Source organism: Anomaloglossus baeobatrachus, chromosome 2, assembly GCF_048569485.1.
Source record: "Anomaloglossus baeobatrachus isolate aAnoBae1 chromosome 2, aAnoBae1.hap1, whole genome shotgun sequence".
Taxonomy (NCBI): Eukaryota; Metazoa; Chordata; class Amphibia; order Anura; family Aromobatidae; genus Anomaloglossus; species Anomaloglossus baeobatrachus.
This window is the reverse complement of record NC_134354.1, coordinates 769,199,435-769,315,087: the sequence shown is the minus strand read 5'-3', so window position 1 is coordinate 769,315,087 and position 115,653 is coordinate 769,199,435. Positions and strand designations below refer to the sequence as shown.

Below are 115,653 nucleotides of genomic sequence, written 5' to 3'. Positions count from 1 at the left end.
TTCTGTATGGAGGGCTATGTGGGGCACATTATTCTGTATGGAGGGCTATGTGGAGCCATTATTCTGTATGGAGAGCTATGTGGGGCATATTATTCTGTATGGAGGGCTATGTGGGGCCCATTATTCTGTATGGAGGGATATGTGGGGCCCATTATTCTGTATGGAGGGATATGTGGGGTCCATTATTTTGAATGGAGGGCTGTGTGGGGTCCATTATTCTGTATGGAGGACTATGTGGGGCTATTATTCTGTATGGAGGGCTATGTGGGACCCATTATTCTGTATGGAGGGATATATGGAGCACATTATTTTGTATGGTGGGCTATGTGGGGTCCATTATTCTGTATGGAGGGATATATGGAGCACATTATTTTGTATGGTGGGCTATGTGGAGCACATTATTCTGTATGGAGGGCTATGTGGAGCCATTATTCTGTATGGAGGGCTATGTGGAGCCATTATTCTGTATGGAGGGCTATGTGGGGCCCATTATTCTGTATGGAGAGCTATGTGGGGCCCATTATTCTGTATGGAGGGCTATGTGTGGCCCATTATTCTGTATGGAGGGCTATGTGGGGCCCATTATTCTGTATGGAGGGATATGTGGGGTCCATTATTCTGTATGGAGGGCTATGTGGAGCCATTATTCTGTATGGAGGGCTATGTGGGGCCCATTATTCTGTATGGAGAGCTATGTGGAGCACATTATTCTGTATGGAGGGATATGTGGGGCCCATTATTCTGTATGGAGGAATATGTGGGGTCCATTATTTTGAATGGAGGGCTATGTGGGGTCCATTATTCTGTATGGAGGACTATGTGGGGCTATTATTCTGTATGGAGGGCTATGTGGGACCCATTATTCTGTATGGAGGGATATATGGAGCACATTATTTTGTATGGTGGGCTATGTGGGGTCCATTATTCTGTATGGAGGACTATGTGGGGCCCATTATTCTGTATGGAGGACTATGTGGGGCCATTATTCTGTATGGAGGGCTATGTGGGGCCCATTATTCTGTATGGAGGGCTATGTGGGGCCCATTATTCTGTATGGAGGGCTATGTGGAGCCATTATTCTGTATGGAGGGCTATGTGGGGCCCATTATTCTGTATGGAGGGCTATGTGGAGCCATTATTCTGTATGGAGGGCTATGTGGGGCCCATTATTCTGTATGGAGAGCTATGTGGGGCATATTATTCTGTATGGAGGGCTATGTGGGGCCCATTATTCTGTATGGAGGGATATGTGGGGCCCATTATTCTGTATGGAGGGATATATGGAGCACATTATTTTGTATGGTGGGCTATGTGGAGCACATTATTCTGTATGGAGGGCTATGTGGAGCCATTATTCTGTATGGAGGGCTATGTGGGGCCCATTATTCTGTATGGAGAGCTATGTGGGGCATATTATTCTGTATGGAGGGCTATGTGGGGCCCATTATTCTGTATGGAGGGATATGTGGGGCCCATTATTCTGTATGGAGGGATATGTGGGGTCCATTATTTTGAATGGAGGGCTATGTGGGGTCCATTATTCTGTATGGAGGACTATGTGGGGCTATTATTCTGTATGGAGGGCTATGTGGGACCCATTATTCGTATGGAGGGATATATGGAGCACATTATTTTGTATGGTGGGCTATGTGGGGTCCATTATTCTGTATGGAGGACTATGTGGGGCCCATTATTCTGTATGGAGGACTATGTGGGGCCCATTATTCTGTATGGAGAGCTATGTGGGGCATATTATTCTGTATGGAGGGCTATGTGGGGCCCATTATTCTGTATGGAGGGATATGTGGGGCCCATTATTCTGTATGGAGGGATATGTGGGGCCATTATTCTGTATGGAGGGCTATGTGGGGTCCATTATTCTGTATGGAGGGTTATGTGGGCCCATTATTCTGTATGGAGGGCTATGTGGGGTCCATTATTCTGTATGGAGGGATATATGGAGCACATTATTTTGTATGGTGGGCTATGTGGAGCACATTATTCTGTATGGAGGGCTATGTGGGGCCCATTATTCTGTATGGAGGGCTATGTGGGGCCCATTATTCTGTATGGAGGGCTATGTGGGGCCCATTATTCTGTATGGAGGGCTGTGTGGGGCCCATTATTCTGTATGGAGGGCTGTGTGGGGCCCATTATTCTGTATGGAGGGCTATGTGGGGTCCATTATTCTGTATGGAGGGTTATGTGGGCCCATTATTCTGTATGGAGGGCTATGTGGGGTCCATTATTCTGTATGGAGGGATATATGGAGCACATTATTTTGTATGGTGGGCTATGTGGAGCACATTATTCTGTATGGAGGGCTATGTGGAGCCATTATTCTGTATGGAGGGCTATGTGGGGCCCATTATTCTGTATGGAGAGCTATGTGGGGCATATTATTCTGTATGGAGGGCTATGTGGGGCCCATTATTCTGTATGGAGGGATATGTGGGGTCCATTATTCTGTATGGAGGGCTATGTGGGGCCATTATTCTGTATGGAGGGCTATGTGGAGCCATTATTCTGTATGGAGGGCTATGTGGGGCCCATTATTCTGTATGGAGAGCTATGTGGAGCACATTATTCTGTATGGAGGGATATGTGGGGCCCATAATTCTGTATGGAGGGATATGTGGGGTCCATTATTTTGAATGGAGGGCTATGTGGGGTCCATTATTCTGTATGGAGGACTATGTGGGGCTATTATTCTGTATGGAGGGCTATGTGGGACCCATTATTCTGTATGGAGGGATATATGGAGCACATTATTTTGTATGGTGGGCTATGTGGGGTCCATTATTCTGTATGGAGGACTATGTGGGGCCCATTATTCTGTATGGAGGACTATGTGGGGCCCATTATTCTGTATGGAGAGCTATGTGGGGCATATTATTCTGTATGGAGGGCTATGTGGGGCCCATTATTCTGTATGGAGGGATATGTGGGGCCCATTATTCTGTATGGAGGGATATGTGGGGCCCATTATTCTGTATGGAGGGCTATGTGGGGCCCATTATTCTGTATGGAGGGCTATGTGGGGCCCATTATTCTGTATGGAGGGCTATGTGGGGCCCATTATTCTGTATGGAGGGCTATGTGGGGCCCATTATTCTGTATGGAGGGCTATGTGGGGCCCATTATTCTGTATGGAGGGCTATGTGGAGCACATTATTCTGTATGGAGGGCTATGTGGGGTCCATTATTTTGTATGGAGGGCTATGTGGGGTCCATTATTCTGTATGGAGGACTATGTGGGGCTATTATTCTGTATGGAGGGCTATGTGGGGGCCATTATTCTGTATGGAGGGCTATGTGGAGCACATTATTCTGTATGGAGGGCTATGTGGGGTCCATTATTCTGTATGGAGGACTATGTGGGGCTATTATTCTGTATGGAGGGCTATGTGGGGCCCATTATTCTGTATGGAGGGCTATGTGGGGCCCATTATTCTGTATGGAGGGCTGTGTGGGGTCATTATTCTGTATGGAGGGCTATGTGGGGACCATTATTCTGTATGGAGGACTATGTGGGGTCCATTATTCTGTATGGAGGGCTATGTGGGGCCCATTATTCTGTATGGAGGGCTATGTAGGGCCCATTATTCTGTATGGAGGGCTATGTGGGGTCCATTATTCTGTATGGAGGGCTATGTGGGGCCCATTATTCTGTATGGAGGGCTATGTGGGGTCCATTATTCTGTATGGAGGGCTATGTGGGGCCCATTATTCTGTATGGAGGGCTATGTGGGGCCCATTATTCTGTATGGAGGGCTATGTGGGGCCCATTATTCTGTATGGAGGGCTATGTGGGGCCCATTATTCTGTATGGAGGGCTGTGTGGGGCCCATTATTCTGTATGGAGGGCTGTGTGGGGCCCATTATTCTGTATGGAGGGCTATGTGGGGCCCATTATTCTGTATGGAGGGCTATGTAGGGGCCATTATTCTGTATGGAGGGCTGTGTGGAGCACATTATTCTGTATGGAGGGCTATGTGGGGCATATTATTCTGTATGGAGGGCTATGTGGGGCCCATTATTCTGTATGGAGGGCTATGTGGGGCCCATTATTCTGTATGGAGGGCTATGTGGGGCCCATTATTCTGTATGGAGGGCTATGTGGGGCCCATTATTCTGTATGGAGGGCTATGTGGGGCCCATTATTCTGTATGGAGGGCTATGTGGAGCACATTATTCTGTATGGAGGGCTATGTGGGGTCCATTATTCTGTATGGAGGACTATGTGGGGCTATTATTCTGTATGGAGGGCTATGTGGGGCCCATTATTCTGTATGGAGGGCTATGTGGGGCCCATTATTCTGTATGGAGGGCTGTGTGGGGTCATTATTCTGTATGGAGGGCTATGTGGGGCACATTATTCTGTATGGAGGACTATGTGGGGTCCATTATTCTGTATGGAGGGCTATGTGGGGCCCATTATTCTGTATGGAGGGCTATGTGGGGCACATTATTCTGTATGGAGGACTATGTGGGGCCCATTATTCTGTATGGAGGGCTATGTGGGGCCCATTATTCTGTATGGAGGGCTATGTAGGGCCCATTATTCTGTATGGAGGGCTATGTGGGGTCCATTATTCTGTATGGAGGGCTATGTGGGGCCCATTATTCTGTATGGAGGGCTATGTGGGGCCCATTATTCTGTATAGAGGACTATGTGGGGCTATTATTCTGTATGGAGGACTATGTGGAGCACATTATTCTGTATGGAGGGCTATGTGGGGCCCATTATTCTGTATGGAGGGCTATGTGGGGGCCATTATTCTGTATGGAGGGCTATGTGGGGCCCATTATTCTGTATGGAGGGCTATATTGAGCACATTATTCTGTATGGAGGGCTGTGTGGGGCACATTATTCTGTATGGAGGGCTATGTGGGGCCCATTATTCTGTATGGAGGGCTATGTGGGGCCCATTATTCTGTATGGAGGGCTATGTGGGGCCCATTATTCTGTATGGAGGGCTATGTGGAGCACATTATTCTGTATGGAGGGCTATGTGGGGCCCATTATTCTGTATGGAGGGCTATGTGGGGTCCATTATTCTGTATGGAGGGCTATGTGGGGCATATTATTCTGTATGGAGGGCTATGTGGGGCCCATTATTCTGTATGGAGGGCTATGTGGGGCCCATTATTCTGTATGGAGGGCTATGTGGGGCCCATTATTCTGTATGGAGGGCTATGTGGGGCCCATTATTCTGTATGGAGGGCTATGTGGGGCCCATTATTCTGTATAGAGGACTATGTGGGGCTATTATTCTGTATGGAGGGCTATGTGGGGCCCATTATTCTGTATGGAGGGCTATGTGGGGCCCATTATTCTGTATGGAGGGCTATGTGGGGCCCATTATTCTGTATGGAGGGCTATGTGGGGCCCATTATTCTGTATGGAGGGCTATGTGGGGCCCATTATTCTGTATGGAGGGCTATGTGGGGCCCATTATTCTGTATGGAGGGCTATGTGGGGCCCATTATTCTGTATGGAGGGCTATGTGGGGCCCATTATTCTGTATAGAGGACTATGTGGGGCTATTATTCTGTATGGAGGGCTATGTGGAGCACATTATTCTGTATGGAGGACTATGTGGAGCACATTATTCTGTATGGAGGGCTATGTGGGGTCCATTATTCTGTATGGAGGGCTATGTGGGGCCATTATTCTGTATGGGGGGCTATGTGGGGCCCATTATTCTGTATGGAGGGCTATGTGGTGCCCATTATTCTGTATGGAGGGCTATGTGGTGCCCATTATTCTGTATGGAGGGCTATGTGGGGCCCATTATTCTGTATGGAGGGCTATGTGGAGCACATTATTCTGTATGGAGGGCTATGTGGGGCCATTATTCTGTATGGAGGACTATGTGGGGCACATTATTCTGTATGGAGGGCTATGTGGGGTCCATTATTCTGTATGGAGGGCTATGTGGTGCCCATTATTCTGTATGGAGGGCTATGTGGTGCCCATTATTCTGTATGGAGGGCTATGTGGTGCCCATTATTCTGTATGGAGGGCTATGTGGGGCCCATTATTCTGTATGGAGGGCTATGTGGGGCACATTATTCTGTATGGAGGGCTATGTGGAGCACATTATTCTGTATGGAGGGCTATGTGGAGCCATTATTCTGTATGGAGGGCTATGTGGGGCATATTATTCTGTATGGAGAGCTATGTGGGGCATATTATTCTGTATGGAGGGCTATGTGGGGCCCATTATTCTGTATGGAGGGATATGTGGGGCCCATTATTCTGTATGGAGGGATATGTGGGGTCCATTATTTTGAATGGAGGGCTATGTGGGGTCCATTATTCTGTATGGAGGACTATGTGGGGCTATTATTCTGTATGGAGGGCTATGTGAGACCCATTATTCTGTATGAAGGGATATATGGAGCACATTATTTTGTATGGTGGGCTATGTGGGGTCCATTATTCTGTATGGAGGGCTATGTGGGGCCCATTATTCTGTATGGAGGACTATGTGGAGCACATTATTCTGTATGGAGGGCTATGTGGAGCACATTATTCTGTATGGAGGGCTATGTGGGGTCCATTATTCTGTATGGAGGGCTATGTGGGGCCCATTATTCTGTATGGAGGACTATGTGGAGCACATTATTCTGTATGGAGGACTATGTGGAGCCATTATTCTGTATGGAGGACTATGTGGAGCCATTATTCTGTATGGAGGGCTATGTGGGGCCCATTATTCTGTATGGAGGGCTATGTGTGGCCCATTATTCTGTATGGAGGGCTATGTGGGGCCCATTATTCTGTATGGAGAGCTATGTGGGGCCCATTATTCTGTATGGAGGGCTATGTGTGGCCCATTATTCTGTATGGAGGGCTATGTGGGGCCCATTATTCTGTATGGAGGGATATGTGGGGTCCATTATTCTGTATGGAGGGCTATGTGGAGCCATTATTCTGTATGGAGGGCTATGTGGGGCCCATTATTCTGTATGGAGAGCTATGTGGAGCACATTATTCTGTATGGAGGGATATGTGGGGCCCATTATTCTGTATGGAGGGATATGTGGGGTCCATTATTTTGAATGGAGGGCTATGTGGGGTCCATTATTCTGTATGGAGGACTATGTGGGGCTATTATTCTGTATGGAGGGCTATGTGGGACCCATTATTCTGTATGGAGGGATATATGGAGCACATTATTTTGTATGGTGGGCTATGTGGGGTCCATTATTCTGTATGGAGGACTATGTGGACCCCATTATTCTGTATGGAGGGCTATGTGGGGCCCATTATTCTGTATGGAGGGCTATGTGGAGCCCATTATTCTGTATGGAGGGCTATGTGGGGCACATTATTCTGTATGGAGGGCTATGTGGAGCACATTATTCTGTATGGAGGGCTATGTGGAGCCATTATTCTGTATGGAGGGCTATGTGGGGCATATTATTCTGTATGGAGAGCTATGTGGGGCATATTATTCTGTATGGAGGGCTATGTGGGGCCCATTATTCTGTATGGAGGGATATGTGGGGCCCATTATTCTGTATGGAGGGATATGTGGGGTCCATTATTTTGAATGGAGGGCTGTGTGGGGTCCATTAGTCTGTATGGAGGACTATGTGGGGCTATTATTCTGTATGGAGGGCTATGTGGGACCCATTATTCTGTATGGAGGGATATATGGAGCACATTATTTTGTATGGTGGGCTATGTGGGGTCCATTATTCTGTATGGAGGGATATATGGAGCACATTATTTTGTATGGTGGGCTATGTGGAGCACATTATTCTGTATGGAGGGCTATGTGGAGCCATTATTCTGTATGGAGGGCTATGTGGAGCCATTATTCTGTATGGAGGGCTATGTGGGGCACATTATACTGTATGGAGGGCTATGTGGGGCCCATTATTCTGTATGGAGGGCTATGTGGGGCCCATTATTCTGTATGGAGAGCTATGTGGGGCCCATTATTCTGTATGGAGGGCTATGTGTGGCCCATTATTCTGTATGGAGGGCTATGTGGGGCCCATTATTCTGTATGGAGGGATATGTGGGGTCCATTATTCTGTATGGAGGGCTATGTGGAGCCATTATTCTGTATGGAGGGCTATGTGGGGCCCATTATTCTGTATGGAGAGCTATGTGGAGCACATTATTCTGTATGGAGGGATATGTGGGGCCCATTATTCTGTATGGAGGGATATGTGGGGTCCATTATTTTGAATGGAGGGCTATGTGGGGTCCATTATTCTGTATGGAGGACTATGTGGGGCTATTATTCTGTATGGAGGGCTATGTGGGACCCATTATTCTGTATGGAGGGATATATGGAGCACATTATTTTGTATGGTGGGCTATGTGGGGTCCATTATTCTGTATGGAGGACTATGTGGGGCCCATTATTCTGTATGGAGGACTATGGGGGGCCCATTATTCTGTATGGAGAGCTATGTGGGGCATATTATTCTGTATGGAGGGCTATGTGGGGCCCATTATTCTGTATGGAGGGATATGTGGGGCCCATTATTCTGTATGGAGGGATATATGGAGCACATTATTTTGTATGGTGGGCTATGTGGAGCACATTATTCTGTATGGAGGGCTATGTGGGGCCCATTATTCTGTATGGAGGGATATGTGGGGTCCATTATTTTGAATGGAGGGATATGTGGAGCCATTATTCTGTATGGAGGGCTATGTGGGGCCCATTATTCTGTATGGAGAGCTATGTGGGGCATATTATTCTGTATGGAGGGCTATGTGGGGCCCATTATTCTGTATGGAGAGCTATGTGGGGCCCATTATTCTGTATGGAGGGATATGTGGGGTCCATTATTTTGAATGGAGGGCTATGTGGGGTCCATTATTCTGTATGGAGGACTATGTGGGGCTATTATTCTGTATGGAGGGCTATGTGGGACCCATTATTCGTATGGAGGGCTATATGGAGCACATTATTTTGTATGGTGGGCTATGTGGAGCCATTATTCTGTATGGAGGGCTATGTGGGGCCCATTATTCTGTATGGAGAGCTATGTGGGGCATATTATTCTGTATGGAGGGCTATGTGGGGCCCATTATTCTGTATGGAGGGATATGTGGGGCCCATTATTCTGTATGGAGGGATATGTGGGGTCCATTATTTTGAATGGAGGGCTATGTGGGGTCCATTATTCTGTATGGAGGACTATGTGGGGCTATTATTCTGTATGGAGGGCTATGTGGGACCCATTATTCGTATGGAGGGATATATGGAGCACATTATTTTGTATGGTGGGCTATGTGGGGTCCATTATTCTGTATGGAGGACTATGTGGGGCCCATTATTCTGTATGGAGGACTATGTGGGGCCCATTATTCTGTATGGAGAGCTATGTGGGGCATATTATTCTGTATGGAGGGCTATGTGGGGCCCATTATTCTGTATGGAGGGATATGTGGGGCCCATTATTCTGTATGGAGGGATATGTGGGGCCATTATTCTGTATGGAGGGATATGTGGGGTCCATTATTCTGTATGGAGGGTTATGTGGGCCCATTATTCTGTATGGAGGGCTATGTGGGGTCCATTATTCTGTATGGAGGGATATATGGAGCACATTATTTTGTATGGTGGGCTATGTGGAGCACATTATTCTGTATGGAGGGCTATGTGGAGCCATTATTCTGTATGGAGGGCTATGTGGGGCCCATTATTCTGTATGGAGAGCTATGTGGGGCATATTATTCTGTATGGAGGGCTATGTGGGGCCCATTATTCTGTATGGAGGGATATGTGGGGTCCATTATTCTGTATGGAGGGCTATGTGGGGCCATTATTCTGTATGGAGGGCTATGTGGAGCCATTATTCTGTATGGAGGGCTATGTGGGGCCCATTATTCTGTATGGAGAGCTATGTGGGGCCATTATTCTGTATGGAGGGCTATGTGGGGCACATTATTCTGTATGGAGGGCTATGTGGATCACATTATTCTGTATGGAGGGATATGTGGGGCCCATAATTCTGTATGGAGGGATATGTGGGGTCCATTATTTTGAATGGAGGGCTATGTGGGGTCCATTATTCTGTATGGAGGACTATGTGGGGCTATTATTCTGTATGGAGGGCTATGTGGGACCCATTATTCTGTATGGAGGGATATATGGACCACATTATTTTGTATGGTGGGCTATGTGGGGTCCATTATTCTGTATGGAGGACTATGTGGGGCCCATTATTCTGTATGGAGGACTATGTGGGGCCCATTATTCTGTATGGAGAGCTATGTGGGGCATATTATTCTGTATGGAGGGCTATGTGGGGCCCATTATTCTGTATGGAGGGATATGTGGGGCCCATTATTCTGTATGGAGGGATATGTGGGGCCCATTATTCTGTATGGAGGGCTATGTGGGGCCCATTATTCTGTATGGAGGGCTATGTGGGGCCCATTATTCTGTATGGAGGGCTATGTGGGGCCCATTATTCTGTATGGAGGGCTATGTGGGGCCCATTATTCTGTATGGAGGGCTATGTGGAGCACATTATTCTGTATGGAGGGCTATGTGGGGTCCATTATTTTGTATGGAGGGCTATGTGGGGTCCATTATTCTGTATGGAGGACTATGTGGGGCTATTATTCTGTATGGAGGGCTATGTGGGACCCATTATTCTGTATGGAGGGATATGTGGAGCACATTATTTTGTATGGAGGGCTATGTGGGGTCCATTATTCTGTATGGAGGACTATGTGGGGCTATTATTCTGTATGGAGGGCTATGTGGGGCCCATTATTCTGTATGGAGGGCTATGTGGGGCCCATTATTCTGTATGGAGGGCTATGTGGGGCCCATTATTCTGTATGGAGGGCTGTGTGGGGTCATTATTCTGTATGGAGGGCTATGTGGGGACCATTATTCTGTATGAAGGGCTATGTGGGGCCCATTATTCTGTATGGAGGGCTATATGAGGCCCATTATTCTGTATGGAGGGCTATATGAGGCCCATTATTCTGTATGGAGGGCTATGTGGGGCCCATTATTCTGTATGGAGGACTATGTGCGCCCATTATTCTGCATGGAGGACTATGTGGGGCCCATTATTCTGTATGGAGGGCTATGTGGGGCCCATTATTCTGTATGGAGGGCTATGTGGGGGCCATTATTCTGTATGGAGGGCTATGTGGGGCCCATTATTCTGTATGGAGGGCTATGTGGGGCCCATTATTCTGTATGGAGGGCTATGTGGGGCCCATTATTCTGTATGGAGGGCTATGTGGGGCCCATTATTCTGTATGGAGGGCAATGTGGGGCCCATTATTCTGTATGGAAGACTATGTGGGATCCATTATTCTGTATGGAGGGCTATGTGGTGCACATTATTTTGTATGGAGGGCTATGTGGGGCCCATTATTCTGTATGGAGGGCTATGTGGGGCCCATTATTCTGTATGGAGGGCTATGTGGGGCCCATTATTCTGTATGGAGGGCTATGCGGAGCACATTATTCTGTATGGAGGGCTATGCGGAGAACATTATTCTGTATGGAGGGCTGTGTGGGGTCATTACTCTGTATGGAGGGCTATGTGGGGCCATTATTCTGTATGGAGGGCTATGTGGGGCCCATTATTCTGTATGGAGGGCTATGTGGGGTCCATTATTATGTATGGAGGGCTATATGGGGCCCATTATTCTGTGTGGAGGGCTATGTGGGGCCCATTATTCTGTATGGAGGGCTATGTGGGGCCATTATTCTGTATGGAGGGCTATGTGGGGCCCATTATTCTGTATGGAGGGCTATGTGGGGCCCATTATTCTGTATGGAGGACTATGTGGGGCACATTATTCTGTATGGAGGACTATGTGGGGCACATTATTCTGTATGGAGGACTATGTGGGGTCCATTATTCTGTATGGAGGGCTATGTGGGGCCCATTATTCTGTATGGAGGGCTATGTAGGGCCCATTATTCTGTATGGAGGGCTATGTGGGGTCCATTATTCTGTATGGAGGGCTATGTGGGGCCCATTATTCTGTATGGAGGGCTATGTGGGGTCCATTATTCTGTATGGAGGGCTATGCGGGGCCCATTATTCTGTATGGAGGGCTATGTGGGGCCCATTATTCTGTATGGAGGGCTAAGTGGGGCCCATTATTCTGTATGGAGGGCTATGTGGGGCCCATTATTCTGTATGGAGGGCTATATGGAGCACATTATTCTGTATGGAGGGCTGTGTGGGGCACATTATTCTGTATGGAGGGCTATGTGGGGCCCAATATTCTGTATGGAGGGCTATGTGGGGCCCATTATTCTGTATAGAGGACTATGTGGGGCTATTATTCTGTATGGAGGACTATGTGGAGCACATTATTCTGTATGGAGGGCTATGTGGGGCCCATTATTCTGTATGGAGGGCTATGTGGGGGCCATTATTCTGTATGGAGGGCTATGTGGAGCACATTATTCTGTATGGAGGGCTATGTGGGGTCCATTATTCTGTATGGAGGACTATGTGGGGCTATTATTCTGTATGGAGGGCTATGTGGGGCCCATTATTCTGTATGGAGGGCTATGTGGGGCCCATTATTCTGTATGGAGGGCTGTGTGGGGTCATTATTCTGTATGGAGGGCTATGTGGGGACCATTATTCTGTATGGAGGACTATGTGGGGTCCATTATTCTGTATGGAGGGCTATGTGGGGCCCATTATTCTGTATGGAGGGCTATGTGGGGCCCATTATTCTGTATGGAGGGCTATGTGGGGCCCATTATTCTGTATGGAGGGCTATGTGGGGTCCATTATTCTGTATGGAGGGCTATGTGGGGCCCATTATTCTGTATGGAGGGCTATGTGGGGCCCATTATTCTGTATGGAGGGCTATGTGGGGCCCATTATTCTGTATGGAGGGCTATGTGGGGCCCATTATTCTGTATGGAGGGCTATGTGGGGCCCATTATTCTGTATGGAGGGCTGTGTGGGGCCCATTATTCTGTATGGAGGGCTGTGTGGGGCCCATTATTCTGTATGGAGGGCTATGTGGGGCCCATTATTCTGTATGGAGGGCTATGTGGGGGCCATTATTCTGTATGGAGGGCTGTGTGGAGCACATTATTCTGTATGGAGGGCTATGTGGGGCATATTATTCTGTATGGAGGGCTATGTGGGGCCCATTATTCTGTATGGAGGGCTATGTGGGGCCCATTATTCTGTATGGAGGGCTATGTGGGGCCCATTATTCTGTATGGAGGGCTATGTGGGGCCCATTATTCTGTATGGAGGGCTATGTGGAGCACATTATTCTGTATGGAGGGCTATGTGGGGTCCATTATTCTGTATGGAGGACTATGTGGGGCTATTATTCTGTATGGAGGGCTATGTGGGGCCCATTATTCTGTATGGAGGGCTATGTGGGGCCCATTATTCTGTATGGAGGGCTGTGTGGGGTCATTATTCTGTATGGAGGGCTATGTGGGGCACATTATTCTGTATGGAGGACTATGTGGGGTCCATTATTCTGTATGGAGGGCTATGTGGGGCCCATTATTCTGTATGGAGGGCTATGTAGGGCCCATTATTCTGTATGGAGGGCTATGTGGGGTCCATTATTCTGTATGGAGGGCTATGTGGGGCCCATTATTCTGTATGGAGGGCTATGTGGGGCCCATTATTCTGTATAGAGGACTATGTGGGGCTATTATTCTGTATGGAGGACTATGTGGAGCACATTATTCTGTATGGAGGGCTATGTGGGGCCCATTATTCTGTATGGAGGGCTATGTGGGGGCCATTATTCTGTATGGAGGGCTATGTGGGGCCCATTATTCTGTATGGAGGGCTATGTGGGGTCCATTATTCTGTATGGAGGGCTATGTGGGGCCCATTATTCTGTATGGAGGGCTATGTGGGGCCCATTATTCTGTATGGAGGGCTATGTGGGGCCCATTATTCTGTATGGAGGGCTATGTGGGGCCCATTATTCTGTATGGAGGGCTATGTGGGGCCCATTATTCTGTATGGAGGGCTATATTGAGCACATTATTCTGTATGGAGGGCTGTGTGGGGCACATTATTCTGTATGGAGGGCTATGTGGGGCCCATTATTCTGTATGGAGGGCTATGTGGGGCCCATTATTCTGTATGGAGGGCTATGTGGGGCCCATTATTCTGTATGGAGGGCTATGTGGAGCACATTATTCTGTATGGAGGGCTATGTGGGGCCCATTATTCTGTATGGAGGGCTATGTGGGGTCCATTATTCTGTATGGAGGGCTATGTGGGGCATATTATTCTGTATGGAGGGCTATGTGGGGCCCATTATTCTGTATGGAGGGCTATGTGGGGCCCATTATTCTGTATGGAGGGCTATGTGGGGCCCATTATTCTGTATGGAGGGCTATGTGGGGCCCATTATTCTGTATGGAGGGCTATGTGGGGCCCATTATTCTGTATGGAGGGCTATGTGGGGCCCATTATTCTGTATGGAGGACTATGTGGGGCTATTATTCTGTATGGAGGGCTATGTGGGGCCCATTATTCTGTATGGAGGGCTATGTGGGGCCCATTATTCTGTATGGAGGGCTATGTGGGGCCCATTATTCTGTATGGAGGGCTATGTGGGGCCCATTATTCTGTATGGAGGGCTATGTGGGGCCCATTATTCTGTATGGAGGGCTATGTGGGGCCCATTATTCTGTATGGAGGGCTATGTGGGGCCCATTATTCTGTATGGAGGGCTATGTGGGGCCCATTAATCTGTATAGAGGACTATGTGGGGCTATTATTCTGTATGGAGGGCTATGTGGAGCACATTATTCTGTATGGAGGACTATGTGGAGCACATTATTCTGTATGGAGGGCTATGTGGGGTCCATTATTCTGTATGGAGGGCTATGTGGGGCCATTATTCTGTATGGGGGGCTATGTGGGGCCCATTATTCTGTATGGAGGGCTATGTGGTGCCCATTATTCTGTATGGAGGGCTATGTGGTGCCCATTATTCTGTATGGAGGGCTATGTGGGGCCCATTATTCTGTATGGAGGGCTATGTGGAGCACATTATTCTGTATGGAGGGCTATGTGGGGCCATTATTCTGTATGGAGGACTATGTGGGGCACATTATTCTGTATGGAGGGCTATGTGGGGTCCATTATTCTGTATGGAGGGCTATGTGGTGCCCATTATTCTGTATGGAGGGCTATGTGGTGCCCATTATTCTGTATGGAGGGCTATGTGGGGCCCATTATTCTGTATGGAGGGCTATGTGGGGCCCATTATTCTGTATGGAGGGCTATGTGGAGCCCATTATTCTGTATGGAGGGCTATGTGGGGCACATTATTCTGTATGGAGGACTATGTGGGGCTATTATTCTGTATGGAGGGATATGTGGAGCACATTATTCTGTATGGAGGGCTATGTGGAGCACATTATTCTGTATGGAGGGCTATGTGGAGCCATTATTCTGTATGGAGGGCTATGTGGGGCATATTATTCTGTATGGAGAGCTATGTGGGGCATATTATTCTGTATGGAGGGCTATGTGGGGCCCATTATTCTGTATGGAGGGATATGTGGGGCCCATTATTCTGTATGGAGGGATATGTGGGGTCCATTATTTTGAATGGAGGGCTATGTGGGGTCCATTATTCTGTATGGAGGACTATGTGGGGCTATTATTCTGTATGGAGGGCTATGTGAGACCCATTATTCTGTATGGAGGGATATATGGAGCACATTATTTTGTATGGTGGGCTATGTGGGGTCCATTATTCTGTATGGAGGGATATATGGAGCACATTATTTTGTATGGTGGGCTATGTGGAGCACATTATTCTGTATGGAGGGCTATGTGGAGCACATTATTCTGTATGGAGGGCTATGTGGAGCCATTATTCTGTATGGAGGGCTATGTGGGGCCCATTATTCTGTATGGAGGACTATGTGGGGCCATTATTCTGTATGGAGAGCTATGTGGGGCCCATTATTCTGTATGGAGGGCTATGTGGGGCCCATTATTCTGTATGGAGGGCTATGTGTGGCCCATTATTCTGTATGGAGGGATATGTGGAGCATATTATTCTGTATGGAGGACTATGTGGGGCTATTATTCTGTATGGAGGGCTATGTGGGGCCCATTATTCTGTATGGAGGGATATGTGGAGCACATTATTCTGTATGGAGGGCTATGTGGAGCCATTATTCTGTATGGAGGGCTATGTGGGGCCCATTATTCTGTATGGAGAGCTATGTGGGGCATATTATTCTGTATGGAGGGCTATGTGGGGCCCATTATTCTGTATGGAGGGATATGTGGGGTCCATTATTCTGTATGGAGGGCTATGTGGGGCCATTATTCTGTATGGAGGGCTATGTGGAGCCATTATTCTGTATGGAGGGCTATGTGGGGCCCATTATTCTGTATGGAGAGCTATGTGGAGCACATTATTCTGTATGGAGGGATATGTGGGGCCCATTATTCTGTATGGAGGGATATGTGGGGTCCATTATTTTGAATGGAGGGCTATGTGGGGTCCATTATTCTGTATGGAGGACTATGTGGGGCTATTATTCTGTATGGAGGGCTATGTGGGACCCATTATTCTGTATGGAGGGATATATGGAGCACATTATTTTGTATGGTGGGCTATGTGGGGTCCATTATTCTGTATGGAGGACTATGTGGGGCCCATTATTCTGTATGGAGGACTATGTGGGGCCCATTATTCTGTATGGAGAGCTATGTGGGGCATATTATTCTGTATGGAGGGCTATGTGGGGCCCATTATTCTGTATGGAGGGATATGTGGGGCCCATTATTCTGTATGGAGGGATATGTGGGGCCCATTATTCTGTATGGAGGGCTATGTGGGGCCCATTATTCTGTATGGAGGGCTATGTGGGGCCCATTATTCTGTATGGAGGGCTATGTGGGGCCCATTATTCTGTATGGAGGGCTATGTGGGGCCCATTATTCTGTATGGAGGGCTATGTGGAGCACATTATTCTGTATGGAGGGCTATGTGGGGTCCATTATTTTGTATGGAGGGCTATGTGGGGTCCATTATTCTGTATGGAGGACTATGTGGGGCTATTATTCTGTATGGAGGGCTATGTGGGACCCATTATTCTGTATGGAGGGATATGTGGAGCACATTATTTTGTATGGAGGGCTATGTGGGGTCCATTATTCTGTATGGAGGACTATGTGGGGCTATTATTCTGTATGGAGGGCTATGTGGGGCCCATTATTCTGTATGGAGGGCTATGTGGGGCCCATTATTCTGTATGGAGGGCTATGTGGGGCCCATTATTCTGTATGGAGGGCTGTGTGGGGTCATTATTCTGTATGGAGGGCTATGTGGGGACCATTATTCTGTATGAAGGGCTATGTGGGGCCCATTATTCTGTATGGAGGGCTATATGAGGCCCATTATTCTGTATGGAGGGCTATGTGGGGCCCATTATTCTGTATGGAGGACTATGTGCGCCCATTATTCTGCATGGAGGACTATGTGGGGCCCATTATTCTGTATGGAGGGCTATGTGGGGCCCATTATTCTGTATGGAGGGCTATGTGGGGGCCATTATTCTGTATGGAGGGCTATGTGGGGCCCATTATTCTGTATGGAGGGCTATGTGGGGCCCATTATTCTGTATGGAGGGCTATGTGGGGCCCATTATTCTGTATGGAGGGCTATGTGGGGCCCATTATTCTGTATGGAGGGCAATGTGGGGCCCATTATTCTGTATGGAAGACTATGTGGGATCCATTATTCTGTATGGAGGGCTATGTGGTGCACATTATTTTGTATGGAGGGCTATGTGGGGCCCATTATTCTGTATGGAGGGCTATGTGGGGCCCATTATTCTGTATGGAGGGCTATGTGGGGCCCATTATTCTGTATGGAGGGCTATGCGGAGCACATTATTCTGTATGGAGGGCTATGCGGAGAACATTATTCTGTATGGAGGGCTATGTGGGGCCCATTATTCTGTATGGAGGGCTGTGTGGGGTCATTACTCTGTATGGAGGGCTATGTGGGGCCATTATTCTGTATGGAGGGCTATGTGGGGCCCATTATTCTGTATGGAGGGCTATGTGGGGTCCATTATTATGTATGGAGGGCTATATGGGGCCCATTATTCTGTATGGAGGGCTATGTGGGGCCCATTATTCTGTATGGAGGGCTATGTGGGGCCATTATTCTGTATGGAGGGCTATGTGGGGCCCATTATTCTGTATGGAGGGCTATGTGGGGCCCATTATTCTGTATGGAGGACTATGTGGGGCACATTATTCTGTATGGAGGACTATGTGGGGCACATTATTCTGTATGGAGGACTATGTGGGGTCCATTATTCTGTATGGAGGGCTATGTGGGGCCCATTATTCTGTATGGAGGGCTATGTAGGGCCCATTATTCTGTATGGAGGGCTATGTGGGGTCCATTATTCTGTATGGAGGGCTATGTGGGGCCCATTATTCTGTATGGAGGGCTATGTGGGGTCCATTATTCTGTATGGAGGGCTATGTGGGGCCCATTATTCTGTATGGAGGGCTATGTGGGGCCCATTATTCTGTATGGAGGGCTAAGTGGGGCCCATTATTCTGTATGGAGGGCTATGTGGGGCCCATTATTCTGTATGGAGGGCTATATGGAGCACATTATTCTGTATGGAGGGCTGTGTGGGGCACATTATTCTGTATGGAGGGCTATGTGGGGCCCATTATTCTGTATGGAGGGCTATGTGGGGCCCATTATTCTGTATAGAGGACTATGTGGGGCTATTATTCTATATGGAGGACTATGTGGAGCACATTATTCTGTATGGAGGACTATGTGGGGCACATTATTCTGTATGGAGGGCTATGTGGGGTCCATTATTCTGTATGGAGGGCTATGTGGGGCCCATTATTCTGTATGGAGAGCTATGTGGGGCATATTATTCTGTATGGAGGGCTATGTGGGGCCCATTATTCTGTATGGAGGGATATGTGGGGCCCATTATTCTGTATGGAGGGATATATGGAGCACATTATTTTGTATGGTGGGCTATGTGGAGCACATTATTCTGTATGGAGGGCTATGTGGAGCCATTATTCTGTATGGAGGGCTATGTGGGGCCCATTATTCTGTATGGAGAGCTATGTGGGGCATATTATTCTGTATGGAGGGCTATGTGGGGCCCATTATTCTGTATGGAGGGATATGTGGGGCCCATTATTCTGTATGGAGGGATATGTGGGGTCCATTATTTTGAATGGAGGGCTATGTGGGGTCCATTATTCTGTATGGAGGACTATGTGGGGCTATTATTCTGTATGGAGGGCTATGTGGGACCCATTATTCGTATGGAGGGATATATGGAGCACATTATTTTGTATGGTGGGCTATGTGGGGTCCATTATTCTGTATGGAGGACTATGTGGGGCCCATTATTCTGTATGGAGGACTATGTGGGGCCCATTATTCTGTATGGAGAGCTATGTGGGGCATATTATTCTGTATGGAGGGCTATGTGGGGCCCATTATTCTGTATGGAGGGCTATGTGGGGCCCATTATTCTGTATGGAGGGCTATGTGGGGCCCATTATTCTGTATGGAGGGCTATGTGGGGCCCATTATTCTGTATGGAGGGCTATGTGGGGCCCATTATTCTGTATGGAGGGCTATGTGGGGCCCATTATTCTGTATGGAGGGCTATGTGGGGCCCATTATTCTGTATGGAGGACTATGTGAGGCACATTATTCTGTATGGAGGGCTATGTGGGGCCCATTATTCTGTATGGAGGACTATGTGGGGCCCATTATTCTGTATGGAGGGCTATATGGGGCCCATTATTCTGTATGGAGGGCTATGTGGGGCCCATTATTCTGTATGGAGGGCTATGTGGGGCCCATTATTCTGTATGGAGGGCTATATTGAGCACATTATTCTGTATGGAGGGCTGTGTGGGGCACATTATTCTGTATGGAGGGCTATGTGGGGCCCATTATTCTGTATGGAGGGCTATGTGGGGTCCATTATTCTGTATGGAGGGCTATGTGGGGTCCATTATTCTGTATGGAGGGCTATGTGGGGTCCATTATTCTGTATGGAGGGCTATGTGGGGCCCATTATTCTGTATGGAGGGCTATATGGAGCACATTATTTTGTATGGAGGGCTGTGTGGGGCCCATTATTCTGTATGGAGGGCTATGTGGGGCCCATTATTCTGTATGGAGGGCTATGTGGGGCCCATTATTCTGTATGGAGGGCTATGTGGGGCCCATTATTCTGTATGGAGGGCTATATTGAGCACATTATTCTGTATGGAGGGCTGTGTGGGGCACATTATTCTGTATGGAGGGCTATGTGGGGCCCATTATTCTGTATGGAGGGCTATGTGGGGCCCATTATTCTGTATGGAGGGCTATGTGGGGCCCATTATTCTGTATGGAGGGCTACGTGGGGCCCATTGTTCTGTATGAATGACTATGTGGGGCCCATTATTCTGTAGAGTGCTATGTGGGGCCCATTATTAGCTTAACCCCTGCAGAATGTCAATCTGTCCATGATGTTTTTCTTGGAAAGAAGTGGTTTTCCTGATATCAGGCCAGCGTCCATAAGATTTTGCCTCACTGTATGTCAACGCTCTGACACCAGCCTGCTGCCATTCCTGAGCAAGCTCTGCAGTGGAGTTTAATCGATGCTGTAGCCATTTCCTTTTAGGAGACGATCCTGTAACTTTCCTGACTTTCTTAGGTTCCTTGAAGCCTTTTTTTTTATGTCAAACCCCAGTTTGTAGTTTCTGATGATCTGCTAGATGGTTAATTTAGGGGCAATGTTACAAGCAGCAACGTCCTTGCCTGCAAGTCCATTTGAAGCAAAGCAATGATGAGTGCACTTTTCCTTAGAGGCAATGATTTCAATTTGCGTCAGTTTCAAAACCTTAGGCTGAAACTACAGTGATCTGCTTTTTCCAGTAGTCCCATGGACAATATATAGAGTGAGGATCAACCATGTGCACATCTGGTCCATTCAAGGATGATGGTCTGGAGAAGAGACCGCGAGTCCTGTGTCTGCCAACAGTAAAGCATCCCAAGACGATCCATGATACTCCATGTGTCAGAGAGATGATGATGGATGAGTTCTGTACTATATCCCAATCACGCCTATAGACAATTAAGTATACAAAACAGGGCACAGGAGGACCCCATTGTCCTGATTGGTAGCAGTCCCCTGTTGTAGGAATCCTTGGAGATCAGATAGTCATTACCAATCCTGTGCAAGTTGATATCATGGGACAATCGCTTTAATTAGAAGCTGCAGAGCCCAGTGCAGTAATATTAGAGGGCATCTCACCCCTAAAAGTAACTATCTTGTACCCAGCATGTGAAAACCTTCCACACCAGCATGAAAGAGGCACTGCCGATGTGCTGCACCATACACAAGATTTGGAAGCTGCAGTCAGTCGCGCCCACTTCCTACCTGTAAAAACTACTTGATAACCCCCCTTTTTAGAGCAAATCTGTCACAAAATTTCACAATATAAATTGCATATATTATATAGTACTGATGGGGCCAGTGTCTTTACTATGAAAATCCATGTCAGAATGGCATCATATTAAAACAAGTTGAGCTTTCGAATAAAACCAGCTCATCAGTCCAAATGTAGTTAGCCTACACCTACCAAGCCCGAAAGCTGCAGGTTGAAGAGTGCTGTGGAATTTCTGCGCTGCAGGGAGGAGGTACAGTGAGGAGCTGTCAATCAAGCTAGGTGGGCGGGGAGTAACGACACTGGTGTTGTCAATCGGTCTAGGTGAGCACAGAAAGTGAAACTTTTATGAAGGATTACCCAACCATTGTAATGTACCAGCCTCACCAGGTCTACAATACACGTAGTAATGTCTACAGGGAAATGTGGTGACAGATTCTGTATAAGGGTTCACTCACACATTCATTGAGGGAGGAGAGCAGTTGTCAGCTTTTTTTTCTCATCCAGATACTGGATGCAGCATGAGATAGTCAGCGAGAGACGTGTCACTCGCACCCATACAAGTCTTTGGGTGCGAGTGAAACATCGGACTGCACTCTGATGACATCAGAGTGCAGTGCAATAATCACATTAGCTGACAATGGAAGAGATCGGGAGATTAATCCCTCTACTAAATAAAAAAAAAATAGCAACATAAAGAGTAATAAAAATCCTCCAAAAATTAAGCAATTACAGCAAAGAAGGGCAGCAGTTGTAAATCGCCCAGGCCAAAAATTACTACTCTAACAGGATGCAGCTAAACCCCCACTAAGTTGACTAAAGTGGTGCTAGTAGTAGTAGTTTTTGGCCTGGGCGATTTACAACTGCTGCCCTTCTTTGCTGGTAATAATAATAATAATAATTTTATTCATTTATATAGCGCTATTAATTCCACAGCGCTTTACATACATTGGCAATACTGTCCCCATTGGGGCTCACAATCTAGAGTTCCTATCTGTATGTCTTTGGAGTGTGGGAGGAAACCGGAGAACCCAGAGGAAATCCAAGCAAACACGGGGAGAACTAATCCTTCCCTCTCCTCCGCAGCTGTGATCTGATCACAATTGCATGACACTCGGGCTCACGCTGGTAGCACAGCAAGGAGCCGAGGGTCAGTAGTGTATCGCATCGGATGCCATACGAGCAGGTTAATCCACTGTTAGGCTATGCGTGCACTAGAAAGTGTCTTTTTCTTAAGGAAAATTCAGACCCTCTTAAAAGAATCCCACACCTGCGGTAAAAAAAAAAAAAAAAAAAAAAAAAATGCACCAAAACTGTAACGAACTCCGCATGCGGTTTTACCTCGAATTTTCCGCAAGTTGGACCCTGTGGATTTTTACCATTATCTACAGCAAGAAACGCAGGTATCTGCAGAAAAGTAGTGACATGCTCATTAATTCCGCAGCGGAAAATCCGCAGGTAAATCCACAGGTATTAAAAAAAAAAAAAAAAGCAGTGTGCGCACAGAATTTTTTAAAACCCATAGGATTTGCTGGGGAATGACTGCAGCAACGTTAGACACATTTTCTGCAGCAAATCTACGGTAAATCCGCAGCGTGCGCACAGGGCCTTAAAGACATTAGCTGCATATTCCCCCTCATCTATAGGACCCCATATTTAGTTTTTTTTTCCTCCCATCCAACCATTCATTCACAAAAAACACCAGTAAGACGCATTTCATTCTAATCATTTTTATTAGTAATTAAATGTGAACATTTGTACTGAAAGCATTCAAGAAGCTGAACACTGAAAAATATAGCGAGCTGGCGGACCGGAGAGATCCAGCCTGGTAAAGAGTATCTACACGCTTCTTGCCTTGTGCAGACTTCAGTCTTCTAGATAAATTAAGTTTCCCTTCCCTCATTTACCTGTGCGGGTTTTAATTGTCCCGTTTCCTAGTTATAAATAAAAAGCTTCACTAAACCAAAACAACACAGAAAATAAAATTATTCGAACTTATAGGAAGAGTAAAGAAGGAAAAAAACAGAAAAAAAAAAAAAAAAAAAAATTGCTGCAGTTCACTACACCCATCCAAGAAAAATAAAAATTACATTTCCAACCAAAATGAGAGCAGATTTTATTATATTTTTTTCTCTGTTTTACCTCTGAATGGCGTGCATAAACATTACACTCCATGTATAGCAAAAATAATTTTTATTTATAATTTACAGTCAGGTGAAAATCATACAATACCTCTTTTACAATCTGCACACATTTACAGAATGGTTTGTTTTACACACATGAAACTGTGCAGGCAGCATAAGAAAAAAAAGCAAATACAAAAATGTATTCAGTAACCATAGTAGGTATCCAGGGCCCGGCCCCAGTTCTTCGCTTTTCCAGTTGGTTTTTTTTTTTTTCTGTAAATGGTGCAGGGTCACACCGGATCATCCTCTGCTTCCGGTTTGATCTCGGTTAGCAGCGGTATGGATTGGGCGCACTGAGCGGCTGCGTCGTCGGCATTGGGCTCCTCCTTCACTCTGACTGTGCTGTCGGAAGTGTCCGCCACCTCCTCTTTGACAAGTCTTAACATTGCGTTCAGTGGGTTTTCCGTGAGTGTTTTACTAGGAGATGGTGAGCAATCTAAAAAGGAGGACGTCTGAAAGAAGAGGGGAGGGGACACGAGTAAATGCAGAGAAGCAACATCTTGTGATGGCAAGAAAATAAAGACAAAGACAAGTTGTGGGCTGTTTTTTTCCCCCAATAAAATATATATGATACTAGGAGGCGCTGTTTGGAAAAAGCATTACCACTGGTTACCTTTATGCCGTTTTCCTGCAGAATGGAAAGTTACTGTGAAAAAGCAAAGGTTACTTACAAGACTCAATACACAATCCCAGCACAATGACGTCCCCGCACAGTACTTACATTCTTATAATCTTCGTAGCAGGATGGATGGAAAATCTGAAAAAAGAAAAGAAAAAAAAAACAAGAGACGCGTTAGAAAGAAAAAGTGGGGTTGGAATTCGAAGAAATATATTATCTGTAATTTTGTAGTTTAACATAACCATATTGTATTATATGAATATTGATTATCTGTTATTATTAGAAACTAATACAAAGAACGTTAAAAAAAAAAAAACTAAAGAAAAAGCAGGAGAAAAAAAAAAAAAAAATCCCACTGCATTTATAAGGATATCCCCCCCCCCAATATTTCACAACTGTTGAAGGAGGCTTTTCATGTACATAATACATTAGTGAATGTATTTCGCCGTCTGACACGGGTACATTACGGCTACTTCATAATATCAGCCTGTAAACTTCCAATGACGGGGGAAGTTTAACCCCTTCAGACCCCGGGCACTTTCCGTTGTTTTGCGCTTTTGTTTTTGCTCCCCTTCCGAGAGGCGTAACTTTTTTATTCCGTCAATCTTGCCATATGAGGGCTTGTTTTTTGCAGGACGAGTTGTACTTTTAAATGAAACCATAAGTTTTACCATATAATGTACTGGAAAACGGCAAAAAAATTCCAAGTGCGGAAAAATTGCAAAAAAAGTGTGATCGTACAATAGTTTTTGGGATATTTTATTCACTGTGTTCACTATATGGTAAAACTGAGGTATCTATGTGATGCCTGAGGTCGGTGCGAGTTTGTAGACACCAAACATGTATAGGTTTACTTGTATCTAAGGGGTTAAAAAAAATTTCACAAGCTTGTCCAAAAAATGTGGCGCACGTTTTGCGCCATTTTCCGAAACACGTAGCGTTCTTATTTTTTGGGATCTATGAATCATTCATGGCTTATTTTTTGCGTCTCGAGCTGATGTTTTTAATGGTACCATTTTTGCGCAGATGCTACGTTTTGATCGCCTGTTATTGTATTTTGCGCAAAATTTGCAACCAAAAAACATAATTTTGGCGTTTGGAATTTTTTTGCCACTACGCCGTTTACTGATCAGATTCATTGATTTTATATTTTGATAGATCCGGCATTTCTGAACACGGCGATACCAAATGTGTGTATTTTTTTAACCCTTTAATTTTGGGGGGGTGATTTGAACTTTTAGGTTTTTTTTAAAACTTTTTTTTTTTTTACTTTTTTTTTAATTTTACTAGTCCCCCTAGGGGGCTATAGCGATCAGCAATCCGATCGCTCTGCACTATCTGCAGATCTCAGCTACAGAGCTGAGAACTGCAGATTTGCTGCTTCACTTTCAATGCCGGCTGTATTCCGGCATTGAGAGGAAGTGAGTCATGTTAGCTACAGGCGTCATCACATGACCCTGTGCTACCATGGCAACCACCGAAAGTCATGTGATCATGTCTTGTGACTTCCGGTGGGGGCGGGGTGACTGTCATGGCGGCGCCCATATACATATCGCTGCCAGATTTTGGCAGCGAAATGTAAGGGGTTAATGGCCGCGGGTGGAAGAGATTCCACTCGCGGCTAGCAGGCACACATGTCAGCTGTTGATAACAGCTGATATGTGCGCGGATCGCGGCCGCCGGCCGGGCTTACCGGCACACGATCCATGACGTACCCAGTACGTCATGGGTCATTAAGGGGTTAAAGCATGGGTCATCAGTTTCCATGTTTGCCGTCTTAGGCCCCCTTCACACGTCAGTGATCCTACTCTGTAGGCGCAGCTCTAAAACGTAATTGCATTGGAGCGCAGCTACATGTGATTGTGTAGTTGCGGAAGCGAGGATTCCGATGTCAAAGACAGCTGGGGATCGCACAGAGAAGGCAGAGATGGCTTTAGGTCCTGTGCGCACTAGAAACTGACTTTTTCTTAAGGAAAAACCGGACCCTCTGAAAGAATCCCGCACCTGCGGTAAAAAACCGCAACGAAATCCGCATGCAGTTTTTCTGCATTTTTTCCGCAGGTTGGTCGCTGTAGGTTTTTACCAATAATTAAATGGCAAAACCACAGGGACCTGCAGAAAAGTGACATGCACATTAATTTCGCAGCGGAAATTCCGCGGGTAAAGCCGCAGGTATAAAGAAAAAAAAAAAAAAAGTTTGCGCACAGCATTTTTTTTTTTTGACACCCATATTTTTTGCTGGGGAATAACTGCACAAATGTTGGACACATTTTCTGCAGAAAATCCGCGGTAAAATCCGCAGCGTGCGCACATGGCCTTATACCGTTTTTGCCTTCTCCAGAGCTAAAGAAATGCTGTGTACACAGTAAGGCCCAGTTCACACATCAGTGATTCCGGTATGTATGACACAGTTTTTATACGTACCGGAATCACAGGCATAGGCAGACCTATTAAAATGAATGGCCTTGCGCACACATCAGTGTTTTCATAAGGACCGTTTGTCCATATGGAGCACACAAGTGTCTGTGAGTTCTGCGCGGATACAAGTCCGTTTTTCTCCAGCAGAATTTATGTCACAGTGGTGTGATCCGTGTGACACGGACTGGAGAAAAGACGTGTCTTTGAAATACAATTTCTATACTCCCTTGTATCCGGTGTTGCTGTTACTTGCTTCAGGGCCTAGTCATTACGCTCATTGCATATTCACTGCACCACGGACCCGGAAGCAGCAGCAGCAGCAGCAGCAGCAGCGCCGGACAAAGGCGAGTAAAACGTTCCTGATCTCAGTGTGCTATCAAGGATAGCACATGGAGAACATGTGTGCCAAAATCACAGCACACGGAGGGCCATACGCACCTTCAACATGTCCGTGAAAAACGTGTTTTCCATGGATGTGTGAAAGACGCCTTAAAGGAGCTATATCACTAAATTTTGCATGCAGCGAGCGGAAGACGTAAACACACTATTACAAGCACCGCTCACCTTTTCGTTGACCCGCATGGCGTTCTTCAGATGCCACTCCTCCTCCTCCTCATCCCAATACTGTTCAAACTGCTCTTTACAAATATCACAAATCTAAAAAGGATGGGAAAAAAAATACATAATTACTGCAGCCTTTGTATACCCCAGGTCACATTATATTAATTAAATAAATACCGTATTTTTCATTTTATGACGCACCGGATTATAAGACTCACCCCAAATTTGGAGAAAAAAAAAGAAGGGAATTTTGTTTACTTACCGTAAATTCCTTTTCTTCTAGCTCCAATTGGGAGACCCAGACAATTGGGTGTATAGCTTCTGCCTCCGGAGGCCACACAAAGTATTACACTTAAAAGTGTAAAGCCCCTCCCCTTCTGCCTATACACCCCCCGTGCATCACGGGCTCCTCAGTTTTGGTGCAAAAGCAAGAAGGAGGAAAAGTTATAAATTGGTTTAAAGTAAATTCAATCCGAAGGAAGTTCGGAAAACTGAAAACCATTCAACATGAACAACATGTGTACACAAAGAACAACAGCCCGAAGGGAACAGGGGCGGGTGCTGGGTCTCCCAATTGGAGCTAGAAGAAAACGAATTTACGGTAAGTAAACAAAATTCCCTTCTTCTTTGTCGCTCTATTGGGAGACCCAGACAATTGGGACGTCCAAAAGCAGTCCCTTGGTGGGTAAAATAATACCTCGTAATAGAGCCGTAAAACGGCCCCTTCCTACAGGTGGGCAACCGCCGCCTGAAGGACTTGCCTACCTAGGCTGGCATCTGCCGAAGCATAGGTATGCACCTGATAGTGTTTCGTGAAAGTGTGCAGGCTCGACCAGGTAGCCGCCTGACACACCTGCTGAGCCGTAGCCTGGTGCCGCAATGCCCAGGATGCACCCACGGCTCTGGTAGAATGGGCCTTCAGCCCTGAGGGAACCGGAAGCCCAGAAGAACGGTAGGCTTCGAGAATTGGTTCCTTGATCCACCGAGCCAGGGTTGATTTGGAAGCCTGTGACCCTTTACGCTGGCCAGCGACAAGGACAAAGAGTGCATCCGAACGGCGCAGGGGCGCCGTACGAGAAATGTAGAGTCTGAGTGCTCTCACCAGATCTAACAAGTGCAAATCCTTTTCACATTGGTGAACTGGATGTGGACAAAAAGAAGGTAAGGAAATATCCTGATTGAGATGAAAAGGGGATACCACCTTAGGGAGGAATTCCGGAACCGGCCGCAGAACCACCTTGTCCTGGTGAAACACCAGGAAAGGAGCTTTGCATGATAACGCTGCCAACTCAGACACTCTCCGAAGTGATGTGACTGCTACTAGGAAAACCACTTTCTGCGAAAGGCGTGAAAGAGAAATATCCTTCATTGGCTCGAAGGGTGGTTTCTGAAGAGCCATCAGCACCCTGTTCAGATCCCAGGGTTCTAACGGACGCTTGTAAGGAGGGACTATGTGACAAACCCCCTGCAGGAACGTGCGTACCTGTGGAAGTCTGGCTAGGCGCTTCTGAAAAAACACAGAGAGCGCTGAGACTTGTCCCTTAAGGGAGCCGAGCGACAAACCCTTTTCCAATCCGGATTGAAGGAAGGAAAGAAAAGTGGGCAAGGCAAATGGCCAGGGAGTAAAACCCTGATCAGAGCACCAGAATAAGAATATCCTCCACGTCCTGTGGTAGATCTTGGCGGACGTTGGTTTCCTGGCCTGTCTCATAGTGGCAATGACCTCTTGAGATAATCCTGAAGACGCTAAGATCCAGGACTCAATGGCCACACAGTCAGGTTGAGGGCCGCAGAATTCAGATGGAAAAACGGCCCTTGAGACAGCAAGTCTGGTCGGTCTGGTAGTGCCCACGGTTGGCCCACCGTGAGATGCCACAGATCCGGGTACCACGACCTCCTCGGCCAGTCTGGGGCGATGAGGATGGCGCGGCGGCAGTCGGACCTGATCTTGCGTAACACTCTGGGCAACAGTGCCAGAGGAGGAAACACATAAGGCAGTTGAAACTGCGACCAATCCTGAACTAATGCGTCTGCCGCCAGAGCTCTGTGATCTTGAGACCGTGCCATGAATGCCGGGACCTTGTGGTTGTGCCGGGACGCCATTAGGTCGACGTCCGGCATCCCCCAGCGGCAACAGATCTCTTGAAACACGTCCGGGTGAAGGGACCATTCCCCTGCGTCCATGCCCTGGCGACTGAGAAAGTCTGCTTCCCAGTTTTCTACGCCCGGGATGTGAACTGCGGATATGGTGGATGCTGTGGCTTCCACCCACAGCATAATCCGCCGGACTTCCTGGAAGGCTTGCCGACTGCGTGTTCCGCCTTGGTGGTTGATGTATGCCACCGCTGTGGAGTTGTCCGACTGAATTCGGATCCGTTTGCCTTCCAGCCACGGCTGGAACGCCTTTAGGGCTAGATACACTGCCCTTATCTCCAGAACATTGATCTGAAGGGAGGACTCTGGCTGAGTCCAGGTACCCTGAGCCCTGTGGTGGAGAAAGACCGCTCCCCACCCTGACAGACTCGCGTCCGTCGTGACCACCGCCCAGGATGGGGGTAGGAAGGATTTCCCCTTCGACAATGAAGTGGGAAGAAGCCACCACCGAAGGGAGGCTTTGGCTGCCTGAGAAAGGGAGACGTTCCTGTCGAGGGACGTCGACTTCCTGTCCCACTTGCGGAGAATGTCCCATTGAAGTGGACGCAGATGAAACTGCGCAAAAGGAACTGCCTCCATTGCTGCCACCATCTTCCCTAGGAAGTGCATAAGGCGCCTCAAGGGGTGTGACTGGCCTTGAAGGAGAGATTGCACCCCTGTCTGTAGTGAACGCTGTTTGTCCAGCGGAAGCTTCACTATCGCTGAGAGAGTATGAAACTCCATGCCGAGATATGTCAGTGATTGGGCCGGTGTCAGATTTGACTTTGGGAAATTGATGATCCACCCGAATCTCTGGAGAGTCTCCAGAGCAATGTTCAGGCTGTGTTGGCATGCCACTCGAGAGGGTGCCTTGACAAGCAGATCGTCTAAGTAAGGGATCACCGAGTGTCCCTGAGAGTGTAGGACTGCTACCACCGTTGCCATGACCTTGGTGAAGACCCGTGGTGCTGTCGCCAGGCCGAAAGGCAGTGCTACGAACTGAAGGTGTTCGTCCCCTATGGCGAAACGCAGGAAGCGCTGATGCTCTGGTGCAATCGGTACGTGGAGATAAGCATCTTTGATGTCGATTGATGCTAGGAAATCTCCTTGGGACATTGAGGCGATGACGGAGCGGAGCGATTCCATCCGGAACCGCCTGGTTTTTACGTGTTTGTTGAGCAGTTTTAGGTCCAGAACAGGACGGAAAGATCCGTCCTTTTTTGGCACCACAAACAAGTTGGAGTAAAAACCGTGACCCTGTTGCTGAAAAGGAACAGGGACCACCACTCCTCCTGCCTTCAGAGTGCACACCGCCTGAAGAAGAGCATCGGCTCGCTCGGGGGGCGGAGATGTTCTGAAGAATCGAGTCAGAGGACGAGAGCTGAACTCTATCCTGTAACCGTGAGACAGAATGTCTCTCACCCAGCGGTCTTGTACCTGTGGCAGCCAGGCGTCGCAAAAGCGGGAGAGCCTGCCACCGACCGAGGATGCGGTGTGAAGAGGCCGAAAGTCATGAAGAGGCCGCTTTGGGAGCGGTTCCTCCGGCGGTCTTTTTAGGACGTGACTTAGACCGCCATGAATCGGAGTTCGTCTGACCCTTCTGTGGCCTGTTGGACGAGGAGAATTGAGACCTGCCCGCGGGCCGAAAGGACCGAAACCTCGATAGTACCTTCCGTTGTTGAGGTCTATTTGGTTTTGACTGGGGTAAGGATGAGTCCTTTCCCTTGGATTGTTTAATGATTTCATCCAATCGCTCACCAAACAGGCGGTCACCAGAAAATGGCAAACCGGTTAAGAACTTTTTGGAAGCAGAGTCTGCCTTCCATTCACGTAGCCACATGGCCCTGCGGACTGCCACCGAATTGGCGGATGCTACCGCCGTACGGCTCGCAGAGTCCAGGACAGCATTAATGGCGTAGGACGCAAACGCCGACGCCTGAGAGGTTAAGGACACCACCTGCGGAGCAGAGGCACGTGTGACTGCATTAATCTGCGAGTGACAAGCTGAGATAGCTTGGAGTGCCCATACGGCTGCGAATGCCGGAGCAAAGGACGCGCCGATAGCCTCATAGATGGATTTCAACCAGAGCTCCATCTGTCTGTCAGTGGCATCCTTGAGTGAAGCCCCATCTTCCACTGCAACTATGGATCTAGCCGCCAGTCTGGAGACTGGAGGATCCACCTTGGGACACTGAGCCCATCCCTTGACAACGTCAGGGGGGAAGGGATAACGTGTGTCCTTAAGGCGCTTAGAAAAGCGCTTATCTGGACAAGCTCGGTGTTTCTGGACTGCCTCTCTGAAGTCGGAGTGATCCAGAAACATACTCATTGTACGCTTGGGAAACCTAAAACGGAATTTCTCCTGCTGAGAAGCTGACTCCTCAATTGGAGGAGCTGGGGGAGAAAGATCCAACACCTGATTGATGGACGCTATAAGGTCATTCACTATGGCGTCTCCTTCAGGTGTATCTAGGTTGAGAGCGGCCTCAGGATCAGAATCCTGATCTGCCACCTCCGCTTCATCCTCTAGAGAGTCCTCCTGCTGAGACCCTGAGCAGTGTGATGAAGTCGAGGGAAGCTCCCAGCGAGCCCGCTTAGCCGGTCTGGGACTGCGGTCCGTGTCAGAGACCTCACCTTGGGACCTATGAGTCACCCCAGGAGCACTTTGCTGCTCCAACCGAGGGGGGCCTGGGGTCAATGATTCAACAGTGCCCGGGGCCTGTGTTACCGGCCTGGACTGCAAGGCTTCTAGTATCTTAGCAGACCATTTATCCATAGTCTCAGAAAGTTTGTCAGCAAATACTGCAAACTCCGTCCCTGTCACCTGGACAGTGGTAGCAGGTGGTTCCACTTGGGCCACCAGTGGCAGAGGCTCCGGCTGAGTAAGTGCCACAGGGGCCGAGCATTGCACACAATGAGGGTAGGTGGAACCTGCCGGTAGTATAGCCGCACATGAGGTACAGGTTGCAAAGTAAGCCTGTGCTTTGGCACCCTTGCTTTTTGCGGACGACATGCTGTTGTCTCCTCTGAGTACAATCCGGGAGGGTATATAGCCAAAAACCAACAGTGCGACCGTACAGAGTAAATGTATAGCATATAAGCATATATATATCTACACTTCGGCACCCAGGGGGGCCAGCACCTAGAAACAGGTGCGGCTTACCGACCGCCCAAAGCGGTTGTGTGACCACCAGATTCCCTGCCTGGATCTCCCAGAGCCGTGTTGTCTCTCCTCTCCAGCTTCAGAAGTGCTGACAGGAATGGCTGCCGGCGTTCTGTGAGGAGGAGGGGGCCGTGGGCGTGCCCTAGAAAGTGCGGGAATCTGGTGCCCCACGGTGCTCAGTGAGGGGGGAGGAGGATACAAAGTATGCTCCAGCCCTCACCGCTGACGTCCCGTGCAGCGTCCCTCCCTTCCCCTGACTGGCAGGCCCGGGGGCGGGAATATGCGGTACTAGGCCGCAGAAGCCGGGGACTAAAGTTATAAGCGCGGCCGGCAAACAAGCACGGTCAGCGCGGTAGTCCCGGCGCACTAACACACCCAGCAGTGCTGCAGCGTGTATGACACAAGCGCTCCATGCGCCGTCCCCAAGGGGACACAGAGTACCTCACAGTAGCAGGGCCTTGTCCCTGACGATACCCAGCTCCTGTCCAGCAGATTCCCCAGGGGCTGTGGAGGGAGCACGGTCCCAGTGCCTTGAGACCGATTAGGATCCCACTTCACCCAGAGCCCCTAAGGGATGGGGAAGGAAAACAGCATGTGGCTCCTGCCTATGTACCCGCAATGGGTACCTCAACCTTAACAGCACCGCCGACCAGAGTGGGGTGAGAAGGGAGCATGCCGGGGGCCCTGTTATGGGCCCTCTTTTCTTCCATCCGATATAGTCAGCAGCTGCTGCTGACTAAATTGTGGAGCTATGCGTGCATGTGTGCCTCCTTCGCACAAAGCATAAAAACTGAGGAGCCCGTGATGCACGGGGGGTGTATAGGCAGAAGGGGAGGGGCTTTACACTTTTAAGTGTAATACTTTGTGTGGCCTCCGGAGGCAGAAGCTATACACCCAATTGTCTGGGTCTCCCAATGGAGCGACAAAGAAAGAGAATTTTGTTTACTTACCGTAAATTCTTTTTCTTATAGTTCCGACATGGGAGACCCAGACCATGGGTGTATAGCTTCTGCCTCCGGAGGACACACAAAGTACTACACTAAAAAGTGTAGCTCCTCCCTCCGAGCATATACACCCCCTGGATAACCAAATCTAGCCAGTTTAGTGCAAAAGCTGAAGGAGGACATCCACCCACAAGTAGAGACAGAGCAAAACCCGGAACAACCGGAACCTCTGTCTACAACAACAGCCGGTGAAAACACACGGAACAAGAAAACTGCCAACAGGCAACAGGGAGGGTGCTGGGTCTCCCATGTCGGAACTATAAGAAAAAGAATTTACGGTAAGTAAACAAAATTCTCTTTTTCTTCATCGTTCCTTATGGGAGACCCAGACCATGGGACGTCTCAAAGCAGTCCATGGGTGGGAAAATAAACAGAAAACTGAGAAGTAGGCAAAACCTAACTTCACAAATGGGCGACAGCCGCCTGAAGGATGTGTCTGCCCAAGCTCGCATCTGCCGAAGCATGAGCATGCACTTGGTAGTGCTTCGAAAAGGTGTGCAGACTAGACCAAGTGGCAGCCTGACAGACCTGCTGAGCCGTAGCCTGGTGCCTGAAAGCCCAAGAGGCACCGACAGCTCTGGTCGAGTGCGCCTTAATCCCTGGCGGAGGGGGCACCTGAGTGCACTGGTAGGCATCGGATATGGCCGACCTAATCCAACGAGCTAAGGTCGGTTTAGAAGCCGAGAGACCCTTGCGTTGACCTGTGGTCAGCACAAAAAGAGAGGTGCACCGCCTAAGAACAGCAGTGCGTGACACATAGATCCGGAGCGCCCGCACCAGATCTAAAGTATGCAACGCTTTCTCAAAGCGAAGCACAGGAGCCGGACAAAAGGAAGGCAATGAAATGTCCTGGTTAAGGTGGAAAGGAGACACCACCTTAGGGAGAAAGTCCGGAGTCGGACGGAGAACCACCTTGTCTTGGTGAAAAACCAAAAAAGGTGACTCCGAAGAGAGCGCAGCCAAATCAGAGACTCTCCTGAGGGAAGTTATGGCCACCAGAAAAACGACCTTCTGTGAAAGTCGAAACAAAGAAACCTCCCGAAGAGGCTCAAAGGGGGGTTTCTGTAAGGCCGTGAGAACCAGATTAAGGTCCCAGGGATCCGGAGGCCGCCGGTAAGGCGGAATGATGTGAGATGCGCCCTGCATGAAGGTGCGCACCTGGGCTAGCCGGGCGATACGCCGCTGGAACAACACTGACAGCGCCGAGACCTGTCCCTTAAGGGAATTGAGGGATAGTCCTAGCTGCAGACCGGACTGTAGAAAGGACAGGATGGTCGGTAAGGAAAAAGGCCAAGGGGCATGCCCGGAAGAACGACACCAGGACAGGAAAATTCTCCAAGTCCTGTGGTAAATCTTGGCCGAGGAAGACTTCCGAGCCTGAGTCATAGTGGAGATGACTTCGGGAGGAATGCCGGAAGCAGTCAGGATCCAGGACTCAAGAGCCACGCCGTCAATCTGAGAGCCGCAGAATTCTGGCGGGAAAACGGACCTTGTGAGAGAAGGTCTGGGCGGTCCGGGAGATGCCACGGCACCTCTACGGACAGACAGAGCAGGTCTGGGTACCAAGCTCGCCTGGGCCAGTCTGGAGCAATGAGTATGACCCGACAGCCCTCCATTCTGATCTTGCGCAGGACTCTGGGCAAGAGAACTAGAGGGGGAAACACGTAAGACAGACGGAACTGGGACCAATCCTGAACCAGCGCGTCCGCAGCAAAGGCCTGAGGATCGTGGGAGCGGGCCACGTAAACCGGGACCTTGTTGTTGTGCCGGGATGCCATTAGATCCACTTCCGGATTGCCCCACTTGCGGCAGATCGACCGGAACACTGCCGGATGCAGAGCCCACTCGCCGCTGTCCACTGTTTGACGGCTGAGATAATCTGCCTCCCAGTTTTCTACGCCTGGGATGTGGACTGCAGATATGGTGGACTTGGAGTCCTCCGTCCACTGAAGGATGCGTTGAACCTCCAACATTGCCAGGCGGCTGCGAGTCCCGCCCTGGTGATTGATGTAGGCAACTGCTGTCGCGTTGTCTGACTGGACTCGAATGTGCTTGCCCGCCAACAGGTGGTGAAAGGCTACGAGAGCTAGAAGCACAGCTCTGATCTCCAGCACATTGATCGAGAGGGCTGATTCGGACGGAGTCCAAGTGCCCTGTGCTCGGTGGTGGAGAAGAAGGGAATTTTGTTACTTACCGTAAATTCCTTTTCTTCTAGCTCCTATTGGGAGACCCAGACGATTGGGTGTATAGCTACTGCCTCCGGAGGCCACACAAAGCATTACACTAAAAAGTGTAAGGCCCCTCCCCTTCTGGCTATACACCCCCAGTGGGATCACTGGCTCACCAGTTTTAGTGCAAAAGCAAGAAGGAGGAAAGCCAATAACTTGGTTAAACAAATTCACTCCGAGTAACATCGGAGAACTGAAAAACCGTTCAACATGAACAACATGTGTACCCGAAAAAACCCAAAAATCCCGAAGGACAACAGGGCGGGTGCTGGGTCTCCCAATAGGAGCTAGAAGAAAAGGAATTTACGGTAAGTAACAAAATTCCCTTCTTCGGCGCTCCATTGGGAGACCCAGACGATTGGGACGTCCAAAAGCTGTCCCTGGGTGGGTAAAGAAATACCTCATGTTAGAGCTGCGAAGACAGCCCTCCCCTACGGGGAGGCAACTGCCGCCTGCAGGACTCTTCTACCTAGGCTGGCGTCCGCCGAAGCATAGGTATGCACCTGATAATGTTTGGTGAAAGTGTGCAGACTCGACCAGGTAGCTGCCTGGCACACCTGTTGAGCCGTAGCCTGGTGTCGTAATGCCCAGGACGCACCCACGGCTCTGGTAGAATGGGCCTTCAGCCCTGATGGAACCGGAAGCCCAGCAGAACGGTAGGCTTCAAGAATTGGTTCTTTGATCCATCGAGCCAGGGTGGCTTTGGAAGCCTGCGACCCTTTGCGCTTACCAGCGACAAGGACAAAGAGTGCATCGGAGCGGCGCAGGGGCGCCGTGCGGGAAATGTAGATTCTGAGTGCTCTCACCAGATCTAACAAATGTAAATCCTTCTCATACCGATGAACTGCATGAGGACAAAAAGAAGGCAAGGAGATATCCTGATTAAGATGAAAAGAGGATACCACCTTCGGGAGAAACTCCTGAATGGGGCGCAGCACTACCTTGTCCTGGTGGAAGACCAGGAAAGGAGCCTTGGATGACAGCGCTGCTAGCTCAGACACTCTCCGAAGAGATGTGATCGCTACCAGAAAAGCCCCTTTCTGTGATAGTCTAGAAAGTGAAACCTCCCTCAGAGGCTCGAAGGGCGGCTTCTGGAGGGCAACTAGTACCCTGTTCAGATCCCATGGATCTAACGGCCGCTTGTACGGGGGTACGATATGACAAACCCCCTGCAGGAACGTGCGCACCTTAGGAAGTCGTGCTAGACGCTTTTGAAAAAAGACGGATAGCGCCGAGACTTGCCCTTTAAGGGAGCCGAGCGACAAACCTTTTTCTAACCCAGATTGCAGGAAAGAAAGAAAGGTAGGCAATGCAAAAGGCCAGGGAGACACTCCCTGAGCAGAGCACCAGGATAAGAATATCCTCCACGTTCTGTGGTAGATCTTAGCGGACGTGGGTTTCCTAGCCTGTCTCATGGTGGCAACGACCCCTTGGGATAATCCTGAAGACCCTAGGATCCAGGACTCAATGGCCACACAGTCAGGTTCAGGGCCGCAGAATTCCGATGGAAAAACGGCCCTTGGGACAGTAAGTCTGGTCGGTCTGGTAGTGCCGACGGTTGGCCGACCGTGAGATGCCACAGATCCGGAGACCACGCCCTCCTTGGCCAGTCTGGGGCGACGAGTATGACGCGGCTGCAGTCGGATCTGATCTTGCGTAGCACTCTGGGCAAGAGTGCCAGAGGTGGAAACACATAAGGGAGCCGGAACTGCGACCAATCTTGCACTAAGGCGTCTGCCGCCAGAGCTGTGTGATCGCGAGACCGTGCTATGAAGGTTGGGACCTTGTTGTTGTGCCTGGACGCCATTAGGTCGACGTCCGGCCTTCCCCAGCGGCTACAGATTTCCTGAAACACGTCCGGGTGAAGGGACCATTCCCCTGCGTCCATGCCCTGGCGGCTGAGGAAGTCTGCTTCCCAGTTTTCTACGCCGGGATGTGAACTGCGGATACGGTGGAGGCCGTGGCTTCCACCCACATCAGAATCCGCCGGACTTCCTGGAAGGCTAGCCGACTGCGTGTCCCTCCTTGGTGATTGATGTATGCCACCGCTGTGGAGTTGTCCGACTGAATTCGGATCTGCTTTCCTTCCAGCCACTGCTGGAAGGCTAGTAGGGCAAGATACACTGCTCTGATTTCCAGAACATGGATCTGAAGGGTGGACTCCTGCTGAGTCCACGTACCCTGAGCCCTGTGGTGGAGAAAAACTGCTCCCCACCCTGACAGACACGCGTCTGTCATGACTACCGCCCAAGACGGTGGTAGGAAGGATCTTCCCTGTGATAATGAGGTGGGAAGAAGCCACCATTGCAGAGAGTCCTTCTGTGAAAGGGAGACTTTCCTGTTCAGGGATGTTGACTTCCCGTCCCATTGGCGGAGAATGTCCCAATAAAGAGGACGCAGATGAAACTGCGCAAACGGAACCGCCTCCATTGCCGCCACCATCTTCCCGAGGAAGTGCATGAGGCGTCTTAAGGAGTGCGACTGACCTTGACGGAGAGTCTGCACCCCTCTGTAGTGACCGCTGCTTGTCCAGCGGAAGCTTCACTAGCGCTGAGAGGGTATGAAACTCCATGCCCAGATACGTTAGTGATTGGGTCGGTGACAGGTTTGACTTTGAGAAGTCGATGATGCACCCGAACGTCTGGAGAGTCTCCAGCGCAACATTCAGGCTGAGTTGGCATGCCTCTTGAGAGGGTGCCTTGACAAGTAGATCGTCCAAGTAAGGGATCACAGAGTGTCCCTGTGAGTGCAAGACTGCTACCACTGCCGCCATGACCTTGGTGAACACCCGTGGGGCTGTCGCCAGACCGAATGGCAGAGCTACGAACTGAAGATGGTCGTCTCCCATCTAGAAAACATTGGTGCTCTGTAGCAATCGGCACGTGGAGATAAGCATCTTTGATGTCTATTGATGCTAGGAAATATCCTTGAGACATTGAGGCAATGACGGAGCGGAGGGTTTCATCCGGAACCGCCTGGCCTCCACGTGCTTGTTGAGCAGTTTTAGGTCCAGAACGGAACGGAAAGAGCCATCCTTTTTTGGCACCACAACCAGATTGGAGGAAAACCGTGTCTTGTTCCTGAAGAGGAACAGGGATTACCACTCCTTCTGCCTGCAGAAGAGCATCGGCTCGGTGGGGAGGTGGGGACGTTCTGAAGAATCGAGTCGGAGGACGAGAACAGAACTCTGTCCTGTGCCCGTGGGCACAATGTCCCTCACCCACCGGTCTGTGACCTGTGGCAGCTAAATGTCGCCAAAGGCGAGCGAGTCTGCCATCAACCGCGGATGCGGAGAGATGAGAGAGCTGAGAGTCATGAGGAGACCGCCTTGGTAGCGGTTCCTCCGGCTGCCTTCCTTGGGCGTGATTGAGCCCCCGGAAGCTGAGCCCCTCTGAGGCTTTTCAGCTCTTTTGGACGAGGACAATTGGGACCTGCCCGAGCTTGGGAAGGACCGAAACCTTGACTGTCCTTCCAGGACAGCATTAATAGGGTAAGTCGCAATGCAGACATTGCGAGGTTACGGACGCCCCTGCGGCACAAATGTACATATGCTCAAGACCAGCTGTGCAAGAACAGCTGAAAAGCTTAGGGTGCCCATACGGCTGTAAATGCCGGAGCAACCGACACGCCGATAGCCCCATAGACAGATTTCAACCAGAGTCCATCTGTCTGGCATCTTTAAGTGAAGTCCCATCTCCACTGCAACTATGGCTCTAGCCGCAAGCCTGGAGATTGGAGAATCCACCTTTGGACCCTGGGTCCCGCGCTTGACCACGTCAGGGGGAAAGGGATAACGTGTATCCTTAATACGTTTGGAGAAAACGCTTATCTGGGAAGCGTGGTGGTCCTGGACTGCTTCTCTGAAGTCAGCGTGGCCAGAACAATACTCAATATACGTTTGAGCTACTGAAATGGGACTTCTCCTGCTGTGAAGCTGACTCCTCCGCTGGGGGAGCTGAGGGAGAAATATCCAACATACGATTGATGGACGCTATAGGATCATTCCTTATGGCGTCACCATCCGGTGTATCCGGATTGAGAGCGTTGTCAGGATCAAAGTCCTGATGAGCTACGTCTGCCTCATCATACAGAGAGCCTCCTGGGACCCCCCCCGGAGCACCGATTTTATTCCCAATGAGGGTGGCCAGGGAGCAATGATCCAGATTGCCCATGGCCTGTCCGGACTGCAAGTCTCTATCCCATTGCAACTCCATCCCTGTCCTTGGACAGGGTTGTCCTTTGGCCACGTCTAGTAGAGACCCCGGCTGACCAAGTGCTCCAGGGGAGCATTGCACACAATGGGGTTCAGTGCCGTGGAACAGTATCACATGCAGTAAAAACAGCATCGAAAGCCTGTGTTGCTTATATGCTGCTGCCGACTAGCCATCTAGGATATAGAGCCAAGAATGGCGACCGTACAGTGCAATGTATAGCATACAAGCATAAAGTACAAATGAACACTGCAGCACATGCAATACAAGCAGCATAGAAAGCCTGTGCCTTGGCACCCCTGCTTTTCTGCTGCTGTAGACTAGCCATCTAGGGGAATATAGCCCAGAATAGCGACCATACAGTGCAATGTATAGCATACAAGCATAAGTACAAATGAACACTGTAACCCCTGCAATACTAGCAGCATAGAAAAAAACCTGTGCCTCAGCACCCTTGCTTTTCTGCTGCCGTAGTCTAGCCATTCTAGGCGAAAATAGCCCAGACTAGCGACCGTACAGTGCAGTGTATAGCATACAAGCATAAATACACATGAACACTTCAGTACATGCAATACAAGCAGCATAGAAAGCCTGTGCCTTAGCACCCCTGCTTTCCTGCTGCTGATGTGTCGCCATCTAAGAGGGCATATAGCCAAAAATAGCGACCTATGCAGTGTAAGCATAAAAATACAAATGGACAACTGCGGTATTTAGTGGGGTCAGCACTTCAGGTGCCGCTTACCGCCCGCCTATAAGCGGGTGTGTGGTCGCCCTAGTCCTGTGCCTGGTTGCCCAGAGTCCGATCTCTCAGCTCGGACTGCAGGAATGGCTGCCGGCGTCCTTCTCCAGCTCGTGTGAGTAGGGGCGGGCCGTGGGCGTGCCCCCAAGTCAGAGCGGGAAACCGGCGTCCCACAGTGTCCAGTGAGAGGGCTGGAGCATGTAAATAAGGCTCCAGCCCTCGGCGCTGCTGATTGTACAGCGTCTCTCCCCTACCCTGATTGACAGGGTGGGGGCGGGAACGAAGCGGAGCTAGGCCGCAAAAGCCGGGGACTGGATTTATAAGCGCCGCCGCCGTAAAAGCGCGGTCGGCGCCAAGTCCCCGGCGCACTACAAGTCCCAGCCGCGCCGCCGCTCCCGGAGCGTCCGGCGCGGTAGTTCCCCATACATAAAGTCACTCAGCTAGGCTGCAGTGACTGTAACCCTTTACTGTCCCCGGCGCACTAGCACACCCAGCAAGTCTGGAGTGTGCTGTGCCTGTGTGTACGGGGACACAGAGTACCTGAATGGTGCAGGGCCATGTCCCTGAACGGTACCCAGCTCCGTATCCAGCAGGTTCAATGGGTCTGTGGATGGAGCCCGGCCTCAGGGCTTTGGGGCCGGTAAGATCCCACTTCCTCAGAGCCCCTCAGGGGGATGTGGAAGGAAAACAGCATGTGGGCTCCAGCCGCCGTACCAGCAATAGGTACCTCAACCTTACAAACCACCAGCGGGGTGAGAAGGGAGCATGCTGGGGGCCCCATATGGGCCCTCTTTTCTTCCATCCGATATAGTCAGCAGCTACTGCTGACTAAACAGTGGAGCTATGCGTGGATGTCTGACCTCCTTCGCACAAAGCAGAAAACTGGTGAGCCAGTGATCCCACTGGGGGTGTATAGCCAGAAGGGGAGGGGCCTTACACTTTTTAGTGTAATGCTTTGTGTGGCCTCCGGAGGCAGTAGCTATACACCCAATCGTCTGGGTCTCCCAATGGAGCGCCGAAGAAATACTGCTCCCCAGCCGGAGAGGCTGGCATCCGTGGTGAGAATCACCCAGGACGGAGCCAGGAAGGATCGTCCCTGTGACAGAGAGAGGGGCCGAAGCCACCACTGAAGAGAGCTCCTGGTCTGCGGCGACAGAGCCACTAGCCTGTGCAAGGAAGAGGTCCGCTTGTCCCAACAGCGGAGAATGTCCAGCTGCAGGGGACGCAGATGGAACTGGGCAAAGGGAACCGCTTCCATTGACGCCACCATCTGACCCAGCACCTGCATGAGGTGCCTGATGGAATGACGGCGGGGCCTCAACAGAGAGCGCACCGCCAGCTGGAGGGACTGCTGTTTGACTAAGGGCAGCTTCACAAGTGCCGGCAGAGTCTCGAATTGCATCCCTAGGTACGTAAGTTTTTGGGTCGGGGTCAGAGTGGACTTGGGCAGATTGACAAGCCACCCGAATTGAACAAGAGTGGCGAGAGTGAGCGAGACACTCCGCTGACAGTCTGCACTGGATGAAGCCTTGACAAGAAGGTCGTCCAGGTAAGGAATCACTGCCAACCCCAGGAGGTGCAGAACCGCAACCACTGCTGCCATGACCTTGGTGAATACACGAGGGGCCGTGGCTAACCCGAAGGGGAGAGGCACGAATTGGAAATGTTCCTCTCCGATTGCAAAACGTAGCCAACGCTGGTGTGAAACTGCAATTGGCACATGCAGATAGGCATCTCTGATGTCGATGGATGCCAGGAAATCTCATTGGGTCATTGAGGCAATGACCGATCGCAGAGACTCCATGCGAAAGTGCCGCACCTGAACATGCTTGTTGAGAAGCTTGAGATCCAGGATGGGCCGGAAGGAACCGTCCTTTTTGGGGACTAGGAAGAGATTTGAGTAAAAACTTCTGAACCGTTCCCTGGCGGGAACCAGTACAATTACTCCGTCGGCCTGTAAGGATGCCACGGCCTGAGAGAAGGCGGCGGCCTTGGAGCAGGGGGGAGTTGACAGCAAAAATCTGTTTGGCGGGCTGGAAGAGAACTCTATCCTGTAGCCGTGGGAGAGGATATCCCGCACCCACTGATCGGAGACGTGTTGAAACCACACGTCGCCAAAGTGGGAGAGCCTGCCACCGACCAAGGACATTGCTGGCGCAGCCAGATAGTCAAGAGGAGGCTGCCTTGGTGGCAGCAGCTCCTGCGGACCTTTGTGGACGCGGCTTCTTGCGCCAGGTGGGCTTCTGGTCCTTGGCTGAGTTAGTGGACGAGGCCGAGGGCTTAGAGGCCGCCCAGTTAGAGGAACGAAAGGAACGAAACCTTGACTGGTTCCTGCCCTGGACAGGTTTCCTGGGTTTAGTCTGTGGCAAGGAAGTACTCTTCCCGCCAGTAGCCTCCTTAATAATTTCATCCAGTTGTTCACCGAACAGCCTGGACCCGGCAAATGGGAGCCCAGCAAGGTACTTCTTTGAAAAAGCATCTGCCTTCCACTCTCGCAGCCACAAAATCCTGCGGATAGCGAGGGAATTAGCGGAGACCACCGCCGTGCGGTGAGAGGCCCCCAGCATGGCAGACATGGCGTAGGCTGAAAAGGCTGAAGCCTGGGAAGTTAGGGCAACCAATTCAGGCATAGAGTCCCTAGTGAGGGAATGCATCTCCTCTAGAGAAGCAGAGATGGCTTTGAGAGCCCACACTGCTGCAAAGGATGGGGAGAACGAGGCCCCTGCCGCCTCATAGACAGACTTGGCCAGGAGGTCAACCTGGCGGTCAGTGGGATCCTTAAGGGAGGTGCCATCAGCTACAGATACAACTGTCCGGGCTGAGAGTCTAGACACCGGAGGGTCCACTTTTGGTGAATGAGCCCACTCCTTGACCACCTCTGGTGGAAAAGGATAACGGTCATCAGAACCACGCTTTGGGAAGCGTTTGTCAGGACAGGCTCTGGGCTTGGACACAGTGGCCTGAAAACTGGAGTGGTTAAAGAACACACTCCTTGTTCTCTTAGGCAAGGTAAACTGGTGCTTTTCTGCCAGAGAGGCTTGCTCCTCTGATACTGGCGGATTGAGGTCCAGTACGGAATTAATGGACGCAATCAAATCACTAACATCCGCATCACCCTCGGTCAGATCAATGGGGCACATGGAGGTAGCGTCCGAGTCCCCAGTAAAGACATCCTCCTCGTCCTGCGAGTCGGCTCGTGAATCGGAGTCGCGGGACGAGGAAGGAGAGGGAGCCCTGCGTCTCCTTTTAGGAGGACGGGGTCTGGGAGCAGATGAAGAATCCTCTGTGAGCTCTGCAGAGCGAGCCGAAGCAGCAGAGGTGCCCTGAGAAGGGGGCTGATGCATGCTCAGCAAAGTCCGGGACAGCTGTCCCATGGAGTCGGCAAAGGACTGGGAGATAGCCTTAGAAAACGATTCTACCCAAGCCGGGGGTTCAGCCACCGGGGCCGGAGCAGCCGGAGGGACCACTGGGGAGACTCCAGGCTGAGGCACCACCATGTTAGAGCAGGCATCACAATGTGGATATGTGCTTGGTTCAGGCAGAATGAGCTGACATGCAGTGCATATTGAGTAGAGCCTTGCTCCTAGTGTGAGACATGCTGCTGAGGTGGAGGCTCTGCAGTAAAGAACACACTCCTTCAGAATGACCCCCAGAGTGTATAAGGAAGTCCACAACCAGACCGTTTTGTGTGCCCTCCGGATTCCACAGCTTGGACCCCCAGACAGGTTGCAGAGATGCAGCAGCCAGCGCCGATCAGTGTGAGAACGCTGATAAAATGGCGCCGGAGGGAGAAGGGGGGGCGGGGCCTAGTCCAAGAGCGGGAACCGGAGGGCCAAGGAGATATCCAGGGGAGGGGAACCTCTCCTCAGAGAGGAGTGTCCTCCCCTGAGCTGAACGGCCGGTGGGCGGCGCCGCACTGTCCCTCTGCATGACTGACATGCAGGGGCAGTGAAAACGAAAGTAGGCCGCAGCCGAAGCCGGGGCCTAAATTTTACCATGCGGCCGACGAGCAGGCACCCTCGGCGCGGTTCTCAGGTGAAAACCAGAGAACCGGCCGGAAATCACAGCAAAGTTAAATAACACACTCTCCCCACGATAAATGTACAAGGGACCCCTCAATAACGTCTCAATACTTAGCTTATGAGACGCAGGGCCAGGTCCCTGAGGGATGAGTGCTCCGTCCGGCAGGGTCCTGAAAGGGCTGCGGATGGAGACCGGTCTCCTGCAAAGCAGTGAGAACCGTGCTGGCTCCCACTTCAAGCCAGAGCCCGAGGGATGGTGAAGGAGCGCGGCATGAAAGGCTCCAGCCTTGAAATCAACCTTAACAACACCGCCGACACAGTGGAGTGAGAAGGGACATGCCGGGAGTCCAGCTTGGACCCGCTTTTCTTCCAACTCTTTAAAATCAAAAATCATATGAGAATGCATGTGTGGATGTGTGCCTCCTGAACACAAAGCATTGAACTGGCTAGATTTGGTTATCCAGGGGGTGTATATGCTCGGAGGGAGGAGCTACACTTTTTAGTGTAGTACTTTGTGTGTCCTTCGGAGGCAGAAGCTATACACCCATGGTCTGGGTCTCCCATAAGGAACGATGAAGAAATAAATAAATATGGGGTCCATTTTATAATCTGGTGGTGTCTTACTGGGGAGAGGGGGGGTAGCAGCGGAGCGGGAGTCACAGAAGGCAGAGGCGGCAGTGGAGTACGGTGATGCTGGCAATGGTACAGAGGGAGGCCCAGATACTCACTGCGGTCTCTGCTCTGTGCGGGGCTGGTGACGCTGCTCTGCTCTTTGCGGGGGGGGGGTGGGGGGGGGGGGGCGGGGAATCACCGGCCTTTCTGAAGATGTCGGCGGTCTACGGTGAGGGCTTCAAATAATGGTGGCCGGAGGCGGCACGTGCGCAGATGAGAGCTTGAACTGAGAGCTCCATCTGCGCAGGTGCTGACTCTAGGCGCCATTATTTGAATCCCTGACCGCCGACATCTTCAGAATGACCGCGCGCAAAACAGAGCAGCCGCGCGCAAAACACAGCAGCCGCGCGCAAAACACAGCAGCCGCGCGCAAAACACAGAGCAGCCGCGCGCAAAACACAGAGCAGCCGCGCGCAAAACACAGAGCAGCCGCGCGCAAAACACAGAGCAGCCGCGCGCAAAACACAGAGCAGCCGCGCGCAAAACACAGAGCAGCCGCGCGCAAAACACAGAGCAGCCGCGCGCAAAACACAGAGCAGCCGCGCGCAAAACACAGAGCAGCCGCGCGCAAAACACAGAGCAGCCGCGCGCAAAACACAGAGCAGCCGCGCGCAGCACAGAGCAGCCGCGCGCAGCACAGAACAGCCGCGCGCAGCACAGAACAGCCGCGCGCAGCACAGAACAGCCGCGCGCAGCACAGAACAGCCGCGCGCAGCACAGAACAGCCGCGCACAGAACAGCCGCGCACAGAACAGCCGCGCACAGAACAGCCGCGCACAGAACAGCCGCGCACAGAACAGCCGCGCACAGAACAGCCGCGCACAGAACAGCCGCGCACAGAACAGCCGCGCACAGAACAGCCGCGCACAGAACAGCCGCGCACAGAACAGCCGCGCACAGAACAGCGCTGAGTAGTGCCGCCTGATGCACACAACAGTGCCGTACTGGCAAGCGCCGGCAGCACCCACATAGCATTTCTCCAGCCTTCTTTGACCCCTCTTCACAAACCCTCGGTAAGCTACATTCAGATTTTAAGACGCACCCCTCATTTCCCTCGCAAATTTTTGGTAGGAAAAGTGCGTCTTATAATCCGAAAAATACGGTAATTAAATAAAGAAAGTAGCCAGTGCAATCCAATACCTCATCGGCTCCGGCGGGGCCGGCCGGCACGCTCTGAAACTCCTTCTCCTTCGCAGCCTCCTGAGTTTTTAATATAACCTCCTCGTGTACTTTTTCAAAGAATTGGCTTTTAGCTCTTTCCTCCAAGTCAGCAATTTCTTCAAATTCTATCCAATCCTACAGTAAAAAAAAAAAAAAAATTAAATAAAAACCATTTAGCTTCCAGTTGTGCAAAAGATTTCTGAACAGTTGCCCTCTGACATGGCGATAACAGATAACTGAATATAGTCAATGCAATATATAAAACAACGTAGCTGCTTATGTTTTGCGTTTTCCCCGTGAAAGCGACGATGCATCAGGTCAGGACTTACTTTTAGGCTGTAGTACCATCTGCGATGGGTTATCTTCCGGCTGACATCCTTCTCCGTTCGGTTTTGTCGGTAATGCCAGTCCAAGTGATCTGCATAGACGTCGGTCTGAGACTTGGTAAACCTCATCCCACACGAGTAGCACTGGATACCAGTGTACAGGCGGACTATTACACTCTCATAGCGGCTAATGGAGGACGAGAGAGGGAGGGATTAGACGTCTGGAGATAAAACTTGAGCTTTTATACTTGACGTCAGCCTTTGAGAGAGACTTTTACTCACTGTTTGAGATCTTCCATAGGAAAGCTGGTGAGGTCGGGAACATCCTGATCCTCCGATGGGTCCTCCTCCTCCTCCTCTTGTGTAGATTGAGTAGATGGCTCAGTTGCTTCTATAAAAAAAAAAATAATTTGATATTCTGAGCGCATTGTGAACTGGGGAGAGTCTCAATGTCCAAACTTTAATGGAGCGATCCTGTGTGAGATACAGACGAGTCCTTATGTCCATTATGTGGAATTTGGATAAAGCGACTGCTCACAGAGCAAATATGGGGTCTTGGAAAGGTCACTCTAAATGGGCAGCTTTTGGCTGGTGTTCACACTCGCATGAAACATCTGACTGGAGGGCAACATGATAAAGGAGATGTCCTGCGAACCGACATTTACTTACGGGAGGAGGTGTTTTCGGTCTGAGATGCCTTTAGTATTCCCGTGGAAAGCAGCTTGGAGAACAATTCGTTAACATCGAGCTGACCCAAGTGATTTTCTGGATTTGGAAAGGTAGGTGCTAAAAAAATAAAAATAAAATATATAATTATTATTATTATTATTATATATTTTATTATTATTATTATTATAATAATAATAATAATAATATTATTATTATTATTAATAATAAACAATCCGACTAAGCTGGAAACCGCTGAAATTATGGACAAGAGATGAGCAGAACAGATGCAAAATACGAGAAGTGGGGCTGAGCTCTGTAGAAAATAATGTCAAAGGCTCTGGCCCTCCTGATGGAAAAACTAGGTGCATGAAATCACTGGACATTTCAGCCCATTTTAATGTGATATTCCCCATCTATCATTAGGATGCCTCACCACATTATGATTGCTGGGGACTGTCCCCACCCGTTAAGAATTTAAAGGGGCTGAGGTGCCCAGTTAAGAGTTGCGTTCTCATCTGTTTCTCTGCAGAGCAGCACTCGGAAATGCAGCGGTGGTACTGTTCACTACACAAGAGGTGACCGAGTGTAGCAAAAAACCCAAAACATTCATCCGATCAGGATTACCCCTCTAATACTCAAAACAATAAGTAACAAAGTCCCCAGTTGTCAGGATCGCTGGGGGTCAAAACCCAGCAGTCAGCAAGTAATCCCCCACCAAGTGGAAAGGAAATAACGCACTATTAATGAGGGTCAGACTGTGACCGGGAGAGTCCTAGCACTAGTTCAAGACTACTATAACATAAAAAAAAATCCCATTTCTGCCGAAAGTCACAGATTGTCACTGTCTGACCTGTGTAGAAACCATATTTAGGGGACATACCTGGCTGGCTGGGTGGAAATACTCCAGTGTTCGGCGGCATTTGTGCTGCAGGCAGAGGTTCCTGGGTAAAAGGTGCAGGTTGGGCCATGCCATCCATAGGCTGAAACTAGAACAAGATAACAGAAGAGAAAGGGTTAACATCTCATTTCTGCTCAGTCTTAGCAGGTGTAAATTGTGGGTAACGCTCGGTGGCTTCCAGTGCCATTTATTTCCCACTGAGAAGAGCATCTATAACCTGAGAGAACTGGGGCCGCCAAAAGAAGGGAATTTTGTTTACTTACCGTAAATTCCTTTTCTTCTAGCTCCTATTGGGAGACCCAGACAATTGGGTGTATAGCTTCTGCCTCTGGAGGCCACACAAAGTATTACACTTTAAAAAGTGTAACCCCTCCCCTCTGCTATACACCCTCCCGTGCATCACGGGCCCCTCAGTTTTGGTGCCAAAGCAGGAAGGAGGAAACTTATAAATTGGTCTAAGGTAAATTCAATCCGAAGGATGTTCGGAGAACTGAACCATTAACCAAAAGAACAATTGAACATGAACAACATGTGTACACAAAAGAACAACAGCCCGAAGGGAACAGGGGCGGGTGCTGGGTCTCCCAATAGGAGCTAGAAGAAAAGGAATTTACGGTAAGTAAACAAAATTCCCTTCTTTGTCGCTCCATTGGGAGACCCAGACAATTGGGATGTCCAAAAGCAATCCCTGGGTGGGTAACAGAATACCTCGATAAAAAGAGCCGGAAACCGGCCCCCTCTTACAGGTGGGCAATTGCCGCCTGAAGGACTCGCCTACCTAGGCTAGCCTCTGCCGAAGCATAGGCATGCACCTGATAGTGTTTTGTGAAGGTGTGCAGACTCGACCAGGTAGCCGCCTGACACACCTGCTGAGCCGTAGCCTGGTGCCGCAAAGCCCAGGACGCGCCTACGGCCCTGGTAGAATGGGCTTTAAGCCCTGAAGGAATCTGAAGCCCCGATGAACGGTAGGCTTCAAGAATCGGTTCCTTGATCCACCTAGCCAAGGTTGACTTGGAAGCCTGAGACCCCTTACGCTGGCCAGCGACAAGGACAAAGAGCGCATCCGAACGGCGCAGGGGCGCCGTGCGAGAAATGTAGATTCTGAGTGCTCTCACGAGGTCTAACAAGTGCAAATCCTTTTCACATTGGTGAACTGGATGAGGGCAAAAAGAAGGCAAGGAGATATCCTGATTGAGATGAAAAGGGGATACCACCTTGGGGAGAAATTCCGGGACCGGACGCAGGACCACCTTATCCTGGTGAAAGACCAGGAAGGGGACTTTGCATGACAGCGCTGCTAGCTCAGACACTCTCCTAAGTGAAGTGACTGCCACTAGGAAGGCCACTTTCTGTGAAAGGCGAGATAGAGAGATCTCCCGCATCGGCTCGAAAGGTGGCTTCTGGAGAGCAGTCAGCACCTTGTTAAGATCCCAGGGTTCTAGCGGACGCTTGTAAGGTGGGACTATGTGGCAAACCCCCTGCAGGAACGTGCGTACCTGCGAGAGTCTGGCTAGACGCTTTTGAAAAAACACTGAAAGCGCCGACACTTGTCCCTTGAGAGAGGCGAGAGACAAACCCTTTTCCAATCCTGATTGAAGAAAGGAAAGAAAAGTGGGCAATGCAAACGGCCAGGGAGCAAAACCCCTATCCGAGCACCAGGCTAAGAAGATCTTCCAAGTCCTGTGGTAGATCTTGGCGGACGTTGATTTCCTGGCCTGTCTCATGGTGGCAATGACCTCTTGAGATAACCCTGATGACGCTAGGAGCCAAGACTCAATGGCCACACAGTCAGGTTGAGGGCCGCAGAATTCAGATGGAAAAATGGCCCTTGAGACAGCAAGTCTGGTCGGTCTGGGAGTGCCCACGGTTGCCCCACCGTGAGGTGCCACAGATCCGGGTACCACGACCTCCTCGGCCAGTCTGGAGCGACGAGGATGGCGCGGCTGCAGTCGGACCTGATCTTGCGTAACACTCTGGGAAGTAGTGCCAGAGGGGGAAATACATAAGGTAGTCGAAACTGCGACCAGTCCTGAACTAACGCATCTGCCGCCAGCGCCCTGTGATCCTGAGACCGTGCCATGAATGCCGGGACTTTGTTGTTGTGCCGAGACGCCATTAGATCGACGTCCGGCGTTCCCCAGCGGCAACAGATCTCTTGAAACACGTCCGGGTGAAGAGACCATTCCCCTGCGTCCATGCTCTGGCGACTGAGAAAGTCTGCTTCCCAGTTTTCTACGCCCGGGATGTGAACTGCGGAGATGGTGGAGGCTGTGGCTTCCGCCCACAGCAGAATCCGCCGAACTTCCTGGAATGCTTGACGACTGCGTGTGCCGCCCTGGTGGTTGATGTATGCGACCGCCGTGGCGTTGTCTGATTGTATTCGGATCTGTCTGCCCTCCAGCCACCGCTGGAACGCCTGTAGGGCTAGATACACTGCCCTTATCTCCAGAACATTGATCTGCAGGGAGGACTCCGTCGGAGTCCAGGTTCCCTGAGCCCTGTGGTGGAGGAAGACCGCTCCCCACCCTGACAGGCTCGCGTCTGTCGTGACCACAGCCCAGGATGGGGGCAGGAAGGATTTTCCCTTCGACAAAGAAGTGGGAAGAAGCCACCACTGAAGGGAGGTTTTGGCTGCTCTTGACAGGGAAACGTTCCTGTCGAGGGACGTCGACCTCTTGTCCCATTTGCGGAGAATGTCCCACTGAAGTGGACGCAGATGAAACTGCGCAAAGGGAACTGCTTCCATTGCTGCCACCATCTTCCCTAGGAAGTGCATAAGGCGTCTCAAAGAGTGTGACTGACCCCGAAGAAGAGAGTGCACCCCTGTCTGTAGTGAACGCTGTTTGTCCAGCGGAAGCTTCACTATCGCTGACAGAGTATGAAACTCCATCCCGAAGTAAGTCAGGGATTGGGTCGGTGTCAATTTTGACTTTGGGAAATTGATGATCCACCCGAACCTCTGGAGAGTCTCCAGGGCAATGGTCAGGCTGTGCTGGCAAGCCACCCAGGAGGGTGCCTTGACTAGGAGATCGTCTAAGTAAGGGATCACCGAGTGGCCCTGAGAGTGTAGGACCGCCACCACTGTTGCCATGATCTTGGTGAAGACCCGTGGGGCTGTCGCCAGGCCGAAAGGCAGTGCCACGAACTGAAGGTGTTCGTCCCCAATGGCGAAACGCAAGAAGCGTTGATGTTCGGGTGCGATCGGCACATGGAGATAAGCATCCTTGATGTCTATTGATGCTAGGAAGTCTCCTTGTGACATTGAGGCGATGACCGAGCGGAGAGATTCCATCCGAAACCTTCTGGTGCTGACATGCTTGTTGAGCAGTTTGAGGTCTAGAACGGGACGGAAAGATCCGTCCTTTTTTGGCACCACGAACAAGTTGGAGTAGAAGCCGTGACCATGTTCCTGAGGGGGAACGGGAATCACCACTCCTTCTGCCTTCAGAGCATTCACCGCCTGAAAAAGTGCAGCGGCTCGCTCTGGGGGCGGAGATGTTGTGAAGAAACGAGTTGGAGGACGAGAGCTGAACTCTATCCTGTAACCGTGAGACAGAATGTCTCTCACCCATCGGTCTTGGACATGTGGCCACCAGGCGTCGCAAAAGCGGGAGAGCCTGCCACCGACCGAGGATGCGGTTTGGGGAGGCCGAGAGTCATGAAGAGGCCGCCTTGGTGGCGGTGCCTCCGGCGGTCTTTTTAGGCCGTGACTTAGACCGCCATGCAGAAGGGTTCCTCTGGCCCTTCTCTGACCTGTTTGACGTGGAGGAATGTGACTTGGCCGAAGACCGAAAGGACTGAAACCTCGATTGAAACTTTCGCTGTTGAGGTTTGTTTTGTTTAGACTGGGGTAAGGACGAGTCCTTTCCCTTGGATTGTTTAATAATTTCGTCCAATTGCTCGCCAAACAAACGGTCGCCAGAAAATGGCAAACCGGTTAAGAATTTCTTGGAGGCAGAGTCTGCCTTCCATTCACGTAGCCACATGGCTCTGCGGACTGCCACCGAATTGGCGGATGCTACCGCTGAACGGCTCACCGAGTCCAGGACGGCGTTCATGGCGTAGGACGAAAAAGCCGACGCCTGAGAAGTCAGAGACACAACCTGCGGAGTAGCGGTGCGTGTGACCGCAGTAATCTCAGACAGACAAGCTGAGATAGCTTGGAGCGCCCATACTGCCGCGAATGCCGGAGCAAAAGATGCTCCTATGGCTTCATAGATGGATTTCATCATGAGCTCTATCTGCCTGTCAGTGGCATCCTTGAGCGATGAGCCATCTGCCACTGAAACCACAGACCTGGCCGCCAGCCTAGAGACTGGAGGATCCACTTTTGGACACTGAGCCCAACCCTTCACTACTTCCGGGGGGAAGGGATAACGTGTGTCATTAAGGCGCTTAGTAAAACGCTTGTCCGGGTATGCTCTATGCTTCTGGACAGCATCCCTGAAATTAGAGTGATCGAAAAAGGCACTCCGTGTACGTTTGGGAAACCGAAACTGGTGTTTCTCCTGCTGTGAAGCCGCCTCCTCTACAGTTGGAGTTGGAGGAGAAATTTCTAGCACCTGGTTGATGGACGCTATAAGGTCATTTACTATGGCGTCCCCTTCAGGTGTATCTAGATTGAGAGCACCGTCAGGGTCTGAGCCCTGAGCTGCGCCTTCCTCTTCATCCTCTAGAGAGTCCTCATGCTGAGACCCTGAGCAGCGTGATGAAGTGGAGGAAGGTCCCCAGCGAGCCCGCTTCACCGGTCTGGGACTGCGGTCCGAGTCGGAGTCCTCACCGTGGGACTTTACAGTTAGAGCGGTCAGACTGTGGAATTCCCTACCACAAGAGGTAGTAATGGCAGATACTATAACAGCTTTTAAAAAAGGGCTGGATGATTTCCTCAGTACACAAAACATTGTTGGTTATAAATGACTTAGTGACTAAATGTAGAACTGGTGGAGGAAGGTTGAACTAGATGGACCTAGGTCTTTTTTCAACCTAAGTAACTATGTAACTATGTAACTATGTAACCTATGTGTCACCTCAGGAGCAGATTGCTGCGCCAACTGAGGGGGACCTGGGGACGAAGAACGCACAGTGCCCTGCATCTGTGTTGTTGGTCTGGACTGCAAGGCTTCTAGTATCTTAGCAGACCATTTGTCCATAGACTGAGCCATGGACTGTGAAAGCGACTCAGACAGTTTGTCAGCCAAAACTGCAAACTCTGTCCCTGTCACCTGGACAGTGGGAACCGGTGTCTCTACCTGAGCCGGGGGTCCCACCAGTGCCTGAGACTCCGGCTGAGTGAGTGTCACAGGGGCCGAGCATTGCACACAATGAGGGTAGGTGGAACCTGCAGGTAGCATAGCCGCACATGAGGTACAGGTTGCAAAAAAAGCCTGTGCCTTGGTACCCTTGCTCTTTGCGGACGACATGTTGTTGTCCTCCAAGAGATAAGTAAGGGATCACCGTGATCACTGAGGGATATATATAGCCTCAAGTTAACAGTACAGCCGAACCAGCAAATGTATACACAAAAGAGATTATATATATATATATATATATATATATATATATATATATATATATATATATATATATATATATATATATATATATATATATATATATATATATATATATATATATATATATATATATATATACACATATACATATACATACAGTTCGGCACTCTGGGGAGTCCAGCACCGGCAGACCGGTGTGGCTTACCAACCGCTCTGTGTGGCCACCAGATTCCCTGCCCCGGGTCTCCCTCAGCTGCAGCCAGAAGTTCTCCACCGCAGAATGTGCTGAAAAAATGGCTGACGGCGTTCTCAGAGGAGGAGGGAGGCGTGGGCGTAGTCACAAAAGTGCGGGAATCTGGTGCCCCAGCGTGAGTAGTGAGGGGGGCGGAGGACAGCTCAGTGTACTCCAGCCCTCACTGTCGGCGTCATACCGACCGTCCCGCCCTTTTCCCTGACTGGCAGGCCTGGGGGCGGGAGAATACTATACTAGGCCGCAAAAGCCGGGGACTAAAGTTAAAACCGCGGCCGGCCGGCAGTGCACGGTCGGCGCGGTAGTCCCGGACCCATACCCACGCCGCAGTCGCTGCAGCGTCTGGGCCCAAGGTGCTTTATGCGCCGTCCCAACGGGGACACAGAGTACCTGTAGATGCAGGGCCATGTCCCTGACGATACTCCGTCTCCTGTCCGGCAGATTCCCCCAGGGGCTGCGGAGGGAGACCGGTCCCAGTGTCTGGATGACCGGATAGGATCCCACTTCCCCAGAGCCCCTAAGGGATGGGGAAGGAAAGCGGCATGTGGCTCCAGCCTGTGTACCCGCAATGGGTACCTCAACCTTAACAACACCGCCGACCTGAGTGGGGTGAGAAGGGAGCATGCCGGGGGCCCCATAGGGGCCCTCTTTTCTTCCATCCGATAAAGTCAGCAGCTGCTGCTGACTAAAACGTGGAGCTTGCGTGAATGTGTGCCTCCTTCAACACAAAGCAAAAAACTGAGGGGCCCGTGATGCACGGGAGGGTGTATAGCAGAGGGGAGGGGTTACACTTTTTAAAGTGTAATTACTTTGTGTGGCCTCCAGAGGCAGAAGCTATACACCCAATTGTCTGGGTCTCCCAATGGAGCGACAAAGAAAAGAAGGGAATTTTGTTACTTACCGTAAATTCCTTTTCTTCTAGCTCCTATTGGGAGACCCAGACGATTGGGTGTATAGCTACTGCCTCCGGAGGCCACACAAAGCATTACACTAAAAAGTGTAAGGCCCCTCCCCTTCTGGCTATACACCCCCCGTGGGAACACGGGATGCTCAGTTTTAGTGCTAAAGCAAGAAGGAGGAAAGCCAATAACTGGTTTAAACAAATTCACTCCGAGTAACATCGGAGAACTGAAAACCGTTCAACATGAACAACATGTGTACCCGAAAAAAACAAAAATCCCGAAGGACAACAGGGCGGGTGCTGGGTCTCCCAATAGGAGCTAGAAGAAAAGGAATTTACGGTAAGTAACAAAATTCCCTTCTTCGGCGCTCCATTGGGAGACCCAGACGATTGGGACGTCCAAAAGCTGTCCCTGGGTGGGTAAAGAAATACCTCATGTTAGAGCTGCAAAGACAGCCCTCCCCTATGGGGAGGCAACTGCCGCCTGCAGGACTCTTCTACCTAGGCTGGCGTCCGCCGAAGCATAGGTATGCACCTGATAATGTTTGGTGACAGTGTGCAGACTCGACCAGGTAGCTGCCTGGCACACCTGTTGAGCCGTAGCCTGGTGTCGTAATGCCCAGGACGCACCCACGGCTCTGGTTGAGTGGGCCTTCAGCCCTGAAGGAACCGGAAGCCCAGCAGAACGGTAGGCTTCAAGAATTGGTTCTTTGATCCATCGAGCCAGGGTGGCTTTGGAAGCCTGCGACCCTTTGCGCTTACCAGCGACAAGGACAAAGAGTGCATCGGAGCGGCGCATGGGCGCCGTGCGGGAAATGTAGATCCTGAGTGCTCTCACCAGATCTAACAAATGCAAATCCTTTTCATACCGATGAACTGGATGAGGACAAAAGGAAGGCAAGGAGATATCCTGATTAAGATGAAAAGAGGATACTACCTTAGGGAGAAACTCCTGAATGGGGCGCAGCACTACCTTGTCCTGGTGGAACACCAGGAAGGGAGCCTTGGATGACAGCGCTTGTAGCTCAGACACTCTCCTAAGAGACGTGACCGCCACCAGAAAGGCCATTTTCTGTGAGAGTCGCGAAAGTGAAACATCCTTCAGAGGCTCAAAGGGCGGCTTCTGGAGAGCAACTAGTACCCTGTTTAGATCCCATGGATCTAATGGCCGCCTGTATGGAGGGACGATATGACAAACGCCCTGCAGGAACGTACGTACTTTAGAAAGTCGTGCTAGACGCTTCTGAAAAAACACGGATAGTGTCGAGACTTGCCCTTTAAGGGAGCCGAGCGACAAGCCCTTTTCCAACCCAGCTTGCAGGAAGGAAAGAAGATTAGGTAACTGGAATGGCCAGGGGGATACTCCTTGTGCAGAGCACCAGGATAAGAAAATCCTCCACGTTCTATGGTAGATCTTAGCAGACGTGGACTTCCTAGCCTGTCTCATGGTGGCAACAACCTCTTGGGATAATCCTGCAGACGCTAGGATCCAGGATTCAATGGCCACACAGTCAGGTTCAGGGCCGCAGAATTCCGATGGAAAAACGGCCCTTGGGACAGTAAGTCTGGTCGGTCTGGTAGTGCCCACGGTTGGTCGACCGTGAGATGCCACAGATCCGGGTACCACGCCCTCCTCGGCCAGTCTGGGGCGACGAGTATGACGCGGCTGCAGTCGGATCTGATCTTGCGTAGCACTCTGGGCAAGAGTGCCAGAGGTGGAAACACATACGGGAGCCGGAACTGCGACCAATCTTGCACTAGGGCGTCTGCTGCTAGAGCTCTTTGATCGCGAGACCGTGCCATGAAGGCCGGAACTTTGTTGTTGTGCCGAGACGCCATTAGGTCGACGTCCGGCACCCCCCAGCGGCGACATATTTCCTGAAACACGTCCGGGTGAAGGGACCATTCTCCTGCGTCCATGCCCTGGCGACTGAGGAAGTCTGCTTCCCAGTTTTCCACGCCCGGGATGTGAACTGCGGATATGGTGGATGCTCTGTCCTCCACCCACATCAGGATCCGCCGGACTTCCTGGAAGGCTTGCCGACTGCGTGTCCCTCCTTGGTGGTTGATGTATGCCACCGCTGTTGAGTTGTCCGACTGAATTCGGATCTGCTTTCCTTCCAGCCACTGTTGGAAGGCTAGTAGGGCAAGATACACTGCCCTGATTTCCAGAACATTGATCTGAAGGGTGGACTCCTGCTGAGTCCACGTCCCTTGAGCCCTGTGGTGGAGAAAAACTGCTCCCCACCCTGACAGACTCGCGTCTGTCGTGACCACTGCCCAGGATGGGGGTAGGAAGGATCTTCCCTGTGATAATGAGGTGGGAAGAAGCCACCACTGCAGAGAGTCTTTGGCCGTCTGGGAAAGGGAGACTTTCCTGTCCAGGGATGTTGACTTCCCGTCCCATTGGCGGAGAATGTCCCATTGAAGTGGGCGCAGATGAAACTGCGCAAACGGAACCGCCTCCATTGCCGCCACCATCTTCCCGAGGAAGTGCATGAGGCGTCTTAAGGAGTGCGACTGACTTTGAAGGAGAGCCTGCACCCCAGTCTGTAGTGACCGCTGCTTGTCCAGCGGAAGCTTCACTATCGCTGAGCGAGTATGAAACTCCATGCCAAGATACGTTAGTGATTGGGTCGGTGACAGATTTGACTTTGAGAAGTTGATGATCCACCCGAACGTCTGGAGAGTCTCCAGTGTAACAATCAGGCTGAGTTGGCATGCCTCTTGAGATGGTGCCTTGACAAGTAGATCGTCCAAGTAAGGGATCACAGAGTGTCCCTGAGAGTGCAAGACTGCTACCACTGCCGCCATGACCTTGGTGAACACCCGTGGTGCTGTCGCCAGACCAAATGGCAGAGCTACGAACTGAAGATGGTCGTCTCCTATCACGAAGCGTAGAAAGCGTTGGTGCTCTGTAGCAATCGGCACGTGGAGATAAGCATCTTTGATGTCTATTGATGCTAGGAAATCTCCTTGAGACATTGAGGCAATGACTGAGCGGAGGGATTCCATCCGGAACCGCCTGGCGTTCACATGCTTGTTGAGCAGTTTTAGGTCCAGAACAGGACGGAATGAGCCGTCCTTTTTTGGCACCACAAAGAGATTGGAGTAAAAACCTTGTCCCTGTTCCCGAAGAGGAACAGGGACCACCACTCCGTCTGCTCTTAGAGAATTCACCGCCTGCAGAAGGGCATCTGCTCGGTCGGGATGTGGGGAAGTTCTGAAGAACCGAGGCGGAGGACGAGAACTGAACTCTATCCTGTACCCGTGAGACAAAATGTCTGTTACCCACCGGTCTTTGACCTGTGGCAGCCAAATGTCGCAAAAGCGGAAGAGCCTGCCACCGACCGAGGATGCGGAGGGAGGAGGCCGAAAGTCATGAGGCCGCCGCCTTGGAAGCGGTACCTCCGGCTGCTTTCTTGGGGCGTGAGTGAGCCCGCCAGGAATCAGAGCTCCTTTGCTCTTTCTGAGTCCCTTTGGACGAGGAGAATTGGGGCTTGCCCGAGCCTCGAAAGGACCGAAACTTCGACTGCCACTTCCTCTGTTGAGGTTTGTTTGATCTGGGCTGGGGTAAGGAAGAGTCCTTCCCTTTGGACTGTTTAATGATTTCCGCCAATTGCTCACCAAACAGTCTGTCTCCAGATAATGGCAAGCTGGTTAAACATTTTTTAGAAGCAGAATCTGCTTTCCATTCTTTTAACCACAAGGCCCTGCGCAAAACTACAGAGTTGGCGGATGCCATTGAGGTACGGCTCGTAGAGTCCAGTACCGCATTGATAGCATAGGTCGCAAACGCAGTCATTTGCGTAGTTAAGGACGCCACTTGCGGCACTGCTGGACGTATGAGAGAGTCCACCTGTGCCAGACCAGCTGAAATAGCTTGGAGTGCCCACACGGCCGCGAATGCTGGAGCAAACGACGCGCCGATAGCTTCATAGACAGATTTCAACCAAAGGTCCATTTGTCTGTCATTGGCATCTTTAAGTGAAGCCCCATCCTCCACTGCAACTATGGATCTAGCTGCAAGCCTGGATATTGGAGGGTCCACTTTTGGACACTGGGTCCAGCGTTTGACCACGTCAGGGGGAAAGGGATAACGTGTATCCTTAAGACGTTTGGAAAAACGCTTGTCCGGATAAGCATGGTGTTTCTGGATTGATTCTCTGAAGTCAGAGTGGTCCAGAAAAGTACTCAATTTACGCTTGGGATACAGGAAATGGAATTTCTCCTGCTGGGCAGCTGCCTCCTCTGCTGAAGGGGCTGGGGGAGAAATATCCAACAGCCTATTGATGGCCGCTATAAGGTCATTTACCATGGCGTCACCATCTGGCGTATCCAGATTGAGAGCGGTGTCAGGACTAGACTCCTGATCACCCACCTCTGTCTCACCATACAGAGACAATTCTCGCTGAGACCCTGACCCGCGTGATGACGTGGAGGGTCTTTCCCAGCGAGCTCGCTTAGGGTGACTGGGACCGTCATCCGAGTCAGAGTCTTCAGCCTGTGATGCCTGGGACCCCCTTGAAGTACGGATTAGTTCCAACTGAGGGGGACCGGGGAGCATAGACACAGCAGTGTCCATGGTCTGCGCAACTGGCCTGGACTGCAAGGTCTCCAGGATTTTTGTCATAGTCACAGACATTTTATCAGCAAAGACTGCAAATTCTGTCCCCGTCACCGGGGCAGGGTTCACAGGCGACTCTGCCTGGGCTACTACCATCATAGGCTCTGGCTGACGAAGTGCCACTGGGACTGAACATTGCACACAATGGGAGTCGTTGGAGCCTGCCGGTAGATTAGCCCCACATGCTGTACAAGCAGTGTATACAGCCCGTGCCTTGGCACCCTTGCGTTTTGTGGATGACATGTTGTTGTCTCCTCAGAGCAATACAGGGTATACAGCCAAGAAGCGACCGTCCAGTGTAGTATATATATATATATATATATATATATATATATATATATATATATATATATATATATATATATATATATATATATATATATATATATATATATATATATATATATCTGGTACAGGAAAAAGTACACCAATATAACACTGTGGCACAAGTGGGGCCAGCACTAATGTGCTGCTTACCGCCCGCTAAACGCGGGTGTGTGGTCGCCAGAAATCCCTAGTCTGAGTCTCCCAGAGCCTGTGTCCTTCCTCCAGCCAGACTGCATGCAGGAATGGCTGCCGGCGTCCTGTGGAGGGGGGGGCGGGCCCTGGGCGTATACAGACAAAGAGCGGGAAGCCTGCGTCCCACTGTGCCTAGTGAGAGGGCTGGAGCATGTAAATAAGGCTCCAGCCCTCGGCGCTGACGATTGTACAGCGTCTCTCCCTTACCCTGATTGACAGGGTGGGGGCGGGAACGAAGCGGAGCTAGGCCGCAAAAGCCGGGGACTAGAGTTAGAAACGCCGCCGCCGTAAAAGCGCGGTCGGCGCGTCCCCGGCGCACTACAAGTCTCAGCTGCGCCGCCGCTCCAGGGGGCGGTCGGCGCGGCAGTCCCCCAACACAACAAAATCCCCCAGTAATCTGTAGGGACTATAACCCCAGCGCGCAGCGCTTCAGTCCCCGGCGCACTAGCACACCCAGCAAGCCTGGAGTGTGCGTGCCTGCCATACGGGGACACAGAGTACCTTAATGTTGCAGGGCCTTGTCCCTGAACGGTACCTCGCTCGGCATCCAGCAGGTTCTATGGGTCTGTGGATGGAGCCCGGCCTCAGGGCTTGGTGGCCGGAAAGATCCCACTTCCTCAGAGCCCCTCAGGGGGATGGGGAAGGAAAACAGCATGTGGGCTCCAGCCTCCGTACCAGCAATAGGTACCTCAACCTTACAAACCGCAAGTGGGGTGAGAAGGGAGCATGCTGGGGGCCCTATATGGGCTCTCTTTTCTTCCATCCGATATAGTCAGCAGCTACTGCTGACTAAACAGTGGAGCTATGCGTGGATGTCTGACCTCCTTCGCACAAAGCTTGAAAACTGAGCATCCCGTGTTCCCACGGGGGGTGTATAGCCAGAAGGGGAGGGGCCTTACACTTTTTAGTGTAATGCTTTGTGTGGCCTCCGGAGGCAGTAGCTATACACCCAATCGTCTGGGTCTCCCAATGGAGCGCCGAAGAAATATGTATTTTTTTTCTTTTCATTAATAGGTCTTTATGTGACATCTTTCCCATGAAATCTGGTTGTGCAGGAACCGGAGCAAAATATAAAAAAAAATAAAAAAAAAAAAAAGTCGCCTCCATACAGAACAGGTAGTGGTCAGCCCATGATTTGGCTGTGTGAGGTCTCTCCCGACCCCCCCCCCTTGGTTCGGATGAGCAGTCCTCAGTTCTCCACAACTGCTCTGGTCACAGCGTATCCCAGACAGAATGAATGACTTGGCAGTCTACGGCCTTGTGCCCATGCGGCATTTTTTTTTCTTGCTTTTTTTAAATCAATCAATAAAAGCAACTAAAAAGCATCCCAGCAAAGTCTATGAGACTTGCGGTGCCCACGTTACTACTTGTTTCTTTGCAGTTTTTGTTGACCGTAAAATGAAGCCGCATGTGAATTGTGTTTTCCTGCTTTTTTTCACCAATTTACTTGAATGGAGTCAGCGAAAGTAGCAGGAGAAAAAACAAACAAAAAAAAAAAAACAAGCATGTCCAATGCCTACGGTTTTTTGTTTGTTTTTTTTGAGATTTTATGTGCTTTTATGACATCACTGGAGTTCCCTGCAGTCATGTCCTCATCTTGCGGTCTCTGCAGGGAAATCCAGTGACGTCACAAGGTGCATAAAGTTCATGCCGACGGATCTCCGGGGTTTCCTGCAGATCCACCGGCATGAACGCTGTTCAGCTTGTGAGGTCACAGGGGTTTCCTGCAGATCCACCGGCATGAACGCTGTTCAGCTTGTGAGGTCACCGGTGTTTCCTGCAGATCCACCGGCATGAACGCTGTTCAGCTTGTGATGTCACTGGGGTTTCCTGCAGATCCACAGGCATGAACGCTGTTCAGCTTGTGAGGTCACCGGGATTTCCTGCAGATCCACAGGCATGAACGCTGTTCAGCTTGTGAGGTCACAGGGGTTTCCTGCAGATCCACCGGCATGAACGCTGTTCAGCTTGTGAGGTCACCGGGATTTCCTGCAGATCCACCGGCATGAACGCTGTTCAGCTTGTGAGGTCACAGGGGTTTCCTGCAGATCCACCGGCATGAACGCTGTTCAGCTTGTGAGGTCACAGGGGTTTCCTGCAGATCCACCGGCATGAACGCTGTTCAGCTTGTGAGGTCACAGGGGTTTCCTGCAGATCCACCGGCATGAACGCTGTTCAGCTTGTGTGGTAACAGGGGTTTCCTGCAGATCCACCGGCATGAACGCTGTTCAGCTTGTGATGTCACCGGGGTTTCCTACACCAAGGTCCCGCAAGATGAGGCTGCAGGGAACCTCAGTGACATAGGTGACAACTCTGGGTTACCAGGGCAGTGACCGCGTCCGTGATGGCGATCGGGTCCCTGTAATGCGATCACAGTGACCCGATCATCAGGGAGAGGTAAGAGATTCCTCTCCCTGCCTCCCGAATGCTGCAATCACATTGATTGCAACATCCAGGGGGTTAGACTGGCAGGAGCGGCGCGGGCACCGCTACGGGCAGTGAGAGCCTGGTCTCAGCTGGAAGATCATCCGGAGACCCAGCGGTGATCGCGTGGGTATAGCACCTGAACCCACATGATCGCTATGACTAAAGCACAAAAAAAAAAAAAAAAAAAAGTCTGAACTTGGGACCCCAATCTGATGACTGGAGGAGGGGGGGGAGACTATCACTATCACGACCGTGAGGAGATCAAACCCCACAGACCAAGCTATCTTATGGCATACATCTTCCCTTTATAGGATAACTAGAAACCTTTCATTATACAATGAGTCAATTACATAAAACAGGACCACCAAAGCGCTGTAATCCTACTGCAAGCCCACCCCACATACTCACAGATGAACATGCTATATTACTACAACTAAAGCATTTCCAAATATAAACACAATATCCATCACTCACCGGTGGATTTGGCGGCAGATTTCCACCAGGCATATTGAAGTGTCCAAATCCAGGACCTTGTGGATTTTTATCATCAAAGAAGGGTCCAGCTGGTCTCGAAAGTTGATTAGGAAATCCTTGCACCCCAGGGGCTGGTGGACCGGAGAATCCGGGGCCCTGGGGCAGATCGAACCTTTGATCCGGCCTTTGAAATTGCCCAGGAAACATATTTTGCTGCTCAAATGGCACAGTCTGCCCAAACGGTGGAACGTTTTGCCTGATAGGTGTAGACGATAAGTTATCAAACCGTGGCCCCGGATGTACGACAGGCACGTCAAATCGCGGCGGTGGATTCAGACCGTCAAATCGCAGCGGTGGATTCGGACCGTCAAATCGCGGCTGTGGATTCGGACCGTCAAATCGCGGCTGTGGATTCGGACCGTCAAATCGCTGAGGCATCAGTCCCTCAAACCGCTGCTGTTGCATTTGTATGGGTCCATCAAATCTTGGTGGGGTCTGGTGTCCAGGTGGACCATCAAATCTTTGACAAGGCTGCCCAGGGATGACATCGAATCGCGGCACGTGGAGTGGTTGGTTCTCAAATCTATGTACTTGTGGATTTTCAAACCTTGGTATGTTCTGCCCCATTGGGCCATCAAATCGCATTATAGGTTGTGGACTTGGGTCAAACCTTCCAGCTCCTAGAGGCCCATCGAACCTAGGACCTGGCAGGCCATCAAACCTGGGACCATCGAACCTGGGACCAGGAGGTCCATCAAACCTGACATTTGGAGCAGTGTCAAACCTTGGTCCATGAGGACCATCAAAGCGCATAGGTTGCCCACCAATGGTGTCAAATCGCACTGGTTGCTCAAACCGCATCGGTGTGTTGTGTGGACCCTCAAACCTCTGCTGTAGCAAAGGTCGGGTAGGTCCATCAAATCTCTGAGGTCCTAATCCACCATCAAATCTCTGAGGTCCTAATCCACCATCAAATCTCTGAGGTCCTAATACACCATCAAATCTCTGAGTTCCTGGTCCTAATCCACCACCGTCAAATCTCTGAGGACCTTCGAATCTTTGGTGGCTCTCGAAATTTGGTAGTCCAGATCCAGTATCAAACCTTTGTGGGCCTAACCCACCTTCAAACCTTGCAGCCTCCACAGGTTGTAAGCCATCAAATCGTGACGGTGCTCCTGGTGGCCCATCAAAACCACCCATATGCCTACTCTGTGGTCCTTCAAATCTCGGTGGACCTAAAGGTGAATCTTGTAAGACTTCCATCATTTGGTTTCCAATTGGGGGATTAGGAACCATCAGATTCGGTCCTTCAAACCTCTGCACGAGTTGGTTAATAGGTGGCCCGGGCAAATTGTCAAATCTTTGAGTGTCAACTAATTCGTTGTCAAAAAGTGGGTCCGCTCTCAGTCCTGACGGCTCTTCAAACAGTGTGCAGGATTTGGCAGGAGAATCCACTCTTGCGTTTAATACATTAATGGGATCTTCGAATCCTTTGCCGCTGGGGCCAGGTAACAGAGATGGGGAATCAAGCAATGGTCTTCGCTCGTCGAGCAGAGCGACATGTTGCACGCCGTCCTTTCCAATTCGTGCTTTATCGTCAAAGATCTGTTCAGCTTCATCGTATCGGGATCTCTTGGGGGGAAACTGTTCATTGTACGACGGCCTCTGTTCTTCTCGTAAACCTTCAGTAATAGAAGAAAAAAATGCAATGAGGACAAAAAGGAAAGAAGACCGATAGAAAAAGAAAAGCAAAGCCGACCCAAGAAGAATGTCAAAGAGGAAACCCACCTGTAGAAAGCTCTCTCTGATCGTCGTGTCTCCTGTGAATATCATGTAGCAGCTCATCTGTGAGGGGCCGCGTTTCCGGTGACATACCCCTTGGGATTAATTCCTCCAGCTCGCTTCCTCTGCTGTCCAGATCCATTTCATCCATATCAAGGAAGCCATCCATGAAGTGCTGAACCTGAGTCCTCCTTAGCTTTGCTTTATGCTCGTAATAATTTAACTCTGCATTGGACAGGAGCGGCTTCTTGCGCCCACCCTTGGTGTCATCCGTAGGACTGTCCCATACACTGTATCTTTCCTTCTCTTCTTGGTATTGGAAGAGTTGGCAGATTTGGTGAGCGACCACAAGGAACTCATCCTGAGAAATCTCCCCCGATGTCAGGCGCTCATTGGCCTGCAATAAATAAATGGTAACACGTTAAGGCTGATGAACGTTTGCCTGCGGGCTATAGAGCAGCACACTACACACATACAGCCTGTCATACTCTGGCCCCATCCCGCCCAAATGGCAAGGTCATACTCTGGCCCCATCCCGCCCAAATGGCAAGGTCATACTCTGGCCCCATCCCGCCCAAATGGCAAGGTCATACTCTGGCCCCATCCCGCCCAAATGGCAAGGTCATACTCTGGCCCCATCCCGCCCAAATGGCAAGGTCATACTCTGGCCCCATCCCGCCCAAATGGCAAGGTCATACTCTGGCCCCATCCCGCCCAAATGGCAAGGTCATACTCTGGCCCCATCCCGCCCAAATGGCAAGGTCATACTCTGGCCCCATCCCGCCCAAATGGCAAGGTCATACTCTGGCCCCATCCCGCCCAAATGGCAAGGTCATACTCTGGCCCCATCCCGCCCAAATGGCAAGGTCATACTCTGGCCCCATCCCGCCCAAATGGCAAGGTCATACTCTGGCCCCATCCCGCCCAAATGGCAAGGTCATACTCTGGCCCCATCCCGCCCAAATGGCAAGGTCATACTCTGGCCCCATCCCGCCCAAATGGCGGGATGATAAAGACACTAACGTAACAGTTAAGGACAGGCAAAATCTGCACCAAGTCGCCCCCCCCCTCCATGTCATATGCTATATGATAATTTGGCACCTCTTGCTAGACACTTTCTCCTCTTTACCCCACTCCTAATGTCCAAGTAATCACTTAAGGGCTCTTACCATCTAAAAAAGTTAGAAAATTGCTAGGAATATGCCGCTATGTTGTGACCAGTGGCTATCTGACTCCGAGGACCCTCGCAGCTCCCAAGACATTACCCACTTACCTTTTTCAGCAGTTCGCCTTTGCTTGCGCTTGTTAATTCCTTAGGGATTTTTAGATTGGCATCTACGCTGAGCCATGCCTGCTGCTTGGGCGTCCGAGGGGAGACCATGCCCTTGTTCGACCAGCTGTCTCGATGTCTTGCGTGTGGGGTCCTGTTACCCTGATGGTGGTCTCCGCTTTGTGAGCTGCAATGAAGACATGGATCAGTCAGGGAAGACCCTTGTCCGCTCCATTAACCAGTAAGAGAGCGGCATGTTACTTACGTCTTACTGTCCTCCCAGCTGGGCCTCCATCTCTTGCTGGCCTTTGACTCTTGCCAGTTTGCCACATTTTCTTTTGGCTCGGAGCTGGACCTCATAGACGTCTGAGTCGCGGGATCCTGCGATCTTTCCTCCGAGCTTTTCTTCTGCCTTCTGCTATCTCGGGCATCCATCTTAGGGATTCTTTTACTCCGCTCATCTCGTGTACTTGGTGGGAACTCTTCTGAATGAGACAGTTTCCCGCCAGGCTGACGCACCTTGCCGGGTTTTAGGAGTGAAGGAATTGGGGACAGGCTTCTTTGCCTTCTTTTGGCCGGTGACCGCCTGTCTCTTCTCTTGGGTGACAGCACTGGTGATCGGGTTTTTGGGGAGCGCGATCGTGATCTCTTTCGTCCAGGGCCTCTGCTCGGTTTTGTTGTCTGTTTGTCACCGGCATTCACACTTGGCTCACTTTTCTGTATGCCGTTCGCAATCTTGCTCCTGTTTCCAGACTGGCGATGCTCAGAAGATTTGTGATCCTCTTTTTTCTCTGTGCTTCGCCTTTTTTCCTTTATTTCTTCGGGTTTCTCATCGGCTTTATCCCGGATGTGCTTGCGTATTCTCGGGTCTCGCTTACTCGCATCGGAGTCAGTTGATTTTGAGTCCTTGGCATGCGGTACTTTAGCTTTCATCGGAGAAGGGGACTTTGCTTTACCTTTATGATCTGTGTGAACACTTTCCTTTTTGGACAACTTCTCGCTTGTCTTGCTCTTTTCTTGCTTTGTAGAGGAGCTTACTTTCTCGGTAGCTGCAGGTTTCGCAGCTTTAGGCTCAGGAGGATGTAGATTTGCTTTGACATCTTTTTTAGACCCTTGGTCCTTTGAATGTGTTGAATGCTGACTATTTCTGTTAAGTCGAGGGTCTCTGGTTGGTACAGCAGGCTTCTCGATGGGCTGAGGAGGCACCGACGATTTTCCTTTGTCACTATGAGTGGAGGGTGGCGGCAAGGTCTTCAGAGACAGCTGAGGAACCTCTGGTTTTGTAGGTGCAGACACAGAGCTCGAACTGCTGGCCTAGATACAAGAAGACAAATGTGAACATTTCTATACCTCCAGTGCATACATCCATTACTCAACCCCCCCCCCCCTGTATTAATCACAATCACCACATGTGAAAAGAGCATATACAACATGGGAGGGATAGAGCTATCCAACAGCATGTGTGAAAAAGACATATACACGTGTGTGTGTGTGTGTGTGTGTGTGTGTGTGTGTGTGTGTGTGTGTGTGTGTGTGTGTGTGAAAAGAAGGGAATTTTGTTTACTTACCGTAAATTCCTTTTCTTCTAGCTCCTATTGGGAGACCCAGACAATTGGGTGTATAGCTTATGCCTCCGGAGGTCACACAAAGCATTACACTTAAAAGTGTAAACCCCTCCCCTCTGCCTATACACCCCCCCGTGCATCACGGGCTCCTCAGTTTTGGTGCAAAAGCAGGAAGGAGGAAACTTATAAATTGGTCTAAGGTAAATTCAATCCGAAGGATGTTCGGAGAACTTAAACCATGAACCAAAGAACAATTCAACATGAACAACATGTGTACACAAAAGAACAACAGCCCGAAGGGAACAGGGGCGGGTGCTGGGTCTCCCAATTGGAGCTAGAAGAAAAGGAATTTACGGTAAGTAAACAAAATTCCCTTCTTCTTTGTCGCTCCATTGGGAGACCCAGACAATTGGGACGTCCAAAAGCAGTCCCTGGGTGGGTAAAGAATACCCCGGTAATAGAGCCGAAAGACGGCCCCTTCCTACAGGTGGGCAACCGCCGCCTGGAGGACTTGCCTACCTAAGCTGGCATCTGCCGAAGCATAGGTATGCACCTGATAGTGCTTCGTGAAAGTGTGCAGACTCGACCAGGTAGCCGCCTGACACACCTGCTGAGCCGTAGCCTGGTGCCGCAATGCCCAGGACGCACCCACGGCTCTGGTAGAATGGGCTTTCAGTCCTGAAGGGACCGGAAGGCCAGAAGAACGGTAGGCTTCAAGAATTGGTTCCTTGATCCACCGAGCCAAGGTTGACTTGGAAGCCTGCGACCCTTTACGCTGGCCAGCGACAAGGACAAAGAGCGCATCCGAGCGGCGCAGGGGCGCCGTACGAGAAATGTAGAGCCGGAGTGCTCTCACAAGATCTAACAAGTGCAAATCCTTTTCACATTGGTGAACTGGATGAGGACAAAAAGAAGGTAAGGAGATATCCTGATTGAGATGAAAAGGGGATACCACCTTCGGGAGAAATTCCGGAACCGGACGCAGAACCACCTTGTCCTGGTGAAACACCAGGAAGGGAGCTTTGCATGACAGTGCAGCTAGCTCAGACACTCTGCGAAGTGATGTGACTGCCACTAGGAAGACCACCTTCTGCGAGAGGCGAGAAAGAGAAATATCTCTCATTGGCTCGAAAGGTGGTTTCTGAAGAGCCATTAGCACCCTGTTCAGATCCCAGGGTTCTAGCGGGCGCTTGTAAGGGGGGACTATGTGGCAAACCCCCTGCAGGAACGTGCGTACTTGCGGAAGCCTTGCTAGACGCTTTTGAAAAAATACAGAGAGCGCCGAGACTTGTCCCTTAAGAGAGCCGAGAGACAGCCCCTTTTCCATTCCGGATTGAAGGAAAGACAGAAAAGTGGGCAAGGCAAATGGCCATGGAATAAAACCCTGATCAGAGCACCAGGATAAGAAGATTCTCCACGTCCTGTGGTAGATCTTGGCGGACGTTGGTTTCCTGGCCTGTCCCATAGTGGCAATGACCTCTTGAGATAACCCTGAAGACGCTAGGATCCAGGACTCAATGGCCACACAGTCAGGTTGAGGGCCGCAGAATTCAGATGGAAAAATGGCCCTTGAGACAGCAAGTCTGGTCGGTCTGGTAGTGCCCACGGTTGACCCACCGTGAGATGCCACAGATCCGGGTACCACGACCTCCTTGGCCAGTCTGGGGCGACGAGGAGGGCGCGGCGGCAGTCGGACCTGATCTTGCGTAACACTCTGGGCAGCAGTGCCAGAGGAGGAAAGACATAAGGCAGTTGAAACTGCGACCAATCCTGAACTAAGGCGTCTGCCGCCAGAGCTCTGTGATCTTGAGACCGTGCCATGAATGCCGGGACCTTGTTGTTGTGCCGGGACGCCATTAGGTCGACGTCCGGCTTCCCCCAGCGGCAACAGATCTCTTGAAACACGTCCGGGTGAAGAGACCATTCCCCTGCGTCCATGCCCTGGCGACTGAGAAAGTCCGCTTCCCAGTTTTCCACGCCCGGGATGTGTACTGCGGAGATGGTGGAGGCTGTGGCTTCCACCCACAGCAGAATCCGCCGAACTTCCTGGAAGGCTTGCCGACTGCGCGTGCCGCCTTGGTGGTTGATGTATGCCACCGCCGTGGCGTTGTCCGACTGAATTCGGATCTGCCTGCCTTCCAGCCACGGCTGGAACGCCTTCAGGGCTAGATACACTGCCCTTATCTCCAGAACATTGATCTGAAGGGAGGACTCTGGCTGAGTCCAGGTACCCTGAGCCCTGTGGTGGAGGAAGACCGCTCCCCACCCTGACAGACTCGCGTCCGTCGTGACCACAGACCAGGATGGGGGCAGGAAGGATTTCCCCTTCGACAAAGAAGTGGGAAGAAGCCACCACTGAAGGGATGCCTTGGCTGCCCGAGAAAGGGAGACGTTCCTGTCGAGGGACGTCGATTTCCTGTCCCATTTGCGGAGAATGTCCCATTGAAGAGGACGCAGATGAAACTGTGCAAATGGAACTGCCTCCATTGCTGCCACCATCTTCCCTAGGAAGTGCATGAGGCGTCTCAAGGGGTGCGACTGGGCTCGGAGGAGAGATCGCACCCCTGTCTGTAGTGATCGTTGTTTGTCCAGCGGAAGTTTCACTATCGCTGAGAGAGTGTGAAACTCCATCCCGAGATATGTCAGCGATTGTGTCGGTGTCAGTTTTGACTTTGGGAAATTGATGATCCACCCGAACCTCTGGAGTGTCTCCAGAGCAATGTTCAGGCTGTGTTGGCATGCCACCCGAGAGGGGGCCTTGACAAGAAGATCGTCTAAGTAAGGGATCACTGAGTGTCCATGAGAGTGTAGGACTGCAACCACTGTTGCCATGACCTTGGTGAAGACCCGTGGGGCTGTTGCCAGGCCGAAAGGCAATGCCACGAACTGAAGGTGTTCGTCCCCGATGGCGAAACGCAGGAAGCGCTGATGCTCTGGTGCAATCGGCACGTGGAGATAAGCATCCTTGATGTCGATTGAGGCTAGGAAGTCTCCTTGGGACATCGAGGCGATGACTGAGCGGAGAGATTCCATCCGGAATCGTCTGGTTTTCACGTGTTTGTTGAGCAGTTTGAGGTCCAGGACGGGACGAAAAGATCCGTCCTTTTTTGGTACGACAAACAAGTTGGAGTAAAAACCGTGACCCCATTGCTGAAGGGGAACGGGGATAACTACTCCTTCTGCCTTCAGAGAGTTCACCGCCTGAAGAAGAGCATCGGCTCGCTCGGGGGGCGGAGATGTTCTGAAGAATCGAGTCAGAGGACGAGAATTGAACTCTATCCTGTAACCGTGAGACAGAATGTCTCTCACCCATCGGTCTTGGACATGTGGGAACCAGGCGTCGCAAAAGCGGGAGAGCCTGCCACCGACCGAGGATGCGGTTTGGGGAGTCCGCAAGTCATGAGGAGGCCGCTTTGGGAGCGGTTCCTCCGGCGGTCTTTTTAGGACGTGCCTTAGACCGCCATGAATCCGAGTTCCTCTGATCCTTTTGAGGCCTGTTGGACGAGGAGAATTGAGACCTGCCTGAGGGCCGAAAGGACCGAAACCTCGATTGTACCTTCCGTTGTTGAGGTCTGTTAGGTTTGGACTGGGGTAAGGACGAGTCCTTACCCTTGGATTGTTTAATGATTTCATCCAATTGCTCGCCAAACAGGCGGTCGCCAGAAAACGGCAAACCGGTTAAAAACTTCTTGGAAGCAGAGTCTGCCTTCCATTCACGTAGCCACATGGCCCTGCGGACTGCCACTGAATTGGCGGATGCTACCGCTGTACGGCTCGCAGAGTCTAGGACCGCATTCATGGCGTAGGACGCAAACGCCGACGCCCGAGAGGTTAATGACACAACCTGCGGAGTCGCGGCTCGTGTGAGTGCATTAATCTCAGACTGACAAGCTGAGATAGCTTGTAGTGCCCATACGGCAGCAAATGCCGGAGCAAAGGACGCGCCGATAGCCTCATAGATGGATTTCATCAGGAGCTCTATCTGCCTGTCAGTGGCATCCTTGAGTGATGCACCATCTGCCACTGCAACTATGGATCTGGCCGCCAGTCTAGAGACTGGAGGATCCACCTTGGGACACTGGGCCCAACCCTTGACTACGTCAGGGGGGAAGGGATAACGTGTGTCATGAAGTCGCTTAGTAAAGCGCTTATCCGGAAAAGCTCGGTGCTTCTGGACAGCGTCTTTGAAGTCGGAATGATCAAGAAACGCACTCCGTGTACGTTTGGGAAACCTAAAATGAAATTTCTCCTGCTGAGAAGCTGACTCCTCAATCGGAAGGGGTGGAGGAGAAAGATCTAACACCTGATTGATTGACGCTATAAGGTCGTTTACTATGGCGTCCCCTTCAGGCGTATCAAGGTTAAGCGCGGCGTCAGGATCAGAGTCCTGATCTGCCGCATCTGCTTCATCCTCCAGAGAGTCCTCATGCTGAGACCCTGAACAGTGTGATGAAGTCGAGGGACGCTCCCAGCGAGCCCGCTTCGTCGGTCTGGGACTGCGGTCCGTGTCGGAGTCCTTCTCGTGGGACCTATGAGTTGACCCAGGAGCTCTTTGCTGCTCCGACCGAGGGGGGCATGGGGGCAATGAATCAACAGTGCCCGGGGCCTGTGTTACAGGTCTGGACTGCAAAGCTTCCAGTATCTTAGCAGACCATCTATCCATAGACTCAGAAAGTTTGTCAGCAAATACTGCAAACTCTGTCCCTGTCACCTGGACAGTGGGGGCCGGAGGTTCCACCTGGGCCGGGGGTCCCACCAGTGGCTGAGACTCCGGCTGAGTGAGTGTCACAGGGGCCGAGCATTGCACACAATGAGGGTAGGTGGAACCTGCAGGAAGCATTGCCGCACATGAGGTACAGGTTGCAAAGTAAGCCTGTGCTTTGGTACCCTTGCTTTTTGCAGACGACATGCTGTTTCTCCTCTTAGAATAATCAGTGAGGGTATATAGCCAAACGCTAACAGTGAGGCCGTACAGAGTAAATGTATACACTATAAGCATATAAATATACAATTCAGCACCCAGGGGGACCAGCACCTAGTAACAGGTGCGGCTTACCGACCGCTCCCAGCGGTTGTGTGACCACCAGATCCCTGCCTGGGCCTCCCAGAGCTGTGGAGCTCAGTTGTCTCCCCTCTGAAGTTCTCCAGCGTCTTGTAGCAATGGCTGCCGGCGTTCAGAGAGGAGGAGGGGGCCGTGGGCGTGCCTGTAAAAGTGCGGGAATCTGGTGCCCCACGGTGCTCAGTGAGGGGGGAGGAGGATACAAAGTATGCTCCTGCCCTCAGCGCTGACGTCCAGTGCAGCGTCCCGCCCTTACCCCTGACTGGCAGGCCCGGGGGCGGGAATATGCGGCACTAGGCCGCAAAAGCCGGGGACTGAAGTTATAAGCGCGGCCGGCAAACAAGCGCGGCCAGCGCGGTAGTCCCGGCGCACTAACACACCCAGCAGCTGCTGCAGTGTCTATTACCCAGGCGCACTATGCGCCGTCCCCAAGGGGACACAGAGTACCTCAGAGTCGCAGGGCCTTGTCCCTGATGATACCCGGCTCCTGTCCAGCAGATTCCCCCAGGGGCTGCGGAGGGAGCGCGGTCCCAGCGCCTGGTGACCGGTCAGGATCCCACTTCACCCAGAGCCCCTAAGGGATGGGGAAGGAAAACAGCATGTGGCTCCTGCCTATGTACCCACAATGGGTACCTCAACCTTAACAGCACCGCCGACCCGAGTGGGGTGAGAATGGAGCATGCTGGGGGCCCTGTATGGGCCCACTTTTCTTCCATCCGATATAGTCAGCAGCTGCTGCTGACTAAAATGTGGAGCTTGCGTGGATGTGTGCCTCCTTCCACAAAGCAATAAAACTGAGGAGCCCGTGATGCACGGGGGGGGTGTATAGGCAGAGGGGAGGGGTTTACACTTTTAAGTGTAATGCTTTGTGTGACCTCCGGAGGCATAAGCTATACACCCAATTGTCTGGGTCTCCCAATGGAGCGACAAAGAAAGACTTAGGTATACTAATATATCACAGACTGAACATGAGTCAACAGGGTGATGCAGCAGCAAAAAAAGGTAAACACCATTCTAGGATGTATTAACAGAAGCATACAATCTAGATCAAGTGGTCATTATCCCCCTTTACTCCTCTTTGGTCAGACCTCATCTGGAATACTGTGTCCAGTTCTGGGCACCACATTTTAAAAAAGACATCAACAAACTAGAGCAAGTTCAGAGAAGAGTGACCAGAATGGTGACGGGTCTGCAAACCATGTCCTATGAGGAACGGTTACAGGATTTAGAATTGTGTAGCTTGTAAAACAGAAGACTGAGAGGAGACTTAATAGCGGTCTACAAATATCTTAAAGGCTGTCACACTGTAGAGGGATCAGTTTTATTCTCATTTTCACAAGGAAAGACTAGAAGCAATGGGATGAAACTGATGGGGAGGAGACAGATTAGATATTAGAAAAAACTTTTTGACAGTGATCAACGAGTGGAACAGGCGACCACGAGAGGTGGCGAGTTCTCCTTCAATGGAAGTCTTTAAAAAGAGGTTGGACGGACATCTGTCTGGGATGATTTAGTGAATCCTGCTTTGAGCAGGGGGTTGGACTAGATGACCCAAGAGGTCCGTTCCAAGTCCAACTCTAATATTCTATGATCCTGCGTAAAACTTTTAAAAGGGTTGGATGATGAAAGCATGGCATTTACGTGAACCTAACCATTACGTGAAATACATGGAAAAACCTAATGAATAGCTGGGTGATCAGAGACGATTGCTGGGGGCTTATAGAGACAAAGACTATTCTTAATTTGGATCCCTTATCATTGCTTTACCCACATTTCCTAGCCCTAAGGCTAGGGGCACACAGCGAGAAAAACAGAGCGAGTGGAATGCAGGGGGAAGAAAAAAAAAAAAAAAGAAGATGATCGCATTCCACTCGGACCAATGTTACTCAATGGGATCGCACCCATGAGCTATTTTTTCTCAGCCCTAATCGGACTGAGAAAACAATCGCAGTGTGCTGCGGGTGGAATCAGTTTAGTTTTCACTCGAACCCATACAAAATCTATGGGTGCGAGAAAAACCTCGCACTACACTCACATTACAGTGGAGTGCGGAGCGATATACGCATCAGCTGACAATGGAGATTAGTCCCTCTCTCTACTCCGCAGCTGTGCTGTGATCGCAGGATCGCATCACGGTGGCATGAAACTCAGCTCACACTCCAGCAGAGCGGGAGCAGAGTGTCAGGCGATGCACTCACGGTAGTGCTCGTGTGGCCCCAGCCTAATACGTTATCGAGAGGCTATAACAAACATTTGGTGATATGTGTAGTGATTAGTGATGAGCGGGCACTAAAATGCTCGAATCGAGCAGGTCGGACAGGCTCGATGTAGGAGTATATTGACTTCTGGAGGCAATTGGTCACTTGGGAGACTACAGGAGGCCGAGTATAAATGTAAGTGACAATTTTCAGATTTTGAAAATAGAAAACCCATGTATCACTTCACAAATACTTGTTACTTAGCGTTGGTATATCACATAAAATCCCAATAAAATACATTTAACTTTCTGTGTGTGATATGAAAAGTTATGGAACCGTGCACGGGGTATGAATATTTTTTCAAGGCACTGTATTATATCCTACACACAACTGATCATCATGTGAGCTGTTTCGGTGGATGCTGACCAGCTGGAAACCAGTGTCTATAAGCTGGTGTTAACCCCTCACTCACCAGCTGCGCCTTTGTTTGCTCCAGTTCCAGCTCCAGCTTCTTTTGTTGCAGTTCTAACAACTGTTTCTGTTTCATCAGCAGCTGCTGCCGGATCACCTGCTCCTGGGACAGCGCCGACTTCTGGACCTCTGCAACCACGGGTGGGGCGCGAGGCGCTGGGGCCGGTTTTGGCACTGGTGCCGGTTTTGGCGCTGGAGTGGCACTCTTAGAGGCTTCATCTGACTATTGGGGGGGGGAAAGAAAAAAAAAGTTTTAAAAATATAAGGAGAAAAAAAGAAATCAATCAATCAATCAATCAATCATTCTCAAGGTGGCCCACAAAGAAAAATAGAAAAATAAAATAAACCAAACCATAATGTAAATGCGGCTCCTGTACTTACTTTGTTAAGGAATTTGGGATTCACATGGATACTGGGTGAATTGATATTTGGAGGTAACGGTTTGATGGGCCACGCTGGGTCCACTTGCTGGACCCGTACATCGAGCGCGTACAGTTTTTTGGAGGGAAATATTTCATCCCATGTAGACCTTAATTTATATAAGCTTTTTCTAGTGTTTTCATCCACCTGGAAACGAGAGAAACATTGTGTATTGACAGACGGCAGCAGATTCATTCTCACACTTGTATGTTACTGTCTGCGTTTACTTACTGGTATTGCAGCTCAGAAACAAACAAACAATCACTTGCCATAAAGGAGTCTTTTTTTTTTTATCCCAGCGTATTTCTCCTGAATCTGGCGTTGTTTAGCTAGGTTTAGGGCATGTACACAGTATTTACAGCAGATTATTCTGCAGTGAAAACCTCTTCCCAGCATGTAAATCTACTCATGGCCAATATGGCGTGGCATGCCGCTCTTCTGCGCCACGACCAGGTGGCTAAAACCACTAGATTTACATACACAAAGAAGAGGAGGGATGGAACATATCACAAGAAAAAAAAGAAAACAAACGCCTGATTCAGGAGAACAGTGACATTTACACCAGGCAAAAAGTACATAAAAAAACCCACAAATGCCAGAAGCTCAAATAGATGACTAAAGCAAGATCCCAACGCCCTGTCCCAGGTTACAAAGTCATAATTCATCTGTAATTATTCACTTGGGACTGGATTAGTATCTTCTCCGCCCTGTATACCACGTGATTTAGCCATGAGCATACACCAAGGGATCCGTCAACTTTACTGCAACATTTCTATTTATTAATAATCTATTACTTCTGCTCATTTTTGTTTTAAAAAGGACAAATCTGACAATTATTTTTTTTTTATGATCCCATTTGTTATCAATCAGCAATGTGTGTCTGTAGAGTAGAGTAGAATAAAATAAATACTTACCAGACCAGTCTGCATCACATTTGCTTGTTTACAGAGTATAATGGAAGACAATTGGTGACTAGCGCTCTTTAGGCTTTACTCCCCGCTTACCGGCCTGTTCTAGCTCCTGCTTCACATGACTGTCTGTTCACGGACCTCATTCTGAATCCCAGACTTATGGTCCACAAAGAAGTCGCTGTGTGAGCTCATGTGATGCAGGAGGGGAACAGAAATGGCCAAAAATGGCAACCAGTAAGTATTTTAATAAGCTCATTGCTGATTGATAACAAAAGGGGGAGGGGGGGGGCAGAGATTTCCTTTAAAGGGAATCTGTCACCAGGATTTTCCCTTAGTGAGCCCTTATACACAATATTCTAGAATGCTGTATATAAGAGCTCAGGCCACTCTGTATTATGTAAAAAACACCTGTATTCTTAGGCTAAGTTCACACTTCAGTTTTGCATCAGTCACAATCCGTAGCCTTGAGGAATTACGGAATCCTGCAAAATATTTTGCAGGAATCCAGTATTTCCCCATAGACTTCTATTAGTGACGGATTGCGACTGATGACCCTGCGTTGCATCCGCTGTGTCGCGGTCCGTCGTTTTTGACTGACCGCCGAGCGGGGAGTAACGCAGAATGTAACGTTTTTCGGGCCGTCAAAATAAACGCGCCGCGCAGGAATCCGTTGCCATCCGTCAAGCTTGTAATGTATGTCTATGGTGCTGGATTCCGTCGTAATCCGTCTTACGACGGAATCCAGCGCAGGATTCCGTCATGCTCTACTGAGCATGCCCAGCATGTTTGGCACACCCCCTGGGCTGTCCCAAACACAAACGGATCATGACTGATCCGTCAAAAAACGGACGCATAACGGATGTAACGGACGCAACGGATCAGTTTTTTCACAGGATTCCTGTGAAAGGAATCCTGTAAAAAAACACATCCGTTGCATCAGTTGACATCTTGAAAACGACTGATCCGTTGCTGACGGACCTGACGGATTTAAAACAACTGAAGTGTGAACTTAGCCTTACCTGCGGGGCGGTTGGGTCCAGTGGGCATCGCTAGTCTCTGTCTGGCACCTCGTTTCTTCCGTCCATCACTGTTCTCCTTCCCAGTCCCGTGTGGATGACACATCCCAAGTCATCCACACAGACTCCTCCATTGCTCTCCTGCGCACTTTGATCTGCCATGCTGAGAGCAGAGCAAAAGTACTGTAATGCGCAGGCGCGAGTAAAGGTCAAATACAGCCCGCGCATGCGCACTACAGTACTTTGATCTGCCCTCAGCAGGGCAGAGAGAAATGCGCATGCGCAGGAGCACAATGGCGGCCTCTGTGTGGATGACGTAGGATGCGTCAGCCACATGGAGCTGGGAAGGAGAACGACGATGGACGGAAAAAAAACGAGGTGACAGACCAAGGCCAGCGATGCCCACTGGACCCGACCGCCCCGCAGGTCAGAATAAAAGGTCTTTATGTTATGCTCTTATATATTGTATTGTAATTTGAGTTGAAGGGAACCGGTCACCAGGATTTCCCCTTTATAAACTGCTGCCAGCATCAGTGAGCCCTTATATACAGCATTGTATATAAGGGCTCACTGGCGCTGGCAGCAGTTTATAAAGGGGAAATCCTGGTGACAGGTTCCCTTTAAATCAAAGGTCCTCTGTCACTCCTCCTGGAAGTTAATTAACAACTATGTGAATATGACACGTCCCTGTTCAAAACACATCCTGTCCAATCAGGGCTTGAAGGTGCTGTCTGGGACTTTAATCTTGATTTCTTTTCCTTAGGATGGGTCAATACCAGATCGGCGGCGGTGCGATACCCGGCACTCACACCAATCAGCTGCTCTGGGATGTGCCAAGTTGCGGAGTAGCAGAGCAGTGAACTGCAGAGTAGTCGTGACCAGGTACAACACTTCTGGACCCATACAAATGAATAGGGGCAGCTCTGCAGTACCCTACAGCGCCCACTCAGCAACTAAGGCTGCTTTCACACATCAGTTGTCATCAGGCACGATCTGGCGAAAAAACTGATGCGACGGATCCGGCGAAAAAACGGATCAGTTGCATCAGTTTTTTCCATCAGTTCCTTCAGTTTTTTGACAGATCCGGTGTGATACTGAGCATGCACAGTTCAAAAAAATGGATCCAGCGGCTGGATCCGTTTTGTGCCACATTACGTCGTATCCGGTGTCCATAGGCTTCCATTATAAAACACGCCGTACGGCGTCGGATCCGACACGTTCCGTTTTTTTTTTTGCCGGACAAAATCGTTCCCTTCAATGTTTCATCCGGCCGCCGGACAATGCAAGGCTGTCCAGCACAATCTGGCGCTAATGAAAGTCTATGTGGGAAAAACGGATCCGGCGGCAATAGACGCCGGATCCGTTTTTTCATGTTTTTGCCGGATTGTGCCTCATGGCAAAAAACTGATGTGTGAAAGCAGCCTAAGCAAATCTGTCCACCGACACTGGGAACAGCTGATCAGCGGGGAGTAACAGGTGTCACACCACCATCAATCTAATATTGATGACCTATCCCAATATTAAAGTTTAGGACAATCCCTTTAAACTATGCCAGAAACAGTCCTGTGAAAGTCAGGAAAGGCCCTGCCTGGAAAGGGAAGTGTTCACACAATCACAGCCCACAAATACCTGGTCCTGGACATGATAAAACATCTTAATATTGCCATCACCACCATAAACCCTTTATACAGACCCCCACTTATACGACAAAAATAAAAGCTAGATTGAACATGAGAAAGAATAATGAATCTATACCTTTTCAAACACATTAACAAACGTGGAAACTATGTTTTTAGCAAACGCTGTTTGATAATTCCTTCCGACATTTTTAACAATGGAGTCCATGAGATACATGACTGGAAGCTTCTCTGTACTAGGCGCCTAAATAAAAGAAAACTGGTAAGTTTAGTAGGACACGAACCATCACCCCACGTCAGAGCCCGTCGGTATACAAACCAAGGATTAGATCTACGTTACGTCCCATACATTACTGGAGATTGCGCTATACATTAGTGTTACCATCGCGTCATCGCAGCCATTTGCGGTCTATGATATCCATTTTTTTTTTTAAATTATTATTTTACAGTTGAGTTATCAAGCAGCGCTTGTTTCAGGAAATCCATGGCCGGATAGCAGTGCTCTCCACATTTGTGTGCGTCCCATCTGGCAACTGCTGAAGATACATTTAGTAATAGCAGAGTAAAGCTGCATCTTCCAGAGCGCAGTCCAGATGTTTACTTGTCCAATGTGATCGGCAGCGCTCCTCCCGGACATGTCACCTGTTACAGTCACATTAGTCACCAGTATGTGCTTAGCAGGTTCCTCCAGTTGTTCTGCTTCCACCAGAGGAACGGCAGCACAGTCCAGTCCACATTTAGGTTTATATGTGCGTCCATAGTTGTGTAAATGTGTTTTATTACAAGGAACCAACCCGAGAGGAAAGCAAGCATTTAGCATGTCAACGTAAAAAAAAAAAAAAAAAAAAGATTGCCCATGATAAAAAAAAAAAAAAAAAAAAACCAACATGGCTGCCTTCTTGCAACAAACATTGCCACCTCTGTTCACTCCACCTCCCTGCGTCCAGGTAGAGGAAAGCAGCCATGTTTCTCTAATCCCGTGTGACCCCTTTACCTTGGCAGGTAAATGACCCGGTCCCCCCCCAGATACTGCAGCCACTAACCACATATTCCCTGGCCACTGAATCTACCCACGAGACACCAGGTCATTTACACGGGTGGGGGCAGGAACACACAGATCTGCACTTTTATAATCAGTGTTAATAACTATAAAAGGGTAATCATTAACCCACCCTTCCGTAGCAGGAAAAAAATATCTATAAAAAGATTATATAATCTATGGGAAAAAAAAAAAGTCACGGCCGAGCCCTGAACGTGACATTACAGAACGGCAGGCGGCCATCGTCCAGTAACCTGAATCCCCTCCTCGGATATATAGGAACCTTGAATACTGCGTATGGCCTCAGTAATAGAAAATAATGTAGAGTCAACTTGTCTTGTAAAGCAGACCCCTTCCTGCCATTATCGCACCCCTCGGACCACACAGCCAACCCCCACCGGCAGCAGATATCTCGTGGATGGAACACACAGCGTACAATAGAAAACAATGGTAAATAAAAAAGACAAATACATATTTGATACATTTTATTTACAGTTTGCAGCATACCAGTCACACACGGTAAAGCCATTTATTAAAAAGATAGGTGAACTCATACTCGACATGTGGTTAAAGCATGTGGGGTGGGGGAGGGGGAGACGCTGGCAGCGAGGGCTGCAGAGCTGGCGGCGGCTGACAGTGACGACGTGACTGTCACTGACACGGGGCGGCAGCAGGAGGCTGACACTGCAGGATCATACAAAACCTGATCACGACCACAGAAGGGACGTATACTGCTATAATCTGGGCACTACCAGGGACGATCACTACAGGACCCCATCATACAGGCACCCGTAACACTGCTGCACACACAAACGTGTCCCCCGATCCAATGTCTGGGGGTAAGCAGGGTTAAAGCTGCTCTTTAGTAAGGGGGCAATTAATGAGGGTCTCCAGTTGTTTGCAAATAAATTGTAGAATGAAAAGTTCTGCATCTAGTTCTCCATGAGGACATTTCAAACACTCTGCTTGCTGTCAGTGAATGGGAACACGGTCTATATCCAAGTACAATTCTTTTGTTCCCTCTCAGTATTTAGGTGCAGACTCTGGTATTTTATACCCCACAACAAAAAAATTAAATTGGTCACCATTTAGGCTAAGGCTACATAATATTGATCAGTGGTTGTCTGGGTGTTGGGACCCCCACTGATCGCTCAAAGCCCAAATGCCCAGGGCAGTACAGCTCAATTAAAGAGAAGCTGTCACCAGATTTGGTGACTAAACTGCGGCCACAACCAGTGTCCTCTTATATACAGCATTCTAACATTCTGTATATAAGAGTCCAGGCCGCTGTGTAGAACGTAAAAAAACACTTTATAATACTCACCTAAGGGGGCGGTGCAGACTGGTCGGATGGGTGTCTCCGGTACCGGCTCCTCCTCTTTCGGCCATCTTTGTCCTCCGTCTTCTGAAGCCTGGGTGCATGACACGTCCTACGTCATCCACAATAGCCGGCATTGAGGTCCAGCGCAGGCGCACTACAATACTTTGATCTGCCCTGTTTAGGGCAGATCAAAGTGCGCTTGCGAAGGACCTCAATGCCGGCTATTGTGGATGACGTAGATTGTGTCATGCACCCAGGCTTCAGAAGACGGAGGACAAAGATGGCCGAAAGAAGAGGAGCCGGTACCGGAGAACGGATACACCCATCCGACCAGTCTGCACCGCCCCCTTAGGTGAGTATTATAAAGTGATTTTTCTACACAGCGGTCTGGGCTCTTATATACAGCATGTTAGAAGGCTGTATATAAGATCCCACTGGTGGTGGACGCAGCTTAGTCACCAAATCTGGTGACAGGTTCCCTTTAACACTCGAGAGCTTGCTCAATAAGGACCTTGTGGGTCTGCCAGTCGAGGCCCTTACACAGTGCCAAAATCAGAAGCTTCCTAAAAGTTTATCTACACATTAACCCCTTAAGGAATGGGCGATTTTTTTATCGTTGTGCTTTAGTTTTTCCTACGCTTATTTCAAGAGCTATAACATTTTATTTTTCTGTCGATATAGGCGTGTGAGGTCTTGTTTTTTTTAATGGGACGAGTTGTACTTTTGAACGGCACAATCATTTCATCATATATGATGAAATGGTAAACTGGGGAGGGGGTGAAATTCTGCATTTTTTGTTTACTGTGCTCAGCTTGCCATAAACTGACCTGGCAGGATGATTCCCCGGGTCGGCACGATTACGCAGATATTAAACTATAGTTTTGTTTTATTTAAGTGGAAAAACAAAATTCAGAAATTTTTAAAACAAAAAATCTCGCTTGTGTCACAATTTTTCAAAACCTGCAACGCTTTGAATTTTCGGGATCTGGAGCTGTGGGAGGGCTTGCTTTTTGTGCCTGAGCTTTTGCTTTTATTGATATTTTGGGGTATGATCACCTGTTAATATATTTTCCCTGTTGTAGCAGCAGCCGAAAAACTGCAATTCTGGGACTTCGATTTTTTTTTTTCTTCCCCTTACGCTGTTTACCGATCTGATTAATTTTAGATTTTGATGGAGCGGAAATTTCTGAACACTGTGAAACCAAATAAGTGTATTTTTTTTTTTTAATTGTTTTATCTTCAACGGATTAGTAACGCGCTCCCCACTGCGCATGTTAAATTCTGCTGTCTCCGATCCACCCACGGATGTTAGAGGCACATGATGGCGGATCAGCCACCGTGCCAAAAAGATGAGGGCTCGGCGTGCAAGCCCGTATAAAAGGCAGGGACACGACCCATGACAGACATCGCACGCCATAGGTCATTAAAGGGATTTTCCCCAAGGTCACTAAATATCCCCTTACCCATTGGCCTCTCAGTGATTGACAGAACATCCTGCAAGTAAACATCTAAAAGACAGCAGGAGAAAGTGGAGCCCTGTGCTTGGCTAGTCACAGAATACGTGGATACCCCGGCTCTAATCAAGAGAGGGCCCCATTCTCGGGATCGGTGCAGGTCCCAGCCCCCGGACTATCAGCAAGTCATCCACAATCCTCAGGAAAGGCCTTCATTCCAGATTCTGCGAGGACAAAAATCAGCTCAGGATCATCTCACAGCTGAGAGTTTGTTACAATTGTATCTGGTGTAGACACTTGTGCCTGTGCACACATGGGCTGCACAAGCCTTCAGCGCTGATCATGTTCCATTCTACCAGCACCGTTACAGTGTGTCAGTCTGAGGATCCTCTAGACTGGACGCCATTGTAGCAAACTCAGCGGTGACATCTGTCAGGTCGGGCGTTCAGCCCCATCCGATGGCAGCAAGCAGAGTTGATGAAATGTGTAAAGACAGAATATGGCCTGTAGACGGAGAACCTTCCCCTACAGATCACAGGGCCGTCCGGCATTTATGTCACCAAATATTCCCCAAACCGGCAGGAAGCGGACGGCGTTAACATGCAAATATGGCCACTCCTGTCCTCCGCCGACCAACAGCCAGGTAACCTCCAGGTGGCTCATGTGACATTGATGGATTCCTTGTTTTTGCAGCCCCTATACGGCCTGGCTGCCGGTCTCCTGACGTGAACTCGACACCTCTCTAGGCCCACGAGGCTGCCGAGCTCACGCCGGAAGACGAGCGGCCGGACTGTACAGAGGCCGGAAAATCCGGACCTGTGAATCTGCCCTGGTGGTGCGGCTGGAGGAGGACTGTGCCACATACATACATAATAGAGAGATATAGATATATATCTCAATCATCACCTCCTCTTCCCACAGGTCTCGGCCACTGCAGAGACATTGTTAAATGGTGGACGACCGTTATGAGCTTATTTGCATAAAACTGGATCACCCCTTTAAAAAGGGGTTGGATACTTTCTGGCTAAAGAGTCTAAAATCCCTTAATTTCTAGACCTCCTGTGCTCCCCATGGACACAGTGGCCTCTGGATTTCTTGCAGTCAAAATGGTAGCGGTCAAGTGACTTGTGTCCACCTCCCTGACGGCAGTGGGCGGTTATATTCCTACCGACTTCCGCGGCAGTCGCTCTTCACATCCTCAGACACCATCACGGCCCCCGAGGCCCCGTAAGGCTGGTTTCACACATCCGGCTTTTCGCCGCACACCAGTACAGTGCATACAGTACAATGGCAGCGCGACAACTTCCGGGTCACATGACAGCATGTGACCGGCGCTTGTCGCGCTGCCATTGTACTGTATGCACTGTACTGGCATGTGCCAAATCCGGCAAAAAGCCGGATGTGTGAAACCGGCCTAAGTGACAGATGTGCTTGGAAGAGTGAAGGCTGACAGCATTGGAAAACAAGATGGCTCAAGTCAAATCTCTAGTAAATCAAGTGACCTACCCCAGATGGGGAAATCACGCTACGGCTGCTTTCACGCATCCGGTTTTTGCTGAGCGGCACGATACGGCGCTTTGCAGAAAAAACGCAACAGGTTTTTTTTGCCGCCGGTTGGGTTTTTTTGCATAGACTTGCATTAGTGCGGTATTGTGCCTTGCGTTGCGTCCAGTTTTTGCCGGATGTGGCATATTTAGCCCATGCAGCGGCCGGATGGAATGTTGCCTGGCACGTCTTTTAGTGCGGCGAAAAAAGACGCATAGCACCGGATCCGGCGCGATTTACAATGCAAGCCTATGGACGCCGGATGCGGCGTCCTGCAGCCAAAACCGCATCCAGCCGCCGGATGCGGTTTTTTGAACTGCGCATGCTCAGTATCAAGCCACATCCGTCAAAAAACGGACGGGCTGCATGGAAAAACTTATGCAACGGATCCGTTTTTTTCGCCGCATCCATTGCATAGGTTTTTGAGCCTGATTGAGCCGCACTGCAAAAAACGGATGTGTGAAAGCAGCCTACTTTGGCCATTCTGACTGCACTGGCCCCTGTGGATGAAAGGGGGGGGGGGTCTGAAGAAAAAAAAAAAAAAGCAGTCGAGTTGGCCATTTCACACTACGTTCCAATCACTGTCCAGTGGTCCCGTTGAGGCTTCCATGCGAACCCCCCCCCCCCCCCCGCAAAACAGGTTTCGGACATACGCTTTCACAGGGCTACTGACTATAATGGTGCAGACTGAGTCACTGTGTCCTCTGTTGTGCACCATTTTCGGGAGTATATGCTTTTTGGAGGTGGACACCCAGATGCAGTCTAATGTCTGTGTATCCGCCTCCAGAAAGTGTATACTCTCGAAAATGGTGGACGACAGAGTACACTGACTCCTTCTGCACCATTATAGTCAATGGCCCTGATGGCACATATGTCCAAAACCCGTTTTGCAGGGGTTCGGACGGAAGCCCCGACAGGACCACTGAAGGGGGAGAGGAACGCAGTGTAAAAGGGCACATATTTCAATACATTTTGTGGCAAATTTTAGAAATCTAGCTAGAAAGCAGCCAACCCCTTTAAGAACTCGATTTAAAGGGAATGTCTATCCGGTGACCTTTAAGGGGGCAATCAAATCAAAAATTTTTGTTTGTTAATTTGCAGCAAAAAAATACTGAAATACTAGGCGATTGGATCGGCCGTGGACGTTACAGTAACATACAATCATCAAATCTGGCTCCAGCAGATAAAAGTCAGCCGATATGAGGGCGGGCGGCCATAAGGACTCGCCACAATTAGAGGGGGGGGGGGTTGAAATTACTTTAAGCCGCCATTTAGGAGCCCGGAATGTAACATAAGGGGTTAATACTGGGTCCTGACACGAATAAGGGGCCAGAGGAGGTGAAGATGGCCGACACGCCAGAAAGCGAGGCCGGGCGCCATATTGGATGGTGAAATCAGGGCGGGGACAGAGGGAGAGGGGACACGGAAGAGAAGAAAATGCTTTAGTCATAAAAACCTTAGCGATTTGCGCTTCGATAAGAGTGACGATGTCCCGGGCGAACTGCACGTTCTCCTCGGCGAGGATGGTCAGCATGTTGATGTGCGGCTTGCTGTTGAATGTCAGGTCCTCCAGAGAGGACTGGTAATCCCGGCAGGCGTCCTCTCGGGCTTCGTCGGCCGCCATTGATGACCGTGAGGCCGTCTACACCCGCTCCTACCCCGGGGAGTCCCTAAATCTGGCGGGTGAGCGGTGGAAATATCACAGCATCGTGCGGCAGACGACGGCGGCCACCGGGACTCAGCTCCGTCACTGGCGACGTCTTCTAACAAAATGGCGTCGGTCACCGCCAGTGAGGAGAGAAAAAAAAAAACTACCACAGGATGGCGCGTCACGTGACGACAGCCCTCACCACGGCGTCTGATTGGTCGAGGAGGAAAGTTACGCAACGATTGGGCGGAGAGAAAGAACGCCCACAGTAATGACGTCATGCGTTTAAACGGAGTTGTGTTTTGATTGGTTGCTATGAGAATTTATTTTTGCATAGTAACCGGAGAGGACAGAATAACATACACCGACTGACCATGTCTACAGGCGCCTATAGATTGTCTCCTCCGCCCATATGTGTATGACAGGACGAGCCGTGCATATGACGCCTTCATGTACAGGCCAAAATAAATACACACCAGCCCCCCCCAATTAAGTGCCTCAGACCAGACCCCCTAAATAACTACAAACCCAAGACCAGACCAGCAGATAAATACAGAACCAGGACCAGACAGAACCCAGATAATGCCCTCTAAATATATACAAAACCCACAGTAAATATAGATACAAGCCCCCCTAAATAAATACAGAACCAGGACCAGCAAATATATACAGAACCAGGACCAACAAATAAATACAGAACCTTGACCAGACAGAACCTCTAAATATATACAAAACCCAAAGTAAATATAGATACAAGCCCCCATAAATAAATACAGAATCAGGACCAGCAAATATATACAGAACCAGGACCAACAAATACATACAGAACCAGGAGCAACAAATAAACACAGAACCTGGACCAGACAGAACCTCTAAATATATACAAAACCCAAAGTAAATATAGATAAAAGCCCCCCTAAATAAATGCAGAACCTGGACCAGACAGAACCCAGATAATACCCTCTAAATATATACAAACCCCCACCAAATAAATACAGAACCCATACCAGCAAATAAATACAGAACCAGGACCAGCAAATAAATACAGAACCTGGACCAGCAAATAAATACAGACCCCGAACCAGCAAATAAATACAGAACCTGGACCAGCAAATAAATACAGAACCCGGACCAGCAAATAAATACAGAACCAGGATCAGCAAATATATACAGAACCAGGACCAGAAAGAACCCAGATCATAGTCCCTAAATATATACAGACCCCAGACTTCTAAGTAAATATAGATATCAGACCCCCAAAATATATACAGAACCCTGACCAACAAATAAATACAGAACCAGGACCAGCAAATATATACAGAACCGGGACCAGACCAAACCCAGATCATAGCCCTAAATATATACAGACCCCAGACTTCTAAGTAAATATAGATATCAGACCCCCAAAATATATACAGAACCCTGACCAACAAATAAATACAGAACCAGGACCAGCAAATATATACAGAACCGGGACCAGACCAAACCCAGATCATAGCCCTAAATATATACAGACCTCACACTTCTAAGTAAATATAGATATCAGACCCCCAAAATAAATACAGAACCTGTACCAGCAAATAAATACAGAACCCGTACCATCAAATAAAAACAGAACCTGGACCAGAAAATAAATACAGAACCTGGACCAGCAAATAAATACAGAACCAGGACCAGCAAATATATACAAAACCCGGACCAGTAAATATATACAGAACCCAGACCAGCAAATATATACAGAACCAGGACCAGCAAATACATACAGAACCAGGACCAGCAAATATATACAGAACCAGGAGCAGACAGAACCCAGATCATAGTCCCTAAATATATACAGACCCCAGACTTCTAAGTAAATATAGATATCAGACCCCCAAAATATATACAGAACCCTGACCAGCAAATAAATACAGAACCAGGACCAGCAAATATATATACAAAACCCGGACCAGTAAATATATACAGAACCCAGACCAGCAAATATATACAGAACCAGGACCAGCAAATACATACAGAACCAGGAGCAGACAGAACCCAGATCATAGTCCCTAAATATATACAGACCCCAGACTTCTAAGTAAATATAGATATCAGACCCCCAAAATATATACAGAACCCTGACCAGCAAATAAATACAGAACCAGGACCAGCAAATATATACAGAACCGGGACCAGACTAAACCCAGGTCATAGCCCCTAAATATATACAGACCTCACACTTCTAAGTAAATATAGATATCAGACCCTGAAAATATATACAGAACCCTGACCAGCAAATAAATACAGAACCCAGACCAGCAAATAAATACAGAGCCCAGACCAGCAAATAAATACATAACCCGGACCAGCAAATAAATACATAACCCGGACCAGCAAATAAATACAGAACCCGAACCAGACAGAACCCAGATCATAGCCCTTAAATATATACAAACCCCTAAGTAATTATAGATACCAGACCCCCTAAATAACTACAAGACCAGACCAGGAAATAAATACAGAAACCGGACATGACAGAACCCAGATCATAGCCTCTACATATATACAGACCCCAGACTCCTCAGTAAATATAGATATCAGATGCCCAAAATAAATATAGAACCTGGACCAGCAAATAAATACAGAACCCAGACCAGCAAATAAATAAAGAACCCGGACCAGCAAATAAATACATAACCTGGACCAGCAAATAAATACAGAAACTGGACCAGCAAATAAATACAGAACCTGGACCAGCAAATATATACAGAACCAGGACCAGCAAATATATACAGAACCGGGACCAGACCAAACCCAGGTCATAGCCCCTAAATATATACAGACCTCACACTTCTAAGTAAATATAGATATCAGACCCTGAAAATATATACAGAACCCTGACCAGCAAATAAATACAGAGCCCAGACCAGCAAATAAATACATAACCCGGACCAGCAAATAAATACAGAACCCGAACCAGACAGAACCCAGATCATAGCCCTTAAATATATACAAACCCCTAAGTAATTATAGATACCAGACCCCCTAAATAACTACAAGACGAGACCAGGAAATAAATACAGAAATCGGACATGACAGAACCCAGATCATAGCCTCTACATATATACAGACCCCAGACTCCTCAGTAAATATAGATATCAGATGCCCAAAATAAATATAGAACCTGGACCAGCAAATAAATAAAGAACCCGGACCAGCAAATAAATAAAGAACCCGGACCAGCAAATAAATAAAGAACCCGGACCAGTAAATAAATACATAACCTGGACCAGCAAATAAATACAGAAACTGGACCAGCAAATAAATACAGAAACTGGACCAGCAAATAAATACAGAACCTGGATCAGACCTTTATTTAAATACAGAACCCAGACCAGACAGAACCAGATCATACCCCCTAAATATATATGGGCCCCAGACATCTAAGTAAGTATAGATACCAGACCCACTAAATACAGAGCCCAGACCATACAGAACCCAGATCATAGCCCCTAAATCTATACAGAACCCAAAGTAAATACAGAACCCAGACCAGTAAATAAATACAGAAACTGGACTAGACAGAAGCCAGATCATAGCCCCTAAATATTTACAGACCCCCCAAACCCCAAACCCCTGAGGAAATATAGATACCAGACCCCTAAATAAATACAAAACCGGACAAGATCCCTAAATAAATACAGATCATAAACCCCCCAAGTACAAACATCAGACCACATCCTCAGACACGCTAAAGTAATACAGACCCCGGGACAAATTCACTAAATACAGACCTCAGAAAGGACCCCATAAATATAGACTCCAGACCATAAACTCTAAGTAAATACAGACCTCAGACAGGACCCCATAAATAAAGACCCCAGGCCCCTTAAATAAATACAGACTGTTAAATAAATATGGATCCCATACTAGAACCCCTAAAGAAATACAGATCGTGGACTAGAACCCTTAAATAGAGATCCCAGTCCAGACTCGTAAAAATAAGACCCCAGATCAGAACCCCTAAATGAATGCAATACATACCCCGGACCAGACCCTTTAATAAATACAGAACCCAGACCACACCCTAAAGAACAAAAATGTCTGCTAGACCATATGTATACAGCGCTCTCCTTTTCCAATTAGATCCAATAGAAAATGAGGAGTTTTAGCCAAAATATAGATAAAAACTATTTATTAAACACAATTAACAATATTAAAAAGACATAAAATAACAGAAAATGTCACAAAAAGCAATACAACACAAGAACATTTCCTATAGAAATGGATGTATTCGAGCTTTCTGGCATATTTTGGCAGAGAAACTGGTTATACACCCCCCCTCCCCCCCAGCCTAATTCACATAACCATAAATATACAGGGGTTAACTCCTACAAGGGCTAGTGAAAAGATCCACAGTGGGAAAGGGGGTAGAACAGCAGCAGGAGATTTTGTGCAATAAAAATAAATAAAATATGTTGAATATTCACAAAATAATAAGATTAAATGTGCAATAGTGCAACTATGCAAAAGGGCTAGATAGAAAGCACGGCATTGTCTTACTGGCCTCATTTATGCCTTGCTTTTTTTTTAGCCCCTTTGGATGGTTGCACAGTGAACTTTAGCCCTTGCATATTTATTTGCATTCATTGACATTCTTGTATCTTCTTTGTTTTCCTTGCTGTCAAGCATTAATCCCCATTGGGATTAAGTTGGTAGCTCTGAAATTGCTCTTCTTAAGAAATTTACATCTTGACAGCAATGTTTTTTTCTGCACTGTTGCACTTTTGCTTTAGGGACATTATATTGTGCATAGGGGACTTTAGGAGCATAACAATGTGTATTACTGTTGGGGCCATCATACAGTGAGGGAGAATTATATTGTTTTTATTCAGGCTTTGAGGGCATTATACTGTGTATAGGGGGGCCTTGAGGGCATCATACAGTGTGGGGGGCATTATACTGTGTATAGGGGGGCCTTGAGGGCCATCATACAATGTGGGGGGGCATTATACTGTGTATAGGGGGTCTTGAGGGCATCATACTGTGTGGGGAGGCATTATACTGTGTATAGGGGGGCCTTGAGGGCCATCATACAATGTGGGGGGCATTATACTGTGTATAGGGGGGCCTTGAGGGCCATCATACAATGTGGGGGTAATTATACTGTGTGTAGGGGGGCCTTGAGGGCATCATACAGTGTGGTGGGCATTATACTGTGTATAGGGGGGCCTTGAGGGCATCATACAGTGTGGGGGGCATTATACTGTGTATAGGGGGGCCTTGAGGGCATTAAGACGCCGAATATTATGGAAGAGGTAGAGAATCTCCTCATAAAGCAAATTGATAAAGCAGCGAGTCTCGGAGAGGTAATTATTATGGGGGACTTTAACTATCCTGATATAAATTGGGGAACAGAAACTTGCAGTTCCAGCAAAGGAAATAGATTTTTGATAACAATGAAAGATAATTACCTTTCACAAATGGTACAGGACCCCACAAGAGGGGGAGCACTACTAGACCTTGTACTAACCAATAGGCCAGACCGCATATCAAATATACAAGTTGGGGGTTACTTGGGGAATAGTGATCACAAAATAATAAGTCTTCATGTATTCTTTAGTAAGATGTATAGTAGAGGGGCTACAAGGACACTAAACTTCAGGAAAGCAAATTTTAAACGGTTGAGAGATGATCTTAGTGCAATAAACTGGGATGATGTACTAACTAATAAAAGTACACAAAGCAAATGGGAGACTTTTATGAGCATCCTGAATAGGGCTTGTGCAGAAAATATACCCTATGGGAACAAACATGCTAGAAATAGGAGGAAACCCCTATGGCTAAATAGAGCTGTAAGGGAAGCAATAAAAGAAAAACAGAAAGCCTTAAAAGAATTAAAGAGGGTAGGTAGTGATGAGGCATTATATAATTATAGAAAATTAAATAAAATATGTTAAAAGCAAATTAAGTTAGCTAAGTTTGAGACAGAGAGACTCATTGCGAGAGAAAGTGAAAATAATCCTAAAATATTCTTTAACTACATAAACAGTAAAAAACTGAAAAGCGATAGTGTTGGCCCCCTTAAAAATAGTCTTGGTGAAATGGTGGAAGGGGATGAGGGTAAAGCCAACCTGCTGAATTACTTTTTTTCTACGGTTTTTATACAAGAAAATGCCATGGCAAATGACATGACCAGTGATACCATAAATTCACCCTTGAATATTACCTGCTTTACCCAGCAGGAAGTACGCCGCCGCCTCGAAATCACTAAGGTTGACAAATCTCCGGGCCCGGATGGCTACACCCCAGAGTACTACAGGAATTGAGTTCTGTGAAAGATAGACCATTATTTTTAATCTTCTCAGATTCCTTAATAACAGGGTCGGTACCGCAGGACTGGCGCATAGCAAATGTGGTGCCAATATTCAAAAAGGGGACAAAAACTGAGCCGGGAAATTATAGGCCGGTAAGTTTAACCTCTACGGTTGGTAAAATCCTTGAGGGTTTCTTGAGAGATGCTATACTGGAGTATCTCAAGAAAAATAACCTTATGACAGAGTATCAACATGGGTTTATGAGGGATCGATCCTGTCAAACTAATTTGATCAGCTTCTATGAAGAGGTAAGTTCAAGCCTGGATCAGGGAAATGCAGTGGATGTTGTGTATATGGACTTTTCAAAAGCTTTTGATACGGTGCCACACAAAAGGTTGGTACATAAAATGAGAATAATGGGGATAGGGGAAAATATGTGTAACTGGGTTAAAAACTGGCTCAGTGATAGGAAACAAAGGGTGGTTATTAATGGTACGTACTCGGACTGGGTCTCAGTTCATAGTGGGGTACCACAGGGGTCAGTATTGGGCCCGCTTCTTTTCAACATATTTATAAATGACCTTGTTGGGGGCATGCGGAGTAGAATTTCAATATTTGCAGATGATACTAAACTCTGCAGGGTAATCGATACAGAGGAGGATAATTTTATATTACAGGGAGATTTATGTAAATTGGAGGATTGGGCTGAGAAGTGGCAATTGAAGTTTAATGTAGATAAATGTAAGGTCATGCACTTGGGTAGAGGAAATAACATTTATGATTATGTACTTAATTGTAGAACACTGGGTAAAACAGACACAGAAAAAGACTTGGGTGTATGGGTGGATGGTAAACTTCACTTTAGTGGACAGTGTCAGGCAGCTGCTGCCAGGGCTAATAAAATAATGGGATGTATTAAGAGGTAGAAGTGTTCATGAAAAAAATATAGTTCTACCTCTGTACAAGTCACTAGTGCGACCGCACTTATATACTGTGTACAATTCTGGTCACCGATATATAAGAAGGACATAGCTGAACTGGAGAGGGTGCAGAGAAGAGCGACCAAGATTATTAGAGGAATGGGGGGGGCTGCAATACCAAGACAGGTTATTAAACTGGGGGTTATTTAGTCTGGAAAAACGAAGGCTTAGGGGGATCTAATCACAATGTATAAATATATGAGGGGACAGTACAGAGACCTTTCCAAAGATCTCTTTACACCTAGGCCTGCGACTGGAACACGGGGGCATCCGCTACGTCTCGAGGAAAGAAGGTTTAATCATAATCACAGACGAGGATTCTTTACTGTACGAGCAGTGAGACTATGGAACTCTCTGCCGCATGGTGTTGTAATGAGTGATTCACTACTAACATTTAAGCAGAGCCTGGATGCCTTTCTTGAAAAATGTAATATTACCAGTTATGTATATTAGATTTTATGACAGGGTGTTGATCCAGGGAACTAGTCTGATTGCCGGATGTGGACGAAGGAAGGACATTTTTTCCCCATTGGAACTTGTTTGCCACATTGGGGTTTTTTTGCCTTCCTCTGGATCAACATGTTAGGCTACGGGTTGAACTAGATGGACTTAGAGTCTCCCTTCAACCTTAAAAACTATGATACTATGATACAGTGTGGGGGACATTCTACTGTGTATAGGGGGGGCTTGAGGGCATCATACAGTGTGGTAGGCATTATACTGTGTATAGGGGGGCCTTGAGGGAATCATACAGTGTGGGGGGCAGTATACTGTGTATAGGGGGGCCTTGAGGGCATCATACAGTGTGGTGGGCAGTATACTGTGTATAGGGGGGCCTTGAGGGCATCATACAGTGTGGTGGGCATTATACTGTGTATAGGGGGGCCTTGAGGGCCATCACAGAGTGTGAGGGTCATTATATTGTTTATAGGTCGCTGTAGGGATATCCTACTGTGTATAGGGGAGAAGTGTGGACTTTATATTGTATATATAGAGTTGGGAAGGTATTATACTGTGTAAACGTGACCTGTGATCACATCATACTGTATATAGGGGAGCTGTGAGTCCCTCATAGTCTGTATAGAGGAGCTTTGTGGGTATTATACTGTACTTAGGGGAGCTATGGGGTATTATACTGTGTAAAGGGGAGATGTGTTGTCACCATACTGTGTATAGGGAAGCTGTGGGGGTATTATACTGTGTAAAGGGTAGATGTGTTGTCACCATACTGTGTATAGGGAAGCTGTGGGGGCATTATGCTGTGTAAAGGGGAGATGTGTTGGCATCATACTGTGTATAGGGGAGCTGTTTGGCCCATCATACTGTGGAGAAATTGTACTGGGTATTGGGGAAGTTTGAGCCTATCATACTGTATATAAAGGAACTTTGGTCCCATCATACTGTGTATAGGGGAGCTGTGGAAGACATAATACTTTACATAGGGGAACTGTGGGTGCATCATACTGAGTAGAGGAGAGATGTAGGCCTATCACACTGTCTATATGGGAGCTATGACCTCATCATACTGTGTACTGGAAAGCTGTGGGCCCTTCATACTGTGTATAAGGAAGCTGCGGGCCCATCATACTGTATGTAGATGAGCTGTAGGCCTATCATACTCTGTATCTGGCAGCTGTAGGGGCATTATACTGTGGATAGGGGAGCTGTGAGGACATCATACTGTACTCAAGGGAACTTTGGGCCTATCATGCCGTATAGAGGAGTTGTGGGGGCATCGTACTGTGCATAATGTATCTCTGCGGGCATCCTACTGTATATGGGCCCTATTATACTGTGTATAATGGAGCTGTGGTCCCATCATGCTGTGTATAGCGGAGCTGTAAGGACATTATACTTTGTAAAGGGGAGCTGTGGAAGTATAATGTATATGGGGAAGCTTTAGGCCCAGCATACTGTGTATAGGGGAGCTGTGGAGGCCAGCATACTGTGTATAGGGAAGCTGTGGAGCCCAGCATACTGTGTATAGGGGAGCTGTGGAGCCCAGCATACTGTGTATAGGGGAGCTGTGGAGCCCAGCATACTGTGTATAGGGGAGCTGTGGAGCCCAGCATACTGTGTATAGGGGAGCTGTGGAAGTATAATGTATATGGGGAAGCTTTAGGCCCAGCATACTGTGTATAGGGGAGCTGTGGAGGCCAGCATACTGTGTATAGGGGAGCTGTGGAGCCCAGCATACTGTGTATAGGGGAGCTGTGGTGGCCATCATAATGTGTATAGCGGAGCTGTGGACTCATTATACTATGTATTGAGGAGCTGTGGGTATATCACACTGTGTATACACTGACGATCAAAATGGGTAACAATATTTTGAACTTTTGACTTTAAGGCTCTATTTAAGTACTTTTTGCTGCTTCAGAAGTTTCACAGATTCTATCAGCGCTGGTGAGACTCACGGAAGTTTGTAAATTCAAACACTATCAGAAAATCTCCAGTCCCCAAAGGTTGGACTCTTTATTATATGCTACATACGAATCACAAATATATAAATATAAATGTAGATGTTTCTAGAATAGTGACAAATAGCAGAATACATAACAGCATAGTAAATACAGACACTCCCAGCATCCACCCAGTTTAGCCAAAAAAACCCTCAACAGTTCTTTGTTTCAAAAGTGGAATCCCACCGACATTTACAGGAACAGAATAGCCATGAAAGTTATTTTTCTCAGGTCCATCTATTATCCCAACATTTGCAGAAAGGTCAAGATTACCATGTGACAAACAATTTGAATTTCTGCAGGCCTGTACTGTTTGTTTGTGTATAGGTGTTGTGTTTATTTGGTTCTTTGTCTTACTAGTTTCTCAGCTGGATTAAGCATTTTTGTAAATGTTGGTTTCCCATTTATATTATTTTGCTGTTGTTTTGTATAGTAGTTTACAGTGTTCTTTTAAAGGGTTAGGTCTGTGAGGCTCAGACAGGTGTAAGGAAAATTTAATCTGGGTTTGTAATGTGAATACAATTTAAGCAGGAGCTAATTCTTAACTGTTTGTTTTCTGCCTTTTCTATCAGATCCCCTGTGAAGTGAATGAGCTTGTATTGTTTTGTTTTAAGTTGCAGTCTTTCTATAGTTTTCAGATCGCAGAGATAAGGATAAGTGGGAGGGCTGGAAAAGTAAATTGCTTTGGCACCTCTGATGTGAGGGTCTTAAGTGTTAAGTATTACAAAAGACTGGAGGGTATGCACATATATTAGGAAACTTGGATAAAGTGTGTTGTTATGTAATGTAAGACAGGCAGACAGACATGGATGGATAACGAGCGTACACGGAGGAGTGACCTGTTATACTATGTGCTTAGAGTAGACCTTGAAGTTTGGACAGGTAACATACAGTATAGACCAAAAGTTTGGACACACCTTCTCATTCAAAGAGTTTTCTTATTTTCATGACTCTGAAAATTGTAGATTCACATTGAAGGCATCAAAACTATGAATTAACACATGTGGAATGAAATACTTAACAAAAAAGTCTGGAAACAACTGAAAATATGTTTTATATTCTAGGTTCTTCAGAGTAGCCACCTTTTGCTTTGATTACTGCTTTGCACACTCTTGGCATTCTCTTGATGAGCTTCAAGAGGTAGTCACCGAAAATGGTTTTACAATAGTCTTGAAGGAGTTCCCAGAGATGATTAGCACTTGTTGGCCCTTTTGCCTTCACTCTGCGGTCCAGCTCACCCCAAACCATCTCGATTGGGTTCAGGTCTAGTGACTGTGGAGGCCAGGTCATCTGGCGTAGCACCCCATCACGCTCCTTCTTAGTCAAATAGCCCTTACACAGCCTGGAGGTGTGTTTGGGGTCATTGTCCTGTTGAAAAATAAATGATGGTCCAACTAAACGCAAACCAGATGGAATAGCACGCCGCTGCAAGATGCTGTGGTAGGCATGCTGGTTCAGTATGCCTTCAATTTTTAATAAATCCCCAACAGTGTCACCAGCAAAGCACCCCCACACCATCACACCTCCTCCTCCATGCTTCACGGTGGGAACCAGCTATGTAGAGTCCATCCGTTTACCTTTTCTACAAAGACGCGGTGGTTGGATCCAAAGATCTCAAATTTGGACTCATCAGACCAAAGCACAGATTTCCACTGCTCTAATGTCCATTCCTTGTGTTTTTTAGCCCAAACAAGTCTCTTCTGCTTGTTGCCTGTCCTTAGCAGTGGTTTCCTAGCAGCTATTTTACCATGAAGGCCTGCTGCACAAAGTCTCCTCTTAGCAGTTGTTCTAGAGATGAGAAGGTGTGTCCAAACTTTTGGTCTGTACTGTATATATTTATTTAAAACTTGATTTAGGTGACAAATAAAAATAATGAATTTCTGTTATTTTTTTTTTGTTTACGGCCAGTACAAGATGGTAAAATAAACAAAGAAAACATGAGGTTTTAGGTCAACAACGATATGCAAAATATTTATTATGGAAAATTTAAAAATTGACACAAGGCTCAAAAAAGGCATGGGACCTATAGACACATAATAAAATGTACATATAGGCACAAAGCACAGAAAAAAAGGCATCTAAAGTATGCTGGATCTCATGTACATAAATCCTCATTAAATTAGATATATAGGAGAGCGCTAACCAAATGGTTTGATATTATAGGGTGCAAAATGAAACCCACAACATAAAGCATACAAGAAAGGTTACCTGGACGAGGCACAAGAAAGCACCCTGGATGTCCTAGGTCATATATACTGTATATATATATATAGTGGAACCTTGGATTACGAGCATAATTCATTTCTGGAGTGAGCTCTTAAACCAAATTACTCTTATATCAAAGCGAATTTTCCTATAGGAAATAGTTGAAAAGCAGATTCGTTCCACAGCCCAAAAATATTTACTGTGTTTATACAAACTTATTACAGTAACACAAAATAATGTACTGTATTCATATAAAATTATTACAGTACACTAATACAAAATACTGTGCAGTAAAAACTTATAAAACAAATTAAACTGTATATTAGCTTACAATAGAATTGTTAGTGTGCGAGAGATACTATAAAGAGAAAAGATGATGTATAAATATGACAACCTTTATTCTAGAACAGTACACAAAAAAACACACCCCAAATCTATTCTCCCCCAATAACGGCAAAACTAAGCCAAATGTAGGGTAGGAAAACTGCACAGGCAATCAGATTACAGTACAAGCCTTAGCAGAAAGGAAGGACAGTACTGTATTCACAAATGCAAATTGCTAGACATGCTATATAGTATAATATACTGTACTGTACAATGGTATACTGTGTACAGTATACAGTGCATATGTACAGAGAGGTACCTCCAGAGCAGGTCAGAGCGCGGTGAAAGGACAGAACCGGAAGTGTGCACAGTGAGCATTTGCTCTTATTGCAAAGCATTGCTCTTAAACCGAGTTACAAAATTTTAAAAAGCTTTACCGGATTTACCGATTGCCGGATGTGGAGTCAGGAAGAAATTTTTTCCCCATTGGAACTTGTTTGCCACATTGGGGTTTTTTTGCCTTCCTCTGGATCAACATGTTAGGCTACAGGTTGAACTAGATGGACTTAGGCGGGCTTTGCACGCTGCGACATCGGTAACAATGTGTTACCGATGCTGCAGCGATAGTCCCGCCCCCGTCGCACGTGCAATATCTAGTGAAAGCTGCCGTAGCGATTATTATCGCTACGGCAGCTTTACACGCACATACCTGCCGTGCGACGTCCCTCTGGCCGGCGACCCGCCTCCTTCCTAAGGGGGCGGGTCGTGCGGCGTCACAGCGACGTCACACGGCAGGCGGCCAATTGTAAACATCCCGCCCACCTCCGTCCTTCTCATTGCAGCCGGCGGCAGGTAAGGTGAAGTTCCTCGCTCCTGCGGCTTTACACACAGCGATGTGTGCTGCCGCAGGAGCGAAGAACAACATCGCACCTGTCGCTGCATCGGCATTATGGAAATGTCGGAGGCTGCAGCGATGATACGATAACGACGCTTTTGCGCTCGTTCATCGTATCAAAAAGGATTTGCGCGTTGCGATATCGACTGCGACGCCGGATGTGCGTCACTTTCGATTTGACCCCATCGACATCGCACGTGCAATGTCGCAACGTGCAAAGCCGCCCTTAGAGTCTCCCTTCAACCTTAAAAACTATGATACTATGATACTATGATACTATGATACTATGATGATTTACTTGTCTTGCAGAACGCTCTCAAACCAAGAAGTTACTCTTAATCCAAGGTTCCACTGTATATACTGTATATACAGTATATATATATATATATATATATATATATATATATATATATATACAGTATACAGCTCTGGCAAAAATTAAGAGACCACTTCCAAATTGTCAGTTTTTCTGATTTTTTTCTTTATTAGTATATTTTGGAGTAAAATGTAAATTGTTCTTTTTTTCTATATACAACTGACGTCTCCGAATTTCCAAGCAGTAAATTTTGTATTTATTTTCTGAAAATGAAAAATAGTAAAAATATCAAAACAATGCATTGCTTTCACACCTCCAATAATGCAAAAAAAACCAAGTTTATAATCATTTAGAAATAATGCTTTATCTCAGGAAGAGTTCAGAAATCAATATTTTGTGGAATAACCATGATTTTTAATCACAGCTTTCCTGCGTCTTGGCTGCTTTCCACCAGTCTGTCACACTGCTTTTGGGTGACCTTATGCCACTTCTGGTGTAAAAATGTAAGTAGTTCTTCTTTGTTTGATGGGTTGTGACTATCCATCTTTCTCTTGATTACATTCCATAAGTTTTCAATGGGGTTCAGGTCTGGAGATTGGGCTGGCCATGACAGGTTTTTGATGTGGTGGCCCTGCAGCTACTAGCCATGCGCTTATCTTGTCTTTTCATCAAAATACGAGGGACCCCATACAGCTTTTTTAAAATTATTTAAATAAATGTAAAAAACAGTGTGCCATCCCCCTCCCCCAAATTTTGATATCCAGCCAAGATAAAGCCAAAAGCTGCGGGCTGGTTTTCTCAAGCTGGCGAGGCCCATGGTTATTGGCCCCCCCAACCTAAAAATAGCAGCTTGCAGTCACCCAGAATTGTCACATCCATTAGATGCGACAATCCCAGCACTTTACCCAGCTCATCCAGACTGCCCTGGTGTGGTGGCAATTGGGGTAATATAAGGGGTTAATGACAGGTCACAGCTGGCACTAGATTAGTAGGGTCTATGAGACCCACCCATTACTAATCTGTTAGTGAAAATAAATAAACAAAAACACTGAAATACTATCTGACATGAAATCAGAATATACCTTTCCCGTTTTAGGTCAATTAGGATTAAAAATAATATTTATCTTTGCCAAATACCAGAATAATGAGAGAGAGAGAACGTTTTAAGGCATTTTTATTACTTTCTGAAAAGTCAAAAGTTTCCATACATTTCATTAGTATTTGGTAGAAGGAAAGTTTTGTTAGAAGGAGACCGATCAGTAGAAAGTAGTCCATGCGAGAATGAATACGAGCGAAAGTAAGAGGTTTTACAGTTTCGAGGGTTAGAAAAAGTTGGATCCTAAAAATGTTTTTTTTTTAACGCGTAAACAATTGGATTGCATTGGAAAGTTTTGTGTAAAATATGTCCCTAGGACACCGAGCATGCTGGTTGAGAGTTAAAACTGAACTACTCGTGTCCTCCCTCTACTAAACTACCTATACCCGATACTGCAGTTACCTTGGGTGATTCAACCATAAGGGTATGTGTGCACGTTGCGTTCTGTGCAGTGCGGAAAAAAACTGGACAGATGTAAACACTGTGTTTGTAAAAAAAAAATGCATCCAAAACGCATGCATTTTGGATGCATTTTGCATGCGTTTTGGATGCATTTTTGACAGTGCGTTCCCCCGGCAATTCAGCTCTGTTACATGCTCGCTCACAGCAGACACAGACAGAGTCATGCGATGAGAATGCACTCGGATGAACTTCACCCGACTTCATTGTCATCCCCCGGCTCTGTCTGTGTGTCGCGTCCTGTTTAGCGGTCAACCGTGAAGGACTCACCGGTGACCACTAATCCCCTGAGTGACTGAAGTGAGCAGCACGATCAGCGGTGCCGTCACTCAGGTGACCCGCAGCCAGCTGGAGTCCTCCACCTCAGAGCGGTAGCCTGAGTAACCTGAGTGACGGCACCGCTGATCACTTCGGTCACTCAGGCGACTTGCTGTCACAGTTGGAGGATCCAGCAGTGGCCGCGGGTAACCTGAGTGATGTCATCGCTGATTGTGCGGCTCACTTTAGTTGCTGCGTGGAGCTGACAGAGAGCGGTATGGTCTGTGGCCTCTCCTGTCAGCTTCATGTAGCAGAGCTGGATGCGTCGCGGGACCTCGTGTGGATTACGTCGGACCTGGAGAGGTATTTGGGGATTAATAAAGTGGTGAGAGAGGGTTTTTTTGCCTTTTATTCCAAATAAAGGATTTTTTCGGGTGTATGTGTTTATTTTCTTTAATTTACTGGTTAATCATGGAAGGTATCTCGGGGAGACGCCGAGACGTTATGGGCTGCCATTTACTCCTTATTACCCCGATTGCCACCGCACCAGGGCAATTCGGGATGAGGCGGGTAGAGTCCCGGGACTGTCGCATCTAATGGATGCGGCAATTCCGGCTGGCTGCCTGCTGATATTATTAGGCTGGGGGTCTCCCCATAACGTGGAGCTCCCCATCCTGAGAATACCAGCCTTCAGCCGTGTGGCTTTACCCTGGCTGGTATCAAAATTGGGGGGGACCGCATATCGTTTATTTTTAATTATTTATTTATTTATTTTACAGCACAATATAGACCCGCCCATTGGGGGGGGTCTCATAGACCCCTCCCCATTACTAACCTCGTGCTTGATGGCAACTTTGATTTTCTTGACAAATCACAGCTGTCATTAACCCCTTGCCACCGCACTAGGGCAATCGGGATGATCCGGGTCAAGTGCCAGAATTGTGGCATCTAATAGATGTGACAATTCGGGGGCGGCTTCGGGTTGCAATTTTTAGGCTAGGGGAGCACAATAACCACGGGCCTCCCCAGCCTGAGAATACCAGCCCCCGGCTGTTTGTTTTATCTCAGTAGGGTATCAAAATTGGGAGGACCGTACTCCATTTTTTAAAATGATTTATTTAACTAATTTAAAAAAACCTCATGGGGGTCCCTCATATTTTGATACACAGCCAGGATAATGTGTACAGCTGGGGGCTGCAGCCTGTAGCCATCTACTTTATCTGTGCTGGATATCAAAATATGGGGGACTATACGCCATTTTTTTCAATTATTTATTTATTTTTAAACTCCACAACCAATCACAGACGCTGGAACGCCGGCAGTCTGACTGCAACCAATTCCAGATGCTGTCATAGGGGGCGGATGAGTGAAGCAGTGAATATGCATGAAAGCTAATGAGCACATCCGGAAGCAGTGTGTTAGCTACGCGGGGGACTTGATAAGTATAACTGTCCTGTTTCAATCTCTATTTTGCCTCCTTTTAACTTTTAGTGCACAGGTGCGGGATTTCAGAGGAGGAACTACACGTCACAGTCAGACTGATGATAATAGGTGGCAAAAATGATGCTAATTAAGCAACGAGGTATTGCTATCTTCTGTGCAGCATACCCACCATAGCCTGGAAGAACTCATTAGCATAAAGCAATCAAACATTTGCTATGAGGCTGTCAGGTAAGCCTATTGTCAGTATCCTATTACCTGTATACCTATATTAACAGCTTAAAAAGGTCAAAGTGGTGACAGATTCCCATTATCATTACCATTACGATATCACTGCTATACATTATACCTTACACATTACTATACATTACACAAGAAAACATCATATTACAATTCAATTTACATAACACAATATTTAGATAAGACATTAATCACATTACAATCCATGACGCGATTGGTGTCTTCAGGGGTAAGAAGGCGACCACCATTGTCCACCACTCTTACATCAGTATAGAGATTGTACCTGAAACCAAAACAGAACTTGGTTCGTCCAATAGAGGCGATGTATTGAGAGAAGAAGAGGGGGCCGGGGCCTGAACCCAGTGGAACCCCGACAATATGGGAAAGAGGAGGCGGTAAAAGAAACAGTGAGTGAGTAGTCAGGGACGTAGGAGGAGAACCAGGAGAGAGCGATGTCGATGTTGATGGAGCATAGTTGTAACACTCATCGACGTGGATGAGGCATTGAGCAGGGATAGTGGACCCACTGGACAACAGGGGAATACTCAGGCTTACTCTTTAGTGGGAGGGGCTTGACTTAGCGCCCGCCGTGAGGTGGAACGTCAGGTGCCACTCCCAGGGCAGTAACCAGGACTATGGCAGCTGATCGGAGCAGGGAGACAGCAGAACCCGGAGAGCAACAAAAAACGGGAGCACAAGGGGCACAGTCTGGAAGGGAAGAGGCAGGACAGGTACCAGCAGATACGGGTCATCAAGCTCAGGTGACTAGGCTCAGGTCATCAGGCACAGGACATCAGGTGAGCCATAGCAGGGTGATGCAGGCACAACTAGCATGGACAGCAACATGGTCATACTGGCACAGCAGGTACTCAGGACTTCAGGTTGAAGATACAAACACGACTTTATTCACGGAACACAGTAGGGCTTCAAATACAGAACACACACAGGACAGGTCCAGGGAAACAAAAATGAACCCAGCAGAGCAGAAGTAGTTACAAACAGGACTGGTGCTGGAGGCTTGCAGACCAGAGCACATGGACAGGGCCAACACGAGTACTAGGCAAGAACCTAATGAGATGTTCTGGTCCCTACCAACAGGGTGATGGTGCCCTAAATAGCTGGTGCCTCCCAGTGATAGGCTGGGGACACCTTAGCAGGGTGCGCACACGTACCAATAAAGGGATATTGTGGTGTGCGCATGTGCCCCCTAGGCTGGAGACCAGGAACCCCGAACAACATGTACAAGGCCTGCAGCCGAGGCAGAAGCTGAAGGCCATGCACACAAGGGCATCCGTGGGAGACAAGCTGGAGACTGCACTACAAGTGGATGGAAATGAAGGGACGCAGAGGACCATGCTACACTTGGGTGGCCATGGGGGGACGAGCCGTGGATCACGCAACACAAGGATGGTCATTCCAGTAAGAGGAGAGTGCAGAATCCAACACTCACGTGGACATCCATGGAGGAGACGAACCAGGGACTGCACAACACATGGACAGCAGGGAAGAGGGTAGCGACACGGTGTTAGAACGCGGAGGAGTGCCGGCATACTAGGGGAGCCAGCGCTACAATAGTGATGAGGAGTTGGTGATCCACAGTGACAAATGCAGCAGAGGGATCCAGGAGAATCAGCCGGGACCATTAGATTTAGCTGTTAGTAGATCATTACAGACTTTAATAAGATAAGTTTCCGTAGAGCGTAAGGAGCAAAAACCGGATTGTAGAGGGTCAAGAAGAAGAGAGTTATCTGAGGGATAGCGGATCAGATGGGACTGGACCAAGCGTTCCGGGAGTTTTGAGATGTTGAGATGCCTATTTTCTTAATACTAACACCAATCCATGTATCCTTTGATAATGTAGCCGAATGGATTACTAACTTCCTTTCCTCCATTGAGATTTGCTCTTCAAGTTACAAAGTAGTGACATTGAATGGCACATTGTAACAAATCCTCAGCTGTATGAGCAGGACTAGATCAGAATGTTTATATTTGCTCAGAAAATGCTTCTAAAATATGTCAGGAAACCTCATTTTTGATATTATGAGTGCAGCGAGGATCCTGCTCATCTCTATACCTGGTGCTTGATTTATACTTGTAATCTTCCATATGACCTACAGGGGGCAAAGTAAGCCTATATCTGGAGCTTTGCGTTACGAATGCTTTCCTTCATCTCCGCCCGATTCTCTCTCAGCCGCTTTGATGCATTTGTGTGTTTAATCCGTGTTTGTTTTTGAATAGCATCTTTTTTTGTTTGCCGGAGGCTTCATGGCTCCACCGAGCGGCAAGTCATCAAAAATACACAAGAGCCATGTTACGTTCCTCCGAGGAGAGCAAGAACCTCGGGCTTGCCGCATTATACCAATTCCCAATTCTCACAAGTCTGCATTCTAAAACGCTTGTTATACATAGATCGAAGAGTACAGTACACAGGATCCGAGGATGCAGAACCTGTCCTAGGGCCCGACACGACACCTACCATGTGCCATTATGTGGCAGAGGACATTGAGCCCCTTCAGGCACCAGCACCCGAGTGCAGCAGCTAAGTCATCCTCCTTCTTGGTCACCTACCTTTTAAACCGGAAACATCCCAACTTTTACAGAACAGAAGGAGAGACAAACCATGCGGCAGCCTAAAAAATTTGACCACACCCATTTGACATTTTATTCTATCATGGCAGCAGGAGATGTCAGAGGGGCAGTGGCAGTGTGGGAGATTTAGCAAACACCCAAGACTGCAGGGCATAGACCCAAATCTGGGACTGTCCGCTGTATGCCGGACTGACTGTTGGGACTAGAGATGAGGGGATCGATTCACGGGACTCCGGTCCAGAGTTCAGATCAATGGCACCCGGCGGTTGGATAGGAGGACATGACTCTCTTACCTTTCCTGTGTCCTCGGCACGGGTTTTGGTCATCTATGCGTCCTGCTCATCCCTAGTTGGGAACTTTGAATTATTTTGAAATATTATTTTTTGTTCATTTATTCACAGTCATAACAGCCAGAACGTTCTCATTTTTACGTAACCTCACTATATGACAGCTTGCGTTTTTGTGTCCGTAAAACTGTGTTCAGATGTTGCATCAATGCTGGGGTTTTTTTGTTTTCTGCAGGTGTCTGCACCAAACGACACAATAATAACCTGTAGTTACTGCACTTTTGCTCCATTTTATTAAGCCTTTTCCCTTATTTGATGCATTTTTTTGTGAAGATGTGAAGTTTTTTTTCTTCTTTGATTCTGCACTTAAAAAGTAACTGCAGTTTTTTACATGTGTATTTATAGGCTCCACATAGAAGCTTCTAGAGAAAACATGCACCAAACTTTTCATGACATCACATCCAGGCTTTGTTGGTGATGAAGACTCAAGAAGCCTATTGTATGGAGAAACTAGGGTCCTGCATTGCTCAGATGGGATTTTGGCCCATCCTGCCACACAAACACTCTTCAAATCCTCTGGAATTCTGAGCTTTAGTTCCTTCCATACATTTTATATTGGATTCAGCTCCAGTGATCGGTTCGGTCATTCCAGCAGATTTATTTTCTTTCTCTGAAACCAATTGAGAGTTTCCTTGGTTGTGTGTTTGGGATCAGTGTCTCCCTGAACTGTCCACCCTCATTTCATCTCCATCATCCTGGTAGATGGCAGGAGAGTTTTATCAGGAACTAGCTGTAGTACCCAGGCGTTGCCCGAGATAGTGTCTGTCTGTCTCTCTCCCAGTCTGTCTGCCTCTGTCTGTCTCTCTCCTAGTCTCTGTCTGTCTCTCTCCCAGTGTTTGTCTGTCTCTGTTTGTCTCTCTCCCAGTCTCTGTCTGTCTCTTTGTGTCTGTGTCTGTCTCTCTATGTGTGTATCTGTCTCTGTCTGTCTCTGTCTCTATCCATGTCTGTCTGTGTCTATCTCTGTCTCTCTATCTCTGTCTGTCTCTTTATCTGTGTCTCTCTATCTCTGTGTCTGTCTCTGTCTGTCTCTCTCTCTGTGTCTGTCTGTCTCTCTCTCTGTATCTGTCTCTCTACCTCTGTGTCTGTCTGTCGGTCTCTTTCCCTGTCATTCTCTTTCCCTACCTGTCTCTTTCTCTGATTGTCTCTTTCCCTGCCTGTCGCTTTCCCTGCCTGTCTCTTTCCCTGCCTGTCTCTTTCCCTGTCTGTTTCTTTCCCAGTCTGTCTCTTTCCCCGTCTGTCTCTTTCCCCGTTTGTCTCTTTCCCCGTTTGTCTCTTTCCCCGTCTGTCTCTTTCCCCGTCTGTCTCTTTCCCCGTCTGTCTCTTTCCCCGTCTGTTTCTTTCCAGGTCTGTCTCTTTCCAGGTATGTCTCTTTCCAGGTATGTCTCTTTCCCTGTCTGTCTCTGCCTGTCTGTCTCTGCCTGTCTCTCTCTGTCTGTCATTTCCCCTGTCTGTCTCTTTCCCCGTCTGTCTCTTTCCCCGTCTGTCTCTTTCCAGGTCTGTCTCTTTCCAGGTCTGTCTCTTTCCAGGTCTGTCTCTTTCCCTGTCTGTTTCTGTATTTCTTTGTCTGTCCTTGTCTCTCTCTGCCTGTCTCTTCCCCAGTCTGTCTCTTCCCAAGTCTGTCTCTTCCCCAGTCTGTCTCTTCCCCAGTCTGTCTCTTCCCCAGTCTGTCTCTTCTCCTGTCTGTCTCTCAGTCTGTGTCTGTCTGTGTCTGTCTCCCCATTGACATCATATTACCTCACACATAAGCTTCTTATACTATGAATGTCCTTTGTTCCTATAGCAACCAACCACAGCTGCTATTAATAACTTGCAGCTCTCAGCTCCATTCAGTTTAATGGAGGCAGATTTTTTTTAGAGTAACAGTAAAGCGTGGGGTTCATTTTTCCTGTCAAAACATAGTCTACGACGTTCCCTGAGTCACATTAAGCGTCTGTGCAAAATGTTGTGATTGTAAATGCGACGGTGCCGATTCCTTTAGCAGACATACAGTACAGACCAAAAGTTTGGACACACCTACTCATCTCTAGAACAACTATTATGAGGAGACTTTGTGCAGCAGGCCTTCATGGTAAAATAGCTGTTAGGAAACCACTGCTAAGGACAGGCAACAAGCAGAAGAGACTTGTTTGTGCTAAAGAACACAAGGAATGGACATTAGACCAGTGGAAATCTGTGCTTTGGTCTGATGAGTCCAAATTTGAGATCTTTGGATCCAACCACCGTGTCTTTGTAGAAAAGGTGAACGGATGGACTCTACATGGCTGGTTCCCACCGTGAAGCATGGAGGAGGAGGTGTGATGGTGTGGGGGGGCTTTGCTGGTGACACTATTGGGGATTTATTCAAAATTGAAGGCATACAGAACCAGCATGGCTACCACAGCATCTTGCAGCGGCGTGCTATTCCATCCGGTTTGCGTTTAGTTGGACCATAATTTATTTTTTAACAGGACAATGACCCCAAACACACCTCCAGGCTGTGTAAGGGCTATTTGACTAAGAAGGAGGGTGATGGGGTGCTATGCCAGATGACCTGGCCTCCACAGTCACCAGACCTGAACCCAATCGAGATGGTTTGGGGTGAGCTGGACCACAGAGTGAAGGCAAAAGGGCCAACAAGTGCTAAGTATCTCTGGGAACTCCTTCAAAACTGTTGGAAAATCATTTTCGGTGACTATCTCTTGAAGCGCATCAAGAGAATGCCAAGAGTGTGCAAAGTAGTAATCAAAGCAAAAGGTGGCTACTTTGAAGAACCTAGAATAGAAGACATAAAAAAGTGTGAAACAACTGAAAACAAATATTTGATTCCACATGCTTTAATTCATAGTTTTGATGTCTTCAATGTGAATCTACAAATTTTAGAGTCATGAAAATAAAGAAAACTCTTTGAATGAGAAGGTGTGTCCAAACATTTGGTCTGTATGGTACATACACACACACACATACATACACTCAGCTTTATATATTAGATGTCTCGGTATATTTCTCCATTTATCCTTCCTTCAATTATATGAAGTTTGACAGTGCCATATGCTGAAAAACAGCCCCACACCATGATGTTCCCACCTCCACACTTCACTGTTGTTAGTGTTTTGGGGGTAATTTGCCTTTTGGCCTTCAAAGCGTGTGTATGTCATGAGTGGAGCTGGCGTCTGATGTCAGAGGAGACTACGGGAGCCCCAGTGTGTGCAAGAAACCAACGCCAACACAGTAGGCACACAATGGTCTCCTGTAGGCTCCTCTGATGTTAGACGCCATCTCCACTCACGCGCTTGGCTCCCAGGCAACACTTTTGGCTGCAGCTCCCTGATCCGCTACAGCACGGCATCACTCTAGATACAGAGGATATGCTCTAATTGCAGAATTCTGCCCAAGCGCATGACTACAAACAGGAGACATCAGATCAGTAAGTGCAGCACGGATTAGCTCATCATTGAGCAGCACACTGACACATTCAGTGAAGTGCATTTTCTGCAACCCAACAAGCTCCGGTATTTTCTACTTTTGTCTATATTCTCTCAGTATTTCACAGACTTCACTAAATGTTATTGAGAAAACTTTATACACAATTGTATCTGCTTCTCGTTCCGCAGTGGAGTCTTGCGTGGTGAGCGTGCATACAGGAGCGTGCATACAGGGGATGGAGGGGGAGTGCATTACTTATTGTTTTCTTTGAATCAATTGTTCCTGCTGATTCTAGGTCTTTCTGCAGCTCTCCTCAGATGGTTCTTGACTCTTGGACAACTCTTCTGATAATTCGTTGCACTCCTCTGTCTGAAATCTGGCAGGGAGCATCTGGTTTATGGTGAAATGATGTTCTTACCATTTCCAGATTATGCCCTAACCGTTCTCACTGGAACGCTCAATAGTTTAGAAATTCTTCTGTAACCAATGTCATCAGGTTGGGTTTTTTTTTGCAACAATAAGGTTGCGAAGGTCTTGAGACAACTCACTAGCTTTACCCAACTTGACATGTTTCTTGTTTGGCACCTTGGTAATGAGACACCTAACTAGCTGATATTATTCTTCACTAAGTGGCCAGATTATTTTTTAATTACAGATAGATTTCAGTTGATGTCATGACTTTCCATGGCTTTTTGTACCTCTCTTTCCTCATGCGTTCAATACTTTTTACCTATGCAATTTATCATTATTAAACATAATTTAATTTATTGCCATCTATAATTTGATTTATTTGTCTGTGTAGATTGAATGGGTTGTTACTGACATCTGGTGAGAAATTCATGTCAATAGCACCTTTACAAATATTTTTACTTTAAAAACTAGTGATGTTTTCAATACTTATTTCACCCGCCATTTATATCTTTTTTTTATATACAGAGATCGCTATATATACAGATCACATAGAATACACTGGAACTTCTGCATATACAGCACATACAAGACACTGAGACTGTGCATATATATATATATATATATATATATCACATAGGATACATTGTAACTGCTGTATATACACCACTTACTGAGACTGCTGTTTTTATATCATATACTAAACACAGACTGCTATAAACATCACATAAGATACACTGAGTTTGCTGTATGTACAGCATATTGGAGACACTGAGACTGCTTATATATCACATAGGATACATTGCAACTGCTGTATATACATCACATAGAATACACTAAGTCTGTTGTATGTACATCACATAGGAGACACTGAGACTGCTGTAAATACATCACATTGGAGTGACAAAGACTTCTGTGTATACAACTCATACACCGTGTGCAGAATTATTAGGCAAGTTGTATTTTAGAGGATTTTTTTTATTATTGATCTACAACTATGTTCTCAATCAACTCAAAAGACTCATAAATATCAAAGCTTAATATTTTTGGCAGTTGGAGTGGTTTTTTTTTGGATTTGGCTATCTTAGGAGGATCTGTTTGTGCAGGTGACTATTACTGTGCAGAATTATTAGGCAACTTAATAAAAACCAAATATATTCCCATCTCACTTGTTTATTTTCACCAGGTAAACCAATATAACTGCACAAAATTTAGAAATAAACATTTCTGACATGCAAAAACAAAACCACAAAAAAATTAGTGACCAATATAGCCCCCTTTCTTTCTGATGACGCTCAGCAGCCGACCATCCATAGATTCTGTCAGTTGCTTGATCTGTTTACGATCCACATTGCGTGCAGCAGCCACCACAGCCTCCAGACACTGTTCCCAGAGGTGGACTGTTTTCCCTCCCTGTAGATCTCACATTTTATGAGGGGCCACAGGTTCTCAATGGGGTTCAGATCAGGTGAACAAGGGGGCCATGTCATTATTTTTTCATCTTTTAGACCTTTACTGGCCAGCCACACTGTGGAGTAGTTGGATGCATGTGATGGAGCATTGACCTGCATGAAAATCATGTTTTTCTTGAACGATACCGACTTCTTCCTGTACCACTGCTTGAAGAAGTTGTCTTCCAGAAACTGTCAGTAGGTCTGGGAGTTGAGCTTCATTCCATCCTCAACCCGAAAAGGTCCCACAAGTTTGATGATTCCAGCCCATACCAGTGCCCACCTCCACCTTGCTGGCGTCTGAGTCGGAGTGGAGCTCTCTGCCCTTTACTGATCAGCCTCTGGTCCATCCATCTGGCCCATTAAGAGTCAATCTCATTTCATCAGTCCAGAAAACCTTTGAAAAATCAGTCTGAAGATATTTCTTGGCCCAGTCTTGACGTTTTATCTTATGTTTCTTGTTCAGAGGTGGTGGTTTTTCAGCCTTCCTTACCTTGGCCATGTCCCTGAGTATGGCACACCTTGTGCTTTTTGATACTCCAGTAACGTTGCAGCTCTGAAATATGGCCAAACTGGTGGCAAATGGCATCTTGGCAGCTTCATGCTTCATTTTCCTCAATTCATGGGCTATTTTGCGCCTTTTTTGCCCAACACGCTTCTTGCGACCCTGTTGGCTATTTGCCATGAAACCCTTGATTGTTCGGTGATCACGCTTCAAAAGTTTGGCAATTTCAAGACTGCTGCTTCCCTCTGCAAGACATCTCACAATTGTGGACTTTTCAGAGCCCGTCAAATCTCTCTTCTGACCCATTTTGCCAAAGGAAAGGAAATTGCCTAATAATTAAGCACCCCTTATATAGGGTGTTGATGTCATTACACCGCACCCCTCCTCCTCCTCCACATCACCTGATTTACTTAATTGGTAGTTGGCTCTCAGCCTATACAGCTTGGAGTAGGACGACATGTATAAAAAGCATCATGTGATCAAAACACTCATTTGCCTAATAATTCTGCACACAGTGTAGGACACACTGCGACTGCTGTATATATGTAACATAGAAGACACTGAGACTATTGTATATATATCACATAAGATACTGAGACTGTTGTATATAGATAATTTAGGATACACCGAGACTGTTGTATATACATCACATAGAGGATACGGAGAATTCAATATATACATTACATAGAAGACACTAAGACTGGTATGTACTGTATACATTACATAGGAAACACTGAGACTGCTTCTCTTCAATAGAAACTGATCAGCGGTACTGGCATTGTAATATTTCATGTGCGGGGTTCATACTGGACTCCGAGTGTCCGGGGCTCGAACTTGAACACGGACTTTTAAAAACAGTGCAGCAACAGACTCAAAATTCCTCATGCTCGTGAGAAATTCTGTGCCCACAACTGACCAGGAGTGACCCATGGAGCCTTGTTCTCAGTACGAAGCTTCATAGGAATCTATGGGCGTCATGGGACATTACACCAGGGCAGTCGGAAGGAGCATGGCAAAGTGCCAGAATTGGAACATCTAATGAATGCGCCACTTCTGGGGCGGCTGCGGACTGCTATTTTCAGGCTGGAAAGGACCAAATAACCATAGGCTCCCCAGCTGGCTAATACCAACCCCCAGCTGTCTGCTTTACCTTAGCTAGTTATCAAAAATAAAAATACTGCACACTTTTTTTTTTATTTTTACAGAAACAAAATTATTTAAATAAATAATTAAAAAAAAAATGGCTTGGGATCCCATTTATTTTTGATAACCAGCCAAGATAAAGCAGACAGCTGAGGATTCTAATCGACCGGTGTTCTTGCCTCTCCTCCACGTGGGTTCTTCTCCCCTGCCTCCCGGAAACTGTGACTGTCTTAAAGGGTCAGCACGCCACTCCCAGGAGGTGCATCCCAACCCATTGCTGAGAGGTCACTGGGTATTTAAGGCACTCTACAATTAGGGGAGTTGCCTGTTCAACACCATAGTTCCTGTTAGTCAGTTTGCTCTGTTTTGTCAGTTGTCAGGTCACCCATCCTGTCCTGTATCCTGGTTCTGTCCTGCCTTTACCTGGTTCCCAGCCCGTCCTGCCTGTTGGCACCTGAGGTCCAGCCTGTCTTGCCCGTACCTAGTTTCCAGCCCCTCCTCCCTGTTGGCACCTGGTTCCAGCCTGTCTTGCCTGTATCTGGACTCTGCCTACCCTGTTGGTACTAAAGACTCTTCCTGCCCTGGCCGTGCCTTCTGCCTTATTAGTGACTTTGCCTCTCCATCCTGCCCTGTTGGTGCTAGAGACTCTGCCTGTCCGTCTTGCTTGTGCCATCTGCCTTTAGCCACCCTGGTGGTCCCCGTCTGCACTTGAGACTCAGTTGCGTCTGCTCCTGTGTTTGCCCCTCTCCTAGGGGTCAGCTGCCACAGTCCCAGTCCTCTGCCCCCACATTTGGGTAGACATGGGGTCTCCCTGTGGTCCAGTGGGTCCACTTCTCGCTCGCTGCAGTACCATCACCCAGTGGCGAGCATGACAGCTAAGTCTTACCACTGATTAGTAGTTTTCTGTGTACACTGTGCATTGTCAACAAGCTACCAATCAGTGGTGGGGGCGTGGTTATACAGATTAGCTGGACTGCTCTGCATGTGAGCTGTAGTCCGGCAGTGTTAAAACACTGTTTGCATTGAAACTACAACATACAACCTAATAAGTGGCCTATCCCCGGAATCAGCGTCTCATGCCCTATATTATGCTGCTCTTAGATTATATACAAAAAATTGCTGACAAATTCGCTTTAAGTTGCTGCAGCGCCAGTAACCTATTTGTGGATGGTATCCGGTAATAACCTGCCCCACTGTAGCCTTCCTGATTGCACTTTACAGACATTATTTCAGTATCAGACATAAAATAATTTCATTACTTTGATATTTTTGCTACATTTTGAGAGATCAATGTCATCATCATTTCATCAGAAGCAGAAGAAGAGCGAATTACCATCTCCCGGATAAGACGAATAATCATCTCATCTAAATTCTGTTCTTACGCATTTTGCTCCAGGCTACGAGGGGGTTAGCCGATAAACGTACTTATTAACAATAAGATGATCTGGGATTAGTCACAAGTAACGAGATCTCCCGTTTAACCACAGGCAATTTAGATAAGTGTCCTCCGCAATGCAGCAATGGGGTATACATTGTCATATACACTTGGCCCGAGCTATGGAGAAGCCTTACCATAAATAATAACATTGTCAAAAAAGTGCCTAAAATACCTTCCAAAAACAAAAAACATTGCTGCCCTCCATTAATTTATGAATATGGTTGACAACTGGGAGTTTGCTGTCTCTCATAGGCCGCATTAGGCCTCCAGCCTACAAGTCTCCACCTGCGGTGAGTTGCTGTCAAGTTTTTATGTATTTTCAAAGTCAATATCAGTTTAGGTTCAGACAGGCGCATTTCACGGTTCCTATACAGACGCTGACCGTGAGTCTCCTGACTCAAACAGTTTCATAGACATGAGGTTGTACTTTTGGGTTGTGAGACCCAATGTATCTGGGGTGTCGGAGTAACTGCAGCAGGGATCCCTAACTGGCCCTCAGACTATGGACCTTGTGTTATCCCAGAGGTAGGCTTGATGGTAGCCAGGTCTGGACTGCCAGCGTTACCCTAATTCCTTTACCCAACCCTGACCTAACATCCTCCCCGAAGGAGAGGACTATGTCCGGAGATGCAAACCCCACAAATACCACAGACAGGTGAATAACCAAAACACATGTGTGGCACACCTGAGGCTTCAGTCGCCACGGGGTACTGCATCTCCCTTAAGATGTAGTACTCATCCCGGGTGAGGAGAGGTTAATCGCTGGTGATTCTCACATTCAACCACACACAGTTAGGTGCTTTCCCGCTGGGAGCATTGCCTGGGGTAGATAGGGGGGTGGCCATCACGAAGCAGGGGACTTTCCCGGTCACCAGGACAACCACCTGGGGGGCTGGCA

General features: G+C 48.3%; 1 protein-coding gene across 1 annotated transcript; it reads right to left on the bottom strand.

Moving 5' to 3' along the window:
- Nucleotides 1-23,161: 23,161 nt before the first annotated feature.
- On the bottom strand, nt 23,162-86,641 carry PCF11 (PCF11 cleavage and polyadenylation factor subunit). The gene is made up of 16 exons (XM_075337518.1): nt 86,313-86,641; nt 79,616-79,741; nt 75,895-76,080; nt 75,515-75,736; nt 66,486-67,534; nt 66,224-66,407; nt 64,957-65,347; nt 63,169-64,850; nt 48,440-48,545; nt 47,560-47,676; nt 47,173-47,281; nt 46,894-47,077; nt 46,544-46,699; nt 27,235-27,327; nt 24,355-24,390; nt 23,162-24,085 (listed from the first exon to the last, which is right to left on the bottom strand). Exons 1-16 carry the CDS (start codon nt 86,478-86,480, stop codon nt 23,864-23,866), a joined length of 5,031 nt encoding a protein of 1,676 aa, XP_075193633.1. The 5' UTR covers nt 86,481-86,641; the 3' UTR covers nt 23,162-23,863.
- Between the last annotated feature and the right edge of the window lie 29,012 nt (nt 86,642-115,653).

What these genes read in the sequence shown, in the direction of transcription:
- PCF11 (XM_075337518.1), bottom strand. Translation starts at nt 86,480, where the DNA reads ATGGCGGCCGACGAAGCCCGAGAGGACGCCTGCCGGGATTACCAGTCC. An exon ending in TCGAAGCGCAAATCGCTAAG is followed by an intron (nt 79,742 to 86,312) that starts GTTTTTATGACT and finishes TCTTTTATTTAG; the next exon opens with GCGCCTAGTACAGAGAAGCT. An exon ending in TTGTTAATGTGTTTGAAAAG is followed by an intron (nt 76,081 to 79,615) that starts GTATAGATTCAT and finishes TCTCGTTTCCAG; the next exon opens with GTGGATGAAAACACTAGAAA.